The sequence below is a fragment of the Molossus molossus genome, unplaced genomic scaffold, assembly GCF_014108415.1.
Source record: "Molossus molossus isolate mMolMol1 unplaced genomic scaffold, mMolMol1.p scaffold_m16_p_4, whole genome shotgun sequence".
NCBI classification, from domain to species: Eukaryota; Metazoa; Chordata; class Mammalia; order Chiroptera; family Molossidae; genus Molossus; species Molossus molossus.
Window position 1 is genome coordinate 128,482,168 of NW_023425377.1, and position 141,058 is coordinate 128,623,225.

The window sequence follows — 141,058 nt, forward strand, 5'->3', positions numbered from 1 at the left end:
TTCAACCCGAAAGCCATTGTTTTCTTCTGATTTTGAAACAAATGAAAATGTTTCTCAGGCTCCAGAGAGTCCTGGGGGCTGATGGGCCTGCTGAGCCCGGGAGAACCAGCCCCTCCAGCCGCCCATCTCACCAGCCAGCTCTCCCCGCTGGGGGTCCCCGCGGTCTGAGCAACTGGGGGTCCCCGCGGTCTGAGCAGCTGGGGGGGTCCCTGCGGTCTGAGCAGCTAGGGGTCCCCCCGTCTGAGCAGCTGGGGGTCCCCGCGGTCTGAGCAGCTGGGGGGTCCCCACGGTCTGAGCAGCCGGGGGTCCCCGCGGTCTGGGCAGCCGGGGGTCCCCGCGGTCTGGGCAGAGAGCACACTCCTCCACCTCCGTGCCCCGTGCCTGGTTGCTCACCGGGGGGGCTTCGTTCCTCTTGGAAGCAAACAGGCCCCGGCCCTGGCCTGTGTGGCTCAGCGATTGGAGCGTCGACCCGCGGACCAGAGTCCTCCCGGGTTCGGTTCCCGCTAAGGGCATGTACCTCGGTTGCGGTTTGTCCCCTGCCCTGGTTGGGGTTGTGTGAGTGGCAACCAGTGTGTCTCTCTCACATCGATGCTTCTCTCTCTCTCTTCCTCCCTCTCTCCCTCCCGCTCATCTGAAGATAAATGCAAAAAAACAAAGAGTATGTGATCAAAGGGCTGATGTTCTACACTGTTGCCAGTACTCAGCCTTTAACGTCGCACAGTGACTGTTGGCTGAAGGCAACACCCAGTCGCCGTGTGCGATGGAAGATCCCAAGGAAGGACTTTCAGAAAAGACCACCAGGGCAGCATGAGACTCAGGCCGGCACCCGAGGAGGAGACCAGCACAGGACGCGTGAAGGTCAAGGTGAAGTCGTCCACTTGACCACGTCTCCGAAGGCGCTCTCTCCACAAACAGCGCTGTCCTGGTCCTGGCCACTGAGACACAACCGATCTCAGTGTCCACGGCTGAGCTCACACTCCTTCCTGGCCACTGCTCATCCACGTCATACCGCTGGCCTTCCCTCCACGGGCAGCAGAGCCACAGAACGGACTCACGGGCCAGCAGGGAATGACGGACGAAACGCAGGCGCCCGCACTGTGGGGGGCTGTGTAACTGCCACGCAGGTCCCGGCGGCAGGCAGCACGGCCTGTCCTCGGCGTCCACCTTGACACAGGTGAGTCCATGACTGTGCGGCTCTCTGCCTTCCACGGGGTGATCAGAGAGGTGAACTGCCGGTGCTCGGGCCCCCCCGAGTGTGCCGGGCCCCGTGGACGTGCCGGCTGCAGGGACACCTGCCCTCAGAGAGCGAGCGCACCCAGACCAGGCCTCAGCGCGGCCGCTGTCGTCTTCGGGAAGTCCCTTGTCAAGACCCTTTGAGAGCAGAACAGCACGCGACTCAGTTCATTCAGAGTTGAGTTACACTTGGTGGAGACTTTTCAATGACACGCAGCTGGGGCCACAGGGGTGGTGCAGACAGACCTCCTTCAGGCCGGGCTGCGTCTCGGGCGCTGGGGGAAGCATCAGTCCTGGGGGCAAACCACAGCATGGCCATCAAACCCTCGCTCCGGAAAACTGTTCCGCACAGCTCTCTCTGCGGGCAGAGGTAAGTGAGCAGGAGGCCATGAGAGACACTGCCTTTGGAGGACGGTGTTCTCTGCCACAGCCCCGGAAGGAAGCCGGGTACACAGAGAGGGGCGGCGGAGCTGATGGCATGTTAGCTCACAAGGGACCGCAGGCGGGCTGAGCAGAGGTAAGAAGACAGCGCCCCGCAGCTGACAGCGCTCCACACCAGGGCATCAAGGGAGCAGTGTCCTCAGTGCGGGCCCTGGACCAGCAGCTTCAGCATCACCTGGAACCAGACCCAGACGCAAAGTCTCAGCCCTCCCTAGACCCGGGGTGACAGACACTGTGGGGTGCCAGTGAGCTGCCCACCTGCCTCGGAGGTCGAGAACCACTGAGTGGTCCCGCCCGAGCGCAGAAGGTCCCCCTCACGAGGAGCACGGGCCGTCCCGGGACAGAGCACTGATCCTGTGCCCCGCACAGCAGGCTCCTCAGCTCTCTGGACTGGTCAGGACGGGGGTGGGGGGCACATTCACACAGGCCTGAGAACAGACATCCTCACCTTCCACCATCTCTACGTCTACAGGCCGGGATTTTTATTGTACTCAGACAAACCCTCTAGAAAGAGCCTCTAACACCGGCTACATGGTATCAAGCACATGCCACACACTGGGCCGAGCTGTTACTGGTGTGTGTGCACCACGTGGTGCGGACTTTTCATCTCACTCTGTTTCTTCCTCTCTCAGGGATTTGGGGCGGCTGCTCTCCCGGGCTCCCATCCCCACGCCAGCTCCCACAGCCCTGTGCTTCCTCTTCCACGGCGTACGGACCTCAGACGCTCTGGCCTCCACCCCAGCCTCCCGAGGAAGCACGCCTGTTTCCCGGGAAGGCGCAGCCAGAACCCCCGAGTGTAGACACCGCCCCATGAGGTGAGGTGAGGACATGAACCAGACCCGCAGCAGAGCCCCCGCAGCCGTCGGGACCACCAGGAGAGCAGCGGTGGGTGGGGGGCTCGGCGCGGAGCGAAGGGAGGAACAGTTGCCCCGGGTCTGGGGCGTGGCCTTCCAGGGACGCAGGAGGACGGGCCTGTCGGGCAAACCTGAGCAGGGTGGGCGGTATGTGCAGACGTGGCCGCCAGCAGCAGGGAGTCTGGACAGATGCACGGACGCGGCAGACGAGCACAGTAGGAATGGCTGACGTCCAACGGGAGGACGGGTCTAGAAGTAAGTTCACGGGTCTGCACTGGGCCCCACGAGCCACTGGACGGGGGTTTGCCCTCAGTGCGCTCGACAGCCTGCCCCACTGAATCTGACGTTAGCTGTGCGCAGACCGTCTTTACTATGTGGAGGCATATTCCTTCTATGCTTAATTTGTTGAGTTTCACATGCTACGTTGTTGAATTTTGTCAAATGCTTTTTCTGTATCCATTGAGATGACCAACATATTCTTTTTTAAACTATTTTTATTGATTTTTAGAGAGGAAGAGAGAGGGAGAGGGAGGGAAAGAACATTGATGAGAGAAACACTGATCGCCGCCTCCTGCACGCCCCCTACTCGGGATCAAGCCCGAAACCCAGGCATGCACCCTGACTGGGAATCGAACCAGCAACCTTTTGGTGTACAGGATGCCGCCCAACCGAGCCACGTGGCCAGGGCAACATGTTCTTCTTGGTGCTCCTGACTCCCCAGGCTCTGATCTAGATACTGGGGAGACCGGGTTTGAACCCCAGCTCTGCTACTTGGTAGCATGTGGCCCGGATGTCCCTTCACCTCGCTGGCCCCGTTTCTCCATGTGTAACATGCAGCTACCTCACAGGACTGTTACATAGGGGTACTTCATATTTAAGGGAGCTTTATTTTATTTTATTTTATTTTTTTAATATTTATTTTTTATATGAATTTTTATTTTTTTTTTGTTACAGATATTTTACCTTTTTACCCCATTGGCACCCCCCACCCCACCCCACCCCCGCCCCGTCCCCGGCTTAGTTGTCCATGTCCATTGGTCATGCATACATGCATATAAGTTCTGTGGTTTATCTTTAAGGGAGCTTTAATAGTGCCCGGGACAGTAGGCCCATGTATCACCTTTTAGCTTTAATATGTTTTAGAAATTTATTTTTAAAGAGAGAGGAAGGGAAAGGGAGAGAAACACCCACAGGAGAGAGAGACCATCGACTGCCTTCTGCACACCCCCCTCCACCGGGGACCGAGCCCACACCCGGGCTTGTGCCCCGACAGGGGGTCGAACTGGCAACCTCAGTGCACGACACGATGCTCAACCCACTGAGCCACCCCAGCCAGGGCAGCTTTTATTTTTAACTCACACAGAGACCTCATCCCCTTCTTCAGACAGGACCACCGGAGACAGTCCGGTCCGTCTGTCCACGTGTCTGTGCTCATTCGGATCCCACACCCACATGTGCTTATCACTGTGCTACGTGAGTGGAATCTGCTCTTCAACTTGCTTCACTTTACTGCGCTTTATCACCAAGAACAAATGGACACTCACTACAAGCTATACAAACTGGAATGCGACAGATGTGAACTGACCCCCACCCCGCCCCACCCCAGCGAGCACAGGAGGTGCTGCCAGGTGCCCACAGAAACAAGCTGGAGAGGTTCTGGTGAGAGAACAGTGGAAGACAGAATATGGTCCATTGCTGAGCTGATAGATGTGGTTACTCACGGACACTGGCTGAGGCTTTTCTTCTCTCAAGTGTTCTGAGCGACTCTGATGGCACAGCACTGACTCACGCCAGCTCATCCACACCAAACTCCGTGCACAGAAGCCGAGAGCCGTCCTGAGGCCCGGGGAGAGAGAGCAGCCTGTGGTCAGGGGCCCTGCAGCTCCCGCTCCGAAAGGCCGCTCCCTCAGACCTCTGACCGCGAGCACACATTCAGACGGCAGTGCTCAGAAGCAGGACAGGCAGGACAAGTCTCAGAGGCAGGAAAAACTGAGTGCCCCAGAAAGGTCTAAGGAGGTGCTCCTTCCTTGGTCCCTCCACTTCGTTTTGCAGGGGGAAGGTCAGGCAGGAGAGAGACGTGTCCAGAGAGACGTGTCCAGATGGCTTCAGCACATGACAGATGCTGAGCCTGGGACGAGAGCAGTCCTCCCGGAGTGACGGGGGTCCCGTGCACACCCACGGGGGGACGGGTCTCCCCCAGGTACAGCCCACACACATTTGCCTTGCTCAGGTCTAGTCAGTCATGGTCAGGAAAGCAAAGTAGGTTCTTGACAGGCATGGCACGAACTGTGTCAACTGCACAAGAGTGGCAATGGGAGAAATACTTTCAGAACGATTTAGCAGGCCCTCACTTACGGATCCACGGACCTTCCCCTTTGTCCTACCAGGAACACTTCTAGGAATTTATCCTAAGCACACAAATACTTTAAATAATAAAAAACAGGAAATCAAATGCCAAGCAATAATGGATTGACTAATCAGTTATGACAGGTGACACAATGGCATAGCAAATGGCTATTAAAAGCAATGCTGCTGCCCAGACGGTATGGTTCAGTGGTTGAGCGTCGATCCTGCACCAAGAGGTCGCCGGTTTGATTCCTGGTCAGGGCACATGCCCAGGTTGTGGGCCCAATCCCCAGTGGGGGGCATGCAGGGGGCGGCCAGTCGATGTTCTCTCTCATCGATGTTTCCATCTCTCTCCCTCTCTCTAAAATCAATAAAGAAAGACAACAATACTGCTGTTTTGGGGAGACAGTTGGTGAGTGGTTATCATAAGCCAAGCATGTTCTAGATGGTAAATAATAGTACTGCCTCTATTTTGTAGATTAAAAACTTGACTTGAATATTGGCAGAGAAAGCTTTTTTTTATCTTTACCCGAGGACATTTTCGCATTTATCTTCAGATAAAGCGAGGGGGGGGGGGGGGAGAAACATTGACGTGAGAGACACACGACCCCAACCGGGGTCAGGACAAACAGCAACTGAGGTACGAGCCTTTAGCGGCAACCGAACCCAGGACTCTCTGGTCCACGGGTTGACACTCTAACCTCTGAGCCAAACTGGCCAGAATGAAAAATTGTTACAGTATACTATTCAGTAAACAAAGAAAGTTGTAAAATACTGTATTAACGTGTAGAAATTTGATGACTTCCCTAATTTTTTTCTTTAAAAATGTATTATTTATGTATGGAAATACAAAAATGGGAAGAATTTTTAGTCATTTTCCAGGACTTGAGATGATTTAGTACTATATCTTCACTCCTTTATTTACTTTCTTCCTTCCTTTTTAACAACTTTTTGGCTTTTTAAAAAATCTGGAGACAGGGTAAACAGGGTTGGTCTCCTTAGTAATAGTAGCCGGAGCTCCCAAACATTCTTTGCTTTTTGTCTTGTTCATTAGTTTCTTTCACGACTGTTTGGATTTCCTGAGTAATAGGTATGCATACTAATGATGGGTCCAATTTTGTTCTGAGCGTTTCAACATGATGACTGTGAAACGGCCTGATTCAACGTTTAAATCAACAATTTTAACAGCTTAAGTCAACAATTTTAAGTGGGTCATCAGCTCCTCCTAGAATTCTCAGAACGTTTCTACCCGCATTTTGAGTTTGGGGCCACTGTCTTGTTGCAGATGTCAACAGGGTTCCTACTGAGCATAAAGACGCCATTGGGAGGATTTCTCAACTTTCTATGGAGAGTTCCTAAATTAAACAGATGCATGTTCAATAAACTATGGAAACAGGACAGAGACATAAAATCTCCACCTTTCGTTCTTCATCGAAGTATCCTTGTTGTGCATTTCTATGCATTACCCTAAAATGTCCAGTGTCACTACATAGCAGATACCTGCTTTGAAAGGAGGCAGGTTCTCTGCAACGTCACCCAGTGGGCCCACACTGTATTACTGGCTTGTGATACCTTTTCTCCAATCTCAACTTCTGCTGAGTAGTCAACCTGATAAATGCACCATAATGTAAACAGCTAGTGTCTTTCTGATGAGTCAGGGTTTTTCTCTTAGAAACTTTCCTGGAGAGCAAATAATGCAAAAGGACATCTACATGGTTGATTCTATTTATCTTACAGCCCCAAATCAGGTGCAAGTATTCTACGCTGTCAGGGAGGTTCTGCTACTTACCATGTTTCTTTTTCTTTTTTAAAAAAAATGTATTGGTTTGAGCCCTGGCCAGTTTGTCTCAGCAGTTATAGCATCGGGCCTGCAATCCAGAGAGACCCGGGTCGGTTCCCGCTAAGGGCATGTACCTCGGTTGCAGTTTGTCCCCGGCCCTGGTTGGGTCGTGCGGGTGGCAGCCACTCGATGTGTCCCTTTCACGTCGATGTTTCTCTCTCTCTCTCCCCCTCCCACTCTATCTGTTTTTTGTTTGTTTGTTTGTTTTTTTATCCTCACCTGAGGACACCCTTCCATTTTTTGTTTAGATAGAGTGGGAGGGAGAGAGAGAGAGAGAGAAACATCGATGTGAAAGGGACACATCGAGTGGTCGCCACCCACACGACCCAACCAGGGCCGGGGACAAACTGCAAACGAGGTATGTGCCCTTAGCGGGAACTGAACCTGGGTCTCTCTGGACCGCAGGCCGACGCTCTAACCGCTGAGCCAAACTGGCCAGGGCCCTCCCACTCTATTTGAACAAAAAAATGGAAAACTGTCCTTGGGTGAAGATAAAAGAAAAAAAATTCATTGGTTTGAGAGAGAGAGACATCGATTGGTTGTTTCACTTATTCATGCACTCTGGTCGACTGCTGTACATGCCCTCGCTAGGAAGCCAACCCTCAACCTTGGCGTGTTGAGACAACGCTCCGAGCAACCAAGCTGCCAGAGCAACGAGGTGCTTCTCGATGTGCGAGCTGGGCCCCGTGTGTCTCCGTGGAAGGCACGACCTCCATCAGCACGTGAAGGAGGCTCTCAGCGAGCAGGGACTTCGGGGAGCTGGAGGCGGCCTTAGTGCGACTGCTGCTTGTCGGGTTTGAACCTGGGTGCTTTGTGCAGCGTCTGGGGCTCAGCTAGGCCACCGCGTGGCTGTAGCTCTGTGCTTCTGCACAGTGAAATGACCATCACGACATAACAGGAACACACACACGACTGGCCGGCACAGCTTTTGGGGACCCCATGTCTGTTTCTGGCCCCTCGCTGTCGTCTGGCGGAGGTCCTGCTTGTCCGCGGATCTGCAGGACGTTTCCTTTGGAACCCCACCCTGGACGCCGCGTGCGGAAGAGCTCGCACCCACAGCCCCCGCGACAGCTGTGCTCCGCATGCGGCCCGCACGCTCCGGCGACCCTGCGCTTCGTTCTCGCACTTGTCTGCCGTCTCCGCGGCCCTCGCTCTCCTGGCCCAGGCCGTGCTCTCGGCGCGTCCTTCCCATTTCCCGAGACTCCAGTTCTCCTTAGAGTTCTCATCTTCACTCTAAGTAAATGGCATCCTGGTGCCGGGCTCACGAAGCTGGTCTTTCATCTCTTCCTTTAACATGTTCCGCTGTGAGTCTGACATGTAAACATTTCTAGACCACCCCGGCCCGTTGCTCAGTGGTTAGAGGTCGGCCCACGGACCAAAGAGTTACGGGTTCGATTCCGGTCAAGGGCATGTGCCTCAGTTGCAGTTTGGTCCCCAGCCCTGGTCAGGGTCGTGTGGGAGGCGACAATCGATGTGTCTCTCACATTGATGTTGTTTCTCTCTCTCTCCCTCTCACTCGGAAAATAAATGGAAAAATATCCTCAGGTGAGGATTTAAAATAAACAAATAAATGAAATTTCCAGACCAACCCTCACACACTGGTCCACTCTCCACCTTCTCTTACCTTTTTACCAACCTTCTCCAGCTGCCGAGGTTCTTGCTGGGTCACAAGCAGGCCAGGCAGGTCCCTCCTCCTTCAGCATCTCACATGTGCTGTTCTCTCCGCAGCTGGTGGGGTCAATGCCAGAGGGCACTGGTCGCCCTGAGGAAATGGGTCCCCAGGCCGAGTCCTCACCGAGCCCAGAGCCTCCGCGCCTCCTGCCACCTGGGCACCCTGACAGCTGCCCCACCGGAGCCGTCCTGGGGCGGGTGCGCTGAGACCCGGGCCCTGCCCGGGACCTTGCTGCCACCTCTCCAGACTCTGCTGCCGAGAAGCGCAGGGCGGCGGGGCTGCGGCCCTGCCTGAGACTGGACCCTTCCTCTGCTTCTTCCTCGGGCTCCACGAGCCTCCCTGCCTCTCACGACAGATGTGTTGTTCCTTTGCTCCACCTCGAGCTCCTCCACCTTCTCGGAAACTCTGACCCACAGCTCCCGGTGCACATGCGCTTCACGGACAGTTTCCGTCTCCTGTGACCACAGGACTGCTGACCGTCTTCCTCACTCGTTCTTGCCACTTGTCTCGAGAACGTTGCTGGGTCCTGCACGGACCTGTCCTGCTGACTGACAGGTGAAGAAACGCTCACCAGCCGCTGGGCGCTTCCTTCCCAGGCAGGGCTCTGGGGCCCCTGTGTCCCGTGGCGGCCCAGAGCAGTGTGGCCTACTCAGGCACGGGACCAGAGCAAACGGGTCCCTGCGGGGCAATGCGCAAGCCTCCAGAATTCTGATGGACTCTAAGATGAAGAAAGGGAACCCCAAATAAATGGATTATAAACCTCTGTGGGACGTGCGGCTTGAAACAGATACACGTGAATTAATAGGAAAATAGTTATATTTCTTGTACACCTTAGTTTGTGGGTGTACTGCAACAGAAATAAGGGATTCTGTAACACTTTAGGTTAAGCACTATGAGATGTACATTATTTGACCATATCCACTCAGTTCAAAATCTAACTTATCAGTCGCATAATAATTTCACTAGGTAACCCACAAGATATCAAGATTACATTTTTCTGTATCGATCCAATTTTTTACATATCATTTTATGTTAAAATAAGGATTAGAGAGGTGTGTTCGAATGGCTACTTTGTAAGCCATTCCATAAAATGTTCTCCAGGTACAGGAGTAAACGCATAAGCCTGACAACGTCAGTCACGCCGGTTAGGGTTTCTGGAAACACAAGTCTAGATGTCATCCGGTCAAAAGACAACCAACCAAGAAGCTGGTCAAATGGAATCAAGACACAAACCAGCCTTTTCTTTTCCTGGCACCAGCTGAGCCTTGTGCGGAGAGGTGGCTGGTCTTCCCTGTGACTCTTCCGGTCGCTGGGTCACTGTCAGCTGCGGCCCCAGAGCCTGCGGGGACGTCGGTCCCTGTGGCCCCTCCGTGCCGGCTGTCCAGCTGAGACAGCATGTGGGCCACAGAAGTGCTGTTCCAGCAGCCCATCGAAAAAGTAAAAAGAAAAAGGTGAAATTAACTTTAATCATGTATTTTATTTAACCCAATACATAAAAATATTTCAATGTGTATTCAATATGAAAGATTAATGACATCTCAGTATACCAAGCCTCCAAAGGCTGGTGCATGTGCGTGTACGTGTGTGTGCACGTGTGTCCCGCACTCACGCCCATGTTCAGACCAGCCATATCTCAGCATCTGGGTGTACTGAGCAGTGCAGCTCCAGGTAATTACAAATTAGTTACATTGCTCAAGGAAACAAAGTATGTAACTTCTGGGATTTCATCCTTCTGAAGAGATACGCTGATCTGCTTCTACACCAACCTCCACAGATAACTCCAAAAACGGAATTCATACAAACCTGACTATAATCCTATTTCATAAATTTCCATGCTACCAGATGCCCGGCCTCCCCTGTGCACATGAAGGACACTGTCTTTGTTTCTTTACACACATCTTATCTCCAATTTCCTTCTTAAAATAAAAACGTGCTGAAATCATACTTCCATTTTCAAGAATTTATTCATTTTTGAAATTCATTTTTGTACTAAAGATTGTTTTTTAATACATTTTCATCAAGTAATGAGCATCCGCAAAAGCAAGAGCCCGCTTCCTGACACTCACCGTGCACACGTGGTAAAGTTCTGTGATCTCTGCGAATTTAGTAAGTGAAAAATGGTATTTTGGTGCAGTTTTGACTGGTGTGTTCCCTTTTATGGATTTAGTTTGTTTTCTGTGTACTGTGTTTATAGTATATATTCTCTTATATATTCTTGTCAAATTTTCTTTCAGTACAGTTGCATCAATTCACAAAGCACTATATCATGCTACCCCTTTACCAGATCCCCCTCTCTGTGAGACTGAGCTCTCCGTGGGTGTCCGGGGCAGTCATGGCCAGCTCCGAGCACCACTCTGAGTACTCACCCCTTGGGGAAGCCCCCACTGTCCCATAGCAGTGCAGAACCTGGGGGGCAGACTTCGGTTTGTCACGGTCCCTACAGCCCCTCCACAGGTGATGACCTGGTCTATGTGGTGAGCCGGGCTCAGGCCTGGCCCACTGGTGAGGGCGTGTGAGGAGGTCAGAGCCCTGCTGTGCGCGGTTGCCTCGGCGGGAGGGGTAGGCTCGAGCGCCAGTGGGCTGAGTGCAGCCCAGGAGTCGCAGGTGGGAAAGGTGCAGAGTGGGGTGGGCCTCCCAGCGACACCTCCTTTTCCATACGATAAACTTCCAGGCGTTTGACAAATCACACGTGGTTTGTTTTACAGAAAGGCACTGCTTAATGGAAGTTGTCTTTAGCTGAAAGAACAAACTCGTCCAGCTAACCCACGAGAGCCCTGCTGACCCCGCACCTCCGGACCCGAGTGAGAAGTGAGGCGCAGGCACCCAGCCTAGGGAACCGTCTTCTGGTAAAAGCTGACTAAACTACATGGCTCTCTGAAATGTGAAATATCTGCTCAGCAGTAACTAGCCTCTAAGCCAAGGTGAGAGGCAGGGGTTGGATGTGGAAAATACCACAGAGAGGGTCACAACTACATCAAGCTCTCCTGCACATCAGTCACTAAGGAAACCCACCCCACACACGGAGAAGTAACTCGCCGAGGGCCGACCCTCACCGAGCAGGGGAGCGACCAGTCTCACAAGTGACCGGGAGCCGCACGGAGAGGACGACATGCACCCTCAGCTCACAAAGCAACAGAAGTAGAAGACGGATTCCGCGCGGTGCTCAGAGTTCATGACAAGGACAGGGCAGCCCTGAAACACCGTTGCTGACGGGGGGGAGACCCGCACGGCCATCTGCACTCTCAGACCCCACGGCTCCTCCCCGGACATGTGCCGACAGGCACAGCACAGAGCGGAGCGGCCTGGGCTGCCTAAGTGACAGTGCGCGTGCGTCCCCATGGACAGGTGGGGGTGGGAGACAGGACCGAGGGTCTGTCCCTGAACGTGCGGTCCAGCGCAGGAGCAGAGGTTGGGCCCCACACGCGCCCGGTGCGCTGATGTCTGGCAAGAGCTTCCTGTGGCCACACCACCCACTCCCGAGGACACAGCGAGCACATGGATGGCAGTGAGGCTGTTCCCAAAGTGCCAGAGTCACTGCCGGCTGCTCAAACCAGTCGTGCCGCTGAGGGAGCAAATCCCACTGAGGTGCAGACAGGTGCGTGGTGGGCCCTTTGACAAAAGCCACGTGAATGAGATTCAGTGACTGAGAAAGTATCCTCGTCTGTGGCTGGACCCCATCTGCCATGACGCCCTGAAGCGCACATTCTATTTAACTCAACACACGTTTATCAAGCGGTTACTGCATCAAGTACTGGACAAAGAAGGGTGCACACTTACCCACCGATCACAGTTCATGACTCCAAGGTCATGGAGAAGGATGAACTGGCTTTGCTTCCACCGGCAGAGACCTACTGCATGCCTCTCACACGTGTCTTCCCGGGGCTGTAAGTCCCAGGGCCTGAACCTTCCCTTCCCTTCCCTTTGTTTTCAGTGTCTACAGTATCACTGTCTGATTACAGCAGAGGCTACATAAATATTCCATTAATTAAATGAATTAAAGAATGAATGAGCCCTGGCCGGCTCACGGACCAGTCGAGGGTTTAATTCTGGTCAAGGACACGTACCCTGTTGCAGTTCATCTCTGGCCCTGACTGGGGTCATGCAGGAGGCAACCAGTTGATGGATGTGTCTCTCTCACGTAGATGTTTCTCTCTCCCTCCCTTTCTTCCTCTCTCCTCCTCCCACTCTATCTGAACAAAAATATCCTCGGTAAGGATTGGAAAAAAAGAATGAAGCCTAAGTGAATGGGGTCTCTCCTCCAGCTGTTTGGCTGTCCCTAGGACGTACCTCACAAACTGTAATCTTCACTTATTTCTGTTTCCTCTCTTCCCCTTAGGAGAGAATGGTCCGAGTCTGGTCTACTTCGCCAGTATCTCCTGTGTCCAAGGAGTGCTGACCTCGCCTCAAACACTGCCAGGGGAGTTTGAAATTTCACTTGATAACCTCTCCAGTCACCCTAAGACTGTCCTGAGATCAACTGGATTCTTGAAATAAATTTACTTGGGATCATTCTGGGTCAGCTGGAGCACATTTAGCCGTGACCCTCACACCAGTGTTCAGTGCCGATAGCCAGGCCTTTCTCTCCGCCATCAGGGTGCCTGCTGGCTCTCCTTCACAGACGAGCGAGTCGCCAGGATACCTATTTTTGGTAGTAAAGCTGCTGTCACCCCCAACAAGAGAGGTAGCCAAGCCCCTCAGAGCTCTGACTGCAGGCTCCCAGCTGCACAAAAGGGGCACCAGCTGAGCCCCCCCCCGCCCGGGACAGAGCTGGAGGGACCAGTGAGGAGCCTGAGGAACGAGCCTCCAGGCTGCCCCGGGCCCTCTCCTGACCTGTGAGGCTGAGCCGCAGTCTGGAAAGGCCAGTTGCTCCAGCCTGGGAGTCCCCGAATGAAATGACAGACCTCGGTCACACTGCTGATTCCTAGACCTCCCCGCATTCACGGCACTGGGTGCCTTTGTTTTTGTCTTGCTTTGTGGAACACAAACTCAGTACTCTGTTCATGGGACCTGAGCCAGCAGAGTGCAGTGACAGAATAAAGACCACACGTGTGTCTCTGCAAGTCGACCTGCAAAGACACCGGGGACACGAGGAATGGGAAGGGCAAGCTACAAAATAACAAGTACAGTGAAAGTCTAGCATTTTCCTAAACTGTATTTATGCAGTAGTGGTTTGCCTGCACATCTCTGTTTCAGTGGTATTAAGAAAAAACAAAATTCACAATAATGTTCAAAACATTTATTTACTAAATCACTTTGAGGTTGATTTAGGTAAGATAATTTCAACAAATAAAGTGTTTAATGTGAAACTGTGATATACAATGTACTTGTCTCTATGAAAAAAAACTTATTTACAAGTTCTATGGAAGAAAACATTAATTATGCACCATCAGCATAATAAAAATGGAATAGCGCAGGCATCCAGTGAAATCTGAAGGTGAACCAAACTTTTTTCACTCATATTCAGAAAATCTAATATGCATACTTGCTTGTTGAGTCTTTTCGAGTCTAATCTTCTCAGCTTTGGTGATTAACTACAGAAAAATAAATCAGAAATTAGGATGTACTGGTTACCTGAAAACAAAAAGATAATTATGACTAAAAAATGTTCACACCTATCAGCTTGAATAAAATTTTTCAAAAAAGGGAGAGGAAGACAATGAGATAATTAGGCTAAGGTCAAATCAATTACAGACAACTATCTTGGTTATGGTTTACTAAGTATAACAGGTACTAAATTCTAATTATCCAAAACCCTCCCACTACAGCTCCAGGTCACTAAGTATGTTTTGACGTGAAGCAGCCGCACTCTGCGCAGGCGATACTGCTGCTGTCGGGAGGGCCACGGCCACACCTGCTGGCTGCTGCCCATCCCCTGGGCTAGAGCACACAGCACGAGACTCCTCACATGCTGCGTGGTCAGGAACCACACTGCGCCATCGCTGGAATGAGACGGTGTGCTTCAGGCGGAGTGCTACACGAAGGTTTCCCTACAGATGTGAAAATCAAAGTATCTCACACAGGGCCTGGCTGGGGGCTCAGGTAATGGAGCACAGCCCATCTGCTGGCTGACAAAATAAACACGTCTACCCCTCTCCTCTAAAAAGCCTGGACAGCAACTACTTTGGTGGCTCCTTTTTCATTTCAGGACCTGAGCCAAGAGGCTTTGAGAACACGCTCGAGGTACAGCAGGGAGGGTAGCTGGGAGTGACCTGCTGCAGCTCACTGCAGGGCCGCTCACTGGGCTCTGAGCGACCTACAAACCCCCACAGTCCTTGTTTACTTCCCTGCCTCAACTCTATAAAAATGGGATCTTTCTGAAAAACAAAAGGACTGATTCCTAGTTTTATAGATGTAAAATTACACACCAATTAAAACAGAAACATTATTTAACAAAGTGATTTCATTTCGGTGCTGAGTTCTGATGAATGACTTTAACATTTAAATAACCTCAAGCAGGCTTTCAAATGAACACCTCACAGACCTAGAGTCCTTAGGAAGGAGGCCTCCCCAACTGAGCAAATGTCGCATTCAGGGAAACAGAACTAACAAAGACCAGTAGGAAACCTCCCCACAAATCACCCAAATTCCAGTGGAGGCAGGTGATGCAAGGCTGACGAAAAACACTTGATTTTTAAGTTTAAGAAAAAAATAATTGTATAAATACAAATCCACACCGTCAAACACAGAATACAGAAAGTATAACTTAAGTGTTAACCAATGATAAGAGAATGTACATCTTTACAGAATTTTCTTCTTTTATAATGATTAAACTCAGACAGCAGTGACTTAGTCATCACCTGCCCTATTTTGTTCTGAGCACGGTAGCCTGCACTGACTTTTACATGCGTAATAATTTGTTTAAAACTATTAAGCTTGGCATCTCACTAAAAACAATAATGATTTAATAAATTACTCAGTGTCATTTAAAATAAAATTATTAAAAGAGAAGCTAGCTTGCTTTAAATTATTTAATGCATTTAAACTCGTTGACTATTCTAGAGAAAAAGTACTAAAGCTTATCACTGTTTAGGGAACATTAAGCATCAAGTCTCTCAATCTTATCTCTGGAAGCTCAAATCCTTAAAAACACACACACTCTAAACACATTGTGTTTTCACCCTTAGATAATGTTTAAATAATGGTTCACCACCCAGCTGAACAGAGACCAGGACTGCTGCAGGTCACAGCACAAAGAGGAAAGGGGACTGACAAGCCAACTCTGCGCATTCAAGGCCTAGAGACAAGCACGCCCTCGATCCCAAGCGCAGCACGCACGCACACACACACACGCCCGTCAGGCACAGCCCAGCGAAAACACTGCCTTCTGAGGACGACACATCACCTTCGGAAGAAGTCAGCCTCCGAAAATAGTTTATGTTACCAAAAAAGAAAACCCCCTCACAAAAAATCAGTCAGCAAAACTAAACAAAATCGACTGGTCACCTTCTCGGTGCCCCTCTTCTTCTCGCGAGGCTGGTTCAGCTTGGCCTGCCTGTCCACCAGGATCTTCTGCCAGTACCTCTGCTCGTGGTCACCTGAAACAAGACACGCAGAACTGAGCCGTTGTCAGTGCACCTAACGTTGCTGCGTGCATCTGAGAGCAAACACTAGCTCCACTAGCCAGACTCAGAGAAGAGCACAATCACCCACGACACAGCTCTTCAAGGAAGATCCCATGAAGTTTACCAGAGAGAATCTCGAGCTCCCAGCTGTGCTTCTTTCTGATGTCTGCCTGTGCGCTCATCACGGCGTGAGCGCCCTCGGGGGACTTGAACCTCACGTGGCATTCGGTGTCTCCTTCCAGCAGGTCGACGTACACAACGTCTGAGATGGCGGCCAGCGTGTCCTGCAGCCATGCAGAGAGGCGTGACAGAGACAAAGATGTCTCGTGACAATGCTACGAGTTTCCCAACGGGCATGTCAGAATGTGTTACGCCATATGAAGCCTAAGATGAGAACTACCCTACATTAACCATTTCCTCTAAAATACATATAAATGCTCTCAAAATACGGACATGGACACCAACTCGAATAAGTTTCTTTTGTTCAGCAACATCCTGAATATCTCGCCAGAATGCAAACGTTGCCAAGGACAACGGGTTCATGCAGTAGAAAGCACGAGATCCCGGCTCCCACCCCAGCCAGTAAGAGCGCCAAGGCACAGAGTTAAAGACAAAATAAAAGCTCACAATGGATTGAGGAAGAAGGTGTGTTTCTCTTTACCTGGACACTTATGACTTAAAATATACGGGAAAAACATTCCACTTTTTATAATAACTCATGCAAAAAAAAAAAAGTTTAAGTGAACCTACAAAAATTCTAGGTCCTGAGTGGATCTTCAAAAAAATACCTCAAGAACTCTTACTTTCTGACAAAATACGTAAGCACCCTCTCCTACACAAAGGGTGGTCACCGGAACCAAGGAGGGTTTCCTCCGGAGCCTGCTGTGAGGGCAGATGACCCCATCCCTGCAGCCGGAATCTTTCCTCACAGCAGGTTCCAGTCAACACAATGCGATTATGCAGGAATGTTCCTCTAAGTCTTCATCTATCCACCTCAATTCAAAAGCTAAAGTAACTGAAGATTCGTAACTCTCCCCAAGAAAGAGGGGCCTTACCCATCTTGTCCCCTTGAGTTTTGACCCAAAATTTCAAGCCACAACTAATTTAGATAACTTTCAGATGTTGGATTTTAAAAGTCTGAGTTACAGACGTGGCTGAGAAACACCTGGAAACACTGTTTCAGCCTAAGAAGGTTTTCAGGCCGCACTGCAGGTGAGTGTGTGGAGCCAGGTCTGTACAGGCCAGGGACCGGCCCTGACCCAGCCCTCACCTCCCTGCCTACCACAGGGGAGGCACTTACATATCTGCCAGTTCGATGGAGAAAACAAAGAAAGAAGAGAGAGAACAAGTATACTAGTCAATTCTTCCCATTTCTCTCTTTTTAAATCAGTGTCTATTTTTTGTTGTTGTTAACCCTCACCTGAGGTATTTTTCCACTGATTTTTAGACAGAGTGGAAGGGAGGAAGGGAGAGAGAAACATCGATGTGAGAGAGACACATCTATTGGTTGCCTCCCGCGAGACCCCAGTTAGGGGTCTTGCAACCGAAGTACTAACCCTTGACCGGGAATCAAAAGCGTGACCCTTAGTCCTCAGGACTATCTACACTCTAACCACTGAGTCAAAATGGCCAGGGCCCCGTTTCATTATCTAGTTAAGAGAACTTAATTCAGACACTAAACAAAACAAAACCAAAAATGTTTCAAGTTGAAAAAAATTTGTTCACTAGTAGTATAGCTGCTTAATTGATTTCCGTGACTGCTTAATAGCCATTAATGTCAGGGTAATCTGGGGACTGCAAACCCTTCTTGGAATGACAATGGGCCTGGCAATCACGCTGGGCAAGTCCAAACAGCAGTCCCCACCCTCACAGTTCAGGCTTGTTCCAGCAGACTGTCAGTCATTCCCAACACACTTTGAGTAAATTTTCTACTAAATCTTCTGCAATCTAACCAACCACAGCAGATTCACATCCTCAATTTCATCTCTCGTGCAATTCTGCATTGTGGCAGCACTCTGCAGGCTGGGACTATCGATTTGGGACCGAGCAAGCCTCTCATCAACATCCCAGGGAGTGACAGCTGCGGAACTCGGAACTTCAAGGCAAGTTTCAGAGAAGAGCGCTCACAGGGGACCACAGCGAGCAGCCTCAATGGTTATGCAAGTTAGCACGTGACTGGTGTGAAGGGCAAACCCAACCAACACACTACATGGGGCTGACGTCAGGAGAGCCAGGGTAAGTCACTGGCTGTTGCAGAGTACTTCACAGGGTTTAAAAGGACATCTTCTCACCCACTTGGGCGCCGCCTCACAGGACACAGGGAGAGGTGTGCCCTGTGCTGGCGCAACAGGCTGCACGCGGCTCCCGGAGCGAAAGCGGCTGTCCCACGGGACGGCGATGTAAATCGTGCAGAGCTCTGGAGATGTGTGCACACGCACACACAACGTTGGTAATTTTTCAAAATACTTGACACTCTTATGTAATTGCTTCAAATTTTTTAAACAACCAGCATGGATTGAAAATACTAAAAAAAAAAAAAAAATTACACATAAAATTAAGAGGCTGTTTTCTCCAAAACACTCTGCATTTCTTTCAGGAAAAAATTTCAATTCTCAAGATTCAATAACACTAAAATAAACTAAATCCATGCTAAGAAAAAATATACATATTACCTCTTTTATTCCAAGATAGTTTTGACTTTAGGTCAAAAACCTTTCAGGAATTTATTGAAAGAAAGCTAAGCAGCACGACAATGAAAACAAATCAAAGTGTCCAGTTTGCTCCCAAACCTGACCACAGCAGATGGTTATGGTTTTAAACTAATTTCAGACCAACGCTAATATTGTTAAACCTTCAAACATTTTTGTGACTGTTTTTCTAAAATCCTTGTCTCTGAAAACAAAGCCTGGTGGAAGTGAGCCGGGAAGCACTGGGCGCGCCCACCCTCCGGCCGAGGGCAGGGTGGTTTCTCAGCCCGCCGCGGCAGGCAGCTCCGCAGAGCAGCCGGGGTCTCCCGCAGCAGGGTGCTCAGTGTGACCCATGAGTCAGTCAGTCTTCAGGTTCAGCTTCAAGTCAAGTCTGAGTCGCTGAGGACAGGCCCTGGAAGTGCCTTCACCAGGAGCCAGTCCTCACTGGGTCTGCCCTGTCTCCCACGTTCCAATCTCACCGCCAGCCTTTAAGAGAAGGCAGGGACAGTGAGCTGGGGACCCCAGGCCTCACCTTGACTACCTTCCTGCCAGGCAGGGGCTCGGGGCCGAGGATCTTCACAATCACACCGCTCACGAACTGCGGCCCTGGTGCCTGAGCCTTCTCCTGGGGGCAGCGGGCCTCCCCGTTGGCTGTGGATGGAGCAGAAAGACCAGCAGCAGCTCTCACACCCGATCACTCAGCACTCAGGATGCCCCCCTCTAGAACAGCACGGCCATTCCTTAGGCTGCTTTACATCATTAATTAACTTAACTTAAAACTTAATTGTAACATAATTTATGTAATTAAGACAATTACTTTGTTGTAAATCCTTGGGGTTCAGAACACACTCCCAGACCAAGTCACACTGCTCATTGCAGAGTATCATGAATCAAATGCAAAACCTTTTATTACTGTAAATGCAAACTGTTCCTTTCACAGGAACATTTGTAAACGCCCCCCCATGGCCCCCAAATTCCCATCTTCCCTGAACCAAATAACAAAAAGTACTTAATTAAGTAGAGAAATAAACAGATATAAAATATAATAATTCAGATGTGAAAATTTATTTTCATTTTAAGAATTTAAAACATATCCTAGTATTAAAGATTTCAAAAGAATCTTGCTTTTTGTTGTTTCTGCTTGTGGTTAATACTGTGGAATGAAATTACAGTTTTTGTTTATACAAACAATCAAATCATAAAGTAGGCACTCATTCATAAATCTGACTAATAATGAGAACTAGAGAAAATTTAAATAACTGATTTGAAAAGACACTGTTTAAATGAGCCCTTTGAATGTTCCTATCTCAAGAATAAGTCACACATCTGGACAACTTGCCAAGTCAACAATTTTTCTAATGACTACTGTAAAATTAAGTTTCTAAATATTAAAGTTTATACTGTAACAACTCAAATAGTATTTCAGCATGTAAGTACAATATAATGTTACAGAAACTCTCATCGCTGTTTACCTTTTTCATTTTTCATCCCAGACTTGTTAGTTACTCCATGGTCTATTTCCATCTCTGACTCCGATTTTATTTGGGATATTGTTTTTTTTAATGACGCCATACTGGCTTTTTGCAGCGCTAAATACTCTTTTTTCAAATCCATCCACTCGCTCCTGCAGTGAAAAAATTTATACATTAGGACAACAGATGACTAAGTACATACACTCACAGGGACTGGAGTCCAAATCACCCAGCGAACAGGCAAAGGGAAGCTTGCCCCGCCCCAGAATCCAGATGGAAAGTTTTTAAATTGCCAGTTCACTTCTTTCATTATTTGAACTCTTAGAAATAAAAGTTTAGAATTAATTAACGGGTAACATTTACTAAAACAGTCATCTCTAGGGGGGGTCAGATCGAAATGTAAAGATTACTGGTTAAACTGCTTCCAGTTTCAGAGATAACATTCCTTAGTCTTTACTTGAATGAAAAGGAATTTCTAAGAGGCAAAAAAAAAACCACCCCCTGGAAGCAACTTATTTACATGCATTTAACATGTAGATGCTTCTTCAAACAGCTTGAGCTTCTCCAGAGAAAAACACAATGGCCCTCCTGGCTCCTTGGAGAGCTCATTGTTAACTCTAATCTACGCCATCAAACAAGCAGATAGGAGAGTTTTTAAGAAGGAGATCTTCTGGTAATGGTTTTAGCTGCTAACTGACATCTGTATACTTCAAAAAAAAAAAAAAAAAATCCAGACCCACCCAGGATCATACCTTCCCGAGCTGAACATTAGAATAACAAAAGGCTCGCAAAGATTCTCTGAGATAAAAGGCAGAAGGAATCCCACGTGAAGAACCCTATAAATACAGGGCCCGAAGCACTTGCCCTTTAACCTTCCCCAGGAGGACAGGGTCTGGGGAGCGGCAGTCCGGGAGACTGAGGACGTCCAGCTGAGAGGTATGCGCTTGCTTTCCCCGCCTGCGCCCACTCCAGGTGCCGGGCCCCCTTCCACTCTAACATGGAAACGCTTTCTGTGCCTCGAGTAGTAAGTGCTTCCATGTTTTAGTAGAAGTGAGTCCCAATAACCCTCCAGATGCCAAACTCACTTGTTTCCAGAGGCTACGGGGACCCCCTTTGCTTTAACATGGGGGTACCTGCTGTGTAAAACAAAAGTAAGTGCTTCCATGTTTCAGTGGAGGTGTCTCCAAACCCACACTTCCTTTCGTCTTTTTGTTTTCGATACTTACTTCACAGGTTAAAGCCAAGCCGGATTGCAGCGTTTTCGAAGACTAGGCTCCCCACCACTTAAACGTGGACGTACTTGCTTTGGAACTAAGAAAGTAAGTGCTTCCATGTTTTAGTGATGGTAAGTCTTGCTTTGCATTTTCACAAGCGCATAAGCCTGACCTGCCTCCGAGGTGTCTTTCAGCTGAACTTTTCAATCTGCTGAGAACACCCACTACTTTAACATGGAGGCATTTGCTTGACAGATGGAAATAAGTGCTTCCATGTTTTAGTGTGGTTGTTGCTTTCTAACCCTCCCTGCTGCGCGCAGACGGGGCTGCGGCCCATCACTGTTGCTAATATGCAACTCTGTTACCACGAACTGGAATTGCACTTCAGCAATGGTGATGGGCTGGGCTGACTGCCGCGAGCCACTTACTTGGACAGGACCCGTAGAGGGATAACCTCTTCTCCCATTTTGTGCCTCTCCTTGTGTTTCTTCTTATGCTTCCTTTTCGCTTTTAAGAGTGATCCGTCTTTCGTATCTCCTGTCTCCTTTTCCTCTTCAGTGGAGACTTCTAGATCTTTATGAAAAAAGACAGATCAAGAAATACAGAAAGTTTTATTGATCCAGTCCTAACCCTAAAGCTACAAATACCTTTGTTTTCTTTGGACACTTCTGAGGCTTTTTTCAGGTTGTCCTTCTGGGCTGTTTTCCTGACTTTGGGCCTGGGAGCCGGGCACCCTGCATCCTCAGAGCTGCTCCGCTTCCTCTTCTCTGCTCGCACCACAGGTAAGCCGGTCGCTTCAGCTCGAACCCGCTTTTTCTTTTTCTTCGAGGGTGGCTTTTGGGGTTCGGTGCCCTCCCCTTCGGAGCCCTCGGACATGGCCCTGGGCCCCTTCGCTTCATGGACGCTGCTCTCCTTGCCTGCGTCCACACTCGCCTCCTGTGCGGGGGCACTGTCCTCCTTCTTCACCCGGGCTTTCTTCTTCTTCTTCTTCTTCTTCTCTTCTGTAACAACGCTAGGTCATCGTTCACTTTACCGGAACCACACCCACTTAAAATGTCTATTAATAACTTACCAGCTGCTCCTAAGGCAGGAATGGGCTTATTTTTCACTGTTTTAGGAAATACCCCAGGTTTCCTTGGTGCTTCTTCTGGTGGGTTGTTAAGAAACTGAAATGAAATCAGCAAAATATTTTTTGCTCCCAATTAAACACTTGATATGTTTCTTTTTTTAATTTTAGGTCCTGGACCTACCTCAATAGCTTTTGCTGCTTGTTCTTTTGTCTCAAACTCCACGAAGGCGAAGCCCTTTGGGTCTCCAGTGGACTTGTAGTGGGGTATGCTCACATAAACAACGTTGCCACACTTCCCAAACACTCTTTCAATCCAGCTGTGATTCACATTTTTGGGAAGTAACTCCTAAGATAAATTAGAAGCAATATTAATTATGTAAGTATTAAGCAAGGCCAATAAATTTTTACTTGAGTGTTAAAATGTTTCATTCTTTGCGGGGCGGTGAGCGCCTACAGGACAGTCTTACCACATACACGGTCCGGTCATCTTCGTCCTTTGGCCTTTCACCCAGAGGCTTCTTCCTTCTGACCCTGGTGCCTTCTAAATCCAGCTTGAAAAGCACACAGAAGGTTAATATCCTAGTATAATTGTGATATAAAAATAATGCAATATGAAATATTTCTTACCTCTACAACAGCTGAACTTTTCAGTGCTCTGGCTATTAACTTTTCATCAGTGGTCAATTTTTTCATTTTGTTAAAAGACACCAGAAGTGATATATCAACATCTAATAAAAATGTAAAAGTAAATACACATTTTTAATTGGCTGCTGGAGCGGTCATGGCTGAAAATCCCTGTCCCACTGGAATTCTAAACTTAAATTTCACACTTTAGTTTTTAGAATTTGTGCTACCTAAACCTTCTCGGGACAAGCTCTAATGCTCATCCACTCTCACCTCTGAACACACATGTTTATTACTCAATTATTTCTAGAGTTCTAGTAAGTCCTTGACCCTAATGGTAAATAGTGTCATAAGCTTCATTCTTAAAAAAACTGCATTGGGGTGACACTAGTTAACAATTACAGGTTCCTGCTCTGGCCGGTTTTCTCAGTGGTTAGAGCCTTGGCCTGAGGTCCATAGAGACCCGGGTTCAGTTCCCACTAAGGGCACGTGCCTTGGTTGCAGTTTGTCCCTGGCCCCAGTTGGGGTAGTGCAGGAGGCAGGCACTGTGTCCCTTTCACGTTGATGTTTCTCTCCCTCTTCTCTCCCTCCCTCCCTCCCTATCTGAACAAAAATGGAAAAATGTCCTCTGGTGAGGATAAAAAAACAAAACAAAAAACAGTTACAGGTTCCTGGTACACGTCTGTAGACTACATTGTGTGTTCACTGCCCCAGGTCTTGTCTCTGTCCATCACCTCTTGTTTATCACCCCCCATACCCTGCACCTCCCTGCTTCCTCTCCCACCTCCATCAACACTGTTGGCCCCAAGCTGGCAGGCCCAGCTGCACAGGAGAGCCAGCCCACCCACAGTGAAGGGAACTCACATCCATCCCTGGACTTCTCTATCTGCTCCCGGAGGAACCGGTCCTTGTGAAGGTTCGCATCTCCGAACCAGAAGTCTACTTGCTTAGTGATGTCTGCAAGCACCTGTTTAACTCGAGACCGCTTCTTTTTCTCTACTTCTTTTTTATTTGCAGTATTTTCCTCTTCCATTGCCTTTTCTTGTTTTCCTCTTTCAGTTTCCATTCCTGTAAATTAAAGAGGTTCGTTTCTCCTTTTTCCCCCATTGACACCCTCCAACTCCCATCCTGCCCTCCTTCACAGTATTGTCTAGGTCCGTTGGTTATGCATATATGAAAACATGTTCTTTGGTTTATCCCCCCAGCCCCCAGGTTTGTCAGTATGATCTTTTTTCTATGTCTGAGTCTATTTTATTCATCAGCTTATTTTGATCAGTCTTGTCTGAAGGACTAGTGGATTAAAGTTTGGCTGCCCGGAGAACCCCAGAGAAACACTTCCAGACATTTCTAACAATCAGCTGAGGAAACCTTCAGTGGCCTATGGATCATTTAAAAAATTTTAGCTTTTTTCATTCGCTTTTTTGGGGGGTGGGGTGTGGGGGGGGGGGTCCCACGCCCACAGGCCTGGAATTGAACCAGGACCTCTCAGTCCATGGGATGATACCCAATCCACTGAGCCACACTGGCTGGGCCTGTTGGCCTTTTTAAAATTAAAACATTTAGCCCTGGCTGGTTTGGCTCAGTGGTTAGAGCGACGACCTGTGGTCCGGAGAGGCCCAGGTTCAGTTCCCGCTAAGGGCATGTACCTCGGTTGCAGTTTGTCCCCGGCCCTGGTTGGGTCCTGTGGGTGGCAACCACTCGATGTGTCCCTTTCACGTCGATGTTTCTCTCTCTCTCTTCCTCTCTCTCCCTCCCGCTCTATCTGAATAAAAAAAGGAAAAATGTCCTTGAGTGAGGATAAAAAAATTAAATTAAATTAAATTAAAACATTTAGAATATCCTGTCTTATACAGTACAGATCACAGCTTTAGTTTTTAGGCCTTTTGAACTGCAGGGCCAGGTTACCACCACACTACACTTTTAAGTCTGTAAATCAAAGTTTGAGATTAAGGAACTTCATCTCAACAGATTTCAAAAAAGTTAGATGCATTTTTAAATTCTACAACCTCTATGAGCTGATTTTTTTTTTTAATCCTCACCCCCCCAAGAACATTTTTGCATTCATCTTCAGGTAGAGCGTGAGGGAGAAAAGGAGGAAGAGAGAACCAACAATGTCAGAAAGACACATCAAGTGGTTGCCACCCACACAACCCCATCTGGGGCCGGGGACAAACCACAACAGAGGCACAAGCCCTTAGCAGGAACCGAACCTGGGTGTCTCTGGTCCGTGGGCCAACCCTCTAACCACTGAGCCAAACTGGCCAGGGCACTGTAAGTAGAATTTAACAGGTGAGCTTAGAATCAGCCCTTTTCAGGTGGCCATCTATTCCAGTATTTTTCTTGGGCACCAATTCCAAACCCCCTCCTTTCAAGTTATTCTGAATGTCTCCGTTGCTCCCTGGGCTCCAGAAATACTGGCCCTCTGGCTGCTCCTAGGCTCTGAACACTACCCCTAGGTAACATGGCTTGTTCCTTCACTTGCTGGTCTTATTCAAGTGTCATTTCAGTGAGGTCTCCTCCCACAATTACATTTAAAACCGCAAATTTCTGGACAGTTTCTGTCTCCCCATTGCATATGTCACTTCTAGTATTGCAGTACAATTTACTTATTTACTCTGTGCTCTTTGTAGAGTGCAGGGTGGAGGAAGTCAGTGGTTTTTGTATTTTTTATTGATGTATCCATCCCATCCCTAGACCGTAGGAGTCACCTAAACATCTGTTGAAGGAATTGTCATCTTAATGAAATCATCAGAGGTACATACACAAAAATGAATACACGCGCAAAGGCTTACCATTGGGCCTGGGATGATGCAGGCCTGCCCGAGAGTAAGTTCAGCCTCACTTAAGATGGTTTCCTTGGGAAGGACATTTAAGACACATGGGGAAAGTTGTATCTGTCTTGTCGGCCCTATTAGCTGGCACGCAGGCCTTGGGCCTACATGACCAGAACAACATAAGAGATTGGAGGGCAAAGGGGGCTAAAGCTTTCACGTACCAGGGTAACCTCAAACACTGGCCTAGCTGTGGCGGGTAAGGGGCCATGGATGTGGGTCGAGGGCTGGATCTGGGGAAGTGCTGGGCAGGCCTCAGAAGACAGGAAAATGCTGCCCTGTGTCTGCTGCCTCCTGTGTCCTGTCAAGCTCACTAAACAACGCCGGGTGAAACCATCTGCGCTGAGTCTCAGCAGGGCAGAGCCCTGCACTGCTCTCACGTCAACACAAGAGAGCTCGGCATTTTGAGAGCAGGCTGCAGTTCATCAGCCAAGTGTGAATTTTAAAACCACACAGGTAAGGAAGTATTAATTTACACGATGCTAGCATGACACATAAACAGAGCTCTAGGTCAGACTAGTCGTCAGAAAGCAGTCAGGTGTCCTTAGTGCCACAGACACATCCCTCACCTGATCCTCTCAACCTGAGCCCATCCACCGGGATCCCTCCCACCATTAGCTTAGCTTCTGAGGTGAGAACGCCCTTGGGGACACATTCTTCCTGTAGCTTGCAGAGGGTTTTCCTCTTCTGGCCCCTCCCGCTCTGCTTCACCATTCTGTGCTGCTTAGCACTTGGTTCAGTCCTGAGCTCCCTTCTGATCCACACACATCCTTTCAGAGGGTCTCAGCTGGAAGCCGCTTCTCTACGTTGACAGCTCATGAATCTAAATTCCCCGGCCCCTACTTCTCCCCTTTCTATTATTCAACTGTCTACGTGGACATCTCAACTTGTTCATCTTAACTGTTACCTCAAGTTTAAAATGGGGAAAAACTAACCTATCAAATTTTAACTTATTTTGTCTAGTTTTCCACATCTCAGAAAACACCAATCACAAAACTGCAGAGAGGGTAAAGCTCTTGGATTGCCCTAGTTCTTTTCTTCACACCAAACAGACAGTTCATCAGCACTGCAACCACCCAGTCCAGGCCAGCACTGCTCCACCTGAACTACAGCAGGGGCACCTAACAAAGGCCTGCTGCTGCCTAGTCCAATAGCATCGATTTGCCAGATGCAGCCAGGGTCAACACTGCAGGGCACATCGACCTCTTGCACAAAATCCTCCAAAGATTTCTCATCACATTCAGAATAAAATCCAAAGTCCTTACTGTGGCCTACAAGGCCCTGGTCCATCTGGCCTGGGGATGTCTCAATAACTTAATCTCTTACAATTGTTTCCAGCAGGCTCACTGCAAATAAGACATGTTGCCTTTGTTCCTTAAACAGGCAAGGCGGTTCCCACCCCCAAGGCCTTTACATCCATAGGGATTACTTACTGGTTCATGCAGGTCCCTGCAACTTGCTCAAGAGGCCTTCTCTTCGACACAATCTAACATATCCCCTCCCTGCTAACCTTAACCCTCCACACTCTCCTCACACTTCTGATCCTGTCTCTTCTCATCACCATCTGGAATTATAACTCTGTCTGTCTGTCCACAGAATGTGAACGCTCTCAGGGCAGGGACTTGAGCTTGATCACAACCTACGCATTTGTTGAATAATTAAATAACTTATGTTAAAAGATCTTACAAACTGTGAAGTGTTAAGCATTTTAGATCTCTTGTAAGCGGGTAGGATCATAAATAAAATTGAAACGTGGTCTGTAATTATCACTATAACGGGACCCACTGCTAACTTTCCTTGCTGAAAGAACTAGAGACGACAAAGGGCAGACTACCCACCTCCAATCCTCTGCTTGTCAAAGGCCTGCTTGACTTAACTGTCAAAGCCGCCACCCGCCACCGCCACCGGAGGAAGGAGCCCAGACCTGCACCAGCACAGAAAGCCACACCTCTCCCAGGAGCCACACTTCCCCACCCCCGGGACAGCTCACCCAGAGAATCCCTTCTTTCCTCCTCCTAACAATTATTTTTTTATCCTCACCCGAGCACATTTTTCCATTTTTTTGTTCAGGTAGAGTGGGAGGGAGAGAGGGAGAGAGGGAGAAACATCGATGTGAAAGGGACACATCGAGTGGTTGCCACCTGCACAACCCAACCAGGGCCGGGGACCAACTGCAATTGAGGTACGTGCCCTTAGTGGGAACCAAATCCGGGTCTCTCTGGACTGCAGGCCGAGGCTCTAACTGCTGAGCCAAACCGGCCAGGGCCTAACAATTATTTTTGTGGCTTGGAGAATTAAGTCAGAAACTCTTGCCAAGGTGCGTAGTACATGTCTGCAATTGTGATTTATTTTTTTCTTAAAAAACTTTTTTTCTTTATTAATTTTTAGAGAGAGAGGGAGGAAGAGAGAGATAGAAACATCAATGAGAAAACATCGACTGGCCTCCTGCATGCCCCCCGCTGGGGCTCGAGAGCACAATCTGGGCATGTGCCCTGACTGGGAATCAAGGGCGCCCTCTTGGTGCAGGGTCGACACTCAACCACTGAGCCACACCGGGTGGGCTGCAATTGTGATTTAAAAGGTTTACTCTATAGATAGACATTTTAGATGACGTGGATTGAACAAGAATGGTACAACTGAGCTTCTCTACACAATGGCTGGGACAGACTAGAAGTTGCCCCATCACACTTTCCTGATCCTCCAGGTCTAACTTTCTCATTATCCTGAGATGACAAATAGGTGTGCTGTCTCTTCATTTATCACAAATCATTATCTTTCTACCCAGGCCTGTTCTTCTCACCGTCGCATATAAGGATCACATTCCATTGAGGTAATCAATCAAGCTCTTTTCTAGCTGGAAGAATTCTGAGCAAGTTACCTCATCTCTCTCTATGAACTACATGAAATGTGGACAAAAGCCATACACATAATTGGGTTTTGTGAAAATTAATCAAAATAATGTACACAAAGCACTTTGAATTGCTGCTAGAGAGCACGCACTCAATGTATAACCATGATCATTTATCCTATACCAATCTGTCCCAAGACCTAGCAATTCGACCTCCGGAACGGCTCTTAGCTCCATCCAGTGTTTCCCACAACTTACATAAGGGAACAGTTCACACACTGTTGTAGCAGCCATCCATTCTTCACAGAAGCTGTGTAACTAAAACACGCAGCTAATTCTGTGACTCTGATGTCAAAACTTCTGTAATAAACTGCCTAGCACCATCTTGGAACAGAACATGTATTTTTCAGAAACTGTCCCATGAACCAGTGTCATCTGACTGGCTTCTAAACTTTAAACAAGGAACAGAAGTGACCCTGTAACAGTGCAGATCAGGTTACACACACTGTTTTAAATCCTCACAGTCCTCACAGAAACCAGGTGGTTTCTCCCAACCTTTTCTACAGAGGCTCCAAGCTGAAGGACTTGGACAGAGCCTCCTGTCCCTATGCATTTATTCCGTTCTGACTGCAGTTTGAGACTGGCTTCAAGAGTCCTGAGCCTGGCTGGGGTGGCTCACTGGCGGAGCATCGGCCCTGCACCAAGAGGTCGCCGGTTCGATGCCCAGTCAGGGTACATGACCAGGTTACGGGCCAAATCCCCAGTGGGGGACATGCAGGAGGCGGCCAGTTGATGGTCTCTCTCACTGAAGTTTCTATCTCTCTTCCTCTCTCTCCCCCTTTCTCTCTCTCAAATCCATAAAGAAAAAAATTTAAAAAAAAAAAAAAAAAGAGTTCTTGTGAATCCCATGAAACTGTTCAACGATAACTTTTAATGAAAAGGTAAAATCATGGGTCTTGTGCAAACATAAAATGAATACGTGTCAAAGATTGTGAAGTAATGGGTCAGGGAGCTACTTAACTGATAAAAATCAGTTCACAGGAAAATTAAAAAGGCAGACACACAAATCTCAGCAGCGAGGGGGGCTGGAATAAGCCTGCGAACAGACGTGACACCGGTCAGGGCAACGACCGCAGCTTCGATCGCTGCGAGGCCGACGCGCGCTGTTTTCTGCGAGGTTCCCAGGTGCAAAGCAGCCCAGTGGCAACGAGGCACCGAGAACCTGGGGGAGAACCCAGTGTCCTTCGTTGGCCACTTCGAAGGCTCCCCTTCCCCGGCGAGTCCCATGCACCAGGTTCTGGCTCAGCACCGTGTCCTGGGGAAGCTCGCGCAGGGCTTTCCCGACGTTTTCAAGGGGCGCGGTGCGCTCAAAGGGCGAGCCCCGTGGCGCCGGCCTGGCCTGGCCTCGCCACCCTCGGGTCCCAGCCCGCGCGCGAGCGCCCCCTGCCCGCACTGCGCGCTCACGGGGACGGGACTGACGTCGGGAGGAAGAAAGGCCTCAGCCTGAAGCCCCGGGTCCTCACTTCCGTATCCTTGGGGCGCCGCTGCGCACGTCGGGGACGTGGCGTCACTTCCCGTGGGTCCCCAGCCGCCCCTCCGCCCCGACGCCGCGGGACTCCGCGCCCGCCTCCCCCACACCCACTGCCGCGCATGCGCACTGACGGGCTCGCGGGGAAGCGGGGCACGAGGGGAACGGATGACGGGGCGCACTGACCTTACCCCACCTCAGCGGCCCTAGAGTCCGCTCGGAACTTACTCCGTTCAGTTCCCCAAATACAGGCCAGACCCTGTGTCCTCCAGCCCTTCCGGTCTCCCGAATCTCACACTCGTGGTTGGGACGCGTCATAGGACGAGCGACACAACTCTCCCGCACGCCTCGGAAAGACGCTCCGAGGCGCCGCGTCGCTACGTCCCAGGCGTGCGGCTCGGGGGCGGGGCGTCGGGGCGCGCGGCCAATGAGGAGCGTGATGGGCGGCTGAAGCCGGCGACGCGGCCGCTGTGCTGGTCGGGGGAAGTGACGTCACGGCCTGTGGCGGGAGAATTGGAAGTGAGTGTGGTGCCGTGTTTGGGAGGCGTGAGCGGTCCTTGCTCTCCGGGCTGAGGGCGCTGCGGCCGCCCGCGTCGCTGCCCTGGGGCAGGGGCGAAAGAGTCGGCGCCCCGAGCGGACGGTGAGGACGCCGGCGGGCCGGTGGTCCCGGGCGTGTGAGGCCGGCAGCGCCGGGCCTGCTGCGTCCCTCGTTGCCCAGGAAACGCGCTCCTCCTTGTTTGGATGTGGTTTCCTAACAGGACACCGGGTCGCGGCTCTGAAACTCACAGACCGTGAGTCGTTCAGGGGTGGGGAAGAGACGCCAAGCCCGGTGCCGGCTGCCAGGAGCCCGGGCGTCCGGCCCTGCCCCGGGGACACGGGTGCCCTGGCGGCCGGGCGGGGCAGCCCCGGGTTGCGTGACAGGTGTGGGCAGGCCTCCCGCAAACGGTGTGACGCTGACGACGCTCCTTGACTGGAAGTCAGGGCTCTCCTAAATATTAGAAACCCAACCAGCCTTTTTCCCTTTTTACCCTCACGAGGACACTTGCATTCATCTTCAGACAGGGCGGGAAGGAGAGAGAGAAGCATCCACGTGAGACACATCGAGTGTCTCACGACCCCACCCGGGCCCGGGGACCAACTGCAGCCGAGGTCCTGTCCTTGGCGGGAACAACCGGGAATGACCGGGACTCTGGTCCGCCCGCGACGCTCTAACCCTGAGCCAACTGGCCAGGGCCTGCTTCCCTCCTTCCTCCCTCCCTTCCTTCCTTCCTTCCTTCCGCAAACTGGCCAGGGCCTGCTTCCCTCCTCCCTTCCTTCCTCCCTCCCTCCCTTCCTTCCTTCCTTCCTTCCTTCCTTCCTTCCTTCCCTCCTTCCTACCCTCCTTCCTTCCTCCCTCCCTCCCTTCCTTCCTTCCTTCCTTCCTCCCTTCCTTCCTTCCGCAAACTGGCCAGGGCCTGCTTCCCTCCTCCCTCCCTCCCTCCCTCCCTCCCTCCCTCCGTCCCTTCCTTCCTTCCTTCCTTCCTTCCTCCCTTCCTTCCTTCCCCAAACTGGCCAGGGCCTGCTTCCCTCCTCCCTTCCTTCCTCCCTTCCTTCCTTTCCGCAAACTGGCCAGGGCCTCCTCCCTCCCTCCCTTCCTTCTTTCCTCCCTCCCTCCCTCCCTTCCTTCCGCAAACTGGCCAGGGCCTGCTTGCTTGCTTCCTTCCTTCCCTCCTTCCTCCCCCCCCCCATCTAACTTGCTACTTAGTTTCCGTTTCTTTTAGGTTATAAATCCCACAAGCGATACCACTGATTTAGGAAAACAATTTGTCTCGCGGTTTCTGACCAGCCCAACCGTGACCTGAATGAGTACGCAGCGTCCTCCTGCGCCTGGTGATGAAAGCATCTGCCCTCCGGGGTACAGACCTGCTGTGCAGGCCCGCGGGCTGCTCGCGAAGAGTCCCGCTCCCCGGGCACAGCCGCTTCCCAGCAAGGCAGGAACTGGCTGGGGACGGCACTGGCCTTCTGACAGCCTCGTTTTGAAGGGCCAGGCCTCAGTCCCGTTCCTGTTTCTCATTGTCTCGGCCTCTTCTCTCTGCTACTGTCAGGCTCGGGTCTCCGACCGTGCGACTTGGAGTCCCTAGATCATGCCTTGGTGACTTCCACAGGCCTTTGTATGTACTGATTACCATTTGGAACTACCTTCCCTGGCATCCTCCCTGGCTAATGTTATTTCAGCTCGCAGCTTGGCATTGCGTCCTTCTGGAAGCCTTGTTTGATGCCCTAGGGCGAGCTGGTTGCCCCCCGCCGCCCCCTTATTCCTGTCACATTTCACTGTAATCACTATTCCTCAGTCCTTGACACTGAAAATGTCTTGAGGTTAGGAATGATATATTCATTTTCGTCTGGCATATAGTAAGTACTAAATAAATATGTGTAATTTGTAAGTAATATGGAGGTGGTCTGTTTTATGTGTTTAAATGAGAAATGGAATCCAGAATTACAAATCACAGCTTTATGGAAGCCCTCGTGGGTCTTTTAGGGCAGGGTGCTCAAACTCAAGCTTGCATCACTGTCACCTGCAGTGCCTGTTCAAACACTGCGGGGCCCTGACCCCAGACTTTCTGAATTCGTGAGTCAGGGGTGGAACCCAAGAATTTCAGTTTCCAACTCGTTTCATGCTGATGCGATGCTGTTGGTCTGGAGGTCATACCTTTGGAACCAAGGCTTTAGGGAAAATAATAATTTTCTTTGTCATCTCTACTCTTCCAGCAATGATTGTAGATGTCCGATTTGCCCACAGTAACAGTTTTATTCAGTGGCATGGAATAATCACAGAACTCATTGAAGTGATATTGAAAAGATTTTTTTCCTTGCAGAGGAATTATGTGTATTCTGTACTAGAAAAGGTGGTATGTAGACTTGAAGCTGTACAAGGAAAAATGTAAAGCACAAGGGGGCCCTCTTGTGGTGACCATAGCAACTCAGAAAACTTTGGAAATGGAAACTATTAAGAACCCAACCTAGGGTCAGGGGGAATCATTTCTGATACATGTTATGGCACCTGGAAGAGTTATTGCCAACTGCTAATCTTTCACTTACTTGACTTTGTTTTCTCTTACTTGACAAATCCCTGTTCCACAGTGGGGTGCACACACTGTGTTCTCAGTGGCAGGAACTGACTGCTTCTGTGTTTCCCTGGGCAGTTGCATAGTCTTAGAAATCACAGATTCCTCTCTCAGGTCAGGAGTTTGTGGGGAAAAGTATATTTGATACTTCTTTTCATCAAGGTTGAATATTTGTTATCATTTTTCAATTTAGGTGTTACAGTTGAAGAACCACTGATTATTTTCTGGACCTGACTGGTTTGTAACTTCAGAAGAAACAATGGAAAGCCAAGAGTTTGTTGTAAGTCTCACCACTATTTTTTTTCTTTCTTCCATATTTTACAAATGTTGCTAGAGTTGCCAGGTTAAGCAAAAACAAACAAACAAAAATCCCAAAACCTAAAAGCAGGAAACTCAGTTAAATATGAATTGCAGATAAACAATAAAGAACTTTTTGGTTTAAGTCTATGTGTCTCAAATATTGCCCGATATTTTAACTGGCAACCCTATCTCTTGTCTACTATTCATTTGTTATACAGACTCCTTTGGAATAAATCTCGGGAAGCTCGAGACCAGGAAATAATTCCTTTCTCTTGAAGAACTGGCATGCCTCTTCTGTGTGGATCAGTGGTCTTAAACTATTTGGTCTCAAGACCCTTTTCTACTCTTGAAGATTATTGAGGACCCCAAAGAATTTTTTATTATGGGCCTTATGTCTATTGATTTTTTTTTACATTAGAAATTGTAACATTTTTAAAAATACTTATTTATTAAAAAGAGCAAACCCATTACATTTAATAAATTATATTCTTAAAATAGCTATATTTCCCAAAATAGTAACGAAACAAGAGCAGCATTGCTGTAGATTATGTTCATATCCCTTTAACATTGAACTTAGTTCTCAGATCTGCTTCTGCATTTAATCTGAAATTGAATCTTACCATGTTGCCCATAAATAACCTGTACATAACTCCACCCTACTTTCCCAAAGGAATGAGAGGGAAAAGGCAAGTAATTTCCTAAAACAGTTTTGCCCTCACAGACCTCTGGGAGGTCTTGGGGACCTCCAGGAGTCTCTGGACTACACCTTGAGAATTGCACAAAGCTTAAGTGCTTTGTAACACACGCGTTTATCCTTTCCCCCTGATGACTAAGAAGCTCAAAATTACTTTTGTTACTCAGTTAACTTCAGTTTTTACTTAGATTTTAGTTCTTTTCTACTCCCTGTTCTTTTACTATCTAGTTTCTTTTTTTAATTTATTTTTTTTGGAATTGTTATGATATCTGTGCTTTTATTTTGATAAAGATGTCTTAAACATATTTTGTTTGTGGAATGGTATAAAATATGTAACAATACATAAATATAGAAACCATTTTTTTGTGCTTTTGGAAATAAGGTACTGTATACTCATCAAAAGACGAAGAAGTCAAAAGTGTGGCAAGATGGAATTTTGAAGATCACTCACTTAGGAAACAAAGTAAGTGCCAAGCAGTCGAGACAGAATCCAAGAGCTTTGTGTTTTGTTTCAGTAGCAGCAGTCTGTACAAGGTCATGCCCTTTAGAGAGTGTCGGTCTTTATGGATGTCTCTACGTTCAAGTCATGTCATTATCTTTCATTTTCTTTTTCATTTGAAATGAATTTATTGACATTGCTTAATTCTTCTCATTTGAATAGATGACTGTTTAGTCTGCCCCCATCTATATATTTTTAACCACTTATCTTAAACTACTTAATTTATTCACTGTTCTATGCTATTCTGTGTAATTTTCTCTTTTATATTCTTCCTGTTTGGTTAGGGCCAAATCTAAAAAATCTTACAGATTTTGTCTTATATTAAAAAGACATCTGATTGGATTCTGAATATCTGCCATGTCTTCTTGTGATACAAAATCACAATATTAAGTTCAAGCTAGTGGTATTCAACTTTATCTTTAACTGTCACATGTATTGTGTCCATTGTACACCTCACACTGGTAGGTTATAGGAAAACAAGATAAATTCAACTTAGCCCCCGAGATTTTCTGGGACCCAGGAAAGTTACTATCAGTATATACTCAGCCATTGCTTACATTATTTCTCTTGCTCTAGTAATGCTTCTCTCCATGTATCCAAATTCTTACCATCTTCCAGAGACTGAGTCATCACGCAGACATTGCTGGTGGGCAGTAGGAAAGTCAGACGAGACATGGAGTCAGTGTGGAAGAGCAGCTAGTGTCAGGCAGACCTCTTTGCGTCCTGGCTCTTCGCTTGTTGGATGTGTAACCTTGGCAAGTTACTTCGCCTCTCAGGCCCCTAGTGTCCTTCTAAATGGGGACAATGATACTTCATCAACTTGTCCTGAGGACTAAATGAGAAAACAAACCTCTAACAAAGTACCTGGCATATCGTAAGCATGCACTGAAGTAACTGTTGTAGTTTTTGTCTTCATGAGACTTTTATCTAAGAGCATAAGGATCATAATATGTACAGTAATATGCTCAGGACTCTGAGATTACAAAGGAGGGACATCACATCTGACTCTGGTTCAGAAGGTGTCCGGATGAAGAGTGTTTGATTTGTACATGAATTGATAGGTTGGAGAAAGAGGACCTGAAGATGGTGTCATAGCTACAACGTGGAGGAACAAAAGACTAGTAAACACTTGGGGAACTACAGGCAAAGAATGGGGCTGGAAGTTGCAGGAGCCATGTCACAGTGAACTGCTCAGCTCGAGGAGCCAGTGAGAACTGGGAGCAGAAGAGTGACATCATCATGTTTCTGTTCTAGGAAGTCATTTTGGCAGCAGAGTCAAACCTAACTTTTAAGTGCTGCAGGATCAAAGTCAGGCTGTATTTAGGAAGACTGTTATAGCAAAGAGACAACAGGGTGACATGGACAGAAAGTGATGGGGGTCTGGCCGAGTGGGCACGAGCGGCAACAGTGCAGAGAAGGGTGATTACAGGGACGTTATGGGAAGGTTGTAGAATCTCAAGGTCTAGGATGTGGAAGGTGAGGAGAATCTAGAATGAGTTTCAGGTTTCTGATGATGGTTAAGGTGCTGGTTAGGGTATCTCCAAATGAACATAGTGAATTTCGTGTCATGGAAACACAAGTGACCGGCTGTGGGCCTGGAGCCCGGAGAGCTCCGGGCAGCTGAGAGGAGCGCCTGCACGGAGGGAAGCTCGAAGCTCCTGGCGTGGGCTCATTCATTCGTTCAGCAGGTACTTGGGAGCATCTGTTATGAGTTACCCCCTGTCCTGAGGGATGCAGCAGGGAACAAAGATGAAGCCCTGACTGCATGGAGGAGAAGGAACGTATACCTGGTGGGTCAGGCAGACAGCAAGGAGTAGGGTGAGCAAGGGCGAGAACGGACATAAAGGGGGTTCTGGGAGCCTCACTGGTCCTTGCGAGGACTTGCGTTCTCATTCTTTGGGAGCTGTGGGTACCGTGGAAGGACCTGAGCAGAAGCGTGGCATGATCTGATTTGTGTGGGTGGTCTCGCTCAGGGATGGGGTATAAAATGGAAGAGTAGAGAAAATAGAGCCCTTGACTGACATACAATTCATACACTTTAATTCACCCAATTTAGAGTACACAGTTCAATGGGTCTTAGTGTACTCACAGAGTTTTGCAATGTCTTAATTTTAGGTCATTTTTATTACCCCCAAAAGAAATCTCATACCCATTAATAGTCACTCAGTGCAGAACTCCAGTCCTAAGCAACCACTAATCTACTGACTCTGGTAGATTTGCCTGTCTGGGCTCCCCGTGACCGCAGCCGCACGCCGTGGGCCTTTGTGAGCTTTCACTTGTCCTGCTTTCAGTGTCCTCCGTGTTGAACCGCGTGTCAACACTTCATTCCCCTTTATGGCTGGTGATGTGCTGTTGTATGGATTGATCCCATTTCCCTTACCCATTCATCATTTCACGTGTATTTGACTTGTTTCCACTTTTTGTCTTTCTTAAATAATGCTGATATGAACATTGGTGTGCAGGTTTTCATGAAAACAAGTTTTCATTTCTCTGTCTACCGAAGAGTGGAATTACTGGATCATATGGTTACTCTGTGTTTAATCTTTTTTTTTTTTTTTAAAGGAGAGATCCATTTTTTTCCTTTATTGATTTTTTTTTAGAGAGAGAAACATCAATGAGAGAGAACATCAGTTGGCTGCCTCCTGCATGCCCCCCACTGGGGATCAGGCCCACAACCTGGGCATGTGCCCTGACCGGGAATCAAACCGGTGACCTCTTGGTGCAGGGTCAGTGCTCAACCACTGAGCCATACCCGCTGGGCTCTGTGTTTCATCTTTTAACAACTGACAAACTTCCAAAGTGATGGAAACAGCAATATTAAAGGGCTCGTGGAGAAACTGCTGTGAATGGCTATAGAGACACAAGGAGAAATCTCTCTGGCTTCCTTTTTCGCCCCGTGCCTCCCAGGCACAGGCTGTGTTCCTCACACCTCATGAGCGGTGACTTCAGGCCCTGGCTGTTGCCCTGACCTCCCGCACCGCTGCAGTAGTCTCTCCACTGACCGAGTCCTGCTTTGTCCTCTCACGCTTTCCTGTTCTGTTGTTTCACTCCCAGACCCTCCTGGGAGGGATGAATTTTCTGAGTTTCTCATGTGCCTTCACTCTCTTCACAGAGTGACATTGAAGACAGATGCGGTTTCCAATCCCAAGTTAACAAAATGGGTGGTCCTTTCTTCCATGATTTACTCACAGAACAAGTTTAGATTTGCTTTCGAAGATGTTTAAGAAAAGCAGAATGATGTGTGTCCCGTTTTAACATTTATTTTGTTTTACTACAGGCAATTTTATATGATGACAAAGGAGAATGTTTGGACAGTTTATTTCTGAAGCGCCTTGAGGTATTTTAATGTGTCTACCTTATTTGTTTTTTTATTTGTATTTACTGATTTGAGAGAGAGAGAGAAATATTGATCTGTTGTTCCACCCATTCATGCAGTCATTGGTTGATTCTTATATGTGCCCTGACCAGAGATTGAACCCAAAACCTTGGTGTATGCAGATGATGTTCTGACCAACTAAGCTATCTGGCCAGGGTGTGTCTATCTTATTTTTAAGTATTGTTTAAAAAAGTCTCTTAGCCCTGGCCGGTTTGGCTCAGCGGTTAGAGCGTCGACCGGCGGTCCTGAGAGACCCAGGTTCGGTTCCCGCTAAGGGCGCGTACCTCGGTTGCAGTTTGTCCCCGGCCCTGGTGGGTTGTGCGGGTGGCAGCCACTCGATGTGTTCCTTTCACGTCGATGTTTCTCTCTCTCTCTGTTCCTCTCTCTCCCTCCCACTCTACCTGAACAAAGAATGGAAAAATGTCCTCGGGTGAGGATAAAAAAAAAAAAAGTCTCGAAGTATTTCTTTTATGAATGTTGTTAAATACTATAGTCAAGATACTAATACTAATAATTCTAGCCATTGTTTATTGAACATTTATTATTATCCAGACTCTGTGCTAAATAAAAGCTTTTAGAAATTATCTGATTTAATGTTTACATAACCCTGTAAATTGCAAGTTAGCGGTGTAGTTCAGAATATTAGGTAACTTGCCCACAGTAGTGTTGCAGTGGTGGGGCTGGGGTGGGCCCCGGCAGTGACTCTAGACAGACTCTGTTTCTTGGTTTTGATAGGCGGAGAACAACAGTGGGCACTATTTTGTGGAATTACTCCTATTTAAAATCTTGTCTCGTACACTGATCCTGTGTTTCTCCCTGTTGGAGGAGGAAGGGAGGGGAACTAAATGCTCAGTGTGAAGGCTCAGGGTGACAGATTGTGCATTCCGGGTCGTTCCCACTTCCAGGTGCTCCTGCAGCCCAGCATGCATCTGACTGCTGGCCTGCGGGCCTGGGTCGCCTGTGGGCTGCGCGCTGGGGAGGGCTCATGCGAGGCGCCAAGTGGCTCCCACTCTGCGGTGTTCTGGCTCACTTCTTGTCATTGTGCTGGTTTGGCCATGGTATTTAATCCACTTTAAAATTTTATATGACCTTAATAGTGCTTGTGGTATTTCTGTATTTATCAAAAGAGGGTCTAGAAGCACTGTTTTAATAGGTGTTTCATTGGTGGTAACTACTGTTATTTTTATATTTATAACCATTTTACTAATTAAACACATCTGTGATAATACAGATTTTATCAACTAGGTTGATTATTTTATTTTTATGCAGCACTCAGAGATGGTGGCAAGTGCTATGCTTTATTTAGGTGATTAAAAAGACCTTTTTGGGAATATGATTGTTTAACCAACTAATTTACATTAATACTTAATGTGTGATAATTAAAGACATAATTGATATTTAATAGATCTACTTTTTAAATTTTTCCATTTATCTTCAGATAGTGTGGGAGGGACTGAGGGAGAGAAGGGGAGAGAGAGAGAGAAACATCATTGTGAGAGAGACACATTGACTGTAAACACTGACCAGGGCTGGTGACTGAACCACAGCCAAGGTGCCCTTGACCGGAATAGAACCCAAGACTTTTTGATTTGTGGAGAGATGCTTTAACCACTGAGCCAAACTGGCCAGAGCTAATAGTTTTTGGGGTTTTTTTGTTTGTTTTAATTAATATTTACTTGTATGGGTTCTAACTGAAGTTCTTGAGAGGAGGCGTATTTCCCTTGCTTCTGTCTGTGTCCCCAGCACATGACAAAGGCCTCATATAGGTCCCAGTATGTACTGTTGAATAAACAAATTAGTGACATTTTTGTTGTATTATTATTCTTTTTTTGTGCGTGATGGTACTTAACTAGTGCATAATAATAATAAAGAGTTTAGTTATTGATTCACTCATTCAGTAACTTTATCCAATATGCACTGTGTCTCACTAGTGCTCATGAGCTCACCAGAACACACAGGTCGTCAGATAATTAGAGCATGTGATTCTGACATGTGTCCTTTAACATCTAGGTGAAGCCTGGAGATGGCTTAGAGAGTGACCGATACTCCATCACAGTGGAGGAGGTTAGAGCTGCTGGAGGCACAGCTGTGAACCAGGACAGGGCTCCAGAAGCACCGAAGCTCAGTCCCCAGCAGGTGGCGCCCTCCGGCCGGTCCGTCAGGTGTCAGCCTGCCGGTTTGAAAAGGAAGTTTACTGTGAGTTTCTCTGTGAAAGTACTGAGTCCATCTATACCTGGAAAGTCATTTCAAGAAGAAGTGAATTTTGGAACTGTTGTAGTCTCATTAATTTAAAGGGCATTTTATAGCATATTCTTGACCGGTAGAAAGTCAACTCTAATTAGAAAAGAATCTTAATGAAAATTAGTTTACATTATAATTAACTTTGCAAACTTTATATTTTAATTATTACTTTACCTTACAAAACATACACATCTTTTTTCTTTTTTTTTTTAAACTGGTACATTTCACGTTTTCTGTGTAGGCAATAGAACAGCTAATAATTTTTTAAATATTTTTAGGGTTTTCAAGGACCACGTCAAGTGCCAAAGAAAATGGTTGTTATGGACAATGGCGAGTCAGCTGCATCACTTGAGGCTGTGACCCCTGGCCCTGCTGTCTTCTCTCTGTTCTCGAGCCCTCCTCCGTTGTTTTCTGCTGCTGGCAAGAGAGGGGTACGCAGTGTGCCAGCAGACCCCGGGAGCAGTGTCGTCTGTGAGGACAGATGGAGCAGTGGCCCACCCTTTCCCTCCACTGGCTCTGCCCCGTCCTCCAGGAGCTACCAGGAGATATTGTGGCAAGAGGGGCACCTTTGCTCTCCTGTCCGCAGTGAGCCCACGGAAGGGCACAGTGTGGCACCTGCCTGTTCAGGAGCTGCACAGAGCATCAGGAGCAGAGCACGGATTCTAGCTCTTCTGAAGTCCAACCCAACCAGTGCGTCCAAGGAAGTGGATTCTGAGATGTCAGGACATTTCCCTCAAGTACAGCCACAAGGGAGTTTGAAAATTCCTACCAAGCAAAAGTGCTTCATTAGTCAGGAAGAGTGTGCTGAGGGGAGAAGAGAAAGCTCACAGTACCAGCAACCATCAGAAAGGCCCATGAGAAATGAAAGCCGGTGGGCCGTGTATTTATCCTCACCGAGTTCACCTGTTCATTCTGCTGTAGCTAGAAATGATCTAGAAGGGAAACCCCAGGCTCAGGGAGATGACATACATTCAAATTTGAGAGACTTTTTGGTACAAAAAAGAATACAGTTATTCGAAGCAGGTGCTGAAAATGGGGAAAAGTGTAATGAAGAGAAGGTAGTAGATAATATTGATCCATCCCAGGATCAGGAAGTAAAGCAGGAAATTCCTTTATGCAGTGAAAGCAACAGCTTACCTATTACCTGTGGCAATGTGGGAAATGATGGCTTAGTGTCAGAATCTGACATTCAAGAAAATATTCAAATACCTGTTAATCAAAATGACCATATGTGCATAAAAGGATTGCTTCTTACTAGAGAAAATGCTCAGGCGATAAATACATGTGGAACACCAGAAAAGGATCATGAGCAAGCAGTGTCTTCTGTGCCCAAATCCAAGCATCTACAGATTGAATCTTCACTGAATAACAGTTCTGGGATCTCTGAGGCCATTACAGACATGTTTCCCAGAAGTAATACTGATAATGAGAGCCTTAGTATTCACAGACCCATGAGCAGTGTAACACAACCAGTTTTGCAGGTAAATTTTAATCTGAACAATTTTGAAACCAGTGACACCGAGGAGGAATCCCAGGAAAGCAACAAAATGTCTCAGGATCCAGAGGACTGGGAAAGGGAGGCCTTGGCGGATGACTGCAGTTCAGGTGTTCCGAGGACATTTGGGAATGCACCTTTGTCTCTCTCAGTGTCACAGCTTTGTGGTGCAGCTGGACCCACTGGAGGTGAAACAGCGGGGTGTAGTGACTCAGCAGTAGAGTGGGCCGACGATGTGTGTGCAGGTAGTGAAGACGCTCATGCACCTATCCAAAAACTCAGAAGTAACTATGATTTTGCTTCACTCCCTAATACATCTAAAGGTATAAACTCAAATTTACATATTCCTCATTTTTTAAACATAGATACTACTCAGACTCCTGAAAGCAATCTATTTTCAGAACAGACTCAACATCAATCTTTTTGTATGGGAAGTGACTTAGATGAAAATGATGAGCCGGTTTTACTGCCAACCTCTGGCAGAGACAGCAGCATCCAGCTATCAAATGCCAGTGAGACTCGCTCGGAGAAAGGCACTGTTCTCGATGAGTCGGACCCCCGACTTCCCAGCTCTTCATTTTACCCTCTGGGGAGGGATCATCCTATATCTAAAGACATGGAAACACATCTTTCTGAATCTGAAGATCTGGGAGGGATTCCAGGCTCACCCCGTGACCACACTGAAGGACATACTGCTGCAGCAGCAAGCACTCAGTCCTGGAATAGTCCTAGGATGTCTTCAGAACCTTCTGGATTAAAAAATAGCATTTGTCTTTTAAAGTCACTGTCTGAACACAGTACGGCTTTAGAAGGCTTGGAAATAGTGAAAAAGAAAAACACAACCTTTAAGCAACAAGGAACGCCGCAGACCCAGGAGCCCGAGTACAGCCCTGAAGGTTAGAATGCTTGTCTGTTTTGTTTAGAGATTAAAGGATGAGAAGAGACTTGCTCTGGGGCTGAAGAATTACGTAGCATTTAAATAGGTAGTACCTGTGCTTGGCAGAATGAGTTCTAATAGAGGATAAGGTGGTGAAAGTAGTCTTCCTTTCACAGTCCCTCAGCCCACTCCACCAGTTTTTTCCGTCCAGAAGTGTCCTACACATACCTGAAGGCACATCTAAGCAAAAGTGTGCATGTTACTGTCCATTCCTGTCATACGTTTTTGGACATGTGCTAGGAGTTACTTAAAAAAAAGTTTCTAGTGGTTATCTAATTTCACTTCACGCCTTTGAGTTGTCCTTTCTCCGTTCCAGGGTGTGTCTTTGTCCCCCGGGAGCACAGGCCCAGGCTCCCAAACACGTCAGTCTGTTACTCCCTCAGCTCCACACTGCACACCAAGGGCTCTAGGTCGCTAGCCAGTATCGCTGTGGGCAGTGAGCAAGATTGTGACATTCACCGATCCGGCAGTTGTTTCTTTGTTTTTAGACCGTATCCTACTGAGAGTAGAGAGTTGGGTATTATGTTCAAAAGTTACTTGGTTACTTTGTGCTCTTTCATGTGATTATCTTATTCAATGTAAATATAGTTAAGTTCATTGTTTGTATTCAGTAGGAATGCTTTTTTGGCCATCCTTGTTGATTTATTTTTATTTCTGACTATGTAAAATATTGACCTGGTTTGAAAGTCAAAGCCATATAAAGGTGTGTGCTCGGCTGCCTCTTGCCCCCGCCCTTTCCTGCGGCCTGCTGCGGGTAACCTCATACCTGTGTTTTCTTTGGCAAAAATAAACAGCTCCGTGTGGATCTTGTTTTCTCTTGTTCAGCCAAAGACACCATGCTCTATCTGTTCGTTAGCACCTTGCTTCTTTCCACCTGGCAAGGCACCCTGGAGGTCACCTCACTCCTAGGACTCATCATGCTATTCACAGCCCTGTAAGACTCCTGCGTGGATGGACATTCACGCCACCTCCAGTGTTTTGCTATTACAAATAATGTGACAATAAGTAACCTTATATATCTGTATAAACATGGGCTTTCTGCATATTGTTGGAGGTCTGCAAATACAAAGCAGTAGGGTTGCTGGGGAAAGTGTCTTAAATACACTTCAAAATTCCCTCCCAGGAATCACCAGATCTGAGCCCACCAGCCATGTGTGACTGCCTGTCCCCCCATAGCCCAGCCATCTAAGATGACAGGTGCAGCTCAGTCAGTGCGTCTTAGATGTGTGCTCCACTGCTGACGGGGAGCTGCACCGCTCTCCACATGCTTGGACATCGCATGTGCGCTCATGTACACCCACCCACCCCTTGTCCACTTCCAGGGGTGGTTTTGTTCTCGTTGATTTGTGTGACTTCTTTATATCACAGAAGCCCTTACCTGTGACATTGCAAATGTTTTCTTTCAGTGTCATTGGTCTTTTGACTTTGCTTCTGGTCTGTTGCCAGCAGCGTTTTTGAAAATAAATACAAAACATGTTAGTAAATATAGTAAATAATATATACACATGATTGTGAATGAACAGTGTACTTCACAGTACTCAAAAGTTAAAATTGAGCTCTTAGTTAAATATCTCAAGGGATTCCTGAGAAAAATAGGAGTAAGTTAGTATACCTGCTAAAATGCTTCTTTAAAATGTAGTTAAATTTAACACTGATCATTGCAGTTTATTTTCTAAAAAATTAAAAAGGAAAAAGTTAGAAAAATAAATTTGGGTAGATATAATTATATAATGTCATAAGGATATAAACTCCTATCATGAAGGTGTAAGAATATCAGAATTTAGTTTAGGGAAATGTCCTCTTTTCCACATCGAGTTGCAAAGTAGGGTTGCAGTTGAGTCTCTTCATTTGCGGTTAGTTATGTAGTCACAGGTGCGTGGTGACCAGTGAGCCGCCGTGTCGTGGAGAACGACAGGATCAGGTTTCCTTCAGAACATGGTCCTGGCCCATCCATACAGAGCCTTGTGTTCTGTGTATTCCCATTTAAAGACACCTTAGTTTACACTGTTGATTCATTAACATTAAAGCCATGGCCAGTAGCTCCTTGACAAACATGTGGAAATGTGCTCCTAGATAGACCCCGAGAAGGACACTGTCTACCACATAAGAGCTGAAACAAGTCAGAAATGCTCATTTAGAATTTTTTTTCCTGGGTGAAGGTAGTAAAGGGAAGAACACAAGTGTTCATCTAGTGCCTTTTTAAAGCTCTTGAATAGCATCAAGTTCTAAAATCCACTTAATTTTATTTTGTTTAAAGTATTCTGAGTTTTTAACGGGAAAATAATGAAACCAGAAATAAATTGGCTGAAAAAGATGTTTTTAGATATAGCTATGAGTTTTTTACAGTAATAATCACTTTAAAATGATAGTCTTGGTGTTTTTAGATAAAATTGAGATGATTGAATATGCACTTTTTCTTTCAAGAAAAAATTCCATTTTTAAACAGATACCCATGAGGTGGTCTGGCCCAGACCCCCTCCCTGCTTTCCCTCTGCTGGGTGGGTTGTACACCCCATCCCCTATACACCCCCTTTCCTGCCTCTGAGTCCTATCGCCTTCACCTGAATTGACCCTGAATAGCTGGTGTTTTCCTGTCTTCAGGTCTCAGTTGGAATGGCACTTCTGATGAGAGGTTTTCCATTGTCCCATCTAAAACTGCTCTCATAGTTCTCGGATATGAAACCTTTGTTCCACAGTCTGAACTTACCTGTTTTTTTTGTTCTCTGTGTCCCTCCCTTTTTGAAGGACCTTGTTTTCTCTTGTACTGTTTGTCCAGTGCCTGGCACACAGAGCACAAGAGAATAATTGAGGTTTTTTCCAATTCTCATGACTTTGCCACATCTTAACATTGAAGTTATATTCCTTGTTTCATTCAGTTTTAGAAATAAGTTTTGAAATATTTTAGAGTACCACTATATGTATATTGAATAAAATCATTGTGTTTTGTCTTATAGCTGGGAAACCGTTGGTCACAGGAGTTTCGCAAGCGGTTCCAAAGTCTCCTCATCTGAACCAGGATTCTCAACTGGTACGTTACTTTTTCTATTGCTGTATTTTATTTTGATATAGACTGTTCTGTAATTCATAATGAAGTTATAGTAATAGGGGTCCCAAGCTATCTAGGTTCATGACCTCACCTCGTATCACTAATGTTTCCATTCCTCGACCAAAAGAAATACCTGGAAGTTCCACTTGAGGAGTAGTTAGTGCCCTAGCAACTCAGCAGGCATTTCATTTTTATTTTTCCGAGTTTTACTGAGATATAATTGACATGTAACATTGTATTGTTTAAGGAGTACAATATAAGGTGATATATACATTGTAAAACGATTGCCATTTGCCCCCCCCCTTTTTATCTTACTCTAGTTTCCAGGTTATAGGTCATTTTGTCTCTTAATCTTGAGTCCTCCCCACACTTTTTTAGATACAGAAAAAGGTAAAGAAAAATAAAACTTATCCTACCACTCAGATGATTGTTGACATTTCCAGCTTTTTTTGGCCTGTTTTTTTAAAATATGACTAGATTGATGTGTAAAAATAGTTTTATATCCTTTCCATTCTCATATTATTACAAACTTCATAAATACCTTTCAAAGATTATTTACCATTTCATCCTATGGTTATCCTACGCTTTGGACTACAGTTCACTGTTTTTGAACATTTTGATTATTTCCAGTGTTTGGCTATGTAAATAAAACTTCAGTGAATGTTTTTACACATAAATCTTTGTTTACGCTTAAGTTATTTTCTCAGATTGGATTCCCAGAAGCGGAACCACCCTGAAAAGCTAGAACAGCTTTCTTATGTTCTTGATACAAATTGTCAAATCTGTAAACCTTGCCCAGCTGGTGTGGCTCAGTGCTTAAGTGTCGACCCTGCACCAAGAGGTCGCCAGTTAGATTCCCGGTCAGGGCACATGCCCAGGTTGTGGGTCCGATCCCCGGTGGGGGGCATGCAGGAGGCAGCCAGTTGGTGTTCTCTCTCATTGATGTTTCTATCTCTCTTTCCCTCTCCCTTCCTATCTCTCAAAATCAATAAAGAAAAAAAAAATTTTTTTTAATTTTTAAAAAATCTGTAAACTCTATTTACAATATGTGCATTTATTTCACTTCCTATTCATCAGGACTGTTAAAGTCTTTTAAAGTTCTTGCAACATGAAAGTAGTGTTTAATCAACATTTGGTTTTTGCTGTGATAATTCTGGTGTTCTTACATTTATGTCTATAAAGTTTGTATGTTATTTTGTAACTTACTGTTGCCTTTGGTTTCTCTTGCCAGTGTTTTACTCTAACGATGATGAAAGAAAATGAAGTTGAACAAAGTGAACCACTGCAGTCTTCACAGGTGAGTGAACCTGTTCAACATAAAGTAGTCAGAAGTTACATTTGTGCATGTGGGTGTGGTATATAATTTTCTTTTTCTTTATTGATTTTAGAGGAAGGGAGAGGGAGAGAGAGATGGAAACATCGATGAGAGAGAACATCGATTGGACGTCTTCTGCATGCCCCCCGCTGGGGATTGGCCCACAACTGGGCATGTGCCCTGACCGGGAATCAAACTGGTGACCTCTTGGTGCAGGGTCGACGCTCAACCACTGAGCCACAGTGGCTGGGCATATAATTTTATGTTTACATTTTACATTGTCAGTTTTCAAGCTCATTCATAATTAGTTACCCCATCATACTCACTTAGCTGAACCTGTTGTTTTTTGTATAAGTGTCCTATGTGGGCGATAGGATTTAGTAAATAGCCCGTCTTTTCTCATAAAGCCAATTTTGCAAACTTGAAAGTATCACCTGATCCACATGGTGTCGTCAACGGTTACACCTGCACTCACAGGTCTGCTGCTTAAACGGGACAGGACCGACGCTCCAGGTTGTGGTGACAGTCACTTATCTCCGTAGACGTTGAAACCATAACCGTCAGCAGCTGCATCGTGTAACTTACAAATGGTCACATTCTTGCTGATTTTTCCCACTGGAAAAAAATAGGGTTTAAACTTTTTCAAGAACAGTTATCACCAAGTATAAACTTTAAATAAACACCATCAGTGTATTTTCCTCCAGAATGAGTTGCCATTTAAAATAAATGTCACATATTTTTATTTTATTGCTTTTAGAGAGAGAGGCAGGGAGAGGGGGAGAGAAAGAAAAACACCGATGTGAGAGAGAATTGCCTCCCGCTTGGGCCCCAGCCAGGCAGTACGCAGAGGCCGTCAGGTGCGCAGGACGGCGCTCCACCAGCCGGGCCACACGAGCCAGGGCATCACATTTTTAAAACATCTGTTGTAATCTCACAGTAATGGAAAAAGTCTTACTATATAGTCTTTCAAAATAAAATTTTATTTTTTTAAATACAGGAGTGCATTTTTATTTTTGTAATGACTTTCTTACTATAACTGTCTTAAACTAAAAGTGACTGGTTGCTGTTGCTGATAGCTTGTGTATTTTGGTTACTAGATGATTCATTCTTTAAATAAAATGTTACACTGTTTTCAGTTTTTCCTCATTTAACTTCATAACAGTTTTTCTTTTTTTTTTTTATCCTCACCCGAGGACATTTTTCCATTTTTTGTTCAGGTAGAGTGGGAGGGAGAGAGAGGAACAGAGAGAGAGAAACATCGATGTGAAGGGACACATTGAGTGGTTGCCACCCGCACAACCGGCCAGGGCCGGGGACAAACTGCAACCGAGGTACGTGCCCTTAGTGGGAACCGAACCTGGGTCTCTCAGGACCGCAGGCCGACACTCTAACCGCTGAGCCAAACCGGCCAGGGCTTCATAACAGTTTTTCAATTAAATAATACTCATTAACATCAGCATTAGGACTGATGGTGTTAAAAAATTCCATTAAAGTTTTAGAATCAGGATTTTCTAAGGCATTTTAAGGTTAATTAGCACCTCTCTATGAGAGCACTCCTTTGCCAGGGGTAGCTTGTTACATGTCTAGAGAGAAAGAAGCAAAATGGAAATGACAAGTGTATTTTCAAAGGGCAGACCTAACTTTTAGTTTTGGAGTATTTCCCCATCAAACTCATGAACACTCTTACTGATATTTTATTCTAGTTCTTTTCCTTGGGAAATGAAGAAGAGACAGTTTTTCCAGCTGTTACTCCTAAACAAATAGAGAGAAAAATCTGGGACCCTCAGGTAAAATTTGTGAAGAACACTGCTTTTCTAATGTAGTGTTTTTCTTCTGTTTACTACACAACCCCCTGAGTTTTCATAGGCACAACTTAGTGAGCATGAGTTCACCTGGTTTTAAGAACAAGAGAAATGAGAGGCTCCTCCCATGCTTTTGGTCTTGAGCCCTGTCTGTCACTGGTGACCTAATGGAGTTTGTGCCAAGGGTACTGAGGGGTCAGTCAAGAAGGGCTGTGAGGTGCAGTCAGTGGCACTTCTTCACAGTCTTGGCTCGCTGTGGCTTCCCGCCACGTCCGACTGGGTGTGCACGTGGGCTGCCTGCCACGTCCGACTGGTGTGCCCGTGTCCACAGCCCAGGTCCTCAGTGGGCACTGCTCCACGTCAGAGGTCAGTGGAGAGGACAGCATCCCAGGGCCTGGCTTTCATGACTGAGTCCCTTTCTAACAGCCAGCAGCTCTCTGGGAGGGAGCTGCATGGCTCGTGGAAAAGGAGGCCTCCGTTTGCTGTGGGGAAGCATCTGTCCACCCAACAAAGCAACTTTCACAAGGAAGTGTGTGTGTTTTAAATTCAGGATAATGTTTTCAACAAAAGTCCTGTGGAAGGGGCATTTTAGATTTGATTTTCCTTTCAAATGTGTGACTTAGAGTATTCATTTTTAATTAGAAGAATATCAGATTATACATTATTGTCATTTTGTTCATTTATCAGTTAGAAATAAATTCATCCTGTAGGTACATTCCTTTCGCTCTATTAGTCTTGTTTTTTCACGTTCTGGGTAGGCCCGATAGCCGTGTTGTGTAAAAATCCCAGCACCCTCCAGGGGGCAGCAGAGAGCCATTGCAAGCCTGGAAGCCGACCACGCCTGGGAATGCAGCCCCTCTGAGCTGCCTCTGTTGGGGTCACACTCAGGCCTTTGCTCTCAGAGCAGTGGGGTCAGATCTTCTGGAAGGCAGAGAGCCTGCCGTCCTCCATCCCCCATCCCTTGTCCCCCGTCCCTCCGAGGAAAGCCTGACGTTTTACTCAACTTCGAGAAGGAGGCTTCCTGTGTTCCTCTCCTGTCTGCCCATTGTCATGTTTCTGGCCGGCCTCCTGTGCCAAGCATGGTGTGAAATGAACTTACTGACACCTTGATGAAGCAAAAGGCCTCGGTCCTCAGAGCGCTTACAGTAGAATTAGTGTTCAGATAGAAGAGCGTCATTGTAGTGACTGACAGGTCTGCAATGGGACGTCCTGCAGTGCACAGTGAAGCGGAGAGAAAGGGCAACCACATGGTTCTGGCTTAATTAGCTCATTATTAATGCAGTCCTTGTGCCCGTGATAAAAAAACTCACACTTACTGTTGAACCAGAACTCCGTGAAATCAGAGCAGTTTAGTTGCCTTTAACATGTTTCAGAATAATAGTATTAGTCCCTTCGTAATTATTTACATTAAGTAATATTTGATACAAAGCTGAATTGTGTGTTATTTTCTATGTATAAGTATGCAGTGACTATGTGTGTCGACACGTACTTATGCACGACTCATTGTCAGTAATTCACCCGCAGCCTGTCGAGTTTCAAGGGCACCAAGTACACGGATCAGCGGCCAGTGCTGTGATGGTCAGAGGGCACAGCTCATGGCTGGACTGCGGCCAGTTTCCAGGCTCTGAGCATGACAGCTACATGTCTCGGGCAGTGGAGCTGCCTCGCACTTGTATGCAGGTTGACTTCTTGCAGGTGAGAAATATTTTTATTGTTAATCCTCACCTGAGAATATTTTTCCATTGATTTTTAGATAGAGTGGAAGGGAGGGAGAGAAACATTGATGTGAGAGAGACACATCAACTGATTGCCTCCGGCACAACCTCCACTGGGACTGGGGATCAAACTTGCAACCGAGGTGCGTGCCTGGGAATTGAACCCGTGACCCTTCGGTCTGAAGACCGATGCTCTTACCCGCTGAGCAACACCGTTCAGGGCACAGGTGAGAAACATTTTTATAGTTGCAACTTGCCAAATCATTTTCTTTATGTCAGTGCTAAGTTTTCTAAAGGGAGTACATTTAAATCTTTGTACATTGTAAATTAAAAAGTAGTTCAGTAGCCCAGCCAGTGTGGCTCAGTTGTTGAGCATTGTCCCATGCACTGAGAGGTCTCTGGTTCGATTCCTAGTCAGGACATATGCCTGGGTTGGGGGCTCGATCACCAGTAGGGAGCGTGCGGGAGGTTGCTGATTGATGTTGATGCTTCTCTCGTGATGTTTCTCTCTCTCTCTCCCTCTCTAAAAAACAAAAGTATCAATAAAAACATTAAAAAGAGGAATTTAGTAAATTGACAAGAAGCATAACATCTGTAATCAAACTAAATAAGGCAAAAATATTTTATTTGAAAGGTTTACTGCTTTTCTAGGATCAGGAATTTACAGGATTACTTTTCACTTCAGAAAAGACTAGGACTTTACGAAAAGAGCATGTAGGCAGGTTATATTTGTTTAATAGCTAGTAGATTTTTTTCCTCTCTTATCCCCCGAGTATGACACAAGTACCTCTCTTTGCTACCAGCTAGAAGTCAGCAGAGGGAAAGGCATGCGTGTATTTGAAACAGTGTCTAGTGAAGAGATTTGGAATTTTTCCTTTTTATTAAGCTATAACTACATACACAATAAGCATACAGCTCAATAGTCACCATGGAGTAAACCCACCCTTAGGAAACAGTATTATCAGCCTCCTGGAAGTTCCCCCTCTGCCCAGTTTTGCTTTTAAAATTGTATATACCTCGAGTAATTGTGTCTTTTGTTCAACATGTCAGTCTTGAAACGCACTCTGTTGTTTCCCAAGACTGTAGTCACTCACTCCCGTTGCTGGTGTGTGTTCTGTTGTATGACTTCCCGGCTCATCCGTGCCTTAGGCGGGCTGTTTGCATCTCGGGCTGTCGCAGCTAAGCTGCTACGAACACTCGTGTGCGTCGTGGACGTGGATTCTCATGACATGCTTCCGTTAGTTACGCTGCCCAGCAACAGGATTACTTGTCGTTGCTTTTAGCGGATAAGGCCAAACTGCTTTCCTGAGGTTGCAGAACTGGGTGGGCGATGAAAAGTGAAAGATGCCCACCAGCTGGACTGTACTAGTGGAAAGGGAAGAGATTGGGGAAGGGAGCCGGACCAGGCTGCCAAGTCCTGCCTGTGCAGGTAACAGCCTTGATGGTGTCGCTGAAGGGTAGCAACAGGAAGTCACATGACTTAATTTACATGCGATGGAGGGTTTGAGGGGTGACCAGTGGGAGCAGGGAAACCAGTGAAGAGGAGCCTTGGATGAGAGTGACTTGAAGTAGGGAGTGCGGAGGACAGGTGGAGTCTTGATGAGGAGGTTGAAGATAAAATTTGGAGGAGAAGCATGGATGTTGCTGGATTGGATGTCGAAGGTGGGGCTGAGGTGTGGACTGCGGAGGTGCTTGCAGGTGGAGCGAGATGCAGGGGTGCCTCAGCTCCGGCTGCCGTGGCAGTGCCACCGCCCAGGGGCTGCACAGGTCTTATCTCCCCGTTCCAAGGCCAGAAGGCCAAGATCCAGGCTCTGGCTGGTTTGGCTTCTCTTGAAGTTTCTCCCTGGCTCGCAGATAGCTGCCTCCTCTGTGCTCACATGGCCTTTCCGTGTGTGTGCACGTGTGTGGGAGAGGACACGATTCTCTGGGGTCGGGCCCCTCACTTAGCCTGTGACTTCATGTACCTTCGCTGCCTCTTCCAGGCCCTGTTGCTACCACAGCCACACGATGGTCAGGGCTTCCACACGAGTTGTTGGAGGGCACTCCCCTCAGTCAGATTAGATTTTTAAGGTGATTGCTTTTTGGAAGCAACAACAAGATTAAAGACTTCAGAAGAGAATAGCAGTGAATAGCATGGCTGCTGAGGAACATTTCAGACCTGTCCCTCGTTTGGGAGCAGTATCTAGAAGTTCAGGTCACCACCAGGTCAACTAGACCCGAGGATGCGCAGAAGCTGCCTGTCCTTGGGTCTTCCTGCTCCAAGTGATGTCTCAGCCTGAGCCCCTCGGATGGGAAATTGATTCTAGAACCAAATCCCCATAACTCGGATCTGTTCAAATCAGAGTCTAACAGGTTTCAAATAAAACCAATGGGTTTTACGTTCTGTATTTCACTTTCTATTATTACTATTACTTTTGAGTAGCAGTAGTTTATTAGTAACTACTAAGTGCATGGTTTTAGTGGCAATAAATTCACTTGAACAGGAGACAGTAATGACATGAAAAGAAGACATGTTTGCTACTCGTCAGGAACTGCCATTGAGGCTGTCACGGAGAAGTGCAGAACCACTTGGGCCAAGTCATAAAGAGGACACGTGCTCAGTCCACATGGACCAGGTCCATGCACCTGGAGTCTGGAATTGTGTGGCTCATCACCTGCCAAACAGGACCCACTGGCACATGACATGGCTTTTAAAGAAATTTGATGGAGCCCTGGCCGGTTTGGCTCAGCGGTTAGAGCGTTGGCCTGCAGTCCTGAGAGACCCGGGTTCGGTTCCCGCTAAGTCCTGAGAGACCCGGGTTCGGTTCCCGCTAAGGGCGCGTACCTCGGTTGCAGTTTGTCCCCGGCCCTGGTCGGTTGTGCGGGTGGCAGCCACTCGATGTGTCCCTTTCATATCGATGTTTTTCTCTCTCTCTCTCTGTTCCTCTCTCTCTCTCCCACTCTACCTGAACAAAAAAATGAAAAAATGTCCTCGGGTGAGGATAAAAAAAATAAATAAATAAATAAATTTGGTGGACTGTTGGCGAGATTTCATCTCCTTCCAAACCAGTCACTCTTTCACACATACTGGGTTTGTGGACCACTTGGGCTTTTTGCAATCACAGTGTCACCTCTTTGGATACCGTAAAAATGTCAGCTAAGATTTTCTGCAAAGACAGTGTCTGAGTTTTGAAGTGTAGGCTCCGCTGCTGGCCCCGAGCACATGGCAGCCCCACCTGCGTATCCAGAAGCACAGTGAGCAACACAGCCCTGCGAAGAGTCTAGCTCGGAAGGTTTTCCCAGAGCACCACGGAGCTTCGGCCATGGGTCTCTTACAGTACATTCCATTCTTGGGGCAGTTGCAGAACTTCCAGAAAAACCATCGAAAGCATGTCTTAGAGTGAAAATGGGCGATTCCTAGTTTCAGGATTCCCAGGACTCAGGGGGCCTTTCTCACCTGGGCCCTGGAGAAGTCCCTCTGTCTGATGTTGGTGTTGGTGAGTTTATTCTGTCCTGTCCTTCTGGGGAGAATCTGCCCACTGGGGCTCCACACACTGTGACTGGAGGCATGGTTTACAGTACAGACCACTCGAACATGCAGACCCGGGAGTGCAGTGCGGGGCTGATCTGTGACTGTTTCTTTTCTGGACAGGTAACAGCACCAGAACAAGGGGGCTCAGCATGCAGCCCTGTGTCTCCTTTTTCTTTGGACTCCCCAGATGGAGACTTCGTACTGGAATTCTCTGAGGAGTCCCTGAAAGCGAAGACTTCACCAGGTGACCTTCACTTTCTCAACTTGGAGGGTTGTCCATGTTGCTCGAATATCTGCCTGTAAAAGTTCTTATTGGAGAGAGAATTTCTAACTAAAAACATGGGAGCCAGATCCCATGCCATCCTCCCTGAAGCCCTCCCAGCCTTTCTTCTTTGGGACTTTTCCTGTTGCAGATGGCTCTCCCCTCCCTCCGGCTCAGGTTCCTCCTCTCAGCTGCTGGTCAGCCCAGAAACTCACAGTGTAACCCAGGCCTTGACCCTCTGGCCCCTCCCTCCCACCATTGGTTGACCAGCATAACCTGTTTCCCTGCTTCTGCTGTGGGGGTGGGGGTGGGGGAGTCCTGGCAGTATCAGCAAGCTCTTCAACAGCTGCTTCCCCGGCTGTGTGCTCTGGCCTTGGCTCCTGCATTCTGACTCCCTTTGAGAAACTCCCTGTTTCTCCATGGGTCTCCAGTCACCCTTCCCCTCTTCCCTGCGGTCTCATCAGTTCATCTCCCTGATTCTGGAGCCCTGTTGAATGAGGGGTGGAGCCATAGGCAGTTCTCTGTCATGGGGGTGGTATGACAAAGACCTTGCAGTGCGCATGGGTGCTGGGGGTGGAGTAGGTTAGTGGGTTTGTTTGGCAGAGGAGACAGGTGGGGAGAGTCAGTGTGGGTGGTGGGATGTCGGAGACAGGTGAGGTGACGGTGGAGTGGCAGGTGCCCTCACAGCCACACCAGGAGCCTGATTTTACTGAAGTTTAATTTCTCTGTCAGTGTTGCTTGATGGCTTGTTGAAAGAGTATCATTGGCTCTTCTAGCTTCCCAAGTGATCTCCAGTTTATGTCCAAAAAATAGAAGCTGTCAGGAAGGTGTATTGTTATAAAATAGGAGACGTAGCACTATCTGATAAAAACTCTAAGCTTGTATAGTTCTCATGCATTATTATTCATTCATTTATTTACTTATTTAACAAATATTATTGCTTTTTATATTTTCAGGGATGTATCTGTTACTAACACTCAACCTAAATCTGCCAGAATATGAGTGTACAAAACACAGACTCTTATCACATACCCATAGATCAAACTAAAACTCTTTACTCTGAAGGTCACATATTAACTCATGAGTGTAATATGTAAAGGAAGTTGCAACGACACAGTTTCCTGAACTGGGAACTTCAGTCTCTGGAGAAGGAAATAAGGTTGAGGATAGTCTAGTTGTGGGCTCTCGTCCTGGCTGTCAGTTGGTCGTGTTCCCTCCAGGCCTCAGTAATCTCATCTGTGAAATGGGTGATGATTCCTTTGGCTGAAAGTTCTCTGGGAACTTCAGTGCCATGTAAACAGAAGGTAGTAATTGGGGGAAACTGTTAGCTAAGGGGATAAGAAAAAGACAGTTCCAAGTTCATCAACCTTAAAGAAGTTTCAGTATATTAATTCATCTTTGAAATCTTTATTTTTTTGAGACTAAAACCATTAAATTTTTTTATTTAAAAAAAAGAAGAAAGTTATGTAATTAATTGTTTTCAAGGTAAGTTAGTATTTTTTTGCTTTTCTGTGTATACCCACGATTTTCTAGGGCCTGGGTGATGACCTAAATACATTTTTATTTAGTTGGCTTTTCTCCCCAGTAATGAAGAAGTTTCGTTCCCCGGAGAAGCAGAGCCTTCAGAGGCTCCCTTTGCTAAGTAGAGCACGAGTCCCGCTCCTCACAGTGCCACCATCTGAGGGGCCCCCTGCTGTAGACCCTCGGTCCTGTGACAGGCAGCTGCCTTCTGGTTCTCCCCCGATCTACTTGCGTGAGGAGTCGGCGGCTCTTCCCCTGAGCTCTGGGCCTGAGGACCGGAGTGCAGCCTCTTTGTGTCGAGCATCCAGGGAGGTGACTCCAGGACACGTCTCACGTCTCGATCGAGCGTCTGCTCAAAGCAAGTGGCTAAAGTATCAGAACCCACCGCAGTGCGACTTGACGACCCCAAGCAGACCTGATACAAGCGCCACAGACGGCTTCTTCGCCAAGGCCATTCCCGGGACGTGTTGTAGTGACGCAGGTGAGAGGGAGCACTCCTCGGACTCCGTGAGCCTGCAGGTGGTGAGAGGTGTGCTCCGGCGGCAGCAGCAGCAGGGCGTCGGCTCTCAGGACTTTGTTTGCAGAAAAGAAGCACGTTCTTTGAGGTTAAAGCCTGCTTCTAAGGATGCTCAGAAGGTGCTGGGAGAGTCTGCGTGCTCCACCTGCCATTTGACAGGTGTGCAGGTGAGGAGTGTCCAGTGTCTGCGCACCTCCCAGTCGTCACTGTCTGAATTTCAATGAAGAGCTATGATTTCACTCTTGGAGCTGATGGCTTTTTGATTTTGAGTTTTCCGTAACTCTAGCTCCAGTCCATTTTCTCTGATTTAGGATCATTCCTAGTAGCTGTGAGCTTTCAGTGAAGGGACACCTTTGGATGTGTCTGTGTCTGGTGCAGTATTGAGCACATGGTAGGTTCTCAATCACAGCTCCGCTGTTCCCATCACTCCCAGTGCTGCCGTTGTTTCTGTCTTACTGTCAGCCCAGTGCGCAGACTCGATCGTCACTGAGGACAAGGTACATCCCATACACGCTGACTGTGAGCCACTCTTACAGCTGTCATCAGACAGATGCACAGTGATCTCGTCACATCAGGTGGCCTTTCCAGCAAAGACGATTTAAAACATACTAAGGTCAGACAGGAACAGTTGGTCTCACTTATTAGTAATGCCATGGTAGCCATTTAACCTTAGAAGACCACTTTCAAGGATTCTGGACATTTTTCAGAGTTTGTTTATTTTCTTAAACATATCTATAGAAAATAATTTACTCATCAGTAAATAGCACTTTTTTGTCGTTGTTATAATAACCTGACTTACTCCATTTCAGGAGATAAATGTCTCTGAGCTGTGCTTCCCAAGTGGGCAGAAGATAAAATCAGCTCTCCTTCCCCAAAGGCAGACCCGCATACCTGTGGTTTTCCAGTCGCCTGCCCATTACAAGCAGGTCTTCACGTCCTGTCTCATAGGTAGGCTGTTCCTCTCATGCCCTGTGAGTGGCGCTGCTCAGTGTCCGTGTGGCTGTGAGACGTGAGCGTGTGCTGTGAGCTTTGCCTTAAATCTGCTCCCATGTGTCCTTCAGTATCAGATCAAAGTGGAGCTTGACAGATGGGAAATGACAGTGTTATCTTTATCAGGTTATAGTCTTTATTTTCTTTTAAACTCAGAGTGTCACAATGGTTTTGTTAAGCAGGAACTTTTAAGTATGACATGATTCACCAGCTTGTTCTGCTGTACAGGGCAAAGCCTGCCTGCAAAACGTGGACGTTGGTGTCAAAGGCTCTTCGTAAGCCCACGTGTGATGCGAACGCGATGATTCCGTGTTGCTCTCTCCTGTGTCTTCCCGCAGAGCATCTGAACATACTGCTGTTTGAGTTGGCACAGAGGCTGCACAAGGCTCTTTCCACCGTCGACATCTCGTTTTATACGTCATCGAAAGGAGAGAAACTGGAAACTGGAGAAAACCGTGTGCCATCCTGCCATCATCACCGACCTGCAAAGCTGGTCATGGTTAAAAAGGAAGGTCCAAACAAGGTCTTGCCCCCTCTCCCCTCCTGTCGTCCTCTGGCACTTGCCCAGCAGAGTGAGTCTTGGTGAGGAGCCTGTGCCTGAGGCTTCAGTCACTGAGCGACACCCAGTGTGTCTCACTGGGAGCGGGTCTGTGGTCGGGGAGCAGAACTAGGGGTGGAGATCATCCTTCCTTTTTTTTTTATCCTCACCCGAGGACATTTTTCCATTTTTTGCACAGATAGAGTGGGAGGGAGAGAGAGGAAGAGAGAGAGAGAGAGAGAAACATCGACGTGAAAGAGGCACATCGAGTGGCTGCCACCCGCACGACCAACCAGGGCCGGGGACAAACTGCAACCGAGGTACATGCCCTTAGTGGAAACCGAACCCGGGTCTCTCCAGACTGCAGGCCGATGCTCTAACCGCTGAGCCAAACCGGCCAGGGCAGATCATCCTTCCTGTAGCATAGGGGCTTAGGCAAAGCAGTGGGTGGAGAGGCAGGAGAGGAAATACTCCGCACTGCTGGGGAGGCAGGAGGGCAGCCCGAGCTCCAGGGAGAGCCCACCAGCCCGAGAGGGGAGCCTGAGCCTGGAGGAAGGGCCTGCATCATGGCCAGAGGGACAAAGAAGCATCCTGACTGATTCTCTGAATGTGTCCTGTTACAGGAGAAGTTAGTAAATTGTGTGTGTGCTGATGGGTGGTTTGTCCTCACTGTGAGACCATCTCTCACTCACGGTGACACCCTTTTCCTCCATTGTTAGCATACTGAGTAGGTGAACTTGGATTTAGATATAGTTGTTAAGCAAGAGTTCATAAATAATATTAGAACCATGGAATGAAATGTTATAGAGCCACTAAAAGTTTTTTTTTTTTTTTAAGAATATTTGATGACACGGTTGTCATACTAACAGTATAATGTTGACTGTAAGGGTTAGGTCATAGAGTAGAAAATATATTGTTAATCGAGTTTTAGCTTAAACAACAAAACAACCTACATGTACACTTCAGTGGGAGAGCACGCTGGAGAAACACGCCAGGTGCTCCTCACATTGTCGGGGCAGGTTGTCTGGAGTGGTCCTGTCAGATCTAGAACAAGGCCTTTTACTCTTCAGATAAGCCCGTATTCTCAGAATAAGGTCACTTTGATAAGGAGAAAACAAACTGGAGACTAGGTTGTAAATTTTAATTTATTGTTTGAATTAATGAAAAGATTGAGTTGTATGATGACTAATTTATTAGAGTACATTAATGCCAAGCAACCTTTGTAAAAGCCATAACAAGCATGATACAAGCCCTGGCCGGGCAGCTCAGTTGGTTAGAGCGTCGTCCCGATATGATAAGATTGCTGGTTCAGTCCCTGGCCAGGGCACATACAAGAGTCAACCAGTGAGTGCACCAGTAAGTGGAACAACAGAGCTCGCTCTCACTACAAATCAGTGAAAAGGAGAAACATTTTTCTCACTAAATTGTATTATCTTCTTCCACTTAGGGTCGTCTTTTCTATACCTGTGATGCACCCAAAGGTGACCAATGTAAATTTTTTAAGTGGCTTGAGGAAGTGACCCCAGGACATGTAACACAGGAGCAGTCGCCGCCTGCTGTGGTTTTGGGTGACATAAAGAGCCTTGGCGTGTACTTAAGAAGTCAGAAGCTGCCCCTCTATGAGGAGTGTCAGCTGTTGGTGAGGTGTGTTTACGATAACAGACAGTTGTCTCTCAGTGTATCAGAAAATAGTAACCTCAGTTTGAAGAGATGGAGACAGGTAAAGTGTCTGAAAGACAGAGCACTTCAGAGTTTCCAACGGGGGACAGTTCTCTGGAGCTGGCTTGGGCCCTCCAAGCGTCAAGCTGTGGCAGCAGTGTCAGGTGACCGGGGAGTGCGGTTTTCCTAACCACTGCTGCACGTGACCTCAGTCCCGAGGGACACCCCACGGAAGAAGCCACAGAAAGGGTTTGCTGAGGCAGGGTAGGAGGTGGTGGTCTGTCACCACCAGAACTGTTGGTGTACAGGGTGACATGCTCTTTGGGAACATGTCTCATGGAAGTAGGACCATTCAAAAGCTAAATATAATGAGCATTTGCATAATTTAATAACAACATATGCTGGGAGCTGGGCACTCTTTTAAGCACTTTGCATGTTATTTACCATCATAACGTATAAGATCTGGAAATAATGGGGGTGATTTATTATTCCCATTTTATAGTTATAGCAACTCCTTAGTTGATGAGATACTTTTAGATACTTATTCTATCTCAACGTCTTTTAAAATAAATGATAATTCTGTGAGGGCCGCTGTTTCCTTCTTTTGACACAGTATGTTTTTATTCCATATGTATGTATGAGAGAATATAAACATACACACATCCTGGTTCTTTTATACTGTATTTTAAAACAATTGTACCTTCAAACTTTCAGTTATATGCAAATAAGTCCTGGGTGTGTCATGTGTAGCATGGTGACTATGATTAGTAATACTGGACAGTATAGAGTATACTTGGAAGTTACTAAGAGAGTAAATCTTTTTTTTTTTTTATCCTCACCCGAGGACATTTTTCCACTTTTTTTTTGTTCAGATAGAGTGGGAGGGAGGGAGAGGAAGAGACAGAGAGAAAGAGAGACAGAGAGAGAAACATCGATGTGAAAGGGACACATTGAGTGGCTGCCACCTGCACGACCAACCAGGGCCGGGGACAAACTGCAATCGAGGTACGTGCCCTTAGCGGGAACCGAACCTGGGTCTCTGGACCGCAGGCCGATGCTCCAACCACTGAGCCAAACTGGACTGGCCAGGGCTAAGAGAGTAAATCTTAAAGTTCTCATCGCAGGAGGACAATGCATGACTGGTGTGTCAGCTGCTCACTGTCCAGCACCGCGCGTCTGCAGAGTGTGCTGCGCATCGGAAGCACATGCACGCCATGGTGCTCCAGCTAAGGAAACATTTGCGCCTCGCGTTCAAACTCACTTTTGTTTTTTACTCTTTTTTCAGAAAAGGATTTGATTTTCAAAGAAAACAGCATGGCAAACTGAAGAAGTTTATGACTGTAAATGCTGAATTTTATAATGAACCTAAAAGCAAACTTTATCTTAAGCTGAGTCGGAAGGAAGGTTCTTCGACATACAGCAAAGGTAAGTTGATCAGATCATGTTGGTGACTCAGGTCAGCCTTGCATCTCCGCTACATACAGCTCTGTAAACTCTTTATATAGTTTTCCCAGAATTTAATTACTTTCATTTAGTTAATCAAGAACCTTTAATTTCTCCCAGAGCACAAAAAGTGAAACTTTTGAAGGGATTTAAGTCCTGTTGTCCTTTTAATAACAGTCTGTGATGTACAGAGCAGTCCCGTCCTGAGCGAGTCCCCCCTGGCCTGGCCGCCCAGCAGAAATGCCCTTTCAGCTCTGCCTCCCTTCAGTTGTTCATGTCACTTCCCACCCAGGGCTCCTCGAAAATGTTTCTGCGAGAGCACACGGCCGCGTGCTTACTTGTCGTACATTCTGGTTTAACAGAATTGTTGTATGCAGTGAAATATAAAATCAATTTTTTGGTTGTGTTGCTACATTTAAACAATGTATGTTGCCTGAATAATTGGAATATAATTTGGAAATCCAAAATTGTCCTGGAAAACTAAACAGTCAAAAAGTATAGAATCACAAATAATTAAAACATAATAAAATTAAAAATTAATATGTGTATAATTTATTGTCTGTATACCATAATGAACATCACCATCTTAATCTTAGTTTTGCTAACATTAACTTTTAGCAAAGGTGATCTATTTTAAGTTGCGACAATTTCCTCATATTTTCCCATTATTATTTTAAGTATATCTCAATATTTATTTTCAAGGCAAAGAAACACAAAACCAATTCACTTCATGATAAGCAATAAGGAAATCTGACAGAATCTTAAAATTATTTCATAAAGGGAATAATGTGGGCATGTTTTTAAAATCAATTTATGTAACTAGTGCCATCCTAGTAAGTTAATAAATTAATAAAAAAGGGGGCGAAGTAAAATGGAAAAAAATCAGTCTTATAGTTGATTGATGGAAAGTTTATCTAAACATAACTTGAACACACATAAAAAGAGAAATAAAGACAACAGACTTCCTCCAGCCAATGTGGTCAGTTGATTGAGCATCGTCCGTGCACCGAGAGGTTGCTGGTTCAATTCCTGGTCAAGGCACATGCTCAGGTTGAGAGTTTGACCCCCAGTTGGGGTGCATGCAGGAGGCAGCCAATCGATGTTTCTCTTCTCCCCTTCTCTTCCTTTCTCTCTCAATCAATAAAAAAATATGTTTTTAAAAGATGTATGAGCAGCTTTAAAAAAACACCCACTTGTTTCTCTACCCCACCCCCCAAGAGATTTATTCAAATATGAGTTTAAGTAATGGACTGGTAATAAAAACAGGAAGAAAAGGCATTTTTAGATGGAAAAGTCCAGTCATCAAAGGTGACTTTCCCCTGAAACGCACTTTTTTTTTTAATTTATTTTTTTCCCCTCACCCGAGGATATTTTTCCATTTTTTTGTTCAGATAGAGTGGGAGGGGAGAGAGAGGAAGAGAGAGAGGGAAACATCGACGTGAAAGGGACACATCGAGCGGCCGCCACCGCACGACCCAACCAGGGCCGTGGACAAACTGCAACCGAGGTACGTGCCCTCTGTGGGAACCAAACCTAGGTCTCTCTGGACCACAGGCCGACGTTCTAACCGCCGAGCCAAACTGGCCAGGGCTGAAACACACAACTTTTATTGCTGTCTGCACCTCTTGCTGCTCCCACGAAGGGCCCCAGGCCCTGTGCGTTGTTTCCAGGTCCACTCTGTGTGCTCTCCATGGACTGGTTCTTGGGCTGAGGCTCATTTTGCTTGAAACCTGGGGCTTTGCTTTTCGGAGCCTGTTCTCTGTAGTTTCTTCCAGAGCTTTTAGACCCAGATGAAGACCCGGAAAAACACTGGTCCGAACTTCCGTGCCTCTGTGCTCTTACACCCTCAGAGGTTTTAAATATGTCTTCTTCAGGGACACTTTTTTGGGGGATTTTTGTTCTGAAACTGAAGAATGGCAACTACTTTCCTTTTTTCGTGTCCGTCTGTCTTTCCAAGTGAAGAAGTCATCACCACTCTCAGTGTCCTCAGACATGGAAGACTGGGGCAAAACCATTCTTCTGTGCCGCCAAAACCCTCCTCCCTCCTCGGTGACTCGTCTCCATCACTGCTCCCGCCAAGGGCCTGCTGGAGTCTTTTCATTGTGGGTCAGCTATGTCTTCTGGGGTCAGAGGGGCGACCGGACCCTCTCAGAGGCTTTGGTGGAGGAGCTGGAATGTCCCTTCTTTGGGTCCATGTTCCATCTCGGCTCTTTTTTCTTTTTCACTGGTTTCTTTGCCGGTGTTTTGGCTCCTCTGTCTTTTTGTCGGATTCCTTTGTGCTGCAGCTCGATGGCCTCATCGTCCGAACACCGAGCACAGCATGGTCGTGTGATTGACAGGTCCGTGTTGGGAAATGTATTTCTAGTTCTGGAAAATTGATCTCCATCATTTCTTCAGACGATCTTCTTATTTTTATTTCTCTTGGACTTTTGTAATTCAGATGTTAGCACTTCTGAGTCTGTTCTTAAATCTCTTCACATTTCTTTTGCATTGTCTGGATTATTGTCCTTTCTTCCTTCAAATTGCTTATTTTTCAAATGTATCCATTCTGCTATTTAACCCATCAATTATTACTTTATTTCAACTACCATATTTTCCCAAACCAGTATTTTTGTTCATTTCTCTTTCATAGTTCCTTGCTCTGATTGGCTTCGCAATACCTCTCTTACTTTCCATTTCTGCCAGGCTAACTCGAGTCTTTGTCCATCTGCTCTGGTGTCTCCTGTTCTGAAGGACTCTGAAACCCAGTGTGGTTTTCTCTTAACATCTTTGTGCCCCTTAAATGTCTCATTATTTGGGCCTGTGAACTTATCTCCCTGGGCACCAGCTGTCCTGTTCAGGCGGCGCGTGGGCGGTGGAGCGGCCTGGAGCTTCCAGGGAGCTCCGGGAGTCGGGCTCCGTCCATGTGCCACGTACTGCCCTCTGCCTGGGTGACGTGTTTAACTTCTCTGTCCAGAAAGTACTAATAATGCCTATCTGACATTTAAAAATGTCTGTTGACACAGAACATAGTATAAATTATTGTGTTCTATTAACAACAAAATCCTCATAGATCTGCAACCTGCAGATGGACTCTGATTTTTTGACCTGTTCGTGGTGCCCAGTAGTCATGCGGGTTGCTGCCCCTCCTCGCTCAGAGCCCCTCATCGAGTCTGCCCTGGTGCCTGTGTTAGAGGATACGTTCCTCGTGTCAGCCTCAGGACAGGTGCTGGTGTCACTGCTCAGGAGAGACAGGATTATTCCATCATTCTCGTGTTGCGTCCCCGATGACATTCTGCACCCACAGCCACCTTCCTGGGGTTGCTGAGCTTGGGATCTTCCTGGGATCCGCTGGGAAAAGTCTGTCCCCACCCCCAGTTCCTTTCTGCCATCTGCAAGGATTACAAGCTTCGTAGGATTTCCATTGTTTGTCTCATTTCCTGTGGCTTCCACAAGACACTCATGTCTCTGAAGTGGGAGTGGCTCCCCCGCCGCCGCTGCGCAGTGTTTCAGTGGGGCCTGGGAAGAAGGGAGGGTGCGCAGACTCCTGTCGTCGCTCTTGCAGTAGATGTCTGCTTGCAAATCGTGGTGAATGCTGAATAAAGTAGATATTAGCAAAGGGAATAAATTGTTTAAATACATGTTACCTCAGTTGGCATATTTTTAAATAAATTAGGTATAAAATATACTATAATATAGCTTGGCTTTTTCTATAGTTTCCTAAACATGTTTACTGAAATAATAGTTCTAAGGGTATTGATAAGAGTTAACATTAAAAAAAAAAAAAAGATTTTATGGCTAAATTTTGGAAAGTGCTATGTTAAACTATGTATGACCTCAATCCAAGATTTTTCCGAGCCTTATATTTGTTGCTGTGCATTGGACTTTCCAAGACGGGAATGTAGCTCAGTGATGCTTGGTCAGTTAATTTTAAAAGTTGTCTAAAGTCAGGATTATAAAAAATGCATGTGGCCCTGGCCAGTTTGGCTCAGCGGTTAGAGCGTCAGCCTGCGGCCCAGAGAGACCAGGGTTCGGTTCCCTCTAAGGGCACGTACCTCGGTTGCAGTTTGTCCCAGGCCCTGGTTGGGTTGTGTGGGTGGCAGCCACTCGATGTGTCCCTTTCACATTGATGTTTCTCTCTCTCTCTCTCTCTCCCTCCCGCTCTGTCTGAATAAAAAATGGAAAAATGTCCTTGGGTGAGGATAAAAAAAAAAAAAAATGCATGTGAACATTAAACATTTTATCTTAAAATTTATGAATTTTTAAAAATATGTTTTTTATTGGTTTTAGAGGAAGGGGGAGAGAGAGAAACATTGATGTAAGAGAGAAACATCCATCAGTTGCCTCTGTCTGGTACATAACCCGACGTAGATGGGGACTGATCTCGAACCTGGGCGTGTGCCCTGACCGGGAATCGAATCAGCAACCTTTTAGATACGACACTCAGCCACCTGAGCCACGCTGGCCAGGGCTGAGTATATTTTTATTTAATGATCTTTTGACCAAGAGTGAAGGTTTTTTGTTCAGAAGGTGGGTTTTGATGGAGTCCTCTCCATCGTCCTTCTGTGAACAGGAACCACAGCGCACCAGCCATAGACATGGGCAAGAACTTAGACATTTCTGAAACAATGTAAGTAGAGAATGCTTTAAAATTTTCACTCTCTTTTCTAGTGTTTTATGGTGATCTCATCTGTACTTGAGTCAGAAGCATTTTTTGGTGTTTTGGGTCCCTTTCTTTAAAGTCTCTGAATTGTTCACTTAAGTTTTCTTAAAATAATTTTTCCTTCATACTCAGTGATTCAAACAATAAATGATTAAACTGTATAATTATAACAACAGATACAACTGGTATAAATAACTTTTACAACAAATGCAGTTGACTCTTTTTTTAAAAACTTACCTTCTTTTTTCCTTAATTTGTTTTTATTGATGTTAGAGTGATGTGAGAAAAACATTGATGGGTTGCCTCCTGCATGCATTCCAACTGATCCAACCCAAAATCTGGGTATGTGCCTTGACCAGAAATTGAACCGGTGACCTTTCAGTGCAGAGGGTGATGCTCAACCAACTGAGCCACACCAGCCAGGGCGACAGTTGGCTCTTTTTAAGTGTAAATGCTGCTGGTGGTGGGAATAAGTCATGCTCAGGTGTCCTGAGCAGTGGCTGTGGGCGCACAGCGTGCTGTGGAGGTGGGTGGGCAGCTCTACAGGGAGAAAGCACACTGTGAGCTGCTCCATAGACTCAGTGTGTGGAGGTCTGGTAAGAAAACATGGATTCCACCCATGGGTTTCTGACCTTATTTGAGCATGGAAAACCACTGTGTGGTAGAGCATCTCTCTAAAACAGCACTTGTCCAACGGTGTGCTACAGGAATTTTTAAAACACACGGGCTCTAATCTCTTTTTCCTTAGATTGTCAAATAAAAAAATGATAAAAACCAACACAACAGCCATCTGGAGTGAGTGAATCAAATTGTAACCTTTTTTTTCCTTGTCAGATTGGGAAAAAACCTAATTTTGGTGTGCTACAGAATTTCTGTAATTACTTTATGTGTGTCATGAGATGAAAAAGATTGAAAATCGCTGCCCTAGAGTAATAGTCTACCTTGGGAAGTCTGGTGTAGCTATAAAGCTGTTTTAGAAGAGAAAGATGAGTTAGATGTTGTCTTTGCTTTAATTATACTTTCTTATGGTGATAAAATAACTTTAACATCGTAAAATTAATCTAGTCAAAAATGTGGAAATGAAATGTTACATGTTCAGGTCCTAGTTTGGGTGGAATCTTACAGATGGCAGTAACTAATTCTGTTTTCTTGAGAAATAATGAGGGACTAAGCATCTGAGAAATCCAAAGTAGCTCTGGACTGAAGGTAGTTCTGAGTCCTTTAAATGTGTGTTTTTCAGATGATCTGTGGGTGGTCTCCAAAACCCTGGACTTTGAGTTGGACACTTTCATTGCATGCAGTGCTTTCTTTGGGCCAACGTCTGTCAACGAGGTGGAGCTGCTCCCTTTGAAAGGCTACTTCCCCTCCAACTGGCCAGCAGACAGTAAGTATCGCCATGCCCGCCTTAATTTATATTAGAAGAGAAGCAGCCATGAGCCACACTGAGCAAGAATGCTAACTTGTGTGGAATTGTTTGATTAAAGCCAAGAAAAAGCACCTGCTTCTGCCTCCTGCTGTTGTGTCCCTGCCTGAAAAGGTGCATGGCAGTTGAGTATGTAACTATTTCTGCAGTTCAAGTCCCAGAGGGCTATGAGTGCAATGAAATCTTGTCCCTCACTTAAGTATTTTGTTGAAGTTTAATTTCCACAGCATATACCTGATTTTCAAATAAGAATTTTGTCAAGTAAGTTCTTGTATCACGTTCTAATTCTCTGAGTTTATTTAATTCCCTTGGTATATTATTCTAATAGGGTATGTTGTAAAGAAATTATTTATGTTTACATCAAGAAGTTCTCAGATTTTGCAGGAGATTTGAGAGCAGTTGAACAGGAGGGTGTTTTTTTTATCCTCACCCAAGGACATTTTTGCATTTATCTTCAGATAGAGCGGGAGGGAGGGAGAGAAACATCGATGTGAGAGAGACACATTGACTGGCTGCTACCCTCACAACCCAAACTGGGGCCGGGGACACACTGCAACTGAGGTACGTGCCCTTAGTGGGAACTGAACCCAGGACTCTCTGGTCTGAGGGCCGATGTTCTAACCACTGAGCAAAACCAGCCAGGGCAGCAGAGTGTGTTTTATTTCCAGGGGTGCTATCATCTGCCCTGGGAAGCTCTGGGTGAGGCACAAGGCCACAGCCTGACTCACTGAAGGAGCTGAACCTACCCTGTGTATGAATCTGGGCACCTGCATTGTCCGCTCTGGAGTAACTTCTGAGGCCGGATTCGGTCATGACTAAGACACAGTATTCAGTGACTCATTCCAGTATCTCATTAACGTTTTATTTATTTCTTTAAAAGAATAGTTGATTGATTTTTAGAGAGAGAGGAGGGGAGAAGAGAGAAACGTGACTGTGAGAGCGCAACATGGTGGGCTGCCTCCTGCCCGGAGCCCACACCCAGGCACGTGCCCTGTCTGGAACGAACTGTCCAGATGTACAGGGCCCACCCACTGAGCCGCACCTGCCAGGGCTCGCATGCGGGCTTCACGGCCATGTTTTCTGTCTGAACTCAGTAGGCCCACTGAAGCCGTCACCTAGTTAAGTGGACATTTGTCACTTTGGATGCATCCTCAGCACCTAATTTCCTGCTTCCCTACAGTTCCATGAAGTAATTGAGGGGGAAATGCAAACAAATGATTGAAAACGGCACAGATGTTGCAGGCACAGGGCAGTGTGCCGACTGGACGGCTGTAGATGGCGGTCGCAGTGTCTGTCCGTCAGCTACTATGCCGGGCCTTGCCCCTTGGGGTGCAGCGGGACCCGCACAGGGCGCATGCGCAGAGGGCAGGTGGCCCGCGCATGTGCTGAGGGCTTGTTGGCCGTCCTGGGATTCGGGCAGCAGCCCGCTCTTAGTGGGCACGCTAGGGCGCTTACGGGCCCTTTCAGGCGCACTGAACGCTCGCTCTCTGCGTCCTCTCTGCAGCAGTGGTCCACGCGCTGTTGGTCTGCAATGCCAGCTCGGAGCTGACCACCCTGAGGAACCTGCAGGACTACTTCCGTCCCGCCGCTCTGCCGCTCACCCCGCACCTGCTGGCAATGTAAGGCCTCGCGTGCGGGTCCTGGGGCTTCGGGAACAGGGACCAAATGCGGACGTGAAAATGCAGTATGAGTCCGTTCGGAAATTTTGCCGGCAAAGTTTTGTCTTTCGGAGACTCTGAGAGTACTGTCTTTGTCAGTAGTTGAAAATTAAGAGAGAAAGACAGATGCACATTGTTTCCCATCAACACCCATCTGTTCCCCCATCTGTCTGGACGTGGTGGTTGGGGCTCATAAATGCTCCTGCAGTTTTCCCCTATGTCAAGGAATGATTTCTTAAGGATCATTTGAGTATTGATTTTTTTTTAATTCATCTGTATTTTTATGCTACAAATTACTTGACATTAATAAGAATTATTTTACAGTATCAAAGTGTCATTTTATATACCTTAAATTTAGTGTTATATGTCAGTCATTCATTTAAAATTTTTTAAATAATTATTTTACATCCTAAATCCAATATGTATATTGGTACTAGTTTTATTCTTGACATAATCTGTATCTCATTTTTAATTTTTCAAGCACACATGCCCCCTTTTAAAGAATTGGAAGTGACATTTTATTAAATTAATGAAAATGACCAAAACACTAGTCTCGAATTTAGAATGTTATAGTCTATCTGGTAGAGGTTTGTTTTTCTTATCACAATGAAGTCCTAGGTTAAAATAAAATCAATATAATTTCAATATGTTGTTTTTCTACTTGGAAATAAATTCAGTATTTATAGAGCTAAAGCCAGCTTCTCTCTGACAGTTGTGTCAGTTCTGAGCCAGCTTGGGCTTCAGTGTCGACGTCCCATTGGTGCTGAGCACTTTGGGGAAAACATTTAATATTCCGTGTCTGTGTGGGTAAATTAACCTTCCCAGTATTACTGTGAAGATTACAACAAATAACATATGCCATACTTAGCACAGTGTCCGCATGTAGCAAGTATTCAACAAAGTAGTTCTTTTCTCTCCTACCCTCTCCAGATTGGAGTATACATACATCTGTGCCCACAGAAAGATGTCCTCTGAGATGCTTATAAAGTGAAGGTTAGGTTATAAATAGGTCTACTCACCTATTTCAAACCCCTCATTTTTCTTTGATTTTATTGGCTGCCTTTTTACTAGGTCTTCGTCAACTACCGTTAGCAGCAAGAGAGGCGATAAAAGAACGTTTATCCCACCGGCCTTCTCAAGTCCCCACACAAAGTGCGACCTGCCCAGCCTTGGAGCAGCTCTGCAGTTAGCTAGTGACGTAATCCAGGCACACAAGTTGAACGAGGACCAAGCTACAGCTCTCACCCAGATAGCTCGGATGGTGGCGTCACAGGGACATGCGGAGGATGAGAAGGGGCTGTGCGCCAGCACCCCCCCCATCACCATCATTCACGGTGCGGAGCGGGAAGGGTGGTGCTGATCACGCTTGTTGTGTGCAGCCCGTCTGCGGTCAACGCCTGGTTGTGTTCAAGCCTCTAGCTCAGTCTGCCCCTGGTGAGGCGCGGTTTCAGAAGAACTCTAGAGAGATGTAGGCTGGAAGAGCACACTTGAGGGATGAGTAGCGCTGTGCACCCATCCCCCAGTCACAAACACAGTAGAGGAGTCAGCTCTGATGAGCGAAGCCTTTATGAGCTCCTGGTCAGCCCTGGGGCCAGGTCCCTCTGGCTGGACAGCTCTGCGCTACTCCCTGCCAATCTGCTTTGTGTTTCAGCTCAGCCAGGGCATGCAGTTTTCAGTCTTTGCTGGAAAGGAGCAGTGTACCCCCAGAGCCAGAGGGGAACTGGCTCAACCAGAAGTCTCCACCCCTGATCCCCGATTGGTTCATCCTTATGCAAAAGAGGACTCCAAAGTGTCAAAGTTTGATTGATCCAAAAGGCACTATCCTGATTGGTCAGAGCTGCACAACTCATATTGGAGGGGGAAAGCCATTCCTATTGGTTGAAGTAGGATCTCAGGACTCCTCTGTAAGGCCTGGCTCAGATGGCTGACACAGGACAGGCAGGCAGTTCGGTTCAGGCTTCTCCCTGAAGTCCGGTGTATGGGAGAGCCCCTGTGTAGAAATGACTGCAAGGCTCTGTTTTTTTTAATTTGAGTCCAATTAGCCACCAGAAGACCTTCTTAGGTGTCTTCTTTCTCAGGGTTCACACTTTATATTTCCACTCAACTAATTTTACCAAAACAATCTGATTACATCCTTTTCAGTGCTTAAGGGCCTTCAGGACAGAATCCAGTGTTTTAGCCACAGCAAGAAGAACCCTTGGCACTTGCCCCCTGGCCCTCGGCAGCCCCGTCCCTGGCCTGTCTGCTGCAGCTGTAGAAGTGACAGCTGCGTGCCCCTCTGGGCTCTGCCTGCGATAACCCTGTGCTCAGGGTCTGCGACGCTCCCCTGGGGACTCAGTTCTGCTGCTCGTTTGTAGAACGGTCCCCACCTCCGCGAGTCAGGTGTTCCTCCTCTGATACACCCACACTGTGACTCACACGCTAATTACCTCTTATTCAATGTATTGGCTACATTCATACCATTATATAAGTTTCGGGAATACAAGGTGTGATTTGACATCTGTGTACTGCAGTCTAGTTTCCTGCCATCGCATTCATTTGACCCTTTGCTGACCGCCCCCCCCCCCCCGATTGTATCATTGTTCCTTTTCTTGTCTGTGTTCCCAAGTAGACTGTGGTCTCACTAAGAGGTCTTTGGTTATGTATCTACTGATCCCTGTGCTGAGCACTGGATCATGTTTTTTGAATGGATTACTTAAATGAGGGAGAGAGGGAGATAGTGAGATTATTTCTTGTGCTTTCAGAAATTTATTTATGTGATTTCTTTATTTTTCCCCTTTCTTCCAAACAATTAGGTGTTTTTGGAGCAGGGAAGAGCTATTTGTTGGCAGTGGTGATTTTGTTTCTTGTGCAGCTATTTGAAAAGAGTGAAGCTCCTACAGCTGGGAGTGCAAGACCATGGAAAGTTCTGGTTTCTTCCTCCACTAATGTAGCTGTGGACAGAGTGCTCCTTGGGTGAGTATGGCAAGAGTGTTGGTGTAGCTTGTTGAGAGGCTGTCTTCCTTGGGCCCAGAAATGCAGGGCCTTTGTCTCTGACTCGAGCAACATCAAGACAGTAAGAGGCTGACTTCCTAGTTTGTAAGTTGTAGAAAATCAGACGGTGTTGGCACAAGGATAGGATACCCCTCATGCAGAAATCTGAGTCCAGCCAGGAGCACGTGGGGCTGAAAGGTGTATTCCCACTGGGATGCTGAGTACGGGGCCCTGACCACCCTGACCCAGCACAGGCCTCAGGGTCATGTTGGCAGCCTCGCCTGAGGAGCCGGTGTCTCCCCCCAGACCAGGAGCCTCGCTCACAGAATGTTATAAACTCCTGGGTCCCCAAGCTCCGTGTTCCTCCTACAGCTCAGCCCGCTGCAAGTGCAGAGCCCCTGGACCCCTGCTCTTCCCGTCGGACTCAGGGCCCACAGGAGCCAGCACAGATACATGTCTTTGCTGGTCCTGTGCTCTGAGTAGAAGCCCTCGCCCGGGCCTGTGGCCTGGGAAGGAGCTGGAAGTGCAGAGGTGCACACAGGTGAAACGGCTGAGAACTCAGTTATGTTTCTGGTTTCAGGAAGAGGGCTCTGAAGAAGGCAGCAGCACGGCCTGTTCTGCAAAGTTTTTGTGATTGTTTAATATTGTATTGAAAATGTAAACAAGCCCTGCCGGTGTGGCTCAGTGGTTGAGTGTTGACCCAGCACCAAGAGGTCAACGGTTTGATTCCCAGTCAGGGCACATGCCCAGGTTGTGGGTCAAATCCCCAGTGGGGGGCATGCAGGAAGCGGCCAATCGATATTCTCTCTCATAGATGTTTCTATCTCTATCTCCCTCTCCCTTCTTCTCTCTCTAAAGTAAATAAAGAAAACAACTTTTTTTTTTAAATAGGTAAATAAAAATGTAAACAAGCCCTGGCCAGTTTTGCTCAGTGGTTAGATCATTGGCCCTTGGACTGAAGAGTCTCAGGTTCGATTCCTGGTCAAGGGCACGTACCAGGGTTTCACGTTCCATCCCCAGCCCTGGTCGGGGTCCTACAGGAGGCAGCCAATCAATATGTCTCTCTCACATCGATGTTTCTCTCTGTCTTTTACTCCTCCCTTCCACTCCAAAAAATCAATGGAAAAATGTCCTTGGGTGAGGATTAAAAAAGTGAACAAAAGATTACATAAGATTTTACCAGTATTACAGTGTTTAATCTGAATTTCAACATAGATGACAAAGTTTGATTAGGAGAAATAATTCCTTATGTATGAATGTAGACTTTTTAAAACAAACTTTATGGTAAAAATATGCAGTCTACATAGATACTATGTTTCTTTACAGATTTTTTTTTAAAAATTTTATTTTTCCTTTATTGATTTTAGAGAGAGAGGAAGGGAGAAGGAGAGAGAGATGGAAACATCAATGAGAGAGAACATAGACTGGCCGCCTCCTGCATGCCCCCACTGGGGATCAGGCCCACAACCTGGGCATGTGTCCTGACCAGGAATCGAACCGGCAGCCTCTTGGTTCATGGGTCAATGCTCAACCACTGAGCCACACTGGCCGGACTCCTTACATATTTTTTATACATACACATACTCATTTTGTTTTCCAAACTTGGTATGAACAGTATATATTGTTTTATGTCCTGCTTTTAAATCTTAGAAAACATAATTTTTATAGCTCTGTTACATGCAGTGACTTGCTTATACCATACTTCAATTAAGCAATACTTGATTGGTTGGTTCTTTCCAAATTTTCCCCATTATATGTAACATTGTGACAAAGACCCTTAGACATGAACCTTTGTCTCCGCTTCTGTTTCTTTCTTAGGAAAAGGCCCTTGTCCTAGAATGAAAGATAGGATTGTCCTGTGTGAGCTCACCCTTCAGAAAGACTCCCTGAGTAACATCTAATGAGCTCTTGGTGTAAAATAGTGCATATTTTAAAATCCTCTATAAGAAGTATTATCTCAAAAACTCTTTCAGCCACATTGCGAAGCATTTCACAGTGAATCATGTAATTAAAAAATAGTTACACAAAATCAGTTTTAATAACATGAATATTACACGAAACTTTGTTTTATACTGTCTAAATAATCAGAATCTGTTTTACCTTGTTTTGTTTAAAGGCTCCTCAGTCTTGGATTCGAAAAGTTCGTCAGAGTTGGGAGTGTTAGGAAGATTGCCAAGCCAGTTCTACCCTACAGGTGAGATGCTTAATCCCCAGTCACAGGCTGCTCACAGAAGTGTGATTTTAAATAGCTCTTACTTTGAACTTTGGTTTCTGAAGAAGAGTAGAGAAAGCCTTATCTTTTTTTTGGTTAATTTAGGAAATCTGTATTTAACTGTTTCATAATGTCGTGGAAATGAAATAAAGAGGGTGTTTCTATGTTATTCTTCATTAGCTTGCATGTTGGCTCAGAAAGTGCGAATGAGCAAATAAAAGAGCTGCAGGCGCTGATGAAGGAAGATCTGACTCCACAGGAAAGAGTCTGCGTGAGGAGAAGCATCGAGCAGCATAAACTGGGGACCAACAGGACCCTGCTGAGGCAGGTGAGGGAGCCAGTGTCAGCTCGCCCCTTAGTCCACCGAAGCTGTTCAGACCCTCTTCGTCCAGCTGATGGAGAGGTGTCCTGTGGAGAAGGCAGTTGGCGATCACAGCTCAGGTGTAACCAAGGTGTGCAGGTGTCTGTCGGGCACACTTTGTTTTACTGCAAAGCAGTACGAATTTGTGAACAGACACACCTGACCATGACTGAGCCACCTTCTCCCTCCTCCCCGTCGGTGTGTCCTCCCCCTCCTCCCCGTCGGTGTGTCCTCCCCCTCCTCCCCGTCGGTGTGTCTTCCCCCTCCTCCCCGTCGGTGTGTCTTCCCCCTCCTCCCCGTCGGTGTGTCTTCTCCCTTCTCCCTGTCGGTGTGTCTTTTTGGTCCTGAAGAGGGAAGTGAGAAGGTAGCAATGTAGTCCTGGCAAGTTAAGTGAAACTCCGTTTTTTTCTAGGAGAAATAGACCCTGGGCACAATATCCAAGTGAAATGTATCTTTGGTGCTCCCTCAAAAGCCAAGCCTTTCAGGGTGTGTCTGTACCCAAGAGTCCAGGAGGCTCAGACACTTGTTCTAGATGTTGGGAGCCCACACTGGACATGTCAGTTCCCAGCTGGAACAGCAGCAGCATCACCTTCCTTTGCCAAGTTCTGATCCAGGGCAGCCTGGGCGCCAGCTGGTGGAGAAAGAAATCACTTAGTAGCCTCCTGCTGTGAAAGGAGAGCTGGGGAGAAGCAAGGGGACGGAAGGAGAGGGTTGTGGTGTGTTGGACCATGTAGATGTTGGTTACTTTCTGCAAGAGATTTGAGGAAATCAACCTGTTTGGGACTCTGTATTTGTCAGCTATTGCTGAAGTAATGCTGCTTAACACAGAGAAACTCTGTTCCTCATGACAACAAACTTGAGACTCCTCAGGGCAGTTGATGTGGCTTTTTCTGAGAACAGTTGCCTCTGGCAGATGATGGAAGTGCAGAGGGCAGGCTGGACCACAGTGTCACACAGCTTCTGCTCACGTCCTGCTGCTAGCATCTGTGCCCGGGACAGGCCACGTGGCCCAGCCAGCACCCTGGCTCAGTATGCGGACTGTGCCCACTTCTGTGTGGGGCACTGCAGAGTCACAGGGCGGATGGGAGGAGGGGCCTGGTGACCACCTGCCACAGCTTTGGGTCCAGAAGTCCTCAGAAGGTTCGCACCAGCCTGCTGAGCCTGAGTTGGTGTTGGCTTCACTCCCGCCACCAACCCGCAGGGCTTCATACGGCTGTGGTCAGTCAGCACACAGTAGCTGTTCATGTAAACTACCATTTTACTCGCTGAACATCATGTTGCTATGAAGATGGTTTCCCTGATAAGTCTCTGTGTGAGCCCGTTACTGTGAAGTGGTGTCTCCTGTTCTCACATGAAAGCTCTTTTAGAGGAAACGCTTTCTTAAGTCTAACGGATTCCCAGCTACACATTCAGACCTGACACATTCCTCAAGTGACATCTTTTTTTTTTTAATCCTCACATGAGGATATTTTCCCCATTGACTTTTAGAGAGGGAGGGAGGGAGAGAGAGAGAGTGAAACATTAATGTGAGAGAGACACATTTATCAGCTGCCTCCAGCACAACCCTGACCAATTCCGGGAATCAAACCTGTAACCCAGGTACGTGCCCTTCACCGGAATCGGGCCTGCGACCGGAATGCGGACGCTCCAACCACTGAGCCAAACTGGCCAGAGCTAAAGTGACACCATTATAGTAAAACTAATTTTTTAAAATGCTTCATAGTTAATCACTTCTTTTGCTGTCTGAATCTCAGCAATGTAATGATAAATTAAAAGATACAAATAATATTTTTTTAAAGAAAAAACTTTTTTATTTTTTTGTATTAGGTATTTTTTAAAATAAAAAATTGCTTTCTGATTCACAACTTCAGGTTCTCATGCCAGTAGCAGGAACCAGGTGAAGAATGGTGGGGGAGGGGCCGCTGCACAGCCTCCGCCCTCTACTGGGTCCACAGGCTGCAGGTTCCAATGCAAAAGGCCTTCAGGGCTTTCGTTTTGTGAAGAAGAAAACCTAACTGACAGCTATTATGCGCGTTGGATATTACTTACCATTGGAGAAAAGAAACTGCTTATTATGTTTTCCTGCTTCACAAGACGCTAGAGGCAGCATTTAACTGTGAAACACATCTGCTGTCACTCACCTTTGTTGACAGAAGGTATGGTCAGTGTGTGTGGCCTGCCCTTGCTGCCAAGAAATGTAATTATGCTTCAAACTGTGAGATGAGAAAGAAATAAATGTCTCTGTGTGCGTATGAAATGTGCATATATGTGTATTTGCGCTTGTGTGTGTGTGTGCACGCACACAGCATATACATATACACATAGACTACTAGGCCAGTGACCACATCTAATTAGAAAATTCATTGATTTTCATCTTTTATATTTAGTTCCAGAGATTAAATACTAGCTTTTATCAGGTTTTTTGCCTTGAATAATGGTATCTTGGTATAATATTTAAGTCTGTAACAGTAGCTGTAAACTTACAGCTACAAGTGCATTGAATGTGCTGTTGTTCAGAGTCAGTCGGCTGTGTTTCCCTTCTTAGTAATTCAGGTTACGAGTGTGCTTGACGGTTGACCAGTCCGTTCATCAGCGTGTCCAGTGTGCTCCGTGTAGAATTTGGCCTGTGCTGTGTTTATTCAGCCTCATCTAGAAGGATGAATATGTATGTTATCCTTGACATTTAATAACCCCAGGTATTGCCCAGCTGGTGTGGCTCAGTGGTTGAGCATCGACCCAGCACCAAGAGGTCTCTGGTTTGATTCCTGGTCAGGGCACATGCCCAGTTTGTGGGCCCGATCCCCAGTTGGGGGTGTGCAGGAGGCGGCCAATTGATGTTGTCTCTCATTGATGTTTCTCTCTCTCTCCCTCTCTCTCAAAAAATCAATAAAGAAAAATAAAAATAAAAAACCCGGGTATTATAATACCTTACTCTTGAATGTCAAAATGTGCCTTTTATTAATAGGCTATGGCTTAAATAGCTGTATTCTGTAATTGCCATTTTTTTTTCTTTTCTTTTTTTAAGCTGGGAACAGTGAACGAAGAAAGGGCCTACGATAGAAGAAGCAACAGGAGAGAGATTAGACAGGGTTGCTTTGGCTCTCCAGAAATGTCACAGAAAAGAAAGAAACAGGCTGAGCTGCTCTGGCTCACTGAGAAGTCAGAGAAAGGGGGACCTTGGGGACAGGTTCAGGGGGTTGGCCTGGGATGAGCTGCCGCTGCCCATTGCCCTCCTGGTAGCAAGTCTTGTGGGGTCCTAGAGTTCAGGAGGTGCACGCCCGTGGGGGAGGAAGGGGGCGAAGAGAAAGATGTGGGCATGCTCCTGGGGCGGGGGTGGGGGGGCTTCGAGTTCATGTCTTATGTGGGAATAGTGGAAATGTGGACATAGTGATCTGTCCTTTCTGATTGTAATTCCACTTGCAAGTTCTGGTTTTACCTGCAAGTTCCTTGGTAAATGCACCCTCTCATTTTTTCGAGTATCTGTAACTGTAACATTCTCCCTGTGCGGAAGGTCCCCGTGGTTGGAGTCACCTGTGCGGCCTGCCTGTTCCCGTGCATGAACGAGCTGAAGTTCCCTGTGGTGGTGTTGGACGAGTGCAGTCAGATCACTGAGCCGGCCTCTCTCCTTCCCATCGCAAGGTGCCTGCAGTCCTTCCCCCGCACTCGGTGTCACATGGTCCAGACATCTCCCCAGTTCAAATCTGAGAAGAGTCTTAGCAATTCAAGGACTAAACTGATTTTTTTTTTTTTAAGAATGCAGAGGGAAATTGGGGATGGGGTTAATGTATCAAAATCGTGTTAGATCTCAGTTTAGACATCCGGATGGCGTGACCCCTCTCTAGCTGGGATTCCTCTAGAATCCGAAAGGTGCCTCTTCGGCCCTTGTCTGACAGCCAATCCGGGATGTTCTCCAGTTGCCTTACTTTCATATAAGCTCATGTTCACTTTCTGAAAATGATTTTACATTATGAAAGGTATAAAGTATGTAAAGAAAGATAAGTTGAAAATGACAGTTTGTCTTAAACTTAGAAGACTGAGCTGTCTCAGCCACTGAAACGGTGCTTTCAGAGCATGGCTCACTAAGGGTCCTGCCGGCGGCTGACGAGGCCTGTCCCAGGTGAGAAGGGATGGTGAGCGGGGTGGGCAGGCTCCTGCGTCGCCAGGCTTTCACTGTGTAAGCTGAGACCGTCCTGAGCAAAGGGGAGAGTACCTGGGAGCAGGAATGGAGGAATGCCAAGGCCCCGCGCAGAGGGCGGAGGAACCACACATTGTCCATGTGCTTCATTAAATCCTCAGCACAGCCACGCAGGGTACTACCACGCCCAGGCTCCGGGCAGAGCACTGATGCCTGGAGAGATTAAATGACTTGCTGTGTTCCCAGACCCAATCCCAATGTAGGGTGCAGGGGGAGCTCCCCACACCTCCAACCAGCAATCCTCCGACACCAGCTGAGGGTCCAGACAATGCACTTCTGACGCCACCTTCCCACAGACCATCAGAGCCACAGGCTCAGGCTCCGTCCTGCAGGCCCACTGAGATGCCGGCAGCCCTGGGCTTCTGACCCACTGGGCACAGAGCAGGGGTTCCAGTGACCCCTCAATGCAATGCCAGTCGCAAGTCTGGGTTGTCAGCTGGGCTTCTGACCCACTGCGTATAGACCAGAGGCTCCCATGACCCCTGCTTGGGTTGCATTAAGTCTTCAGTGTACTCACAGAGCTCAGAGGAACATATTACCAGCTCACCAGTTCCCTGTGAGGCCCTCACTCAGGAACAGCCCCGTGGGATTGGTGCACAGGACAGGTGTGTGGGGAAGGGGCGGGGCTTCCAGGCCCTCCCGGCAGCCCTCTCCCCACATCTCCCCGTGCTCACCAACCCCGAGCTCCGAACCTTTTGTGTTTCTACAGAGTCTTCATTAGGTACACATGATTGATTGGCTCATTGACCACTGGTGATCGATTCAACTTCCAGCCCCTCGCCCCTCCCTGGAGGTCCAAGATTGGCCTGGGACTGAGAGTTCCATCCCTCCAACCACATGGTTTCCCTGGCAACCAGGCCCATCCTTAGGTGCTTTACAAAAGACGCCTCATTCACAGAACAAAAGACCTTGATCACTTTCAACACTTGGGAAATTCCAGGGGTGTCTGAGGCCATGAGCCAGGAATTGTGGGTGAAGACCAAATGTGTATGACAAAGAGATTTTGGTCATCTGAATGACCGAATATATATTTCTTATAAATTACAATGTTGCTGTTTTTCTACAAAGTTTGGGTGTTTTTCTCCTGTCTTCTATTTGGAGAGACATTTAGCCCCCGAGAGCTTAATTTACTAGAAGGAGTTTAAGCCAAATGACTTCTAAGAAAGCTTCTAAGTCTACATCTATAGATTTTAGAAATCATTGTTTCTCAAAGTGCGCTCTGTGAAATACTCTGTGCAGAGGAGGGGACACTTAATAGGCTTTATGTGGGAAATAAAGGATTTCTTCACTGCATAACTTCAGGCTGCTTGATTTACTTCCTAGCACTGTTAGCCGTGTTCCCGGGGACCGTGGGGGAGCCCTTCGCGTGCACTTTAGCACAGCGCCCTGCGCGTCATGCGTCCCCTGCTGCTCCGTCTGACTTCTGGGTTCTTTTCCAGGTTTGAGTGTGAAAAGCTGGTTCTTGTTGGAGATCCCAAGCAGCTCCCTCCCACCATCCAGGGATCCGACGCAGCTCACGGGAATGGGTTGGAGCAGACCCTCTTCGACCGACTCTGCTTGATGGTACTGCTGCTGCCCCACCGGAGGACCATTCCCGCTGTGCACTGCGCAGGCCGGAGAAAATGGAGCACAGCACCGAGCCCTGCCCTGAAATAGCATAACTGGGGTTGTTCAGAACACACTCCTGTTAAAGACAAGTAGAACCCACAGCTGAAGTGCCCCTTTATAAAATGAATCTTTTTCCTGTATATTTTAGTAGCAGGTAGAAAGTATATCGCTTTGCTCTAAAATAAAAAGCTATAATCTCTGTTATCATGCCCCTGCTTTAGAGCTGACCTTCTCAGCTGACTGCTAACAGGTGGCCTCCGCAGAGCATCGAACTGGCCACTTCACGTACGTGGTGTCCCTGCAGTCTGCTGGGCGGCCACCCTCCCTCTGTCTGGGTCCTGCACACTTCACCACCCAACAAGCCCCGCTCTGGCTCCTCTCCGCTCCTGCTGCCCCCGCAGCACCTGCACCTGTCTGCTCGCGGTCTGCGTGGGTCTGTCTGTTCTGCACATGTCACCAGTCTTACCACTCACGTCACGCAACATGGCCTGTACAGTGCGTGGCCTCCTGTGACTGGCTTTCTCTTCGCACATCCTTGAGTGTCTCCGATCGCAGCACATAGAAAGCTGTCACCTTGCAGGGCCCTCATTCAAGGGTGTGCGTCCCAAGGCCCCAGTGGACTGTTTTTCCTGTACACACAAGGCACTCGGTGGCTTCTGTGGCACATTTCAGATCCCCAGCATCACTGCTCTCGCACTTTGGGCCATTGTTAAGAAGGCCAGGTGGCTGGACACAGCCCTGTGATGCTGTGACGGCTCACCTGGTAACACGGGTGAGAGCCCGCCCGGCAGTGTCTGCAGGGAGGGCACGTGGACCAAGGGGTGGTTCAGGCCTGGGACAGCAGGACGGAGGGAGGCTTCACCTACCTGCTAGATAATAAGTCTGAGGTCTGACGCATTCTGTAATTTATAATGTTGTGGTGTAGTAGTCACTCACCATGAAAATACTTTTAGTAATAAAAAAACTTATTTTTTGGCTACTTTATCATGTTTCTAATTTACTAAGAGCACAATATGGCAATACTTTTAATTTTTAAAATATTGTTTTTTTCCTTCAAGAAAATAATGCTGTTCTAAGTTCTTATTTTTCTTCATTCAAATTTCTCAGGGTCACAAGCCAGTTCTGCTGAGAACCCAGTACCGATGTCACCCTGCAATCACTGCCATCGCTGACGATCTGTTTTACGGCGGGAACCTCAGGAACGGTGTCTCAGAGGCCGAGAGGAGCCCGTTGCTGGAATGGCTGCCAACGCTGTGCTTCTATGATGTCCAGGGACACGAGCAGGTGCGTATGTCAGTGTGGATGGCCCTGCACGGCTGGCTCCTGGTTAATGTTGGGTTCTGGTTTGTCGGACTTTCTTGGTCTTTCCTCGCCTTTCTGGGAAATGTAATTTCGGGTCTGTTTTTGTTCCAGATGGACGGAGGTAACAGCTTTCATAATGAGGCAGAAGCAGCCTTCACACTGATGCTGATTCAATCACTGGTGGCAGGCGGAGTCGAGGCCTCTGCGATCGGGGTGGTGACGCTGTACAAGTCCCAGCTGCGCAAGGTTTGTGCTGAATCCTGGGACGTCACTGTGCACCAGATACTGCAGAGTCCTACCGCAGGGTTCGATATTGCACCCGTAAGGGTTCAGTTTAGTGCTTGAAAGTCATTTGGGCCCTGCCGGTTTGGCTCAGCGGTTAGAGCATCAGCCTGCGGTCCAGAGGGACCCGGGTTCAGTTCCTGCTAAGGGCATGTACCACAGTTGCATTTTGTCCCTGGCCCTGGTTGGGTCATGTGGATGACAGCTACTCGATGTGTCACTTTCACGTCGATGTTTCTCTCCCTCTCTCTCTCTTCCTCTCTGTCCCTCCTACTCTGTCTGAACAAAAAGTAGAAAAATGTCCTCGGGTGAGGATGAAAAAAAAAGTCATTTGGGACCTAATCAATGTGTTCAAAAATAACTATTCTGACTTTTGTCTGGTCTAGCTTTTTTGCTGTATAATTAAATGTAAACCTAACAGGGTTTAATTGAATTCAGTTTACAGCTGTTGGGGCAAAAATGCAAATAAACAAATTAGAGGGAAGGAAGTATGGTGTGTGCTTTGTGTCCGGGGCAGATGGTGAGTCTCTCATCCAAACTGCTCTCGTCTTTGTTACATTTTATCAGAGAGTCAAAGACAGACACCAGATATTCGTGTACATGTGAGCCAATTATTTGTAACTAGATTTATTTTTCAGTGCTGTTCATGTTTCATTATTAATTTATCAGCTCTAGATTAGCACATCAGGTGAGCTCCCCAGCACTAGACATACCCTTTTCCGTGTTCCATGACTTATATTGCATCTAGTTATGTATCCGTCATTTTAGAAACTAGGCGAATCTATGTGAGTCACCAAAAAAAGTGACATCCCCACTTCAGTTGAACCGTGGTGTGAGTGGCCCCGTTTCTTCAAGGCCCCTGCTCGGTGACCGTCTCCCTCCCCTGCAGCTCTGTCACTTGCTCAGCACCGCGGACGCGGAGGGGCCCAGCCTCAGGGCCGTGCAGATGTCCACCGTGGACGCCTTCCAGGGCGCGGAAAAGGACGTGGTCGTTCTGTCCTGTGTGCGGACCAGGCAGGTGGGGTTCGTGGACTCAGAGAAGAGAGCGAACGTGGCCTTGACCCGGGGAAGGAGGCACCTGCTGATCCTGGGGAACCTGGCCTGTCTGCGGAGAAGCCGGCTGTGGGGGCGTGTGATCCGGCACTGCGAGGGTAAGTAAGGGGGGCACCGCGAGGGTGAGGGGGCACCGCGAGGGTTAGGGGGGCGCGTTCCAGCCGGGCGTCTGGCTGGGGCTGGGCTGGGCGTCCGAGCGCTGGTGTGGGCCCGGAGCCCGGAGCACGGCGCCTCACCGTCCGCCTTTCCAGGGAGGGAAGCCGGGCTGCAGCGCGCCAGCCAGTGTGAGCCGAGGCTGAGCCGGCTCCTGCGCCGCTACTCGGAGGAGCGAGCGGCAGCGAAGCGGCAGAAACGGAGCGGGCAGGACAGAGGCGAGGACGTCGGTCTGTCTGCGGACACTCCGGATCGCCTCACATGACACTTCTTACATGGTTACTGCCCAAACCCTGTTCCCAAAAATACTTCATGACATTTAATGACATTGAATAAGTACAGGTAAAATTTACTCTCCAGAAAGTGTACATAACTTATGTATATGGAAGGTAATACGAAAGCTTACTAATAAAAATTAATTTTTTATATAAATTAAGAATTTTCTTAAAAAATGTTTTACAAGGGACAGAGGGAAGACTTCAGGGTCACTTCAAGGTGAGTCTCTCAAAGGCCCAGCTGCTGGGACACGCTCTGCAGTGACACCGGTGCCCTGAGGGCTGAGCCAGCGCCCAGCCTGTGTGAGCAGGACACTGGCCACCAGGCCTTTCCTGAGCGCACAGAGGAGCGCCAGTCCCCTCCGGGCGGCCGTGCCCAGTAGCCCTGCCTGAGCGTCTGTCGGGTGCAGGAGGGAAGCACGGCCTCTGCTTTGTGTCCTCGCAGCCTTTTCCTGGGCCTTTATTTGCCTAATAGTTATCGGAGGACATAGTATATATTTAAAAATATACTTGTGAGATACATGTTAAGCATTTTTTATTATAAAATACTGCTTGTAGAAAGTCATTGCTAACTTACTGCATCTGTCTTTTTCTGTGCTTTTATTCTATATGTATATATGTGAGTAAATTAAACAATTTGTCATGATTTTTAGACATTATTAACAAGGGGACAGTGACTCATCCCATATGGAAAAATGGCAAGAGCCTGATGATCACTGATATCAATGAAGTCCTCACCAATAAAGAAATCTGTGACCCAAGTCACACAATGTTTTAAAGCTGGGAAAATTGCTTACTTGAATTACTTTGCAATAAAAATGATCAGTTAACCTCTATACAACTCTTCTTTTATGTTTGGGAGAAAAATTAAATCCAACAAACAAGACTCGTTTCGTAATCCTCCACCCTTGTCCCAGTGCCTGGCCGCCTTCTCCCAGCCAGAGAACTCGCACTGCCCAGCCCTTACCTGCCAGGCCTGCATCCAACAGGTGTGCACGGGACCTGAGTCCTACCGCCCGGACTCCCCAAGTCCTGTCTCTCAGCTGTGAGTCGGCCCTTAGCCGGCGGAGCCGGTCTCTGCTCCCAGGAAGACCCTGGGCGCGCGCACTCAGGTCTCTCCCTCGCCTCTGAGGGAGCAGCTGAGCCCCACCTGCGCCTCTGATGGCACCTGAATCCCCCCTCAGGTGCACAGCTGGATGGCGGAGGTCCCCGTCCAGTGACGACCGCTTTCCATAAACCCGCAGCCGCACACTCGTCCCCTGGTTGCTGTCATCGGTCCCTCCCCACTCTGCCTCTCCCTTGGCCAGTTTTCAAGAAGAGCTGCCTCTGGCCACGAGCGGGGAGGGCTTGGTTTCTCTGTGCCTCATCCCACCTTAGGGCTCTGCAGGCTGCCTGTGCCTCGCGGGTGCAGCCTCTGGCCTCTCCACTGGGTGCCAGTTGCACCTCCCCCAAGGGGGTGTCGGAAATGTCCCCAGACGCTGCCTCGTGTCCTGGGTAGGCGGGCCCAGCATCCCACTGAGCTCCTGTGACCCAGGCACGGCGTGGGGCAGGTCGGCACCACCTCTGCCAGTCATCAGCTCTGAAGCCTTTTGCAGACAGGAACACATGGGCACCTTCAGTAGAGCTCCCCACTGCCTCCACAGTGTTTTTGTCTAGAACACAACAGGTACCAATGCTGTGGTATAGAGTGGTTAAGGATTGTTAGCACTATTTTTGGGTAGGAGTGGCTGTATCTTTCAATTACCTAATATTTTTTCTAATTTTTACATATTCTTTCTTGAAGGCAAAAAAATTTTTTGATAAGCTGACATTCAGATTTTGGTTTTTTGGGTTTTTTTTCATTTTACTTTTTGATTCCCTTCACCCATTTCTCCTACCCCTAGACTCTGGCAACCACCAACCTGTTCTTTGTGTCTATGTGCTTGTTTTCTGTCTGTTTTGGATTCCACATGTCAGTGAGATCACATGGTATTCGTCTCTCTGACTCGTCTCACTCAGGACGGTGCCTTCAGGTCTGTGCTCGTCGCAAATGGCAGGATCTCATTGTTTCGTGACTGAGGGGCATCCATTGTATGTACATATGTGATGTGTGTGCACTTGTCCTCGTCACTCCCATCGGTGGACACGGGTTGCTCACAGGTCGTGGCCACTGTAACTAATGCTGCCGTGTCGTGGGGGTGCTGGCATTTGCATAGCTTGTATCTGTGCGTATAGTTTATAGAACGTAAGTTATAGTATAATAGGCCAGGTTCTCACACCTCGTTAACAGCAAACCCATCAGCATTGCAGAGTTGCTTCTGGGCCGAGCTTTGCCGTTTTTCCGGCTCACCTGCCTACTTCACGGTATCGGGCACCTCAGAAAAGAAACCGAAGTAGAGCCTGTGGACAAACGGGGAGCAGATGGGACGGGCTCCATCTGTCCTCCCTCCCTCAGTGGATGTGGTGTTGGTGGTTTCCTCTGAGTCCACCCCTCCCATCCTGGAGAGACCTGTTTGGACAGGGTCCCAGCATCACACCTGTCTGCTGAAGTGTCCCCCAGCCCTGTCGGCTGCACCCGGCCCTCCCCAGGCTGTCACCACACAGGGGAGGGCCTGCTCTCTCTCACTCCTTTCGAAGATCCAGCAAGAGGAGCAAGGGAGCTGCCGACGCCCCGAAGTGGAAACCTGCGTGGGTGGTGGTGACCCTAACCCTACATGTTCTTTTATGGAGAAGGCCTGCACATCACATGACATAGGATGAAATCTCCAGCTTTAACCCAGTCACCAGTTCCCTTTGCTTTACAGGGGAGGCGTGTGGGTTGATTCCGTCACAGAAGTAGTGCTGTCCCTAGGAGGAGGACGGGGACCCTCCCCTTCTAACCATGAGGCCAAGGGCCAGAGAAACCAGAGCGGAGCCACCCAACCCACCAGGATGAGGACGAGGGGACCCCGGCCCACCCGACAGGCTTGTCTGCCCGCCGCACACCTGCCAGGTGAGTCCCTGCATCCAAGTCCGGTCCTCTGACCAACCTCACACTCACTCCCCCCAATGTACTTGTAACAGTTTATTACCTGTGTGTGTGCACATCTATACCTTCCCAGTAAGTGCATTTCAGAGAAACAGGATTATTGACTTTTCTGGGAAGGTCTTTGAAGGTCAACATGTGCTACTAGAAAACCCAGACTGCTACTTACTGCAGGAAAAACTGACTGTTAACAAAACTGTGTCCATAGCTGAGCTGGTCGTTCTTGTCTTATCAAAAGTTGATTAAAAATAATGTTTCATGCACAACCAGCCCCTATCCTTATGACCATACATTTCAACATTCGAGCTACTTGTGACAAATCACAATTTAAAATCGGAGATTGTGAAGCCCAGCTTGAAACTTCATAATAAAACGTAACTTTTAGTGTTCCCTAATATTCTCACAGGGTGTGTGAGTTGGAGATGCCAACGCCAGTCCCTGCTCTTGGCTTTCCATGTAAAGACAGCTGTGAGATAGCTTTCTAACTCAATTCTTTTATATTAAATAAGAATTAGACGGAAATTGGTGATTTACTTGACAAATATTGGACCCTGGAAATTAAATAATTGTTCTAAAAACATTAGCTCAATGCTGATTTGAAATGCCTGCTTTGTAATTAGTCGTGAGTGAAGTGTATTATTTAGTTCAAGTTGTGTTTTTGGTTTATATTAGCATGACTTGATTATAGAGTAAAGGAAACATGCAACCCAAACAGCTACCACCTCTGCGCCCCTCTTACCCTGAAACAGTAGCTGGGTTGGTATTTTTCAACTTTTCTGTTAGTCTGCATTGATTTTTCCTTACTATTCTTTCTAATCAGGCAAATCTGGTATAACTTGCCAGTAAATGAAGGTGTGAGTGTGTGTGTGTGTGTGTGTGTGTGTGTGACTGCATGTGTGTGGGTGAGCATGTGTGTGTGAGTGTATGTGTGAGTTTGTTTGAGCGTGTGTGTGTGAGTGTGTATGGGGGTGAGCGTGGGTGTGGGGTCGTGTTCATTGCAGCATAATCACAGTGGCCAAAACATGGAAACAAGCAAAGTGTCCTTCAGTAGAAGACTGGACAAGTGTGACACATACAATGGACACTCCTCAGACATAAAAACAGATGAATCACTGGCATGTGTGACAACATGGATGGACCTTGAGAATATCATGCTAAGCAAAATAAGTCAGAAAAAGTCAAGAGCCATGTGATTTCACTACATATGGGCTATAAACCGAAACTCACAGACCACAGTATGTAGGTGACCAAAAGGGGGGGGGAGGTGCTAAATATACGATGAGGAAGACTTTGGTGGGCACACAACACAACACACAGGTCATGTATCCTACAAATGTCCACTTGAAACCTATATAATCTTATTAATCAATGTCCTCCCAATAAATTTAATAAAACACACAAACCCAAAGGAAAGACTAAATTATTTATACCACTTCAGTTTACATCTCATTGGCTGGGATTGGGTTGTAGCGACCACTGCGAGGCCCGGAACAAGGAGGAAGACAGTCTCTCCTGGAGCAGCCCGGCGCCCAGCTGAAAGGGGACCCGTCACTGGAGCAGGCGGCTAGTGGCAGCCGCTGCCAGTTCCTCCCACAGCGGCGTCGTGTGAGAGACGGTCCGTCCAGTCTTGCGGGAGAGGGTGGCGCCATTCCCATCATTTCATGAGGCGGTTCCCAGCGTGGTGTGGAGCTGTGGATCCAAGCACAGGTGTCTAGGGGACACGGGTTCTTTGTGGCCACTGGTCATGTGAGATGTTAGCCCTGTTCACACTTATGTTTCTGATCATGTTCGCTTAAAGTGGTACTTTACAAGCCAATACTTTGAAAGGATATATGTACCTCTATGTACATTGCAGCGTTATTTTGAATGGTCAAGCTTTGGGAGCAACCGAAATGCCCATTAGTAGATGAGTGGATAAAAAAGTTGTGGTACATTTACACAGTGGAATACTACTCTGCTAATAAAAAGGAAAACAATTTTACCCTTTGCCACAGCGGATGAACCTGGAGAGCATTATGCTCGGTGAAATAAGTTAGAGAAAGACAAGTACCATTTGATTTCACTCGTATGTGGAATTTAATGAACAAACTGAACTAGAGCAAAATAGAGACAGACTCAGAGAGAGCAGGAGGACAGCCCTGGTGGGGGTGGTGGAAGGATTGAGCAAAAAAAGGAAAAAAACGAGAGAGAGCTCATGAACACGGACAACATGGTGATTGCAGGGGGAGGGAGGGGTGGAGGTGGAAGGGGGCATAGAGGGGATAAATAGTGATGGAAAAATAAAATTAAAGTTAAATAAAAATAAAAGGTAATAAGAAACAAAGGCACCTTAACATGTACGTTGTTTGTTGACACTCCGGAGCGCCCAGGGACACCGCTTTCTCAGCGTCCACGGGAAAGGTTGATACAGAGGCGCCCAAACTTGACTTTCCCAGGGGCAGTTTGAAGGTGCGTGGCGTCCCGGGCGGTGTTTTTAAAGTAATAATTTCTGGTCGTTAAGTGTTCCACAGTTTACTTGGGAAAACAGAAGAAAACCGAAACCACCACTGTGCAGCGATGAGCACTGGGTGTTCTTCCCGCCCGGACCTGCCCGTTCTCGGACCTAACGGTTCTCGGACCTGCCGGTTCTCTCACTCAGACGCGCAGTGTCAGCAAGGGGGGGGGGGGGGCCGGCGCGTGCCCTGGTTTGTCCGCCGCGCTGTCCGTCAGAGGTGCGAAGTGGGCGGGTCTCATTCCGCGCACCTGCGCGGGCAGCCGGTGAACGCGCAGCTTAGAGCCGGGCCAGGTGCGGGAAGGGCGTGTCCCGAGGGCCCTCTGACGCGGGAAAAGCGTGAAGAACTGCATTTCGGCGGGAAAGGCTTGGAAGGGGGCGGGAATAGAAATCGGGGCGCCTGTACCCAGGGGTGGGGCCAAAGGAGACCGGCTGTGTGCGCCCCACTGCGCCGCATCTGGGGGCGTCGAACGCCAACCGGGAAGAGCGCACGCCCGCCGGCGAGGACGGGCCTGGAGAGTGGCCCCGGCGGGCGTCCCTTCTGGCGCGCAAGGGGGTGTCCTCAGAGCACAGGTCTTGGGGCCCAGGCCCGCTCCCCTAAACGTGCTGCCCCGGGGCTGTCCCTGGATTTCTACCGCAGGTCCGAGGGTGTGAGCCGCGGGTGCCCGCGGGGAGCCCAGCGATGGTCTGCGGGCCCTGGGCCCCTGGGCTGACCGCGCAGGCCAGGCTGGGTGCCAATGTGACCGGCCCCGGGTGCAGCCTTCGGGCTCAGACCCACCGCCGGGGCCGGGCGTCGTCCTTCCCCGGCTCCGGCCGCCTCCCCCTAGGAAAACGTCGGCCCCGGCGCGGGGCTCAGTCCGCAGTTCCTGTTCCGTCTCTGCGTTGCTGTAGGTGGGTTTGCGCTGTGGAGGCGCCGCTCCTGCGGGGACGCCGCCCCCAAATCCCGGCCTGGGACCCGGACGCGGGCTGGCCACGGGGGCGTGACGTCAGCCATGGCGCCGTCACCGATTGCCTGGGTCCTCGCTGCTTGGCCGGGTGTGACGTCAGCGATGGCATCATCGCACCCGCGGTGTGGTGTCGCGATGGCGTCCTCACTCTGACCGCTGTGACGTCGGCGATCACATCTTCCTACCGAGGGAGTGTGGCGTGGGCTATGGCGCCCCCCACAGTGTGACAGTGACCGAATCGGCTGCAAGGTGGACCCTGCGGGTTTGGGAATCTGCAGTGTCACTTTCCGCCCGTGGAAGTAAAGCATGACTTCCCTGTCCCCACGTCACAATGCACCTCCCCATCCGCCCTGTCACAAGCGGGGTTCTCTGGCTACGGGACGTTTCTTGTGTCCTCATTGCACGTGGGGTCCCGGGTGGGTGGCGGCAGCGCGGCTGTCGTGGTCCCGGGTGCGCGTGTCCAGCAGGGGCGTGGGGACCACTCCTAGTGACCCGATGTCCTGTCTCGACAGGGGAAGGTCACGCAACTTTCTCTGCTGAACAGTCCAGCGTGTTTACCGCCACGTCCCCCTTCTGATGTGTGTGGGCGACCTCGCGAGCACGTGTGTTTGCTGGACGTGCCCTCCGCGCAGACTCTCGCCTGTCACCCCGTCTCCGAGCCCTGGCCCTGCGCTCGGGAAGGAGGGGGTCCTCCAGGAAGGAGCCGGGGAGGCTGCGGGCGACTTGAAAGGAGCGTCCCGTCGCTGTCGGAGCACAAAGGGGACGGTCACCGGGACAGGACTTCATGACCCCAGGGAGGGCCGCCCGGACGCCGGCAGAAACCACAAAGCGGCCCCTGTGGCGGCGGGTCCCCACACGCAGGGGACGGATTACGCGAGGATTAACGTCCCTAAATCCGCGGGCTTTGTCACTCGGGCTTGGCTGCTAATCGTGTTTGTCCCCGGTCCGGGTTCGTGTCCGCAGTCAGGGGGGGACTCCTGTCCCCGTCACACCTGTCACCTTCGAACAAGGTCGCCACGCGGGGGGCGGGGGAGAACCAAGGTGACAGAGAGCCCCATGCAGGCCCATCGGGAAGGCGGGCTCAAACGCACCCTGCCACCCACGCCCGGGACACTGCTCCTGCGCCCCCGCCTCTGCGCCCCCAGCCCCGCGGGGCCAGAACTCGGCCCACGAGGCCCTCGGCGGGCGCTTCCTTCGGTGAGTGACGGGGCTGGCTCCCGGGGCCCCTGTACTTTCAGGGAAAAGCGCCGCCCCCCACCTGCAACAGCCAGTCTGGCCGCTGAGCAGTCCTCTGGCCGTTTGTGAGGTCGAAGTGTGGACGCGATGTCGCCGATGGTGCGGCAGCAACACCACCCTCAGCTCGGCCGGGTCACCGCGGAGTTCAAGCTTCGCAGAGCAACAAAGACTCTGCCGCCGCCTCGCTGCGCCCCCACACGCTCCAAGCCCCTCTGCCGGCCGCTGAGTGTAAATCATTGTGTCCCGCTCCTTGATGACCGCCGGCTTTGAGCTTTTGTTCCCTTAAAGTGGGATCACGTAGTGAAAGGGGCTGGGGATGAACAGTTTGACCCTTCAGGACAGTTCACGCGGTGGACAGCGGCGCCCTGGTCACTACCCTCACTGAGGCCAATCGGCCCTCCCGGCCCCTCCCCCACGGTTCAGCCCCGCTGCATCCGGACAATCTCGGGGACCACACAAGTGCCTCTTGAATTCATTTAAGTTAAAAGAGGAAGAGTCCAGCCAAGGACACTGGCGTTGGTCACGTCTTCGCAAATCTGACTGCAATCAAATCGCTTTCTTTCAGAAACCAAGAGGAATGCTGATCACAGAATTCTGGAACTGGCTTCCCCACCGCACTAGCTTGTTACATTGTGTGTGGTGGCATTTCTTCCAGAAACAATATTCTTCCAAGTAGGAAGCATTTCCAGAAGTGTTCTGATATCAAGAGTGATGCTTCTCTTAAAAGCTACATAACACACAACCAAAATTCTTAAGATGGTCTAGAGGGTGACTTTTCAAAGACCTGCGCTTTGCACGGTAATCTAACTCACACCCCTGCATGTACCCACGAAGGCCTTACTCTACAAAAAAACTAGAAATTCCATGATGTCTTTATATTTACATGGAGTTTGATTCATGTCCATGTTGGAATATGGACACCACCTTGGGTTTCTTGGCATACTTTTTCCTTTCGAAGGGGATTTCTGGAATCGCACACGTGAATTTAACCAACAGTGCTTTGCTATTGCTGGGTACACTGAACTGTGCGTTACTGACTTTGTGCCCCAAGAGTACAGTCAGGTTTCGATTCTGACAAAGAAAAGAGTGGACCTTTCAGTGCATCATAAAGACAAAATCTTGGGAGAAGATAAAAACTGGGGGGGGAGGGTCAGCCCCCAAATACTGTTAACAGTCAAAAAGGAATCATTGTGTTTCACCAGCACTGAGCATTAGACCCAGTGCAGTCTCGTGTCTGCCGTTACACAAGGCTCAGTGGGTTTTCCTCCAGCCTCCAGAGTTGCATTCCCATCAAATCAACCCAACACCTCCCAGCTCAAACAACATTTTAAAACCACCTGTCCCAACAGGGACTAAAACAAGTGGTCCTTTGTGCCCTGGTGAGATGTAGACCTGCAAGCTTCATCCCATCATCCCATCATTTATTCTCAGCACTTTGATCAATTCCTCAGAACCTAGCTTTCTCATTCTGTTTCATTCAATTTTAGGAAAGTCTTGCATCTACTCCCACGTGTTCCTTCCATCTTTACCCAGCTAGCCAAAACCTTGGAGGGTTTTCTTGGGGGGCGGGAGGCTGTCGAGAGGGACCATCACCTGTGAGTCAGGGCTAATGTGCACACATTGCTCAGCAAGCACTCCTGGTGATTTCTGCTTCTGTCCAGCCTTTCACTGGATCCAAGTCTTCTATGAAGTTCTGAGGCAGAGGTTCAAGATGCAGAGGGAGACCCAAAGAAGTAGGAGAGAGGTGGCCCATGCCTTCCGGGGACACTGAAGAGACTGGACGGACGTCTCTCTTCTCTTTAAATGTCTGTACTTCTAACAAATGAAGCCAAGCTGTTCTGAAAGGATTTGTAGGGAACTGGGGAAATAATGCTTTTAAATTCAGGGCATTTATTTTAGGAGGTGGGGAGATGCAAAAGACAATATGGAAGAGCAAAGTGAAGACCGTGGCGGTTCTCAAATAATCTCAAGACAGAAGGAAGTCTGGAGGTCGGAGATCCGTTTGCAGTGACAACCTCTCTCACAGGCTATCATTTTCATTTTTAATTTGTGTCTTCCAATTCTGCTGTTACCGCCCTGCGGAAAACGCCACATAAATCAAAACCACTTTCACCTCCCCTCCTGAAAGACAGCGGGGTCCCAGTTCCTACACACTCGATGGACTGAGACGCGCAGACGACATGCCTCTCCGCGGTTCCAGGCCTCCACTCAGTTTGCAGAGGCATCTCTAGGGTCGGCCCGGCCCGGAGAGCCGGAGCCCAGAGCCACGCCCGGCGCAGGGCTCGGGTTTTGTCCCTAGAAAAGTCAGCCACGTCGACAAGAGGGTGGGCGTGAACGCGGGAGGAGCACAGGGGGCTGGCGAGCAACTCTGGACAAGTTCCCCCCGAGTCCAGTCGCCCTTGAGCTCTTGTTTTCCTATTGAAAAGCCAGAAGAATTGGGAGGACGGGCCCCTGCCCCTACGACGCCCCCAGAGCGGAGCAGGGGTCACGGAAATGCTAGCACAGCCCTCTGCTTTCGGGACACTGAGTCGGTGGCACCTCGGCTCGGCGCCTGCCACCCGCGCAGGCCTCCTGGCTGTCCCGCCCCACCACCTACTGGGGGCACCCTCATAAAGGAGCCACGTCTGGGCCCGGAGCCTCAGTTTGTCACACGTCCTTAGAAAGCCTTTCCCCTGCGTCCCTCTCCAGCTCCCCTCCGGGACACGCCTCTCTGAATCCTGCCGCGTCCTGTCCTTCACCCTCCGCGTTGGTCTCTGCGGAACTGAGCGCTCGTCCCCACGTGCCCACAGCGCGCCACCCACACCCATTCCCCCCGGAAAGCAGTCACCGGCTTAAAACAGTTTCCTCTTGGTGCGGCTCCCAAGAGGCTCTGCCCAAAGGGTTCTAGCAGCTCTGGAGCCGACTGCTCTCCCCGGGTTCAGACCCGCGTCTGATGGGGGGGAGAGGTTCCCGCCGCCCCCGGGCCCGGGCCCCCGCCGAGCCGCTGAAAGGGAGCGGACTCAGTGCGCGTGGCTGGAGGGCCTCCCGGGGTCCCGGGCGCCCGGATTGGCCAGCTGCGCCTAGCGACCTTCATTCATTAATAAATTAGTGGCACGCTCCAGCCGAGCGCGAGCCACCAATCACGGCGCACGGCGGCGGGGACCGCCTTGGCCTCCGCGCTCGGACTGCAGCCTCCAGCTCCAGCGGGAGCTTCGGAACCATTTTATGCTGATTAGATAAAGGGGGGAGGGGGGTTGGCAGGCGGGGGAGGGGAAGAGGGCAACGAGAGAAAGAACTGAATGGTGATAAAGCCATGAAAGGGAGAAGGGGGGGCAGTCAGAGGGGAAGGGGAGAGGGAGGGGGAGGGCCCGGGGGCGATCCGATTGTTTTCTGGGGGGTATATAAGGGGTTTTAAGGAGAGTCGTGTGCCAGACACGCAGCCAGTGAGCCACGAGCCGCTCCGTTTGAACCGGAGTGCCTAGGCGTCGCGTGCCGGGCGCCGCCGGCCGGGGGTTGAGTGACAGACGGACACGCACCACGAGCACACGCACGAGACCTGCGCGGGAGGAGCACGCGTCCCGCCCAGGCCGCACGCGCGTTTGGAGAACAAACAGTAAGTGTCCAACTCGGTGGGCGGTTCCCGTACCACATCCCGCCGCTTGCAAATGCCCTGGGCTCGCGCAGATCTTTGTCCCCGAGACTGTCCCTTCCCGGGCGGACGACGCAGGACCCGAAGGGCTGGCGGCGGATCCCCACGCGGGGCACCAGAGGGCTTCCTTCCTATCTGGGCTCCTCTCGGGCGCGCGTCCCCGGGACATCACGAACATGGCTTCGCTTCTGGTTAACGCCCATTTGGTGTCCCCTCTTCCCCCGCTCTCTTCGGCAGGATGTTCGTCAAGTCCGAGACCCTGGAGATGAAGGAGGACGCAGACATGCTAGTGCTCCTCGGCTCGGCCCCCTCCGCGGCCGCGCGGACCCCGCTGCCGTCCAGCGCAGACGAGGACGACGAAGAGCGGGGCCTGCCGGGCGGGGCGCGAAGGCCGCGCGGTGCCGGGTCGGTCACACGGCTGCTCGGCCTGGCACACGAGTGCCGGCGGCGCCCCTCCAGGGCACGGGCCGCTACGCGGGGCGCCAAGACGGCCGAGACAGCGCAGCGCATCAAGAAGACCCGCCGGCTTAAGGCCAACAACCGCGAGCGCAACCGCATGCACAACCTAAACGCGGCGCTGGACGCGCTGCGCGAGGTGCTGCCCACCTTCCCCGAGGACGCCAAGCTCACCAAGATCGAGACCCTGCGCTTCGCGCACAACTATATCTGGGCGCTCACCGAGACGCTGCGCCTGGCCGACCACTGCGGCGGGGGCCTGCCCGGCCCGCTGCGCCCCGAGACTGCGCTGCTGAGCCCTGGCGGCGCCCTGGGCAGCGTGGGGGACAGCCCGTCGCCCGCGTCTACGTGGAGCAGCACCGACAGCCCCGCGCCCCCCTCCTCTGCACCGTCCACTTCCACCTCCCCCTACAGCTGCGCCTTCTCCCTCTCCCCCGCTAGCCCCGCAGGGTCCGACCGGGACTGCTGGCAGCCGGCTCCGCCCAACAAGCGCCGCTGCGCGCCTCGCCGCCCCGCAGTCCGGGAGTGCGCCTAGGCCGAGTCTCCGCTGGGCGCCGGGCCTCCGGTCCCTGTGCCGCCCCTGCCGTCGTCGCCCCGCCCCTCTCCACCCCACTTCCCGCGCCCTGGAAACCGACTAGCGTCCGGAGCAGACGCAGACGTCCGGCTCCTCTGCGGTCTGTCCCCTGGCGAAGGACTTCCTTTATCTAAGTTATTGAAGCTGAGACGGAGCGGACCGTCCAAAGGATGGTCGAGTGCAGGGGGCGCTGCTTAGGCCTAAAAAGACGCTGGGAGGAAGTGGCGGTGGCAGATACGCCCCCAGCGCCCCCGTCCCCCAGCGCCGAGGACTCCGAGTGAGTCTCCTGGGCACGCAATGTGCCCCTTCGTCCCGTCACCTCGGCTTCTGCATAGAGATGTTAGTGTCGAGTAGAAAGAAACGCATCCCGGCATCTGAATGACGTTACTGGTAATAATATTATCCACAGACCCGCGGCCCTGGCACCTGCTGGTTCCCAGCGCTGTCTGCGGGCGTGGGAATCCCACCTGTCAAACCAGCCCCCTCCCACCCGCACTGCGCTCTGTTCCCAGAGTCCTCGAGACGCCCATTGTCCCGTCCTCTTTCCTCTTTCTTCTCCATTTTGCCATCTGTCTCTTATGATTTATAAGGAAAAGTTGTTTTGTTAGAGGCCAGGTTAGAAGTCATTGTATAATTTGTAGGCTTTGTACTGGTTGAATGCAAGCGTGGAAATCTAGGCTGAACTTTCTATCGAAGGGAAAATGTGGAGGAAAAGGGAAGGGGGGTGCTTCATGCATTATTTATCTCGACCTTTAGGGGAGAGGAAACTCCCCTGTTCTTTCAAGAGATTAAACATAAATCAATAGACTGAAAACCTGAGCAGGCTCGCACGTGCTCCCTTCTATTTATTATAAAGAAAAATTTCATGGCAAAAGTATGTATTTTTTGTATATTCAACAGAGTTTATTCTAGTATGTATTTACCTCTTGGGGAAAAAAAAACAAGGAAATTGTTCTTGTGATTAAACTATAAATAAAATATCTAATTTTCATAATATTTGTCTGTAGAGTTATAACTTTTTCCTATTTGTATGGTTTTCAGAAGAATAAGTTGTCTTTTTCTGAAAATTTTCCTATATCAAACTGAGTAGAATACTTGTGTTTCTCACCAATGTTTGTGTGTGGAATCACACGAACACATAAGGGCTAAGAAACCACAAGGCGCTGGGTTATATCTGAAACACTGATACTGAGAGAAAGGTGTAACTCTCAGGACACACAAAACTTGGTTTTTAAGAAATCAATTTCTGAGCAAACAAGACTAGTAAAAGGGGTGGTTCCATGGTACTAAGTCATGATGAGCTTCAACGTTCAGACTTTGTAAACTAGTGAAGGTGAGACTTCTTGGTGGAATGTGTAGAAATGTGGTCCTTGCCCTAAAGTCTGAGTTTCAGTGATCTGTAAGCGAAGGGCCCTCTCACGGGGATCTCTAGGCTGCCCAGGGACTAAGTTCATCACAGGGAGCTGATTCAGTGACCATCGTAACAAGCTTGTTGGTTAAGACAAACTCCCAGAGAAAAGAAAATATTCAGAGTGAGCTGAAGGAACAGCTGAGCTTCCCGATCGTCTTTGTGGAAATAATTACATAGTCAAAACTTCTTCAAAGAGAAAGCAAAAAAACGGTTCCTAGTCTCCGAGACACATAACTCTAAATCGTGCACCTCCATCTCCAAAGCGGAAATAAATGACCTTTGACTGGCCTTGGGTCTAAGACGACCACGTGAAGGCTGACCACATTTTAGGTTTAAGCCTCTTGACAATACAAGCTAAAATAAATCACGTTTGCAAAAAAAAAAAAAAAAAAAATTTGGTTATTTGAGCCTCCCCATAAATTTCTTATCTGCTTCTGCACAAAACAAGGGAGGTTTTCCCTGAGACGTCTCTGTGAAACTCCTCCTCTCCATCCAAACGGAAAGTACTGTTAGTATTTTACATAACTCCATTTTTATCGAAGGAAGAACCAACCCGTGGTTTGTTTAGTTTTCATAGCTGGACAACGCCCTCTAATTTAAAGCTTGAACTGTTCTTGGTTCGTCTTATCTGATAGGAGGGGAAAGTGATTCTTCTCTTATAGTCGCATGTATGTTACTAGTACTGAACAGGCGAAGCTTGCAGGCCGAGCAGTTGTAGTGAGAGTTTCAAAACATCCCATTTCAAAGCTAAACAACTGTTCTGGTGATGGCGCCCGGGAGTGTGCCCTTCTGGTCCCCGGACCAGGTCTGTGGCCACAACGCCCCAGGTGTAGTTACTCTTCCAAGGCCGACAGGTGAGGCTACGGGTTTGGGTGGAGAGGCCTAAGTCGGGGTGGTCCAGAGATTCCCCCCACACAGAGCTGAATCGGGCCCGAAGCCGCCTCCGCGGAGCGTTCAGGCAGGTCCCCAAACTCGCTCGGGCGTGATCCGCACGCGGACTTTCCGGGCCGGGTTCAGAGCAGACCTCGTGCTACGCTACATTGGCGCGTGATCTTCCCGGCGTCATCTTGATCACTTTCAGCGTCTGAGCAGGACGTTCCAGCCTCACTGCCCCCGGCCCCCCGGTCCCCCCCGCCTCCCCGCGGCGTCCTGCCCCCCTCGGCAGGAACGGCAGTTCCGGGCACAGCTCGAGCGGGGGACGTCGTGGCCCGCCCGTGTCGCCCCACCCCAGGCGGCGAAGAGCCCCGCATTCCACTCCTGGCTGCTCGTCCACATCAGCTTCGGAGCGGCCCCGAGGTGCCCCTGCGGCGGGACCTTCGCAGCGGGCGGGTCCTGGGCTCAGTCCCGCGTCAGGCGTCCGCAGTGCTGTTCGTTCTGACCCGGCCCTCGCTCCGGCTCATTTCTCCCGGGACAGGTTTTACGTGTCCGCCCGAGGACGGCCAAGGAAGGGGAGGAGCAGCGAGGCCGGCCGGGAGTTTGGCCCCTTCGCCCGCCTCGTCCGCGCACCGCCCTCCCCGTGGCTCATCGGCAGGTGTCACGCAGGGCGCGCACACCTGTCGCCGCGGCCTGCTCCTCCTCCCCGCCCCCTGCCAACGCTAATGCAGTGAATCCCGCATCCTGTTCCCGCCGCGCGGGGCTCGGGGTCGTGAAAGTCCGGAGTCCCAGTCCGCGAGGGAAACGGTGTAAGCAGAGGGTCCGTGAGACCAGCGAACGCAGCTCCCGCGCTGGGGCCGCTGCAGGGCGTCTGCGGGGCTGCGGTCTCTCGCCTGGCAGGGGCTCATTGTGTGATGAACAATTCCCTCCACTTTATTCTTCAAAAGTGGGGGTTTGCATAATCACCGCTCTGGGCGTGCGGGCGGTCAGCTGCCGCCTCCTTTTCTCTAAGGACCCACTTTAATGATTAAACTTAAGGAATGTTCCCAAAAGGGGAGGGGGTGACAGACGCGGGCTGTCCCCTTCCTGTCTGGAAGCTCCGAGTCCAGCCCGAAGCCCTGGGTGGGTGCGAATCCGGGAGGTCTGCCTGGAGGCGGTGTCCCATTGCCCCGCCAGTTCCTTTCCCAGTTGATTTTCTCCCACCAGACGGCGCTGCGGTTTGTGGGCTCCAGGGTGAGCCCCTGGTCTGTCCCCGGGGGAATCCAGGTCCTCGGGAACGCACCTGGGCGGTGTCAGAGGGGCTCGGTCATCTCAGGCCAGAATGGGACAGCCGGGTGGCGGTGGCGGACCTCTTATTTCCAGCGAGGTGACTGCAGCGAGTGACTGTTGGTCCCCACGGTGCCAGGGTGTCGGGAGGGAGGAGACGGAGGGGCTCGGTCTCTGCCGCGCACCTGCTTAGTCAGCTGGGGCCATTGAGGGACCGGCGCGGAAGGGCCCAGCTCCTGGCACCGGACCTGAGGCCTCCGGACCTGAGGCCAGGACGCTGGGGAGCGGCGGCTGTCGGGTCGCAGCTCTTATCAACACTCTTTCTACTTAGATTTCGCTTTTACTGTTCAAGCATTCGGTTTTCTCCATATCCAGCGTCTCACAAAAATCCCATTTCTTAAGAAGCGGAAGGACTTGGGCTCCGAGATCGCCCCCAGTGGGAGCCCACTTCCCACGGTCCGTTGGGTCCTGGTACCGCGGACACTGTCGGGGATGTGAATTCCAGGCCCCGAGAGACAAAAAGTTGTTTCAAAGGACACATGTCCGAGACAGGCTGGACCGCAGCTGGCCTTCCGAGGCCGTGAGGAGGTGCTTGTCCGGCCCTGTTGGATGTGGGGCGGACTCCAGTGTCTTCATTTCTCCTCCCTCTCCCAGGGCTCCAGGTCCCCCCTCTTCGCGGCCCTCCCTCCAGGACCGGGGGGCACCCGGAGACAGTAAACGACGGGCAACACTCCACCAACCCTCTCGCCCATCGTATCTGAGGACACAGCGAGGAAAAGTGCTAAGGTCCTTGGAGAGGGAAACAGGACCCTCCGAATACGCGGGGACCGAGGGCCGTTCCCATGGCAGCCGCTGGCAATAAAGCCTAATTCCTTGTGACAAAGAGGTCATCTTCCTTTTCAGACCCTCTGCGCATTGTATTTTCGCATAAAAGCTTCTGCCAGGGCCGGGGCAGCCCTGTGGCTCCGGGTGGGGGTGGGGTTACTGCCTCCCAGGTACAGAGTGGGGGGAGGAGCGAGGCGGGGCACCTGCGGCCTCCTGGCCTCCTTCCCGCCGGACGCAACCCTGCTACGCACGGAAACCGGTTAAAACTGAGGGCTCCCGGGAACGCGGATTTTGTACGTTTCCAACCTTTTACTTCTGAAACACCAACAAGAGTGATTCATGGTGAGGACAAGACATTTATTTTCTTGCCTCTGTTCCCGGATCATTCTGGAAAAGAAATCAGTTGAGGAAAACCTGTGGAACTGCGGAGGGAAATCTAACCACGAACCTCAGACAAGTGTGTTAATACACGAGTACTTGCTTCTCCCACATCAGCGTCCAGAATGGCCAGACACACTTTTTTTAAAAAAAAATCAAAGCTGTCTAAACGGAAATGTTTTTCTTGATTCTCAAACTTCCATGGAAGCAGCCCGAAGGGGACAAGGGCAGTGGAGCAGCCCCAAAGCCGGGGTTCCAGCCCACAGGTCTCCTGGGCTGCAGGGCCTGAGCCCGGGGCTCTCCAGCAGAACCGTCCTGGCCTCTGCCACGGACGCTCCTGCCCTGGTCTGTTGACCCACTGGTCCATCCGACCACCGACTCAGTCTGGGAAGGACCAGAAAGAGTGTAGTGAACAGTCAGCTTTGTTTCTCTGTGAGCACATAGTTTAAAAACGGCTCCGTCCCATGTGAGTGGGCTGTTTGGGAAGCTGAGCCGAGTTTGCTGTCCGACTGTGGGGAGCTTTCTGGACTTGCTGGGGTTTCCGAGAGGCAGATGGAAGGCCCTGGCCGGGGGTGCCCACCCCACCCCTACTCTGCGTCTCCCAGCCCCTCACCCCCACCACAACCCCGGGAGATGGTGGTGGTGGTGCCCGACCCAGAGTGTGCAGCCGGGCGATGGGGCCACTCCCGGTCCTGGCCCCACGGGAACTGAACTTCTCTTCCCCAGATGAAGGAGACTGACGTTCATTTTCTTCAGTAGCCCTCTTCTTCCCCAGCAGAGCAAAGGAGGTACAAGGTCTTTGTCCAGGGGCATTCATAAACATTAGGCTTCACAACTCTTCTGTATTCAGGCCGCACTTGTCAGTTTCAGAAAGTTTGTCAGCATGTTGGAAGGGCTGGGAGTCTAGGAGCAAAGTCGAACAAGGTGGCGTGGCCACCCTCGCTGTGTCTCCGGGACACAGCCCATTGGCAGCTGTGGGCGGCTGTCCCTCCGCAACACGTCACTGAGTGGAACGCCTCTTGTCCTGACCGGTCCCACCTACCCCAGGAAATATTCATGCATGCTCCAGGGGCTGTGTTTTCATTGTTAGTATCTGCCCACTTCTTTGCAACTGCCACTGAATTTCATCACACCCACCTGTTGTGGAGACACCCCCGTGGCCCAGCGTCTGAGGTTCTCACCCCACTGGCACGCACCAATGCTGCTTGGGCTGCTGAGTGACCGGTGAGGAGCAGGGGTGAGATGCCCAGCTCAGTGTGGGGGCTGCCCGAGGGAGGAAATCTTGCGAGTTAAAAGCTACTGAGATTTGAGGATGGTCAGTGCATAAGAACACACTCAAATGGACATAGATGCATGCTCATCTGAGGACTGTACGACTTATTCATAGCAGAAGTCTTATAATTGACCCAAACGTAAGTGCTTCACCTCAGAAAAGCTTGACATTTCCCTTATAAATGCCATTTTAACTTTTTTGGCTATGTAGCAAAACTGTAATGCTTTGGAGTCTATAGCCATCCTAAAAGTGGTTTGCAGAACATCATCGTAATTGTTTTTAAGTTTACAGTTCAGTAGTACTATGTCCACACGGTTGTGCAACCAGTCTCCAGAGCATTTCATCTAGCAGAACGGAAACTCTGTGCCCGTCCAATAGCAACCCCGTTCCCCTCCACCCACCCTTGGCAACCGCGAGGTTTCGGCTGCTGTGAGTCTACCTCACACGCCTTATGATATATGATAACCGCTGTTTGTAGTTCTACAGTATACAGAGGCCCTGTCCCAGTTTTTCTCTGTGCAGCAATGGATGGAGAGACCCATCTCCAGTTGCCTTCACAACTGTGTCTTTGCAGATAGGACTGGAGGCTGAAGGAGACCAGCTGCTCCCCCCGCAAACGCACACACTGACATCCAAGACTTGCTGTGCCCTTGATCCAATCCCGGTTCATTCACTGAGCTGAACAGAAGCTCATCGTTTAGGTGGGGAGAAAAGCAAGCTTATAAAAACCATTTAAACAACCTTTAGAACACATTTGGAAGCTCTCACAGAGGACGCCTGTCTCTGGTATTCAGAGACTTCGCTCTCTCAGCTGCACAGTTCTCTCTCAACCGTACGGTTCTCCGATCTGGGCATCGCCCATCTACACGCACATCACACACGTAATTGAAAGTTGTTCTTCTGGGGGAGGGGAAGATTAAGTCTCAGATCCCTATGAATAGCTCTCTCCTTTTAATAAAGAAGAGTTAGACTGGACCAGTGCCGATGGCATATTTACCTTCATGAGCAAAAAAAAAAAAAAAAAAGTTAATTACTGCTCGGAGCAAGTTAGTCTGGCTGTCCTGAGCTGTCTTTTATTACTTGCCCCCTTCATTAATTTCCCTCCCTCGGCTGCTGAGAACGGCCTGGCCGGCGTCAGCTCAAAGCTGCATCTGTGCCATTGAGCAGAAAAGTAGGAGCCCGGCCAAGGGGTAGAGATGGGGGGGTGGAGACGCTGGTTACAAATCAACTCCTATTAACATGACGCCTGGCTTGCTGAAGGGGCTGCGGGCTCCCAGCGGGCGTTTTGAGTTGTTCTCACTCCCAAAAATAGGGTGCTCTTCTCAGGCGGGGTGACTGCACCACTCTGCTACCAAACCTCATGCAACAGAGTGTTGGCCTCTCCGTGAGGAGGTTTGCTTTTCCCCATAGAAGGCAGAGACTGTAAGAGAGTCAAGTCGAAAAACGACCTGTCCCTCTGTACATGTACAGCTTGTGATCAGTTAGCTAGCAGCCGTGCACCGAGTACACCTGTGATCTCTGACCCTCGCTCAGCTATGACACGTGTCCCTTCACTCTCCGGATGCTTGTCACCATCTTACTGGCTTTGCTCCCAAGGGCTCCCCTCTCTAGGAGCTAAGCTCCAGCTGTGGTCAGGCTGCTGTCCCCACATCTGTAATGGTGCCTCCCACACAGCAGGGGCTCAGGGTGGGTTTGCTGACTGGATGTGGACGAATGAGGAACGTTTTACAAAGGACGGTCAGCTCGGAATTCCTGTCTACATGGACACTCAAATAAGACACGGCTCAGCGACCTTTTCATTCTTTGATAAGAAGAAAGCAGTTTGTTTAAATGTTAACCCTCCCCAACTTTTGTCATCGATGGGTGTGGTCATCCATGGGTGTGGTCATCCATGGGTCCCCCTGAGCAGGCATTAGTTCATCCTTTCAAGAGACACCTAGAATTTTCCAAAGCAGAGGAAAGCAAACTTCAGTGATACTGTGAGGTAGGGTTCGGGGCTCAGAATACAATGTATACACACACAATTGCTTGGATGGGTGAAGAAGAGTAATTGCTTTTCACAGCATCGTAATACTCAGCTTTGCGTATTTTTTTGCTCTATCACGATAACACAGGAAGCTGAACTCTTGAGTGCTCTGGGTGTTACATTCCTGGGCTTGGGAACCAGTCAGTATGGGTTCAAATCCCATCTCTAATATTTATGAGCCAAGTGGCTTCAGCACCTTAATTTCGGCCTTACTTCCCCATTTCTAAATAAGAATTAAGTGAGCTAATACATGTAGTATGCTTGGTACGTAATAAATCCTGATACATGGTTGCTATTTATTATTTTCTTGAAATACCTGAGTACAAAGTATACATGGTTTTTTAAGTATAAACATTTTAAAGCTTTAGAATTTTAGTTATTTAAAAAATAACATGAGTTCTATTGAAGTATCAAAGAAAAGTCCAGATTTTTAGAAATCAGAATAATTGTAACTACCATTAACTTTCTGTGGCATTAGTTATAGTTAATAACTACAGTTAATGCAACTCTTTGGAGAGGTGAAATAAAAGACTTTACTTTTTGATAATAACGTATCATAGAGCAAGAGAGATCTGTGGTGTGGTTTGAAGAACCAGAAAGTGTATACCCTTTGAACCAGAACTTCCATTTTTAGGAGGTTATGCTACAGAAATGCTTCCTCTCACGCTTTCTCTGTCTTTACACTCTCGTGGATGTTTATAATAGCATTGCTTATAAAATAAAAAGCTTGGGAATAGAATTAAATGATCTTCAGCAGGAATAAGTGAAATGAGGCCAGTCACAGTCAGGTGGTGGATACTGGGCGGCAGAGTAGAAGGCGCACCGCCCAGCCAGCTGACAGGTCCGTGAGCCCAGCCGGGCTCCCTGCTGACTGCCCAGGAGACCCCGACGGTCCCATTGCCTCAACCATCAGCATCGCTGTGTAGTATTTTATAGATTCCCAGCCCCCACCCCAGAGTTATAGGATGAGTTTTTCTGAAGCTAGAGCCCAGAATCTGTATTTTTTTTAAAGTATGTTTTAATTAATTTTAGAAAGAGGAAGGGAGAGGGAGAGAGAGATAGAAACACCAGTGTGAGAGAGAAACATCTATCAGCCGCCTCCTGCGTGCCCACCACTGGGGATCAAGCCCACAACCTGGGCATGTGCCCTGACCGGGAATCGAACCAGGACCTCTCAGTCCATGGGATGACGCTCAACCACTGAGCCACACCAGCTGGGCCAGAATCTGTATTTTTAAAAAAACTAACATGGTTCTGATGCAGCCAGCTTCGTACCAGTCCTGGAGTGGGCATTCAGGAACCATGGGTAAGACATGGAGTCAGTGTGAGGGTCATTTATTTCCAGGTGGCTTTGGTCAAAATATGTGAATATAATTTGGGAGGGCTCTTTTGACGGGGCTGTGGTAGCTACAGTAATGCTTTCCGTTTACATTATTTCTGGGAAAGTTTACATTGGGTAAAATTGGGAAGAGGTAAATTGCCTACAATATTTTAATAAATAAAAGTAGCAGGTTGTGGGACATTATGTATGGAATCACCCAATTTTAATAAAAGTAGCAACATAATCTTTTTGCTAGTGGATGGTGTCTGCCTGGTCAGGGTGCTGGATGCTGGTGGGTGCGGAGGCTGTTTCTTCGACACGACAACAAGGGCGTTGGCCGCATGACGGACGCGCCCGTCACAAAGGTTCTCTGCAGCTGGGATGCCGTCTGACCGCGTCTTCCCCGGCAGGACTTCTCTCAGGGGGCGAGGCAGTGCCCTCCACCCGCCTCTGCTCCCCCAGCCAGGTGGACGCCGTGTCCTCAGCCCGGGTCGTCGTTCCGACAGTCTTCACGGCGCTCCCGCCCCGAGCAGGCTTCCTGCCAGAAGCCACTCCCTTTGCTCGTCCACAGGAAGCAACTCCTCGTCCGTGACACGTCTGATCACGAGGTTGCAGCAACTCAGTCCCGTGTCCCGGCTCCACGTCTAACTCCAGTTCTCTTGCTGTTTCCACCACATCTGCAGCTACTTCCTCCACGGAGGTCTTGGACCCGCAGAGTCACCCGTGCGGGCTGGAATCGCCTTCTTCCAAACTCCAGTGAAGTTGCTATGTCGCCATCTTCCCACGCGCCATGACATGTCCTTAACGGACCTAGAGCGGTGACTCCTTTGCAAAGGTTTTCGATTCACTTTGCCCAGATCCACCAAAGAAGTCACCATCTAGGACAGCTGGAGCCTCACACAATATGTTTACTGAATAGTAAGACTTGAACGTCGAAGCCCCTCCACGACCCACGGGCTGCAGAGTGGGTGGTGTGGCAGCAGGCATGTCAACAACCCAAATCTCGTCGTCCCTCTCCCTCAGCTCTGGGTGACCAGTGCACGGTCAGCGAGCAGTGATGTTTCCAAAGGAAGCTTTTTCTCTGAGCAGTAGGTCTTTTTAAAAATATGTTTTTACTAATTTTTTAGAGAGTGGAACATGTGAGAGAGAAACATGGATCGGCCGCCTCCTGCATGCCCCTCCTGGGGATCGAGCCCACAACCCCGGGCATGTGCGTGGACTGGGAATCAAACTGGGACCTCTCAGTCCACGGTTATGACGCTCAGGCCTCTGAGCCACACTGGCCGGGCTGAGCAGTCGGTCTTAACAGTGGCATAAAGTATTCAGTAAATCGTGTGTAGAGAGACGTGACATTACCCAGGCCTCGCCATTCCAGTCACAGAGCACAGGCAGAAGAGACTTAGCATCTTTCTTACAGGAGGTCACTGACACACTCTGGCCACGTGGGAGTAGAGTTCCCTGGAGATGGTTATGCCTTACCACTAGAGGACAGAACCGATGGGAGTCACTTTCTCCAGTTATCAGATTTGCAGACAGATAAAATAATGATAAAACTCAACATCAATACAAAACTAAGAGCAGATAAAGATATATATATATTTTTTTACCAATTTTCATTTGTGTCCCCAAATTGTTTCATTTTCTTAGTTAAATAAGCACTAAAATAAAAATCATAGAAGACAAGAGGGGACTGGATGTCCCTAAGCAATGAAGCAAGCATTTTTACTTTTTTCTTCAGGCAAAAAAATAAAAACAAATAACAAACAAACAAAAAACCTGTCCACCCAGGAGCTAATCCATTTTCCACACTCATTGTCATTCAGATGAGTCTTTTGAAAAACAAAGATGTCGGCATAGCTTTTTCCAGTGTCTGAGACTGCTTTTCTTATTTGATTCTGCAAATAAAGGGGACCCTCTGGATCTAATTAAGAGGTTCTTCACCTGCCATCATTCATTCACTCAGCTCACAGACACTCGGGGAACACGTGTGATGTGCGAGCCCAGTGGTAAATACTGGGTTACACCAGGACCTGCGCACAATGGGCCATCTCAAAGCTACACTCTTAATTAATCTTGTGATTTTTAATGATTTAATTCTTTCATTCAGCAAGGCCTTATTAACAACGAGTGCTGGGCTGGCCCTGGGGCACACACTGAATCCACAGTCTCTGCTCTCACGTGCTCACCTCCAGTGGGGAGGGAGGTACACAAACTAGCAATTGCTGTGCAACTGGGGTCCCACCACAAAGTTCTGTGGTGGTGTGATGAAGCCTCTGTGAGTGTGTGCATGTGTACATGTATGTGCATGTGTTTGTGTTTGCATGTGCAAGAGCACGTGTTCAAGCATGTGTGAGAGCATGTGTGTGAGTGTGCATTTGTGTCAGTGTGTGTGCATGTGAGCACGTGTTTGTGTTTGCATGTGCGAGAGCACATGTTCAAGTGTGTGTGCATTTGTGTCCACGTGTGTGCAAATGTGTGCACATGTGTGTGAGCATATGTGAGCATGTGTGTGTGAGCATGTGTCTGTGTGTGAGCCTGTGTGAGCATGTGTGTGAGCATGTGTGTGAGTGTATGAGCCTGTGTGTGACCATGAGCGTGTGAGCATGTGTGTGAGCGTGTGTGAGGGTGTGTGAGTGTGTGACCATGAGTATGTGAGCCTGTGTGTGAGCATGAGCATGTGAGCATTGTGTGAGTGTGTATGTGAGCATGTGTGTGAGTGTGTATGTGAGCATGTGTGTGAGTGTGTGAGCATGTGTGTGAGTGTGTGAGCATGTGTGTGAGTGTGTGAGCATGTGTGTTACTAGAGGAAAGTAGGAGCAGAAGGGGCAAAGTGGGTGACACCTGAGTGAATCTGACCAGTGAGAGCTCCCAGGAGGCAGGAGGACTCCAGGCACAGGTGAGAGAGGGAAACACATCACCTCTGGGGATGCGGTGAGGTGAGGCTGCCAGGGTGTGGGGCACCTGGACATGAGGTTGGAGAGACAATGAGAAGACCATGCTTGAGTGACTTAGGCTGAACTATGTGAACTTGCCAATATCAGAGCATTTGGACTTAAAAAGAGCCGACTGATAGGGTGTAAACAGCATTTCAAGGTGACATGATAATGACTGAGCACCGATGCACACTACACGAGGGGAAGCTGTTTCCATTGTTGTCGTGATTCGCACTCCCACTCTCCACCCTGATCAGAAATCACGCTCCCTGCGTCTGGGACGTTCTGAGGTCACTTCAGGTGAGTGGTCGTGGCCACCAAGACAGTGTGCGTGGGAACAGGAGTGAACTCAGCAGGGTCACACTGGGAAAGAGACGGGTGATGATGAAAACAAAACAAACAAAACCATGTGCTCCGTCCTTCACACCTCGTGCTGGGCCCGTCAGCACCTGGTTCCTCCCCGGGCCAGGCACTGCGAGGCTCGGGCACTGGGCGCCCCCTGTCCTGCTGTTGCCAGACCCGGGCGCGTTTCTGTCCTTTCCGGGGGGGCCTGACCACAGCGGATGCGTCAGTCACTGCTGGGGGAGGCCAGAGCAGCAGCTGAGAGCAGCCCACACCCCTCCCCGCGGGAAGGCCTTGCTCTTTCATCCTGGTGTTTTGGCCCCAGGAGACGGGAGGGTCCCTTCTCCAGCGACTGCCCGGGTCGGCTGTACCAGACTCTGAGATGCTTCCTGAAAACAGTGTTTCCTGGATTGACGTATAGAATTTACAAAACACTGATTTTCTTCAAGGGTCTTTTCAGTTTACCTTTTAGTATTTGAGATCCACTCTGGTTGGCACAGGGTCTGAGCCTGGCATTTGGGAGACATCTTCAAAACCGTCAAGGGAGCAAAACAGTGGACATCCACCCAATGACCAGGCACTTCATTCACGTCATCTGCATTTCTCTAATGTTTAACGTTGTTGGTGACAGGACCAGCATTCTCCTGACATCCAGGGCAAGTTGGAGCCGTCGGTCTCCTCATGGGCTGCTACACAGCCAGGAGTGACAGGAGCATCTGGCCCGTGCGGGGTGGGTCTCTCGACGTTCCTGCCCCTCTGGGAACCCAGAGTGAACACAGTGAAAGCTGATACCAGGCGGCGCAGTGTAGAGAAGCCTCATGCACTTCACCTTGACCCTGCCTCCTTGGGGGCGCAGGCTGTGCATGCACGGGGCGGCTGGGGTGGGGGGCGGTGTGGCCGGAGGTGGCTGCACTGAATGATGCTGGCGTGCTCTCTGAAGTCCAGCTTCTCCGCCGCTTCGGTAGTGACTATGTGAAAGCCCTCGGCCTTTGACACTTCAATTTCCTTTGTCAGAAATGTGTGCGTTTGAGTCTTTGCACATGGCTCCTGGGCTCCCTGGCTCTTAACCTTGACACCCACGCAGGGTCTTCCTTGGGCATCTGTGGTGGGCAGGTCAGCCTGCTGCTCAGAGGGGGCTGTGTGCTGGCCTAGCCCATCCAGCTCAAACATGCCCCGGAGGCCGGGAAGGGTGCAGCTGGCCGGAGGCTTCGTCACGTGTCCCGTGCCCGCAGCTGCATGTGGTGCCTGACGGCTGTGCAGCCCAAGGGAACACACACAGGGCCCAGGTGCTGCCCGGAGAGCCGGCCCATTGAGCGCCAGTCGCGGTGGGTCCTTCTGTTATTGGAAAAACCATGTCAAATGTTTCACAAAAGTGTTTGTACAGTTCCTTTGCTTGGGGTGATTTGCGTAGGGAAGAAGGTGAACACTGGTGTCGGTGCAGAGAACACGTACAAAGTCCAGGCTGGGAGCTCCTGTCCGAGCAGTTACAGCGCTACAGGCTGCGGTAGCTGAGCAATGTCTGAAAATGTAAGTAACAGTAACAAGATAGGGCTTCCTTGGACTACAGATCCCTCTGACAAGATAATGGTCTGTGCTTTAAGAGAGAATTTGGCATATCAAAATATGCACAAAATGTAAACGATGAAGACATTTCTAATAACAGTGCTGCCTAAAATTCATCAGGACCTAGAAGAAAACAAAGATTCTTTCTCCTCAGCTTGTATCAGCTCCATGTAAGGTCTAAATGGCTACACACAAATCAAACTTTAAAGTTACCATAAGTTTTAAAAAGTGTTTAACTAGAGCTCTGGCCGGTTTGGCTCAGCGGTTACAGCATCGGACCAAAGAGTCGCAGATTTGATTCTGGTCAGGGGCACGTGCCTCGGTTGTGGTTCGTCCCTGGCCCTGGTCGGGGTTGTGCGGGAGGCAGCCAGTCGGTGTGTGTCTCTCTCTCCCTCCCACTCTGTCTGAAGGTAAATGGAAAAATGTCCTTGGGTGAGGATTAAAAAAGAAATTTAACTAGAAAGATATTTTTCTTACAAGAAATTTAATGAATGCATTTATTTAATATGAAATTAAACACTACATACTTATTTTTCTTCTCGCTTTTGAAAATCATTTCTACGAACAAGTGTAGCACAGTTACAGATTCAATTCCTTTACAAATACTGCTTTTTGTAATATGATAAACATTTTCTTCGGCTTGGTAAGTTAAAGGCTACTTGCCAGGCCTCCTCTATGAGCTCATGTCAGTACGAGATTCATGGAACGTTTGTTCCCGTGGCCCACGCCACGGAGCGGCCACGTCCGTGACTGGGGTTGGGAGCCCAGGGTCTCCAGCCTGCCCTCGGGGAGGGAGCCGCCCGGGAAACAGCTCTGTGTCAGCTGGACGATGAATTTGAGTCATCTCTGGTGACAGACCTGGGCCCTCTCGAGACAGGCAGCTCCCCTCCCGTGGATTCTGCTTTGTGGCGTCGTCTGCGGGACGGTGTGTGGACGGAAAGGAACATTCTGGATCTGTTTTCCTGTTAAATTCTCTGTTTTCCACCTCTTTTAGCCTCAGTAAAGCTGCCACTGACTGTGAGGGGAGCCCTTTGTCTGGGCACACAGCAGGGTCCCCCCTAATCCTCCTCACTGCACGCGAGTGCCGTGTACCGACTTAATCTGTGGACACGGCTGCCCTGTCACACGCTGATTCTCCTTCTCTGTGAGCAGGCGTCTCCCTGGCCCAGTGATGGATGGCTTGTTCTCTGAACAGTGGCCGCGGCGTGAGTGCCCCGGGGTGCAGACAAGCGGTGGGAACGGGCGGATCTGACGGCGGTTCAAGTTCACCAGAACCCGGCTCCGGGAAAGGATTATCCACACTCGCATTGTGGGGGAGCGTGTTCTCCATCTCAGCTGCAGGGCTTGCTCATGCTGGCGGGCGACGCACCACAATAAAGAGATTTATTTTCCCTCATCTCCCTGCTCTGTCACTCCACACCCAGTGTGTGCTGAAGGCAGGGGATGTGTGTGCCCGGACGGCAGACAGTGCCCTGGCCGCACAGCCCGCGTTAACCAGGGCCTGACGCTCCTGGGGGGAAAGGGCAAAACGGAGTCTCCTTCAGGGCTACTCCTCTCCTGACACCCTGTCACTTCACAGCAGAACCTTAAATTAAAAGTTGGTTATTTAGTTCCATCTAGAAAAATGATAATGGGTTTTTTTTCCTAAAAATTACTTGAAAATCCTCCAGTATCCATCCGTTTTGCTGTAAGAAATAAACATTAAAGAATAAGGGAGGAGCCTGGCCAGTGTGGCCCAGTGGTTGGGGTCGGCCGGTGCACCAAGGCGTCTGGTTCGACGCCGGGTCAGGGCACCTCCGGGGTTTCTGGCTCAGTCCCCAGGAGGGGTGTGCAGGAGGCAGCTGAGCCATGTTTCTCTCACTGATGCTTCTCTCTCTCCCTCTCTCTCTAAAGTCAATATAAACATATTTTAAAAAAGAATAGGGAGAAATGAGAAAAGCGAAAGATATCACTTCACTAATTTTATCAAACACCCAGTTTACATTAAAAACCCTGAATTGTCCCCAAAATGTGATTTGGGTTGCGGTCCCGGTTTCAGCGATAAGGCCGGCGGAGCCATCAGCAGCCTCTCCGAGGCCTCTGCGTCCAGTCCCGCCAGCGGGGCGAACGGTCAGCAGCTCCCCGCGGCTCTGCCCAGGCCCATCATTTCGCTCAAGACCGCAACACTGCGGGGTCGCAGTCCTGCCCCCCTGAGGCTCTGAGCGGGGACTCCCTGCAGCGCCCACAGGACGGGCCGGTGTGCTTCTTCCCTCCCCCCGACACCGGGCTGGGGTTCCCCACAACAAGGATTCCTGACGGTTCCCGGATTCGCTTCCGTCCTGACACCGTCCACCTGCAGCCGGCCAAGACCCCACCGCCAGGGGCTCGTCCCACCCGCCGGCCCCATGGCAGACGCCCAGGCCCGGGAAATCGGGGTCCCATGGCCCCTCCTTGGGCGTGATGACAGGCTGGAACGGCCCTGGTTTACGATCAGAGGATCTGACGCCGGCGGTGGACGGACATTCACGGGTCGGGGAGGTGGTGCCGAGCCCCCTCCTGGTGCGCCACCCTCCTGGCACCCCAGTCCGATCTCAGGGCACAGTCCACCTTCTCTCGCTCTCGCCTCCCGCTCCCCAGAGGCCGGGGTGGGGCTGGAAGGTCCAGGGTTCCAGTCTGGTCTTTCTGACGACCGCCCCTCCCGCAGCACCGGGCCACCTCACCAGAACAGATTCCCATCACCCGGGACACCCAGGCCGAGCCCTGTGCCCGCTCTGTCCCCGGGGCTGCGTGGGGCGGGTCGTGAGCACAGTCCTGCTCCTTTCCGGGAAGACCGGTCGCTGCACTGTTACTATGTTGCTGTTTAAAAGCTTTTAAAGAACCACCTTTACGGGATGTGTGGTTTTCCTTCCGGCCGGGTTTGCCAAGAGCTCTCGACCGCGGACTCACTGCCGATTGTAAGTAATTTTTCTAGATCGTTTCATCTTATGATTTCCCTTTATTTTGTGAATAAGATGATTTCCCCCCACTTCTTTAATAGACTCGTCGGTTTGGGTCCTTCAAGAAACAAATGCCAAGAAGGACTCAGACAGGCTAGACGTGCCGGGGCGTGGCTGGGGCTGCGTGGTGACGTACAGGGGCGTGGCTGGGGCTACGTGGTGACGTAAACGAGGAGTGATGGGCTGCGTGGTGACGTGCCGGGGCGTGGCTGGGGCTACGTGGTGACGTAAACAAGGAGTGGTGGGCTGCGTGGTGACGTACTGGGGCGTGGCTGGGCTGCGTGGTGACGTAAACGAGGAGTGACTGGGGCTGCGTGCTGACTGGGAGGCGGGAGGAGAAGGCCCAGGGCCTCGGCGCTGACACGTGGGCCTGAACCCGCCGGCCTCACCCGCTCCCCTCACAGCGCACCGGCCAGGCAGTCTCTCCGCCCGCAGCCCCCGGGGGCCAGGCTGGGAGGCTCCTGGCAGGGGGGGCCCGGCACCTGTGAGCGGCGAGCGGCCGCCCCGTCGCCACCCCAGACGGCCGAGGACTTGTCTGCTTTCTCGGTGGAAGGAAGGTCTCGGCCGAGGAAGACGACGGCGCAGTCATCACACTCACGCGCCGACCCCTCCCCGGAGCTGGGGGATGTCTCTGCGGTCCACAGGGCCCTGGGGGTCCGAGCTCGTTGCCAGTCACCCAGCCCGACAGAGAAGCTCGTCCGAGGACGAGGCCTCCGCCCCCGCAGAGCTTTTCAGGAAACTGCCACGTGAAGAAACACGGAGCCCGTTTGTCCTGTGTCTGACAGCAGACACATTTCAGCGAGGGTTTGGCATTTCAACTCGGGTCATCGTTTTTAAGGACTGACTATTGGATAAGTAGACCTGTCGCCTAGAACATACCCCAAGTCCCTGATTTTCAAGGACTTAGTAATGAAACACACTTATGGAATTTCTAAAATCACGGCATCGAGGATCCCTTTCGTGGGGACACATGTCCTCTCTGCCTTACTCAGTTGTCTGCATGTGCATTTGTTTGGCTCACATTCCTGAGAGCAGGCACCGCACAGTCACAGCTCCGGGCACTGGGCACACGGCCAGGACATGCCTGTCCTCAGCTGGGTGCTCCTCCAACCGGCGCCGGGACGCAGGGCAGACGGAGAGTTCCCCCCAGCGAGGGTGACACCGGCCGGGCAGAGCCTGAGGACACGCTGTGGGGGGGATGGAGAGGGTCCTGGGGGCGGTCACCACTTGAAGTAGTTATGATAAATCTCATCACTCAAACAAAGTGCAGTGTACTGGCTAATCATGCTGATAAAAAATACACTAAATGAACAGAAACGACTAAAATGTTAATGCCGAAAATTTAAAAGAAGCCAATTCAAGCACACGCCTCACAAAAGGCAAAAGGCCGGAGGATGGGAAAGCAGGACGATTCTACACGTGGAAACACCCAGGAGGGAGAAGCCTCACCCCTCAGGCCCCCTGAGGGAAGGGTAAGCAGCCGCTTGGGGTTGCTCCAGAGGGTCGCTCGGCAGAACAGGGCTGATCTGCTCATCGGTTACCTGATGTCTCCGACGCTCACAGGAACTCTCGGTATTTTCCAGGTATCATTTGCTACCTGGAGTCAAATTGACTGATTTAAATCCAAATATGCGCTGAGCAATCTGTAAAACAGTGATCGGTGGGCAAGTCACACAACCTCACGTTTCCATACAAATAATACTGAGAATGATGACTCCCAGCCTCACACACCTTGCAAACCGACTGCCAGTCTCGGTGATGGGAACACTCGTGAGGAAAATGGCCCTAAGCCAGGTCGCACGTTGGGGCGTCGCTTAGTTTTCACCACCTTCGTGTTGTCCGGCAATTTCATAAACTCCCCCAGGACGTGAGGTCCCACACTGGCCCACCTATCCACGGTCTTGTCCTCTAAACTCCAAGAAACAGGAGTGGGGGTTGTGTGACGTGGTGGAGGCTTGGGCTTTGGGTCGCCTTGTTTGCATGGGAAGTGCCTGACGGTGTTGGCCTGTAATGGAACCCAAAATCACAATTCTTTCATTAAAATGCTCACATCGAGCTCGGGTCGTGGCGTGCCGGACGCATTGCGTGTGGGGGCTCCCTGCCGCACCCCAGGTCACACATCCTTGTGAGCCCTGACGAAGCCATTTCCGGGGTGGGCGTCCATGTTTGCCGAATGCCCCACACAGTACTTGACACAGAAGTGCAAAGTAAAAGACAGTCTGTCACTGTGAGTGATAAGAACGGGTCTGGAGATGTCTCTGTGCAAAGCGAAAAAAGTCCCGCAGGGGTGAGAGGATGTTCAGGAGGCAGGTGTCCGGGACCCAAGGGAGAGAGTCGCTGGGGCAGCTGCCCTTGGACATTTAAAGAGATCGTGTTGAAGGGACTGTCTCCATGTCCCGCAGACAGAGTTGTAATTCATAGGACAGACCTGGACCAAATCTAAGACCTTCATGAAGGAGTATTTGAAAGTGAAAATGCATTTTTTCTCACGACTGGTTTAAGCCGTGGCTCAGTAATCACCTGATGGCAGGGGTGGGGGCCAGCCAGGATGAAACGGGACTCATGTGTCTCGTGGAGAGGGTAAGCTGCGTTGGATGTGAGCTCTTAAAGTAGCCACAGGACAAAGGAAGGCGTGCTCAGTGCTGGCCTGGCTGAGTGGGCCAGGCACCAGGACCACAGGTGTCCCCGTGGGACACCACACCTTCAGGGCATGGAGGCTCGTGTTTCTCACTAAGTGGATAACGTCAATAAAGGAGGCTGCAACTGAATTGATTGAATTTTACCAGAATGATGGTGGAGAAGGCAGCCATAGAAATCTAACCTAATACATATTTATGGGCCCGTTTGCCCCCAATCCTGCTTTCTTCCATCTCACCAGCAGACGACAGATGGGATGTAGAATATCTGTGTCAGGATCTTTTGTTCATAAAGCCTCTTGTAAAATTTGTGATGTAGCGCTGGGCGGTCGTCTGACGCTCCACGTCGGAAAAGCGGGCCCCAGCCCCTTGGGCTGCTTGGACTCCTTCCCAACGTACCTGCAGACACACAGGAGCCACCAGGTGACCCTTCCCGAGGATGGAGCCACTCCCGCGTCCCTGCTCCACATGGTGGTCTCTGAACTCCGCCCTCCCTGAGCATCACCGGCTGCTCCCTCGTCCCCTCCCCACCGGGCCCCGGGTGCAAGTTCACTTACACCTGGACATGCTTCACCTCCGTCCTCAGAGGACTTTCCTGCCTTTTTTGAAGGCTCATTCACTTACTAAAAGTGTGACTTTCATAGTTAAATGAAATTCTCACCTGAGGACACTTTAAAAAAAATCCTCACCAGAGGATATTTTTCTTGATTTATTTTTAGATAGAATTGGAGGGAGGGAGGGAGAGAGATAGGAAAACATCCATGTGAGAGAGAGACATCGATTGGTTGCCTCCTGCACTACCCTGACCGGGGCTGGGGATCAAACTTGCAATCCAACTACAGTGCCCTTACCTTAACCGGGAATCGAACCTGTGGCTCTTTGGTCCATGGGCCGATGCTCTAACTGCTGACCCAAACTGGACAGGGCTGAGGATACTTTAAAAAAAAAAAATTGATTTAAGCTGGGCCAGTGTGGCTTAGTGGTTGAGTGTCGACCCTGCACCAGGAGGTCACCTGTTCTATTCCCAGTCAGGGTACATGCCCAGGTTGTGGGCCCGATCCTCAGTGAGGGGCATGCAGGAGGCGGCCAATCCATGTTCTCTCTTGTCCATGTTTCTATCTCTCTGTCCCTCTTCCTCTCTCTCTAAAATAAATAAAAAATTTTAAAAATTTATTTCAGAAAGAGAGGAGGAGGAGGAGAGAGAGATCAGTGTGAAAGAAACATGTATTGGCTGCCTCCTGCACGCCCCCCACTGGGGATCAAGCCCACAACCTGGGCATGTGCCCTAACTGGGAATAGAACCGGGACCTCTCAGTCCATGGGACGATGCTTCATCCACTGAGCCACACCGGCCAGGCCTGCTGGCGTTTTTAGTAAGAGTGTTTAATGCTCTATCTGTCCTGCCATCTGGCCAGAAACTACATCTTTCTTGTCTTTCTGAGAGGGTGATAATGTTTCGGCAATGGGTCTGAGTTTATGTACATCCATTAAAGACGCTGACATGATGTGGATCAACCCTTGGAAACTGTTACCAATGAATTAATGAGGAGGAAGGGGTAGAAAACTGGAAATGTAGATTTTGACCAACTTCTTCAGCCTTTTCAAATCTCATAAATAGTACAGTGGCCCCTCCTTACGGGGGATATGCTCCAAGACCCCCAGTGGGTGCCTGGTGCTGAACCTGAAATGTACTGTTTTCCCTGTGTACACGCCTGTGACCCAGTTCAGTGTATAAATGAGGCACCGTAAGAGATAAACAACAACAACGTAATGAGATAGACTGTAGCACATCATGAGGATGTGGCTTTATGAAGTGGAATCGGGGTGACCTGAGCACAAGCACTGATTCCTCGATGGTCCATCTGATGAAGGAGGTGGCTAAGTGGCCGATGGGTGGGGTAATGTTGACAGGATGGACAGAGTGCTGGACAAAGGGGTGGTTCTCATCCGAGCAGAACCGACGGGCAGTGTGAGATTTTATCCTGCTGCTCAGAGTGGCACACGATTTAAACGTATGGTTCATGTATTTCTGGAATTTTCAGACCATGGTTAACCAGGGGCAACCGAAAGTGCAGAAGCAGAGCCGTGGATGGGAAACTGGAGTGAAGAGAGGAAGTGAGCCTCGTTCCTCAGTACAGAGATGTTCTTAATCCATAGTTTCCTCCTGATGAAGATAATGAACCCAGAAAGAGTCTTTGTCTGCCTTTCTTCACATCAGGTAGTCCCCCAAATATGCAACAGCTTCCTGCCTGCCCACAAGTCGGATGTTTTAGAATATCTCTACAAAAGAGCATCTGTAAAAAACAAAATAAGATGAACACGGACCTTATTTTCCAAAGGATGTCACAAGTATGAATAACGTTGAAGTAACACAGGCCCTAATCCAGGTTATCTGAACTCTTCAATTTCTTTATACATTTCTCAAATGTCAGTCTTCCATGGTGACCAACAACAAGTTAGCAAAGTACAAAAAGCAAGCTGAGCTTCTCAAATAAAACGAAAACTAGCCTTCAATTCACAGATATCGTCTGTGACGGCAGCAGCAAGGTAAGTCCAGGGCTTCACTATGAAAGGAGAGAATACCTTCTTCCAGTTACCTGGGGCTCCAGGTCACAGAGGCTACTACCTGGGGACAGGGACAGAAACACACCAGGGACCCAAGAGTGTATAGTAAAGACATCGTACTTTCTTGTCCTTGTGTTGTTTGATTTGGGGAAGTCCAGCAATTACTTGAGAAGCTATAGCTCCTGGAGAAAGATATAAACTTGACTGAAAAGGAAAAAGTAAGGACCAGCCCTACCTAAAGAACAGCAATGCAAACACACACACCTCTGAGGAGAGGCTGGCATGAACCCTGAGGGGGAAATGCAACATTTTGGGATGCTGTATGATGTCACTTTTATATCGAATTTTTTTAGAAAAGCTCAGACTGTGGTTGGCAGAGGTGGAGGGGGGCTGGAGGAAGCTGGACAGAGGTACAGACTCAGTTGGGATGACAGGTCCTAGGGCGAACACTCTGCGTGGACAGTTGGTGCAAACACTCTGCGCGAACACTTGGCAGTGGACACCACATGGGGACACAGGAGGGTCCAGAGAGGAAACCCCGAGCTTCTCATCACAAGGAGAATCGTCGTCCTTTTCCTTTGGTTGTTCTGTCCTTGCTGTTGGATCCGCCTGAAGGTGGAGTTAGCAGACCTACTGTAGTTGTCCATGATGCGTGTGGTCAGACCAGCAAGCTGTCTGCCGTGAACGTACGCGGGATGGGTGTCCATTATTTCTCAACACAACGGGGGTACTGATTCCTGGGTCCATGCCCTCCTATCACGTGGGGTTTCTGGGGCGAGGCCTTGGGAGTTTAGAAGCCCAGGGGTTCCCATTGGTGCCAAGATCGAGAACTGCCTAAGTACCAGTGCGCAGCAATCCATGCGGTTTCTCCTGAAATGCACTTTGCTGCAGGTTTTTTCATTCCGATAACCCGTCAGTATCTTGGGCATCAGGATGGGACCCTCTGGGCTGAGAGAGGAACCTTGTTTTGTTTCTAAGCCGTACTGGACGCGTGGCCCGGTGGGTGCCTTCGCCCCACCCCAGGTCCCCGCTGCAGGAAGTGACCTCAGGGTGCTCCTTATGCAGGAAGTAGCTGCTGATCGGCACAGTGAGGGCACCAGGCCGGAAGCCCCTCGGTGGGCAGGTGTGAAATCTCTGCCCACTGGAAGGATGGAGTCTAACCAGGTCAAAGACAGACGCCCAGCGCAAACTGCACCACAGCCGTCTGGGAGCCTGATGACCGCTCCCCAGTCCGCTGGGATCCCTGCCTCCCGACCGCCTTGTGGCAAGTCCCCCACTATGAGGTGGCCCGAGTGAGCCTCTAACCTTTGGAGCCCCTGGGGCCCATCATGCCAAGTCAGGGATCCCCTGCGGGACCCAGAGCATGACCGGCCCCTGTGCCCTGAGCTTTCAGTGACGCTCACAAGCTCTTTGAGGGCCCAGCCGTGAGGCGCCTCCTGGGCCGCACCTGTGCAGGCTGTGGTCCTCACTGTACGCCCGGTGGAGCTGGCTGGGCTGGACGCTCCCGGAACAGCCAGTCATGCGTCAGTCCCGCCAGGACTCTTTCAAGGTCATCGGGCTGCAGGGTGCGAGCCTCAAGAGTCTCCTGCCTTGTCCTTCCTGCCAAAGAAATGGAAGAACTTCTGCTGGAGTTCAGGTAGGACCTCGGGTCGCCCCTCAGAGGACCCGCAGGAAAACGCAGGAGACGTCCAGCAGGACGGGCTGCAGCTCCGGCCGCCGTTGAGCAGGTTCCCAGGCTGGCTCCCCTCCTCGGGGGTAGTGCATCCCTCGTGGCCGCCAGAGGCGGGGCCCCAGCCCCCTGACCACACCTCTGGGCACATGCGCTGCCCCCTGGGGCCAAGCAGCTGGCCCTCCTCGTCCACTGAGAAGGATCAGGGTCTGAGTCCTGCTGCTGGACTGAGCCACCACCTTGTCCTGACTCAGGATCTTGAACAGGCCAAAGAGGAGCCACAGGGTGACAAGCCGTTGTGCAGCCTCTGCCCAGAGAACCCCCGACTCCATGAGAGTCTCCCTGTTTCCTCCGCACTGTCGGCTGATTCTCCTTCTAGGTCCCCAGAGAGGGGCTCCCCTTAGACGCAGGGTCTGTGCCTCTCGGGGTTCGCTCTTCTCGCCAGCCCTGTCTGTGGCATCATAGCTGATTTTCAAAAACTCTTGATTATTTCAAAAGTTTCTTCTTTGTGGGTCAAAGGATGTGTGGCCATGTTCTCGGGTCACCCAGAACCAGAAGACAACCAAGAAGCAGACCCGAGTGAGGGTCTGGAGCCCGCAGTTCTGACGGCTGCATTTCCTCCAGGCCTCACTCCCACAGCCCTGCGCCAGGGGCCGGGGGGCCTGTGGTGCGCAAGGAGGGCAGGTGGGCAGGGCTTGTGGCTCAGAGAAGACTCTGAGCAGTGGTCCTCGGATGCCAGGAAAGAAAGACCATGGAGCCCCGAAGACAGCACAGCTCTCCGGCCCGGGCAGCGGCACCCCAAGTGTCCATAGGAGGTTCTCTGCTGGGTTCTTTTCTGGGTGACCTGTGATCAACGGGCTGCTCATGTCCTCCCAGCTCACAGAAGAGCTGCACCAAGAACTAGAGCTCCGGCGGTCACACACGGCCGTGTGCTGTGGCCTGGCCGTGCGGCTCGGTCTCCCCATCTGGATCCCAGGAGACTCGGAAGGCATCCGTGCGGGCCCAGTTCCTCCTGCCAGCCCGCCTGAGCCTTTCCTGACCGCTCTCGGCCCTCTGGGAGGAAGACAGTCCTGGGAAACACGGTTTGTCTTCCATGCTCACAGTGTCTGGCTGTGTGTCTGTCCTCGGTGCCATATGCAGATTCCCGGGTCCGCGTCCCTCTGTCTACTTTTGTTCTCACAAGTGCTCTCAAGCACTTGGCACACGGAAGCCGAGGGCTCTCTGGAAATCCACGTGCCTGAGCAGGATGGTTTGTCCGGCCCACACCGGAAAGCCCCCTGGCACGTAAGACCCGTCCTCTGCTTTTGGAGGTGATCCTTCACCTGGGTGACAATGCACACGATTTCCCCGCCGAGAGACTGGCTCTGTCCTGGGGGCGTCTCCCGTCACACCCAGTCACGTGGTCAGGTAGAAAGGAGGAGGACACGAGGACTTCAGGACTCAGTGAGGGGCGGAGTCTCGTATCTGAGGTCACAACCAGAGTCATTCCTGAGAAGGGACCAGTCTTTCACGCCTACTGTGGCTTGAGAACCATCGGCCAACCTCTCCGTGGAGAGCACAGCCCCCGAGCAGGGCTGTTCACAGAACTTACCATCCGGAAGGGATGTTCCGGGGTAGGAAGGGACTTTCTGGACGCTTCACTTACGCTGGCTTCCACCACGTGGGAGGGGCCCAGCCGACAGACGTCTGTTTCTCCCTCAGTGGGGAACGTACTCATTTAGCTGCTTGTCCATCCCTCCTTCCAGGGGCCTCCGAGTGCCTGGTGACCCGGCCCCTGGGACTTCTCACTCCCTCTGCCAGGGCACAGAGGCCTGCTTCCTGCCCCTGGAACCAGCTGGGACAGGGCCCACTTCAGGCTCTACTTGCATTACTCTGGTCTGCCCCTGTCTGTTTACCCTTCACCTCTCCATGGCTCCCTGCTCCAGTGTGACTGTCGCTAAGGCCTCCCCAACCCCTGCTCCATCGTGCGGGACAGACACCTGGCCGCTCCGCGCTGTTTCCAAAGTGGGTCACACACTCGCTCTTTGCAATGGGACCTTTACTAAAGCCTGGAACTAGGGCCCATTTCCCTCCTCCTCCAGCCAAACTGCCCCTGTGATCTGTGGGCCCCACAGGATGTGGAGGAAGGGACGCTGTGCCTTCTGGTCGGCGTTCATGGGTCTGACTGAGCCTTCTCCCCTGGGAACCAGCCCTGGTGTGTCAGGAAGCACAGGGTGCCCACGGAGCCCACGCCGGCCGACGGAGCCCCAGTCACAGCCAGCCCACCCGTGTCGGGGCCCAGCTTCCCAGCCAACGCGACAGAAGAAAGGGGTGACCCGGTGAACTCCCGCTGTAGGTGCTGTTTTGATTTGTACGTGGTTCTCCTATTACCTTCGTTTCTCAGATGAGGAAATGCAGACGCTGGTAACGGCCGAGAGTGTAAGCCCGGATCTGCACTCTCAGCCAAGTGACCCCAGAGTCCGGCATTTCAGTGGGTGGGCACAGTGCGGGTGTGTCACTGCGGGTGTGCACAGTGCGTGTGTGCCAGAGTGTGGGTGTGCACAGTGCGGGTGGGTCACAGTGAGGGTGGGTCAGAGTGTGGGTGGGCACAGTGCGGGTGGGCACACCATCTCACCTCCCGCCTCTCTTGAGAGTAGTAAGCAGTTTTATTTTTTATCCTCACTCGAGGACATTTTCCCATTTTTTTGTTCAGGTAGAGTGGGAGGGAGAGAGAGGAACAGAGAGAGAGAGAGAAACATCGATGTGAAGGGACACATCGAGTGGCTGCCACCTGCACGACCAACCAGGGCCGGGGACAAACTGCAACCGAGGTACGTGCCCTTAGCGGGAACTGAACCCGGGTCTCTCAGGACCGCAGGTCGACGCTCTAACCGCTGAGCCAAACCGGCCAGGACGAGAGTAGTAAGCAGTTTTAGTCTTTGTCTAAAAATGTCTATTTTCTCACTTACAAATGATAATTTTTGCTGGGTATAAAATGCTAGATCGAAAGCTATTTTGTCTTAAGTTTTTGGAGATTCTTGACTGTGTTGTTGCTGGCAAGATGCATTTGCAAGTCTAAATATGTACTTAATCAGTCTTTTCTCTGTTTCCTTTCAGATTTCCTCTTTGTTTGATTTTTTAAAAATAGTGTACTGTACTGTGTCTAGGTGATTTTTTTAAAGAAAAGTTTTCTTCAGTGGAAAGACATGTTTTTCTCCAGTTCTCAGTAAGTTCTACTGTGCTTAGTGCTTTTTCCATTCTATTCTCGGAATTTTTTAAACATCTTTGTCATCTTCTCATCCACTTACCTCTGTTCTTCCTTCTTGTGTTTTCTTTGATACAATGTCCAGTTCTGCAGTTTTCTCTCACACTTTCAGACTTGTTTCCGGCAGGTCGGTCAGGGCGTCAGAACACCTGAGAAACTGGCCCTGGGGCATCATCTTCATTGCAAGGTGGCCCCAGGTGGGCAGGCGAGCACGTGTGCCCCCTACAGACCCTCCCCTCTAGTCACGGGAGCCCAGAGACCTGCAGCCCAGGTGCTCTGTGTTTTAGCTCCTGAAAGGTCCATGTGCTTCTTTTTTAAATCAGTGGATTCATTTTCTTCCCTGTTGTGCCTTAAGCTTAGCAGTTTGACCGCTAGTCTCCCAGGTTGTTATTCTTGCACTTCTGTGACTTCTGTGGCTGTTTGGAGCGGCTTTTCCTTGTGTGCTCTCCTCCCTGTGTCCCGTTTCCTCTGGGTGCTCACGAACTGTGGCCCCGGGGCCTCGGCAGGCCGTCCTCTGGGCCCTGGGCTTCTCTGGAGCCATCGTCACCTCACCTCCTGGGCCCTGGAAATCTCCGTCCTGAGCCGTTCTTTCTTAATCAGTTGTTGGGGATCCCTGGGGAGAGGGAGGACTCAGACTGGACGGCTCGTGGGCTGCAGCCTCGTTTCATGGCCGTGCAGGCCTCTGGGAGTCCCAGCTTCCCACAGGTGTTTCGTGCTCACGCAGGCCCCAGGCCCGTGTCTGGCGCCTACACAGGTTGGCCAGTTGGGCCCTTCCCTCGGGACTGGCCGTGTGTCGCCCCCGGTGGGTGTCACAAGCAGGAGCCCGCTGTTCTGGTGGCGACCCCTGCTGTCTCCGGCACTCAGGCACGAACTCACCGTGTCTGTGCAACGGGAGAAGGTCTGCACTTGTCAGCCTGGCCCGTGGATGGACCTGGGGTCTGGACCTTCACCTGCGGCGGGACAGGTGTTGTCTCCCAGGCCCAAGGCAGGCTCCATGGGCCCTGACGCCCAGGCTGCTGGCTTCCTGGCCTTTGGGAAGTGTTTTGGGGGGACAGGAGGACGTGCTGTCCCCCATGAGGAGGCGACCCTCCTGCCTGTGCCCAGGTGTCCTGAGTGCTGCGGGCTCTCCTGTCCTGCCCGGGCAGCACCGCTCCGGCCCCTCCCTCTCGAGATGCTGGTGCTGACACACAAGCACCAGCTCCGAGGCTGGGTCTGGGGCGCTTCTGAGAGAGTCCCAGGGGACAAGGCACCCCAACTCATCTCAGACCATGCCATGTGAGCAGATGGCTCCTGATGCCATGGAGGCTGGCTCGTCTCAGACACTCTGTGGAGACAAGTCCGTGGGACAGTCAACAGAGCAAACCCAACACACCAGCAAGCAAATCCAAAAACATGGGTTTGGCCACATAAACAAAGGTGTCCACGCATCTGCCCCCACCGGACCCCATGGTCGCAGCGATGCCACGACGCCTGTGCCCGCCCATCACTGCACCTCCTGCCATCGGAAGGAGCATCCGCCGTTAGGGTCCCTCCTACTCAATATGGCAAAGTCCCCAGATCTGGGACCTGGACAGGAACTTTTCCTTCAGGTCCACTCTTTCCCTGCAGTCCCTCCAGAAAGTGAGGCCCGGCCGCGAGGGCATGAAGGCGGAGGGGCCCGCGTGCCCTGGCCGCTGTCCCAGCCCCCTCTGCCCAGCGGTGTCCCCTTGCAGTTGGTGCAGCTCCTTGTCGGAGGAAATGAAGGTATCTCAACCTCTCAAAGACCAGTCATCACCACAGTAACAAGAGCTAAACCCAGTTTTAGAACGAGCCAGTCCTGTTCCTGGGAAGGGCAGCGTCCACTGGCCTCAGCCCCCCTTGAACCAGAACAGCCACGTGTTTCCAGCCCCCTCGTTAGAAGTGATTTAAATACTAATTGGAGAGTCCCGCGGAGGGGGCTTGGCTGGAGCAGGGAGGCCCCACACCCCCACTTACGAAGTCACAGAACGTGGTCTGTTCCCCTTTTTGTCCCCAGCGACAGGGGGAAAGGGGCACTTGAGGTAAGTCAGGACCAGAACCGGGGCTGATGGGAAACCCTCCAGTTACCCCGTGTGCCTGCCCAGTGTCCTCCAGAGAGGAGACGGGCAGCTAAGAAGAAGCAGAATTCTAATCTGCTTTCTAAAGGCTCTTGGTCAAAAGCACAGCAGTTCAGACCCCCCCCCCCCCGAAAGCCGCAAGACAGACCTGTCAGAAGACAAAAGCTCCAATTAGTATTTTCCACACCCTTTCACGATTTTCTCTGCTGCTCTGGCTCTGGGTCCCTTTATGCCGGGTCTTTGTGCGGGGGTGAGGCGGGCAGGCTGCGTCCTCGGGGTCAGGGCGCCTCGGGGCGGCCCAGGACCAGGGCGGGGTGTGCCTACCTGTGCCGAGCGACACGTGGGCCTGGTGAGCGACCAGCTGCGGGGCCATCAGCGTGGGGGGGCCACAGCCCGTGTAGCCCTCTGGGCACCTGCAGGAGGGGCCGGTCGCTCAGGAACAGGATGGCCCAGCGGTGGCACAGTCCCGGGCGAGGTGGAGGCCTTCAAGGACACCTGGAGGACAGGCAGACACGAGACAGCGAGGCCTGCGCCTGCCCCGCAGAGAAGGTGTCTGGGACCAAGCCCAGCCCTCCAAGTGTTTTCATGAGACAGAAAACACTGTACGAGGTGACTGAGCGGGAAGAAAAAAATAAGTCCAATTTAGCCGTGGAATAAACAATATTTCTTGCCTTCCATTTCCCTATTCCATTCCTATTGTTAGACGAGTGATGAAAACGTCCTTCCAAACAGCACAAGGGTGACGTGGAAAGTGCCCTTTGTGTCCGGGGGAGGAGGCTGACTGGCGGGCGAAGGACCTGGGCTGTTGTTTCTCTTGGGAACAAGCTGCCTGAGGAGACGGGATTCCTCTCCGCGCTTGCCCGCCCGGTTCATCTGGAAAGCGATCCCATCTGAGGCTCTGCTCGGCCCAGTGATCCCCGGGACTGAACACAGGCCCCTCTGCTCGAATCCAAAGTCTCTCTCCCAACGTCGCATTACCAGAACCAGCGGTGACGTGTGATCCAAGCCTTTTGTTAAACAACCTCTCTCCACCTCCTGAACCCAGGAGAACGGAGGTTTATTTATCAGGTCTTGCCCAGGACCCGACCTCACCGGCATCCCTGCCTTCGAAGAGCCCGGCTCCCCACTCCGTGCCAGCTCGAGGCTAAGTGAAGAGCACCCATTGGAACCTGGCTCCCTGGCTCCCTGGCTCCCTGGCTCCCTGGCTCCCTGGCTCCCTGGCCTGGCTTAGGACAAAAATGAACGTACAGATTTGAACTAGGAAACACAGAGGACTTGCCGGCTACAGGCTGGAGAGAGGCAGAAAGTAGGGTGGGGCTGAGACACACTGATGCCTCACCAGGCTGAAGACCCCGGAGCGACACCGGCGCAAACGCCCCTTCTCTTCAGTGCGGTCGCTCGAGTCGTGGGTGTGCTTTCCGTCCCACGTGCCTTCACAATAACGTGTGTGCCTGTCTGCGCGTGTGTGCCAGCCTCTGCTCCCGCCACCAGACAACCTCACTGAACGGGGATGCTCGGCGTTCTGGGGTACGCCGCTAACCGTCCACCCGAAGAAGGCACACTGCCTGGGAGCAGGTCATTCGTGCGACATTCACAGAACAGATTCAAAGATGGGACAGCGCCCTGGCGGGCGGCTCGTTGGAGGGGCAGCGTCCCGGACACCAAAGGTTTCAGGTTCAGTCCCCGGTTGGGGCACAGGTGAGAGGCAACCAGCCGATGTTTCTCTCTCTCTCTCTCCCTTCCCCTCGCTCTGAAATAAATAAGCGTATCTCCACGCAAGGACTTAAGAATGGAAAGGAATGGATGGCTTCACGTCTGCCCGGCTCTGCTGGACGAGGTCAGCGTCCGAGGGCGGGTCCCTCCTCCGCGGGGCACGCGGGGCCCTGGGCCCTGGTCGGCCGCCTCTGCAGGACCGGCCGAGCCCCGGCGGCTCCCAGGGCCCTGTGACCACGTTCGATTTCACGGCAGGAAGATCAAGTGCGGAAACCGAGGCTGAGCGGCTATGGGACTTTCCACAGCTGCAGAGTTGAAGGTCAGGCTCAGGAAGGGACTCGCGTCTGCCTTTTGTCATCTTTTTTTATGGTCAAAACGTAAGAGTCACCACCTGGACCACTTACCAGCAGACGGTCAGCAGGGTCGAGAGTATCCATCGAGGTGACTCAGTCGGCAGAACCGCTCATCAGCCAACGCGGGCTCTGCACCCGCCGACGGCGCCCCTGGAGACCAGCATTTCACTTCCTGTGTCTGCGAATCTGACACTTTAGGGACCTCACCTAAGCAGATCGTACAGTATTTGTATTTTGTGGCTGGCTTACTTCACTGAGCATGATGTCCGCACATCCACGCGCACGCAGCTTGTGACAGGATGGCCCCCCTTTCCAGGCTGAGTGATACCCCACCGAGTGGCTGGGCCACGCTCTGTGTGTCCACTCGCCCACTGATGGGCACTCGGGCAGCTTCGGCCCCTTCTACCGCGACAAACGCTGCGGTGAGCGCCGGTGCGCGGCTGTCCGGGGACCCTGCTCCCAGTTCTTCCGCACGTTTACCCAGCAGTGGCTGCTGGTCCCAGGGCAGGTCTAACTTTGACTTTCTGAGGAGCCTCCACACTGTTTTCCGGAGAAGTCGCCCCATTTTATAATTCTCCCCAGCAGCGCACAGACCTCCAGTGTCTTCAGTCGGCAGAGGAACTCTGGTCTCCCCAGCTCAGTTCTTCTGCTTCCCTCCCGTGGTCGGACCCAGGACATTCTGAGCAGCGTCTAATCCGGACCTAGAAAGCTGGCTCCCGGAGCAGGGGCTAACGCACCCCTCACTGACCCCGAAGTCGCTCTGAGGGACCCTGAGAAAATACGAAGAGATAAAACACTGACCCCCCAACCATCCCAATCGAACAGCACCTTCTTGTCATGTATTTAAAAATAAGTGAAAGAGAAGGAAACTTTTCAGGAGGTGTCTTTACTTATCCCGCAGGGAAAGCTGGTGACGCGAGGACGCACGGTGACTGGTGATCGGGGGGCTTCCTCCCCTGGGCATTGCCACGTGCTGCACACACCTGGTGAGACGGCGGACCCTCGACGGCTGGTCCCTCCTGGCGGAGGAGACGGAAGGTCCCTGGAGTTCTCGTCAGCTTGTTGGGGGGACAGAGCTTCGGGCTGGAGGGACACGCGATGGGCGGGCCACAGGGGGCAGGAGGCTGCAGCCTGCACCGCAGCAGGAGACCGTGCTCACAGGGGTGTGCGGGCCGGCATCCCTTCAGCAGAGACAACTCACCCCCAGGAGGAAGGCTCGTGGCCCGACCTGAAAGCTTAGAAGCCAACTTGGAAAGAACAAATGTTTTCTAAACTGACTGGGTCTCAGAATAAGGCTCAGGAATATGTACAGACAAACAAATTGTCCCCTGTGTACAAGATACAACTGACAAGGTCTCGCACCCGGACAAGGATTACAAGGCCTGAGAGACGCCCATCATGCAGAGGCAAAGGAACCGGTAGAAACTGACCCCGAACTATTTTGTAAGGTGGGATCAGGGACATGGGAGACATGAAAACGGGTCCAAATTAAACGTCTAGAAATAGGCCGCGGTGCCTGAGGAGGAGCCGGGCCCTGCGTTGGCTCCTGGCCCCGCTGGGTTTCCCAGCTGTCGGCGTTTGTGACGTCATCTGTGAAATGGGATCATTTCTACGTGCTGTGCTGCTTCAGGCTTGGGGGAAACGCAGCGAATGCTCAGAGGCTGGCACATTGTCGGTGCCAAGCAAAGGGCAGGGGGCGCGAGGGAGAAGCAGGAGACGGTCGTCCAGGCAGTCTCTTGTCGCGTGCAACCACCAGCCACAAGCAAACACGGCCTCCTACATTAGCATCCAAGAAGTTTGCAATAAAGTAAAAAGAAAACAATAGGCATCGACGCCTATTAGGCTTGTCTCAGAGAATGTCTCAATCTCCAGTTTTAAAAAATACCCTTGTCCTGTCCACCCACTCTGAGGAGTGAGGCTCCTGCACCCGGAGAAGAAAGGCTGGGGCACCCTCTCCCCTGCAGGTGGGCGGCTCTCGGCCGAGTCCAGCAGGGACCCGCCCGCCGCACCTGTGAACAGGCGACACACACACCCCGCGCCTCGTGAACACGCAGCATCTCCGAGCGGAGAACATGGCTCGTCTGTTTTCCCCCTTCTGTTCTTAATAGATCGGAGCACAAAAGCCCGAGAGAGGGTGACCTGCCAGACAAAGGCCCTTTGAGCTCCTTGGAAAGTAGACTTGGAGTGGATGGAAGGGGTCCAAGTGGCCCTATTATTTCCACTTGCACTAATTAGACATTTTTCTGTCAGCCACTGAGCACTGCTGAGAGGCCAAACTCGCTGAATTCATTTCTAAAGTGTTTACAGAAGTTTGCATCTGTTTGTGTCTCTTCAGGAGGAAAATAAGCACTTCAATAGCATTGTGGGAACCCTGAAGGGAGCCGTTCTGGAGGGCCTGGGTCCCACAGCTGCATAACTTAGCTCCCTCCCCGCCGGCCCAGCAGGACGCAGGGGGTCAGCCCTCCGGGCTCTGTCCTGTCTGGCCACTGGCTTCTCTCCCTTTCTGACTGCAGATCTGAGAGGTTTCACTCATGGGCTAGTGGCTCCCTGAGAAATCAACACCCACTTTCATTTGCTGCCAAGGGTGGGGCCGCACATTCCTCAGCAGCAAAGCAGACTCAGCAGCGCCCTGGGAACACCCCCAGGGAAGCCGGGAGCCCTCTGACTGCAGCCAGGAGCAACGGAAGGGGCCCCAGACCGTCAGCAGGGGGGACCCCAGGGGCTCTGCACCGTCAGATGAACAGAAAGAGAGCCCCGCCCCCAAAAGGCAGGGAAGAAAACACAAACTGCAGCCCACCCTCCGCAGGGCGGCCTGGGAAACACGGGCCCTCCGCGTGGATCCGATGGGTTCTTTCTGGTCCGGTGCAGGCCCATGGCCGGCCTGCCGTCACTGAGGGCTGGGGAGTACGGCCTCGCGCCGGCTGGCAGCTCCGTGGTGGGAGAGTCGTCCTGCACGCCAGAAGGCTGGGGTTCCATTTCTGGGCAGGGCGTGTAGCCGGGCTGCAGGTTCGATCTTCAGTTGGGGTGCACAGCAGAGGCAACAGGTTGATGTTTCTCTCTCACATCGATGTCCCTCTCTCTCTCCCTCCCTCCCTCCCTCTCTCTCTCGAATCAGTAAACATATCCATGGGTGAGAATTTAAAAAAGAACAAAGTATGACTTTTTCAGACAGTGTCACAGTAACAGAATTCAGTGTTGACCGGATGACTCAAGATAAAAACGAACAGGAAAGCAATTCCTGTACCCTTCTCGGCGCTGACTCCGGAGGAGCCGGTCCCCCGCCGCCCAGCGTGCTCTTCCGGCTGAGGGACCGGCTCAGTCGGTGAGGGAGGGAGGTGGTGTCCCCAGGCACAGCCGCGGCACACGCACCACACACCACCCCCTTCGCCTGTCCCCGGGATGGAAATTTGGGCTCTAGTTGAATCCAAGGCACAAGGGGAACGTCAGGGCTGGGAGGCTGGGTCAGGTGGTAAAGGAATTAAACTCCACAATGAGATTTCAATACACAGATGATTGAAAAAATGCTAATGAGCCTTTCTAAGGGCTCTTGCCGACAGCAGCAAGGAGGAGTGTGCCGTCCTCATGGCTGCCTGCATTAGTGCCAGCCGTGCCCAGCGCCCAGCGTCCAGCCACGGGCTCCAAGCCGGGGGTGCTCACAGCAATGCAACGGCCGCTGACCCTCGGGGCGGGTAAGCGGACTGCACAGCAGCCACCTGGCATCGCGGGGGCAGGATCATAGGGAAGGGAAGCCAGGGACCGCAGGCCGGCAGGTGAGGACGCCAGCCGTCTCACCGGGCATCTGGACTCCTGGGGTCAGGGGTGCCCCAGTCTGTCTGCCCTCTGACGTGTGAGGGGAGGAGAAACAGGTCGCTGGTCCTGCCTTCACTTCACCGACACAACATGCAGACCAAGCCCTTCTGGAAAACGGTTGCAATCATCTTCTCCACCTCAGTGCCTAAGACAGCACCTTGAATCGCCTCCCCGACTCCTTCACCCCGTCTCCTGTGGGTGACACCGACGACCCGTGTGAAGAGAAAGCAGTTCCAAAGTGGACAACCACCTGTGCGCCCTGACCTCTGTCCTGGAGGTTGCTCAGGCCACTGGGACTCCACCATCATCCTTGGTGACGTCAGTGGCCACACGGACTCATCAGCACCCTGCCCCCTCCTGCCTAGCCAGGGTCCTCACCCCGGGACCCTGTTCTACCCCCAGCCTCACCATCTGCTCCCCAGGTCAGTCGGGCTGTAGAACGCGCTGTTTTGGCAGCATCCCAGACTCTCAGTTCGAGCCTTTGATTCCCTGACCTGCATCCCGGAGCCTCCCAGCTGTGTCCTCACTCGGCGCCCTCGGCCTCGCACTCACACCCCCCCCCCCCCCGCGCCCTCAGCCCCACATCCTCGGCCCCGCACCCTCGGCCCCCACCCTCGGCATCGATGGAAGGACCCTACCAAAAGCGATCCCAACTTCTTTGCCACTTTTTGTTTCTATCATGTTTGTCTGGCAATTCCAACCACGTTTATTGTTAAAGGAAACTCCTGGCCTCGTATTAGAACCACCCAAGGGGGCTTTAAAAACCCGGATGGCACCTCAGACCAGCTGAGTCGGAATCTTTGGACATGCAGCCAGGTGCTCACTTGTGCGCCAGACCTGAGCGCCCTGAGCCAGCCTGACCTGCACCCTCTCCCCAGCCTGCGTCTTCCCTGCTGCAGGTGAGACAAGACACTGATCCGCTGGCCACCTGTGCAGCTCACCTGGCTCAGAGCGCCCCCTCTCCTTCACGGCTTCCCCCCATTCCGCAGCGAAGGGGGCCTGCCAGACAGCAGGAGTCTGAGCGAGGGGTCTTCCAGCCTCTCGACGGGACATCTAAGACTCCGTTCTCCACACGTTTGGGGTAATTCAGCGCCCGTCTTCCAGCAGGTTCCGATCACAGGAGGGGAAGAGGGATGATATTTACCGTCACTTAAACTTCCCAATTAGTCCCAATTCTCGGCCTGACCCGAACCACATCCAAGCAAGTGGACGCGGCCGGAGAAGAGCACAGTGGTGACCCGAGTAGGATCTGCCCCGTGGTGGGCCCTCCGCAGGCCCAACGCCAGCTGTCCCAAGTGGCCCTTCGCCCTCCTCACGCTCGTCTGACCACCTTGCTTCCTGTTCCGTCACGACAGTCACGGAGAAGAGGTCCTCCTGGCCCTTGTGCTAGATGACCGGCTCTCTGGCTGGTGCTCTGTCAGCCATGACCCCTTCCGCTGGCAGGTCACGGCCAACCCCCCTTCCACACTCAATTCCACCCCTTCCTCCGGGACATTGCGCTGTCCACACCGCTTTCTCTTCTGCACCATTAACCCCTCTCCCCTGGGTCATTCTCATTGACAGACAGACACCTTCCATCTATAACGTCCCTCCTGAGCCGTCCGTCTCTGTCCCTGTCTGTCCAGCTGCCGGAACAAAAATAAGACGGGGGGGCTTATCGACAACACAAACATTTCTCACAGTCCAGGAGCCCAGGAGCCCCAGACCCAGGCCCCCCAGGTTTGCGGTGAGGTGGGGGTGGCCTCCAGGCCCACAGATGGCGCTCTCACCGTGTCTCTCTAGGTCTGACCCCGGTCAGGAGGGCTCTGCCACCAGCCTGCTCAGGCCCCACCTGCAAAACCATCTCCCTGAGGGTTGGATTTCAACACACGTACTTGGGGACACAAACGTTCGGCGCACAGCAGTGTCTCTCCGCTCCTGCCCTCCTCCAGAGCCGACCCCCAGAGCTGCCGCCCTCAGTCGTCACTTCCTCGCCTCCCACGGCCTCAAAGGACAGCTCTCCTCCCCGCCCTGCACCGCGCCGTGTTTGAGGTGGCCAACAACCTCCACTTCCAGTGCCGTTTACTGACCCTCATCTTACTCAGACTCCAGATGCATTTGGGGGGACATGCGTCCCTCCTTTTCATCACATGACCTCTGGTGCTTCTCACCGTCCTGGTGATTCCGAAAAGGCCACTTGGTGCTGTCCTGAGAGCAGACTTCAGATGGAGGCTTCAACGCTCCATCTGACCTAACTCCTGTCTGTCGTGCCTTGTAACGGCAGCCCTAGAGTGTTCCAGCCACACAGCTGCAGACTGTGACTGTATGCCCTGTGCCTGTCCCTGCGCCTGGCCCACGTAGGTCGGCCTGTGCGATGACAACAGCTGCCGTTTGTCCAGGTGCTGTTCCGAGCGCCGTGTGATCCGCTCACTTTATTCTCAGGTGGCCCCGAAGTCGGGACAGTCATTGCGACCTCGGGCGGCAGAGTGGAGCCCACGGGTCAGGCACGTGGTCCGTGGCCACAGGTAAAGGGACTCAGCCCAGACGTGCCCCTCCCAAGTCAGCACCCTCCGCCTTGGCCTGGCTGCCTTCTCGTCATCGAGACTGTCCTTGCTGCCGAAACCGTGTGCGGCACCGTGCAGGCTGAGAGCCACAGAGCTTTCCACTTCGTCCTGAAGCCGTGATGTCATGGAGAGGATTCGGGGCCTCGCGTGCCTGTGGCCATGGTGACAGCCGAGCACCCTCAGAGAGACAGGGGACTGCTTGTCACTCTGCACTTTCCCAACGGGAGGGCCACAGTCACAGAGGCACAGAGGAGATAGTGCTTCATCAACACGGGTTCGCTTGTGCTAATACCCCATTTAAAACGGCAGACACTGAACTGTGGGTGTGAACTAAGAAATGGTTTCAGTGTTATGAGACAGTCTTCATGTGTCACTGTCGTGTTCTTTTTTATCCTCAGCCAAGGACATGGTTATTGATTTTACAGAGAGCGCGAGAAACATCAGTGTGAGAGAGAAGCATCAATTGGCCTCCTGTACCCGTCTCAACTGAGGATCGAACCCACAACCTAGATCTGTGGTCTGACGGGGAATCAAACCCACCACCTTTTGGTGTATGGGATGATACTCCAACCAACGGGGCCACCCAGTGGCTCACTGTGACATTCTTAGAGAATGAGTTTCCGCCCGACCGGTGTGGCTCAGTGGTTGAGCATCACCCGTGCACCAGGAGGTCCCGGTTCGAGTCCCAGTCAGGGCACAGGCCCAGGTTGTGGGCCCGATCCCCCGTGGGGGGCGTGCAGGAGGCGGCCAGTCGATATTCTCTCTCATCGATGTTTCTATCTCTCTTTTCCTTCTTTTCTCTCTAAAAACCAATAAAAATATATTAAAAAGAATGAGCTCTCCAGGACCCCACTCTGCCCTCTGGCTGCAGTCTGGCCCCAGCCCGGAGGTGGCTCTGTCTCGCCCTCTCTGGGTCCAGGCTGAGGCAAAGCAACCGTCTAACTGCCGAACTCGCCACGGCGGCCTCTGCCACTACTCGTCCACTCCCACCGGCTGAGATGGTCACGTGGCCCGCCTGTGGGGACTGAGGGTCGTGTCAGGTGGTCAACAAATGGGAGGCCACCCAAAAGCAGGCCTTTGACAAGGGCGGCCCCGCCTCTCCACTCTGGGGGCAGGTTTCCAGGGCTGTGGCCTCCATCTTCCTCGTCCGTCTCAGAGTCTAGTCAAACGTCTGGCGCAGGTGGACACTGTTGGGCTGAATGAAGCCAGGGGTACACAGTTGGCCTTCACTTTGCTTTCTGGAGCCTGATAAAAAGGTCCAAGCCATTAAAACCCCAAACGTCATTGGGGAAATCAGCTGCTAGAAGAATCGGGGTCCGGACGACACTGACCCCAGCTTTCGAATCCTCTGTTATTGATAACTGGGTCCGGGGGTAAATGGTCTCTGAGGTTTAAGGACGTGTTTTAGCCCAGATTTACTCGTGGGGGGACTGTTGTTCACACTGAGGGCAGTCCCCTGCACCTGGTCCGACACCACGGGCCTCTTCAGCATGACTGTTGGCGTCCTAACACGTTCCTCCGTCCGCTATCCCTACAACCAGCTGGAGATTTGTAAAGCACCCCCTGCAGTCTCGTGATGAACTCTTATATTCGTTCATGTTTCTATGCGTTTTAATTCTTGATCCTTTAACATTTTAAGCAGTTCAACAATAAAAATACCACCACGTTAAAGCACCAAGACTATCTGAAGACATATGAATTAGCAAAGAATTATTCTGGAAGCTAAATTTATCAAACTTTATCTACATAGTTTCCCCCCATATTCCCCCAAATATCTCTGGCCTTAAGGCCGACCATGGTGATCAAGATGGAAAGGAGATGAGAGAAAGACCCTCGCACAAGCCGCTTCCTCTCCGTGGACAGTGGTCAGCCCCCCGCTCCCTGGGGAGGGGCCGCGGGGCCAGCTGAGCTCCCTCGTGTGCAGACGCTGGGCCGAGGGGTCCTAGCAGGTGGCCTAACACCTTCCCGCCAAGACAGGCAACCCTTCTCCCCCTGCCTCTCCCCTTAAAAAGTTTTATTTTCCTATTTTCTTCTTATTGAGTAGAAATTGTTCTTCCCAAAAAAGTGACAGTTATGGAAATAGAGGTGGTGTCACACAGAGACGCCTGTCCCCCGGGCCCTGGGATCCGGCGGGCTCCGCGTCAGAGCTGCACCCCTGGGACCCGGGCGGGCTCCCCGGCAGAACTGCACCCCGGCAGGCTCCCCGGCAGAGCTGTGCCCCTGGGACCAGAGCAGGTTCCCCGGCAGAGCTGCGCCCCCCGACACAGAGCTCGATGCCTTCAGTACTTCTGAGAACCATCAAAGGTTCTGCTGAATGGTGTCTGTGCGGGTCTCCCTGAGATGCCCTCCGCCGGCACTTGAAGAAATCGCCCCTGCTTTTCACCCCTTGGAGTGTAAACATTGTTCTGAGTGAAAAGGCCTGAAGGGAGCTCACTTTCCCTTGAAATTTCATTTTCAAATAAAAGAGGGAGAAAATCCTTTTTCTGACGAATACTCATAATACAGGTCAAAGTGTCAGGCGATACACAATTAAACAGAAAACAGAAAAGGCTCCTCTCTCTTTCCCACCGCACAATGGCCCTGGGATATGAATCACCAAAGATGAAGTAACACTTCAAAGCCTCGGGGAACCCTGGTCGGGAGGGGCCCCTGAATGGCTGGGAACTGGCGTGAGGCAGGACTTGGGGTCCCCACAGCCTGGGACCCGGGATGTGTTCTGTCTCCCCGAGGCAGCTGCAGGCTCCCACAGATGTTTTAGCAACAAATAACGGACCATCGCAGACAGGACCCGCCTAGGGGACAGGGCGCAGTGCCAGCCACACCGGGGGCTCCTCCCCCACATTCATCTCCCACCTCCCAGGTCCCGGGGGCGCCCGCAGGTGCTTTTGGGGGGAGAGAGGCCCGCTCTCTCTCTTTAGCCAGCTGTGTGTGGTTTGGAGGGAGGGTGGCCCTGCCATAGATCCCTGCCTGTGGCCACACACCGGGGTGGGGCAGGGGCACGAGCCGCAGAAAGCAAAGCGCAGAACACAAGTCATGTTTCCTGCTCAAGCGAAGCCTGAGAGAGGAACCCTGCAAGGACCCTGAGTTTACCAGCTCAGCGTTGTGGAAAGTAGTGTGTATGACTGGCCTTTTCTTTTAAGCATTCCCCTTGATCTATTCTTTCAGCAATTAACTTAAAAACACAGTGTTTAGACGCTATGTGTAATGAGCATTGTACAAACGGAGGGAAAACATTTTCTGGGAAGGATTCTCTTCAGGAAGAGTGTGGAAAGCTCAGATTCATCAGACGCCTGAACAGACACACCGGACGTGAGGACACAGATCCTGCAGTGTCCCCGGCCCTTGGAGAAGCCAGGCCACCGGCCCAGAGCTCCGGGGCTGCACAGTGGTCCCCGGGGCGGCTGGGCTCTGCCAGGACAGGGAGCACCGAGGGTCCCTGGAGGTGCGGCTGTGCAATCGACAGGCCGCTGGGTTCCGAGGAAAGGAGTCGGGGGCACACACGCCCCCAGGTCCAACCCACTGGACTCTGCATTGGTTCTCAGCCTTCCTGACGCCGCGACCCTTTAACACAGCTCCTCCTGGTGTGGTGACCCCCAACCATAAAGTTATTTTCGTTGCTACTTCGTAACTGTAACTTTGTTAGGCCTTGGGCAGCCCACAGGCCGAGAACCGCTGCACTAGAGGCTGAAGAGGGCCAGTGGTCTGACGCGTGGACCTGCCCACTAACCCTACAGTCCGCCTGCCTCTGTTTCCCCAGCGGTGACGTTTTGCTGGAAAGCAGGAGGAGTCTCACTCACACTCACCCCCAGACACAGCAGGACCTGTTTTTAAAACACCGTCTTTGATATTTCAGCTGATGTCCCCCCGGCTGGTGACGGCGGGTGGACCGGAGGAGGACGCCAGGGTGGCGCTGTGCAGCCTGCCTTTCCGGCCACGTGTGAAGTCCAGGACTTTCCAGGCCGCAAGGGGTCCTGCCCTCCCCTTGGATGTTCTGACATGCACCACCCACAGGGTCACACCAGGCTTTCCGTCCGCGGCAGCGCTGTCACCCCCGGCAGCGAAGGGAGAGGGGTTTCTTTCGACTGGTGTCCCATTTCACACCGGTCACCTCTCCCGCACCACCCGCCGCTGCCCCCGCTCAGGCCCCTGCCTGTCCCCCGATCACCACCCCAGTCTTCTCGTCAGGACAGTGGCTCTCGGTGGCTGGCACCGCAGCTCCCTGACCGGCCGCAGACCTCACACCCCGAGCCCTCGCCTAGGTGACGGGGCTGGCCCAGGACTGACCGATCCCCACCCCGGTCTTCTCGTCAGGACAGTGGCTCTCGGTGGCTGGCACCGCAGCTCCCTGACCGGCCGCAGACCTCACACCCCGAGCCCTCGCCTTGGTGACGGGGCTGGCCCAGGACCGGACCGATCCCCACCCCGGTCTTCTCGTCAGGACAGTGGCTCTCGGTGGCTGGCACCGCAGCTCCCTGACCGGCCGCAGACCTCACACCCCGAGCCCTCGCCTTGGTGACGGGGCTGGCCCAGGACTGACCGTCTCCCCCTTTCCAGGCCTCCGTGCGGATGGTCTCACTGCAAGAACCGCTGCGGACTCTCCTGCAACGTCGCAGCCTCAGCCACCCATGGCTCTTTGTGTGGAAATTGAACACAAAGTAAATAAAACAAAAAATTCAGCTTTTCAGTCCTACTGGCCACATTTCAAATGCTTACGAGCCTCGCGTGCCCAGACCTGATACCTCGGGCAGCAGAGGAACGTGCCCCTCCGTGCCGGGCGTGGTGCCGGGCCAGGCTCCCTTCAGCGCCAGCCTTGGCTCCCCAGCGGGGCCCTGCGGGGAGAACCCCGGGAACTGGAGGGGACAGAGGAGAGTCCCCGGTCTGTGCCTGGGCAGGGTCAGCTCCCCTGCAGGGCACTGTCCTCGATCATGAAGTGGGATGAGGATGGTGACGATGCCGGGGGCTGTGCTAGGAATTACTGAGACAACACTGCGGGCACTGGTAGCCGCGCAGTGACCAATACGTCACAGCTCATCCCACTCCATGCGGCCGCTGACCCTGGGTCACCCCCACTCTCCCCGCCGCCCCCCCCTCGGCCTGCAGCCCCGGCCTGTCTCGCCTGCGTGTTTGTTCGGGGGCTGGGCGGGTGGGGTTTCACGGCTTCTGTGAAATCTGCAAAGACGCCTTGAGGTAGATCCGGGTCCTTCCTGGACTCTTGTTCTGACGGCAAAGACAATGTCTACACATGGATTTGGGGGGACTCCAAACACATTTCCATGCAAAACTATAAAATGAAAAGTTTAGGATATTATCATTGCTTGTAATTCCTGGTCTCCAGACAAAAATATTTTCATGTGAGAAAAAAGTGCATATAAGCTGACACTCTCTCTTCCTGGACACTCATCTGACACGTGGGTAAGAGAGGAGGCTCGTGCCCCGAGGCCTCAGAACCCGGGCCTGGTCCTCCCGGGAGGCACCCGTCTGTCAGGTCCCAGGGAGGGAGCTCAGGCTTTGACTTGGTGCCTCAGGTGCAGACGAGCCCCCAGCTGGGCAGGAGCCGGCCGGAGCTCAGGAGCTCAGGCTGCAAGTCACAGGTGGGAAGTGGTGAATGTGTTTACCGCGGAGGTGGGTTTGCGCTGTGAGTAAGGGAGACAGAGTTTAGTCCTGTTACTATATATTCACTGTTGTTATTTTCCATGCGAACCACTGTAAACCTACTGCCCCCGCCCCGGTGTAAGCTACCCGACTCTTAGAAAGTAGCATTCCGGAACAACACGCAGCCCAGCACCGGAGTACTCGGCTGCTCTGGCCAGCAGACAGGTGTTTCGGGACGAAGGTGTCCGGCGTCCGGCCCCCGGCCCCCGTCTCCCCCCCTTGACCTGGTTTTCCAGGCCCGCGGGCTCCTTTTCTAAAAGCTGTTTCCCCACATCAGTCAACCTGGCAGAGCTGAGCACAGGGGAGGGGCTGCCTTACCCTCCGGAGAAATTCAATCCACGGCAGCACTCACCGCCCAGGGCCCGGGGGAGGGGTCGGAGGAGCAGGTGGTGTGGGCCAGGGACAGTGCGGCCTGGCGCCCACCACGTCCTGCAGGAGGCCGCTTCGTGTCCTTCGCCCCCTGGAGGAGGGTGCTCAGCTGGCCAGGGAGGGGCTGGAAAGGTCAGAGTGCAGGTGAGGAAACAGCCCTGGGGGGTCCGAGTGCCTCGCGCTGTGAGGAAGGACCCCAGCCGCACAAACAGCCCCACGGCCACTGGGGGTCTGAGCGGCGGCTCCGGCTCCCGGAGGAGCCACCTGTGCGGGTGGCCTGCTCGGCTCTGCCCACAGGCGAAGGGGCAGTCAGGCATGAAGAAGGTTCCGTGACTATCTCTGCGTGAAGAGCAGAGACAGGAAGGAGGGAAACGTGACCTCCCTGTAACTGAGCCGGGACCGAGTCTGCTGGGCACTTGGGGCCAGTCTGCTGCGCAGACCTTGTTCCCCAAACCTCCCTCCCCCAAACTTTCTCTGTGGACGGCGTAGAAAACCCAGTGGAACTTGAAGTGGTATCAGCTTATTGTGCAACGCCCTTGCTCCTCATAGCAGATGTATTCAGTCTCCTCAGGGCCACCAACCCCAATTGTCCATGCAGGTCCACAGTCTCCTGCCCAGATGTGTAAACCCCCAAAGCCATGGACATTCAAGGGTGTTTTCCTAGCTTTGGAACCCAGAGCGACTTGACGTGACTCGAGGCTACTTCTAGTTGTGATTATCTTATGGGGGGAGCTGCAGACATATTCCTGGGGACTCTGGGTGCTGCCCTGCAGGGGTGTGGACGTCCCAGAGGCCGCAAGCACCGCAGGCCCCCTGAGCGTCGGGAAGACTCCGATTCTGCAGCACAGGTGACCCTCCCACATGACGCTCCTCCAGGGGCCTGAGGTGTGGACACAGCACACTGCACAGGCCTCTCATGGAGCAAGTCACCTTCTCCGGCAGCCGTGTCCCCTTCCGTCTCTGCTCGGATGGGCGCCCCACCAGGAGTCAGCCCGACTCTTTGCTCTCACTTCCTCTCTAAATCTAACTCAGATTCCAAGGACTCTGAAATCCTCTTCTTCTTCGTTAGCTGTGGTCCTGCCTGTTCCGCGGCCTCCGTCTTGCCCAGCCACCCCACCCCACCCCACCCCTGGTCTCCCTGAGCACAGGGGGTTGGCATCAGCCTCCAAAGTGCCATCTCGGCTGCACAGCTGCTGCCCTGTTTGGGCTGCCCTCCGCAAACCCTCAGAGACGGGCTCGGGGGCGACGGCCAGCGTTCAAGGCACATCCCGCCCCTCCCATCAGCCCGCCCTGCCCCCCGTGGCACTGAGGACCCCCGAGCACCTCAACCCCAAGGCGCAAGGGCCTGATGGTCAGGTCTGCGGGAAAGCCTGGCCCTCCACCTCCAGCAGCACCACTTCAACCTCTGAAATGTCTCCAGCGTCTGCAGAGAAAGGACCCTAAATGGATTTCTAACAGTCAGGACAGGGGATTCTGTCCCACGGCGCGGACAGTTCTGTGGTCCCCGGACTTGTTCACTCCTCTTCCCCGTCTGACCCATCAGTTGTTGGACGTTCTGTCCCCCAAAATAAAGCCCGGCAGGTA

The 141,058-nt window shown here is 50.6% G+C and overlaps 4 protein-coding genes across 5 annotated transcripts; 2 read left to right on the plus strand and 2 right to left on the minus strand.

The window, feature by feature from the left end:
- Window positions 1-8,694: 8,694 nt before the first annotated feature.
- On the minus strand, window positions 8,695-30,567 carry LARP7 (La ribonucleoprotein 7, transcriptional regulator). Of its 2 annotated transcripts, XM_036241758.1 has the most exons (14): window positions 30,450-30,567; window positions 23,879-24,082; window positions 23,018-23,118; window positions 22,858-22,941; window positions 22,572-22,736; window positions 22,394-22,487; window positions 21,969-22,322; window positions 21,750-21,894; window positions 20,108-20,259; window positions 19,168-19,286; window positions 16,073-16,232; window positions 15,830-15,921; window positions 13,869-13,917; window positions 8,695-9,104 (listed from the first exon to the last, which is right to left on the minus strand). In XM_036241758.1, the coding sequence occupies exons 2-14, from the start codon at window positions 24,078-24,080 to the stop codon at window positions 8,872-8,874; spliced, it is 1,950 nt and encodes a 649-aa protein (XP_036097651.1). In that variant the 5' UTR covers window positions 24,081-24,082; window positions 30,450-30,567; the 3' UTR covers window positions 8,695-8,871. The 2 variants fall into 2 exon arrangements, with proteins under 2 accessions (XP_036097651.1, XP_036097652.1); XM_036241759.1 differs by lacking the exon at window positions 8,695-9,104 and having other exon boundaries at window positions 13,664-13,917.
- A 2,946-nt stretch (window positions 30,568-33,513) lies between these two features.
- ZGRF1 (zinc finger GRF-type containing 1) lies at window positions 33,514-83,313 on the plus strand. Its single transcript, XM_036282294.1, has 27 exons — window positions 33,514-33,605; window positions 34,702-34,782; window positions 38,096-38,155; window positions 40,205-40,390; window positions 42,712-42,826; window positions 45,822-45,895; window positions 47,145-47,210; window positions 48,932-49,015; window positions 50,555-50,725; window positions 54,377-54,500; window positions 56,104-56,723; window positions 57,366-57,504; window positions 57,885-58,069; window positions 59,532-59,728; window positions 61,029-61,168; window positions 67,069-67,212; window positions 68,756-68,870; window positions 69,981-70,243; window positions 71,705-71,864; window positions 73,999-74,076; window positions 74,275-74,422; window positions 77,967-78,094; window positions 80,090-80,213; window positions 81,366-81,542; window positions 81,672-81,806; window positions 82,732-82,993; window positions 83,147-83,313. The coding sequence occupies exons 1-27, from the start codon at window positions 33,585-33,587 to the stop codon at window positions 83,311-83,313; spliced, it is 4,164 nt and encodes a 1,387-aa protein (XP_036138187.1). The 5' UTR covers window positions 33,514-33,584.
- Window positions 83,314-94,867: 11,554 nt separating this feature from the next.
- NEUROG2 (neurogenin 2) lies at window positions 94,868-95,620 on the plus strand. Its single transcript, XM_036282295.1, has one exon. It carries the CDS (start codon window positions 94,868-94,870, stop codon window positions 95,618-95,620), a length of 753 nt encoding a protein of 250 aa, XP_036138188.1.
- Window positions 95,621-113,243: 17,623 nt separating this feature from the next.
- On the minus strand, window positions 113,244-126,132 carry ALPK1 (alpha kinase 1). The gene is given in 20 exon segments (XM_036282296.1): window positions 113,244-113,493; window positions 114,590-114,658; window positions 114,660-114,758; window positions 115,721-115,784; window positions 115,787-115,843; window positions 115,846-115,884; window positions 117,633-117,731; window positions 117,734-117,775; window positions 119,516-119,553; window positions 119,555-119,698; window positions 119,700-119,910; window positions 119,913-120,020; window positions 120,196-120,377; window positions 120,488-120,575; window positions 120,578-120,633; window positions 120,635-120,848; window positions 120,851-120,952; window positions 125,359-125,422; window positions 125,424-125,517; window positions 126,122-126,132. Coding segments are annotated over 20 exon segments (2,031 nt in total).
- Window positions 126,133-141,058: the final 14,926 nt, after the last annotated feature.

Bases quoted from the DNA above. Each gene is read 5' to 3' on its own strand.
- NEUROG2 (XM_036282295.1), top strand. From the start codon at position 94,868: ATGTTCGTCAAGTCCGAGACCCTGGAGATGAAGGAGGACGCAGACATG.
- LARP7 (XM_036241758.1), bottom strand. From the start codon at position 24,080: ATGGAAACTGAAAGAGGAAAACAAGAAAAGGCAATGGAAGAGGAAAAT. The intron at 22,737-22,857 runs GTAAGACTGTCC...AATTTATCTTAG, and splicing joins ATGACCGGACCGTGTATGTG to GAGTTACTTCCCAAAAATGT. The intron at 16,233-19,167 runs GTGAGGCCTGGG...GCATGGCTGCAG, and splicing joins CTGGCAGGAAGGTAGTCAAG to GACACGCTGGCCGCCATCTC.
- ZGRF1 (XM_036282294.1), top strand. From the start codon at position 33,585: ATGGAAAGCCAAGAGTTTGTT. The intron at 38,156-40,204 runs GTATTTTAATGT...TTTAACATCTAG, and splicing joins TATTTCTGAAGCGCCTTGAG to GTGAAGCCTGGAGATGGCTT. The intron at 81,543-81,671 runs GTGCGTATGTCA...TTTTTGTTCCAG, and splicing joins ATGTCCAGGGACACGAGCAG to ATGGACGGAGGTAACAGCTT.